Below are 105332 nucleotides of genomic sequence, written 5' to 3'. Positions count from 1 at the left end.
CTCTTTCTTGGAATCTATAAATTTCTCCTCCCTCTTTGTCACATTAGGTTGAACCATTTAAAAAATCTTGGTATTCAAATTATATTACTTCCTTCCTGAAATATGGTTTCATAATTCTTAATTGTATTATAATATACGCCTCTTTCCATGAATCTATAAATTGCTCCTCCCAATTTTCACACCAACTACTCATTATCCCTATAATACTTTTAACTTATCATCTTGTAATTATAACTTTATCCCTGTAACATACTTTTAACTCTATTTTTTGTGACGGGGGGGGGGGGGGGGGAGGAAATATCGAATTTCCAAATAATCCCTTCAAACAAAGAAAATAATATCTAAGTATTTGGGCAGTTTAAAGTGGAAGCTTATGAAAAAGTATCTTATGTGTACATAGAAAACATTAAGGATTACTTATTTATTACATTAGAGATACGTTGTGACGAACAGATAAATTTTTATTATAGCGAAGCTGTGCTTCTAAAAAATATGGTTGACAATAATGTTTAAACTTACTGTTTCAACAGTTTCACTGTTTAACACAAAATCTTTTCAAAGAGCCCCTTTTACAATCTTAAACAAGTCAAGTTTTAAGTCAGTTGACCTAAAATAGACTTCATACTGGTTCTAATGGTATGCCTACCTTATTCTACAATTACTATGAGCCGCTCAATTTAAATTTTAAAATCTACGTATGTTGTGGCTCACATATCATTTAACTTTAATACAGATTTAGGAACCAAATATTGAAAATCCATAAAAGCGAAGCTCTGAAATGAAAGGACAAACTAACATTTACAGGATAAAATGCATAAGTCTACATAAAATTATTGCGATTATAGTAAATTTGGGGGAAACGTGGGGGAAACGTGATTTTTAGTAGCGAAGCTACTCTATCATTCGAAATGTCCGTCCGTCAGTCCGTCGGTCCGTCCGTCCGTCCGTCTGTTTGTCCGTCTGTCCGTCTATCTGAGACAAAATGGGGGAAACGTGATTTTCTCGGCTCCTATTAAAGACAGCTGAAATTTTTAGTGAAGATTCCCATGATAAATGCGCATCTAATCTATACATTGTTTTGTCCATCTGTATGTTAATTGGGGTGCTACATCGATTCCTAGATTTTTTTGTTTTCATAATTTTCTCGACTCCTTTTCAAGACAGACAACTGAAATTTTCAGGGATTAAGTAAATTTGCATCATACATATTTTTACTAAGTTCAATTAAGATTTGTATATTAATTCGGGTGCTAGATCGATTCCTAGTTTTTCAATTTTAATGATTATCTCAACTCCTGTTCAGGATAAACGGCTGGATTTTTTAGGGATTAATCAAGTCAACATTTTTAAAAAGCTTTTTTTAAGATATGATAATTGGTTGGGGTGCTAGATCACTTCCTAGTTTTTCAAGTTTTCATGATTTTTCGACTCCTGTTCAAGATAAACAGCTGGAATTTTTAGGGAATAATTAAGTCAACATTATACATATTTTCACCAAGTTTATTAAAGACTTGCTATTGGTTGGGGGGCTAGATCGATTCCTAGATTTCACGTTTTTCTTCTTAGCTTAATGCTTCAAAAGATATCATACATTTTTAAAAGGTTTCGGGATTTATTTCATTTACGTCTTTTAACATACCTAAAAGATTATTTTTCCTGATGTCTATCAATAAATTTTGAGCTTCGATACTTATGGATGTTGTCATCCTTGTTTTAGCATCGCTTTCACTACATGGATTCTACATGATTCTTGTTTTTACTTCAAACTAAATTTAATCTTAACCATAAATCTTAATTAATTAGTAAATAAAGTATAAAATTATGAAAATTGCCAATTACAATACAAAAAAAAATAATTAAATAATTGGCCAAAAAAAGTTAGGATTCTGCTAGTTTGGAACCAATCAATCAAAATACTGAAATTATATCAAAATATAGGGATCTATAGAGATAAGACAATGGCTGTTAAATTGATGTACATTACCAATGATGACACATAAAATTACCCCTTCTGTAGTCCCCAAAGTTACACAAGAAAACGTTATTTTAATGACAATGGACGATAAATTGATGAAAATTTCCCATTTACGATAAGAAATAAACAAATCATTGTTCAAAAAGTTTTGAGGACTTTTATCGAATTTTGATTGGTTAGTTTATTAACTATAGTGTCCAAACGTCCAACCCCTAATCGTAATGTATAGAAGGGGTAATTTTGTTTACCATAATTGAGGATGTACATCAATTAATCTGCCATTGTCTTATTCCTGTAGGTTCCTTTATTTGGGTATAGTCCCTTTAGTGGCAAGGGGCGTTTCGTCATATTCTAAAAGCAAGGGTTTCTATAATTAGGGTCGGTCCGTCCTTTCGTATGTACATCCGGAATGGATAGCTTTTTTTGTTAATTTATGCATGTTAATTGTCCTATCGATTTCAAACTCTGCATTGTGATTCCTGTAGTAGTTAGGTACGATTTAGAAAGCGCAGCAATTCTATAATCATTATCAGAATGTCGGTATGTTCATTTTAAACATGTAGATTTTTTACTTTTTTAACAACAAATTTTTATGTGATCAATTATCCGATTGATCTGATTTTTGTATATTTTTGTATATTGATTCCTGGGACAACAAAGTACAATATTATAAGCTAAGTAACTCTATAATCAAGTCCTAAAAATGTAAGTATGTCCATAAACATTATCCTGTATGAACTGGTTATAAAACTTTGGGTACAAGTGTAATTTATGGTCCAATGGCACCTCCCTCCTGGTTTGCTCAAACAAATGCATCATAAAACGGTTTGAGAAATAAAGCCAAACATTAACCCATTTACTAATTTAAAACAAGTAAATTTGAATAACAAAATGGTTAGCTCTTAAAAAATTAAAAAGGATGACAACATCTGACCAAACCTTCAAACTACCAATAATTTTAATCTGAAGATAGGTGCTAATAATGTTTATTATAATCAGATTGAGATATCAAATTATCCTCCATTGTTCATTATTATGATTTTAGATACATTTCAGGGAGGGAGGAACATTGGGCTGTTATTACACTAGACTCAAAAGCATTTAGTAACATTTTCTTATTTGTTGCAACTTTGCGACTTTAATTATCGGTTTATTGAGTTGAGTGTCCAAATGTTTCAACCACTAATTACAATCTACAAAAAGGGGTTAATTTTGTGTATCATCATTGGGGATGTACATCAATTTATTGTCCATTGTCTTGTCCCTTTAGATCCCTGATAAATTTTGAAATTCTATCAATTTAACCGTTTTGTTGAAAATAATATTGAGTCATAAAGTAGCTAAGCTCAAAAGATTGTGTTAATTCCACTGCTGCTCTGTATGATACTGAGCAAAGGGGGAGGGGGGAGACTTGTCCTTAAACATGGACTTGTATTCTTACTTTTCTACCGATTAAAACGAAATTTGATGCTTATCCACAATTTTATTCCAATACAAAAGGCTAATGTTTAATAGCATAATGTTGTTTTTTTCTTTATTATAGTATTTAGTATTTACGGTGAATGTTGTTTGTCATCCTTATTAAATTGAACTAATATTATTAAAATGGCTTAAAACCTGTCCTTAAGCAATATATGTGCTAACCGCTCAACTAATATGGTTCCCCTTAACAATACAGCTTAAAATTAAACCACCTCTATTACCTTAATAACAAATAAAATATTATTTGAGATGCAAAGAAAGGATAGAACAATTTAGTTTGAATGGGAGGAGAAAAAACAAATATGAATAATTCCCCCAACCCCTGAGTATCATATAACATAATTAACAACATTTCTTTTCGGTCAAATAACTTGACCTTGTTTGACCCCCCCCCCTCCCCCATCACACACATCCAGATATATTTTTAAGAAGCGCAGCTTCTATCTAATTTGTTTGGCTGTACGTCACAACGTATCTCCATCAAATAAACATGTAATCTATTGTAACCTAAAGTTAAAAAAATGTATTAAACATTTTTTTAAAGATCAATAAAAGTTTTAGACATGCTTAGAGCTGAAACTGATTTAAATTTGGAAATTATTTTCCTTGTTTCACTAATAAGTCATTGATTATTAGGAAATTCAATCATAGGTTAAAGTGAGGCGATCTCAGTGGCGAGGCAAAGTTGGTAATTTTCAACACACTTTCATTAAATGACACTTTTCTCCATGTTTTAATCGACTGATAGGAAAATCATTAAACCAAAGTTGTTCGTTATTAAATTACACACAAACAAGGATAATAACATCCATAAAAGCGAAGCTCTGAAACGATATGACAGACGAACATTAACTTTTGTTGAGTGTCAGAACTGAATATACAAAATATAAAAATATAAGGTTTGACAATATTATACGTAAATTTGTTGCAAAACTTCTTAAAAACAGAATTCTGTTTAAGGACATACTGCCATTTTTAATACTTGATTATAATATTGTATAATATTGTACCTTATTGTAATAGGAATCAGTAATAAGAAATCAGATCAATCGGATGATTTTATCACATAAATAATTCTTATTAGAAAAGTAAAAAAAACAACATGTTTAAAATGGACGTACGGACCTTCTGGTAACGATTACAGAGTTTCTACGATTTCTCAATCGTACCTTACTACTACAGGAATCACCATGCAAAGTTTGAAATCGCTAGGACAATTCTAACATGCCTAAATTAACGAATAAAAGCTAACTATCTCGTACGGGCGGACTGACCGACCCTAATTATGGAAAAGGTTTGCTTTTAAAAAGTATAAATAGTAGCTGTTCATAGGAGAGTTTATAACTATTTCTGCAAAGGTATCATTATACCGAGAGTGATTGCATCAAGAAAAATTCCAATACCCCCCCCCTAAAAAATTAATTAAAACAAGGATGACAACATCCATTAAAGCAAAGCATTAAAACAGTAGAACAAAAGGACATTAACACTTGTATAGGAGAGTTTATAATTATTTCTGCAAGGGTATCATTATACCGAGAGGGATTGCATTAAGAAAAATTCCCAACCCCCCCAAAAAATCAATTAAAACAAGGATGACAACATCCATAAAAGCGAAGCATTAAAATGGTAGAACAAACGGACATTAACACTTGTATAGTGTCTGAACTGAATAATCAGAATGTAAAAGTATAAGAGTCAAAGCAAAATTGTAAGTAAATTTGTTGCAAAACTGCATGATACAGGATAATGTTTATGGATGTACTTACATTTTTAAAAGTTGATTATAGAGTTGATTAATATTCAATATACCAAAAATCAGATCAAACGGATAATTAGATCACATAACAAGGATGACAACATCCATAAAAGCGAAGCACTGAAACGTTAGGACAAACGGACATTAACACTTGTATAGTGTCTGAACTGAATAATCAGAATATAAAGTATAAGAGTCGAAGCAAAATTGTAAGTAAATTTGTTGAAAAACTGCTTGATACAGGATAATGTTTTTGGACATACTTACATTTTATGAGTTGATTATAGAGTTGCTTTGCTAATAATATTGTTCTTTGTTGTCCCAGGAATCAATATACCAAAAACCAGATCAAACGGATAATTAGATCACATAAAATTTTGTTGTTAAAAAGTATAAAAATCAACATGTTTAAAATGGACGTACGGACATTCTGGTAATGATTATAGATTTGCTTCGCTTTTTAAATCGTACCTAACTACTAGAGGAATCATCATGCTATTTTTGAAATCGATAGGACAATTCTAACATGCATAAATTAACAAATAAAAGCTATCTATCTCGGACGAAAAATTAACATGTTTAAAATGGACGTATGGACATTCTGACAATGATTATAGAGTTGCTACGCTTTCCAAATAGTACCTAACTACTACAGGAATCATCATGCAAAGTTTGAAATCGATAGGACAATTCTAAAATGCCTAAATTAACGAATAAAAGCTATCTATCTCGGACGGACGGACGGACGGACCGACCCTAATTATAGAAAAGCTTCGCTTTTAAAAATGTGTTGTTAAAAAGTAGAAAAAACAACTTGTTTACAATTGGAAGTACGGACATTCTGGTAATGATTATAGATTTGATACGCTTTCTAAATCGTACCTAACTACTACAGGAATCACCATGAAAAGTTTGAAATCAAAAGGACAATTCTAACATGCCTAAATTAATGAATAAAAGCTATCTATCTCGAACGGACGGACCGACTCTAATTATAGAAAAGCTTTGCTATTAAAAAGGTGTATAACTCTATTCTCTAATACAAAGTAGCTTGATGTCTGTCCGTCTGTCTGTCCCTTAAGATCTTGGTAACCACTGAACTGATTGGATTCTACTCTTTAGGGAAAAAAAATCTGTAAAAAATCTTGATTTGACCAAACTTATTTATCTAGGGATAAAGAGGTGTTTTTAAAAGAGAAGCGAAGCGAAACTGAGGCCTAGAAAATAATGGATTTTAGTGGATAAGACTTTTTAAAAAGAATTTTTTACGACTTTTGTTAGCAGGTTGACTGTCTACTATTAACAGGGATCTTAACCCTTTACGGTCGGGCCCCTTGCCGCACCTTAATCGGTCGGGGGGGGGGGGGGGGGCGTTGAACGCCCCCCCTCATTATCTCAGTTACTATTAGAGCTAGAGGGCTAAAAAATTTTGGATCACCCTGCCAGGTTTGCTGGCATCCTGTGCCCGCCAGGATGGAGATATTCAAAAAATTCCAACTCTCAGTTATGTGTTATACCCATACTTAAAAAGTCAAGCAGTTTGGGCTCTTTATCTTTCACACACAGAAAATGAGATAGAAAAAACCGGAAGGGGGGGCGTTCAACGCCCCCCCCCCCCCCAACCGTTAAGGGTTAAGGGATTGGACAAAGTAGCCCCAAAGTAGATAAATTGTTATAAACCCAATAATGACAAGCCAAATATAATTATTTGTTAAAAACTTCAAGTACTAATAGTTTCAAAAGTCATGCAAGGTTGAGTGATTTTTTTCGGAAAAAATTTACAAGTACCCCTTTTTGAAAAATTAGAAAATAAACCCCTTTTACCTAACATCATTAAGGATGCTATATTGACGAATATTACATCACTAATTATCTTTTCTTACCCAATATTACACACTTAATTATCTTTTCTTAAAAATACAGAAAATATAAAAATTAATAAGGTTTGTCATATTCCTATTATTACATAGTTGATTATTTTTTTTGAAAATAAAAATAAATAAACAAAATCATATAGGATAATCATATATGTAATATTCATTTTTGAGATATTGGATAATTTCGAATTTAGACAGCCCAAGGTACTATGTCTGGTGTGGGGGGGGGGGGAATTCAAGTTTTATTTTAGATTTAAAAAGAAAGAGTTTTACAAATTTTCTTTGAGGGGGGATAATTTTCTCCTAATGGCAATTTTTCGGGAGGGGACCCTCCCCTAAAATAGTTTCAAACCTTCACAGGACCTATGAGAAGCTACCCTGTAAATAAAACCATTTCGATTCAGCGGATAGCGAGATCCTTTGGTACAGACAAATATCCTGTTACTATATTACAAGGATTTCCATAGAAATGTTTGTAATAACTGTTGACAATGGGACAACTCTTCTAAACGAGCATTTTTGTTGTTCAATTACAAACACAAGCATTCTAGAGGGGGTAACTTCTTTTTCACCCCTTCAAACCAAGTTATCGAGCCCGCCACCTATTATTAACAGGTATTAATGAATCTTTTTGAAAAGAATTTCACTTTATTGACAATTTAATGTTTCAACGTTAAAACAAATGCAAGAAATTGAGTAACTACGCTTATTCTAAAACAAGGATAACGACATTCATAAAAGCGGCGCTCTGAAATTATGCGGCAAAAAACATTAACGCTTTAACCTTTTTGTCCTAGGAATCATTTTTCCTAAAATCATAATAACAGAATAATTATATCATACAAAAAATTGTTGTCAAACAATTCGGAAATCAAATAGACCAACAGACTTTCAGGTTATGATCATAGAGTTGCTACGCTTTCTAAATTGTACCTAACTATTTCATTCAAAGTTTTGAATCGATAGGTAAAATGACATGCCTAAATTAACAAAAAGGGCTGAACGTTAAGTACTGACGTCAAGAAACTAATTATAGAAAAGTTTTGGTTTTAAAAATTGTAGAAAAGCTTTGCTTTTAAAAAGGAAAAAAAAGCTTTGTAACTTTCTGATTTATTATTAAATCTGAAACATTGGATTAAGATTTAAACAATGTGAGAATATTATATTTTCCTATACGACACCATATGCGTACCATACACTCTAACAAAATTATTCCCATACTCAAAACTTTTATTACAGTTTATTTGTTCTCTAATAATATTTGAAACTTTATGATGTGGTATATTTAACTTTTTTCGTTCATGAAGGGGATTTAAAGATAATTTAGATAACTTTCATAAATATTTCAAATATAGGAATAATTTACAGTGTAAGCATATTAATTATTACTATAATACATAGTAGTAAAACATTAAAGAATAAATAATTCTATATTAATAATGATAAAAAAACATTAGAAATTCAAATAAAATTCTTTTTTGATAAGCATTGATATTTTTATTCTATCATGACATAAAGATAGATTTTTTAGGGGAAAAATTAGCGGCATCTTTTGAAAATATTGCGCGGCTAAAAACTAGTGCTTCACCTTTTACCGCATTTTTTAAAATAAAAAAATGTTTTTTTCACTTTTTACTCTGATATTATTAAATTGACACTTATAAGAGAAGATTTAGGTTTTTTTATTAAATTTCTTAACTTCATTTAAACATTATTGTACACTTCACACAACCTCTCTCATTCAAAATTGCATTTTATTCACTTTTGCTGAACCAAAAAAATACAAAAATCATTAAAAAATCTATTAAATAATATGCTAAAAATCTTCTAAATAAAATTATTATTCTCTCCTTTTCAAGAAATATTTCTGTCTGCAGATCATTTCATTTTTTGTTTTAAAATATTTTTAAAAAGAAGAAAATAATAATTTATGGATAAATTATTTTCAAATTTATAAATTAAACTTGACTGTCCTAAGTTCTAAATCTTCTATAACAGCAATGCACAATACTATTTACTAAAAAAGGAAGATAAATTTAATTCGATGACAAAAATGGTTTTAGGATCAACGCGATGCCCATGATTAACTTACTGTAAAAAATATGAGACACAGAATTTTTGAGAATCTGCTTAGAAATCAGATTCATTTTTTTTACAGGAATAAGAAATGGCCAATGTATATTTTTCCAACATTGTCCATTCCTTATTCATGAACTTTCAACCATGAGATAAAAATAACATGGCATAAATTGCATTTTTAAAAGTAACAAAAAGATATAAATTCATTGTTTTATTAGACATATTTTTGTAGTAATTACTTAATTTTTTTTATGATATTTCAACAAAATTTTGTTGGTATCTTCTAATGAAAACATCTTTTTGAAAAAATAAGTTGAGCTTATATGTCAAGTAATACAATAAATTTATTTTAACTTTATAAAGGAATAACATTGATAGAATTATAATTCAACTGGTTTTTTTTTCATGAAATATCAGCTCATTTTTTACCGGTGACTTTTTAAAAACATTCTGTGTTCATGTTGCTGTTATGAAAACTAAGTACATATAAATTTTTCAGAATAGTAATCTTCAGATTAGTTTTCATTTTTAGTGTCTTTTGGTGGAATCACACATACATCTAAATACTGAGAATTGCTAACCTAATTAAGTTGTGTAGGCTTACAATTACATAAAAGATATATCTTCATATTTTAAGGATTCCAAAATTAATAATGTTATAATGTAATATGATATTTGGTCTTAAAAAGCTCTCAAGATGAATTTGCGAAATTATTATTGTTACATTATAAATTCAGCTAATAGACACTTTATTTTGCATAATGATAGTTTTAGCCATAGAGAATGCACATTTAGAACATAAGAAAAAACATATTGGAGACTTTTAAATGAAATGTAAGGGGTAGATAGTTATTGATTGTTTTCTTTTAATTAACTTGATCCATAAAAATAAAATGTTCTAATGCTCTATGGAATAAACACCATGTTTTTTGGTCACCCTACTGTTGATAATACAATATATACAATATTGTAAGCAGATTTTTTCGCTGATTGGTTCGAACACCGTTTTTTTGGTAAGATACACGAAAGGATTTCTGTCAAATGGAAGAAATAATGTGGTTTGTTATAATTATCTTATAAACACTTATTTCACCTATAAACTTCTTAATGATATTAGGAATTGAAATATGAATTATAATCTTTCAGATTTATCAGTGCAGTGAAATAAGAATCAGTAAGTTTTATTTTTTTTCTTTACAATCAGAATCTTTTGAGAATCACTTGATAAGAAAAATAAAATCCACAATAAATAATGGTTTTAAATCTCCCACAGAGCAGTAATCCATTCGTGTAAATAACTGATTTATTATGTTGTTGTACTGTTTAATTTACACAAAGCCGAGATATCTGAGACCCATGTATGTGCCTAGACTGCCACCAACAATCATGCACAGCAACATCATGATCTTCTTCCTCCTGGCCTTGCTCTGGTACTCCAGGGCCTTCTTTGTGTCGTTCGTGGCCCTGGTCGTGTACTCTACAGCACTCTCTACGTGGGCGTCGATCCTAGAAATAGAATACAAAATGAATCTTTATCTGTTGCACTTCTAAAGACTAACATCAAGAAGTATGAAATCAAAAGCTTTTGTAAAGTCATAAAAATAAAAGAAATTATTTGTTTTATGTTAAAGCTTTTAAGTGGACACAATAAATCCATAACTAAACAAAACAAAGTCTTATGTAAATAAAGAAAAAACAAGGAGGATTGCATCCAATAAAGGTAAATATATTTTTTTAATATGAAAAAAAATAGGCCTTAGGACAAATCTTTGATTGCTCTACCTTGACTTTTCTAAATTCTCAATTAAAAATTGTATTTATTAACCAATTATAATACTTGTAGAGAAGTTTTACTATTTAAACAAATTTTTTATTTTAATTATAATACAATACTTGAAAAATTGCATGTCTTTTTTTGCAATTTATTTAATTAAAAAAAAGTGGGAAAACAAAACAAAAAGCAAGCTTACCTGAAAAAAGCATTAGATTTATGTTGACACTTTCATTTATACAAAACTTTATAAATAAAAAATCATAATAAATAAGATTTTTCAGTAACTATCTGATTTATTAATAAGTTTTAAACATGATAGTAAGAGTAAAACATTATTAGATACATTTTAATTAAAAATATCAATACTACACTTGTTTTTAATAAGATTTTTGAATATTTAAAAAGGAATTTAGTAAATTTTACATGCTATAGGTTGCACTTTTTAGGCAATTAATATTTTTCTTTCGTTTTAAAAACCTATTGAGTGTTTGACATATTATTTTATACTTGTACAAACTACACAACCTTCCTACAATTATAAATACAACACTCCTCTCTGGAATACAAATTTAAAAACTTTAAAAAAAACTAGAAGAAGAAACTTTCTAAATATTTAATTTTGCCGGATAGGAGGGGGCAAGGGGATTTAAATAAAATCTGTGAGTCAGTTAACTGGAGCAAGAAGCAAGCTGAATATTTTTTTTGTAAACCCATCGTCAAATAGCCCCTTACGTCCTAAACCAGATTCTTTTAAAGTTTTCAAACTAGTGTTCAATGAGGAGTGATTTTTAATAATGAACTTAATATTTTAATATTTCTATTCTAAACTAAATAAGTAAAAAGATAAAGCTTAGACACAGTAAATTAGAAAACTTAGAATAAATATCATAAATATTTAGCATAAATCAAATAGTGCATTAAAAAATCTTTAAAAACTTTCAAATATTCGAAAAAAAATTTGTACGATTTTAAAATGAAATAATAAATTAATCTAGGTATCCAAGTTTTAGTTTTATCCATAAGTAGCGCATGTAAATCAGCCAAAACCAGCAATGTTTGATTTTTACAGAAATTTTAAATCTGTCTCAGTTTTTTTTTATCATTTTTGTTGTTAATTTTGGAAACACATTACCAAGTAAGATTGAGATATTTTACATATCTTACTTAAACCGAAAGAGCCGTACGGTTATATCCTAATTATAGAGTAGCTGCGTTGCTAATAAACAATATCTACATTCTAAAAGTTAAAATATAATTCGATGGCAAAAACTGTTAGGATAAAGCAAAATAGCAATTCTCTAACTACATGAAAATATTAGTTTTTTAAAATCTGCACAGAAAACAGATTTTCTTTTATATTAATTCAGAAAAATGACACATTTTTGGTATTTTATCAAAGTTGTTTTATTAAAAAGTTATATTTTCTATTTTAGTTACTATATAAGATGATCAAAATGTCAAATGAAAATAAATCTTTCAACGCGAATAGAAAATAAAAAGTCTATACATAATTTAATAGATGTATGGAAAAATAAAATGCCATTTTAGATTTATTTTTATATTTCTTTTTTGATAAATTTAAATTTTAATTAAACGTTAACTATTAATTGACTAATTTCGTATTTATTTGGTAGCAATCAGATCAGCTTTTGTGTGGCCTATTTGACGAAGCCTGAACCTCTAGTTTAGCTGAAAAGACACCCTGGTAACCAAGGTAACCAAGCTTTTTATTTTTTGGGGGGGGGAGGGGGAGGAGATAAAAAATTGAAAATTAACATTTTTTCATTTGAGGGACGGGGGCAAGGACGTCCAAGCTTTTTTATTTTTTTTTGGGGGGGGGGGGGGGATTAGGAATAAAAAAATTTGGTGGTGGTAATCACCTCTTCCACCCCAACCCCCTTGGACGTCCCTGCTGGTAACTGTTTTAGATTTAATGTTTGTTGCCTTTAAATTCATACGAAAAAAGTTCCGAAAACAGTTTTGAATAACTGTTTCATAGAGATTTATACCTCACAGAAAAAATAACATTTAGATACTTTAAGTTGCATATTTTTTTTTATGTACCATTAAAGAAAAACTTTTGGAGCTGACTTTTTGCTTTAAATTAAGACTTTCCATACAGGTTTTGATAGAGATGGAAAATTAACATTTTCCCAACATCAAAGTTATTTCTAATGTTCTAAAAAGCTTCTCATTTTGGTACATGGCTCATTTTTGTACAACTTTGTCAGAATTTAAGAGATTTAGCTTCAGAAAAATATGATAAATATCAACTTCTGTAGATGAAAGATCAAAGACCTTATAAATGCCTAGACAATTACTGATCTTATTTGATTACACTTTTCACCGCCCCCCTTTAATTAACTGATTGAAACCGGGGATCTACAGGGATAAGTCAATGGCCTATTAATTAATAAAAATCCCCAATGATGATACACAAAATTACCCCTTCTGTAGATTGCAATTAGTGGTTTTAACGTTTGGAAACCAAACTTTATGAACAAACCAATCAAAATTTATTAAAGTCTCCAAATGTGTTAAGCCAACGAAGAAAAAATGTTATCAAAATAGTTTGGGGACTAGTGTAATAAACAACCCATTGTCCCCTTCCTTTCGGAATTTAAACTCAACTCCCCTTGTCTGTAATTTATTTTTGACCATAGTTTTTACTCAAAAAGTACAATATCACAAACTGTAATTTATTATCTATGACAGATAGGATGTATTTGTCTTTGTGATATTCTGACTCTAAATCTCTTAAATTTCTTAACACATTGTAATAATCGTTGTACTACTTCTTATCAAACTTATAGAAAGCCAAGGTATCGGAGTCCAATGTAAGACCCGAGGCTTCCTGCGACAATCATGCACAACAAGATCATAATCTTCTTCCTCCTGGCCTTGCTCTGGTACTCCAGGGCCTTCTTGGTGTCGTTTGTGGCCCTGGTCGTGTACTCAACAGCACTTTCTACGTGGGCGTCGATCCTGGTAAAAGGTAAGAAAGAAAGAAAAAGGGGTGAAAGAGAAAAAGGGTAAAAAGCACAAGAAAAAAGGGTGAAAAAGCTGCAAGGAGAATGGAGATGTTTTGATAATATTTTTGGCTGTCTATATGCCTTAAAAATATATTTTTACACTGTCAAAATTTTGAAGTTTTATATAGATATTTGGCATGAAATAAATGTGGTCGTGGCTGACAATTTCCCGACAAAATGACATTACGACTTGAAGCTTATGTTTATATATATTGATTAGGCGAAATTTTTTCAGTTTGTCATTACTTATCCATTCTCCTTGCAAAAGCAATAGGTAAGAAAAAACAATACTTGCTTACTTAAAAATATAAAAAAATATTTCTTTAAGAAATTTTTTTTCAAGAAAGCAAGGAAAGTTTCAAGTTTTAATGAATATTAGTTTAGAATGATTTAGGATTTAGAATACTAATTTTATGTTGAAAAAGAAATTAAAATATTTTTCACAGAAATATATATGAAAATCACTCCAAACTAATACACAAAATTTGCATCAATTGCTGTCTCAAGTCAATTATATGCAATAATATTATTTTTAAAGCATTAAAAAGAGGGGGTCAAATTTTTGTCTTGTATTCGTTTCAAAATTTAGTTCACAAAAGAAATTTAAAAAGTAAATATATTTTTTATTGGTAAGCCCATCTAAAAGTAAGGCTTCCGAAGGTGATCAAAAATGAATCAGCTTATAGTGCCTAATAAAAAATGACGTCATGCAATACAAATGATCATTTACCAATGCAGGTAAAATGTATATTGGCCTATAATTGGCCATAATGACGTCATCTTTTACACTAATAAGCTTCTTCTTAAAAAAATAAATGGTGGAAATCGTATCCATCAAACTATTTCAATTGTGATCTAAGACTTTAATGAAAATATGCATAGCCATAATGTTCAGTTTTGCATTCAAATAAAGCTCACAGTGGCTCTGTAAGTAGGTTATTCTGTGCTAATGTGCAACCTTACCTGTTGACCATTTCTCCTTGGTTTTCAACAAGCATGGCGATATCCATGAACATCTCGTGAAGCTCTTTGATGCTCTGCTCCAACTTTATAAACATCTCGTGCCTAGAAAAAGATAATATTTTTTCTTCTAAAATTTTTGAAAAAATAAAGTTTTATTGCCGAAGCATCTCTATAGTTAGGTGTGGTAACTGTTAAGTCTATCAGTTTGTTAAGAACAAGTGTTTTATTTGGCTCGGCGTTATGGATTTGGATCTCTAACATCGATCAATCATCTTTTTCCTAGTTTTTAGCATTGCAAGTTTGTATTAATAGGTTTAATTGTGAAATAGATGAGTATAAACATGTAGGAGATAGGTATACCTATGTTGGAAATAAGTATTCCTTTAAGATAATGATTCTTACTTTTATTTTTCTAAACAAATGATTGATTTAATGTGCAATCATTCCCGTTCAAATATCGCATCATCAAAACTGCTTCTTATTCCTTTTTGCGTTACTCTGATCTTAGTTAAATCCTCACTTTTGTTAAATTTTTCTTTGGTAATGATTTGGTAAAAGATGTGGATGTGATAATATGCAGAAGTGAAAGTACACCGCTTGGTTTACCTGGCTTCAATATCGTTGATGGTTTGACGTAGCTGTTCCTCATTTCCTTCAATATGAATATGTCCAGTCAATCTAGCACCTCCTTCCTATTAATAGATAGATAGTTAGATAGATAGATAGACAGATGGTTGGATTGATAGATAGGTAATAGATAGATAGACAGATGGAATATATGAATATGTCCAGTCAATCTAGCACCTACTTCCTATTAATAGATAGATAGTTAGATAGACAGGTGGAATGTAAATATGTCCAGTCAATCTAGCACCTTCTTCCTATTAATAGATAGATAGTTAGATACATAGATAGACAGATGGTTGTATTGATAGATAGGTAATAAATAGATAGACAGGTGGAATGTGAATATGTCCAGTCAATCTAGCACCTTCTTGCTATTAATAGATAGATAGTTAGATATATAGATAGACAGATGGTTGGATTGATAGATAGGTAATAGAAAGATAGACAGATGGTTGTATAGACAGATAAATATATATATACAAAAGAAAGATATATAAATAAATATACAGACAGACATACATACAGACATTCAGACAGCTAGAAATATAGTAACATTGAACGACACACAGAAAACTGTCCCGAATTTGTATTAATTTTGAGGAACAAGACTCCAGTGACGTCATATTTTTCTTTCCCGAAAAAGGTAAGGGGGGAGGAAAATCTCTTCAAAAGAGATGGGGAAAACCCCCTTTTCTCCCATCTCTTTTTTCTTCCCCCCTTCCCTTTTTTTCTTTCCCCCTTCCCTTTTTCGGGAAAGAAAAATATGACGTAACTGGAGTCTTGTTCCTCAAAATTAATACAAATTCGGGACAGTTTTCTGTGTGTCCATTGAACGATAGTTTGATAATCACACAGATATATATATAAATAAGTATATTGATAGACAAATAGACAGGTAAACAGACAAATAGACAGGTATACAGACAAATAGACAGGTATACAGACAAATAGACAGATATACAGACAAATAGACAGGTATACAGACAAATAGACAGGTATACAGACAAATAGACAGGTATACAGACAAATAGACAGGTATACAGACAAATAGACAGGTATACAGACAAATAGACAGGTATACAGACAAATAGACAGGTATACAGACAAATAGACAGGTATACAGACAAATAGACAGATATACAGACAAATAGACAGGTATACAGACAAATAGACAGGTATACAGACAAATAGACAGGTATAAAGACAAATAGACAGATATACAGACAAATAGACAGGTATACAGACAAATAGACAGGTATACAGACAAATAGACAGGTATACAGACAAATAGACAGGTATACAGACAAATAGACAGGTATACAGACAAATAGACAGGTATACAGACAAATAGACAGGTATACAGACAAATAGACAGGTATACAGACAAATAGAAATCTCTACAATCATGTATATAACGTAGCAAGGCTTTTTTGTCTGTATTTTAATATTTTAATTGCATAAGTGTTTTAAATTTTAGGGAAGTTTGTTTTAAGCTATTATATTTATAAATTTAAGCCTTGAGATGGTTTAAAGTTTTCCTTTCTATTCCCTACACCTTCGAATACAGTTCCTTGATGCTAGGGACACAGCCGCAAACAGAAAAATATAGTACAATATCCTTCCATAGAATACATAACACTATTTTATATCAAAATATAATAATGACGTGAGTTAATGAATTTGTTTGATGTCATAAATTTAATGGAAATCTATGTTCAATACAATTTAGTCTTCATTTCTCTTTAATCTTTTTACATACAATATGCTTACTTCATTTTTTTTGTTTAGTTTTTCCTTATATGTATATTTAAGTGGCATAATGTCTGTGTGTTTGAATTAGACTGTCTTTTGTGTCAAAAACTGTTGGACCGTTTGTTTCTCCTTTACAGGGAATCTTCTTAAAGAACTTTGTAAATTATTCTGAAGCTAATTTTAGTGAGGGTAACTGTCCCTAGAAATGTTTATACATATATTGACAAGTCACAAATTCTAAACAATGAAGAAGTCCTTTTAACCAGTTTGACCCTTTAAAAATCTCGCTATCATTCCCAAGACAGCTTTCTGGAAATACTCAGTTTTGCAAGGATTGGCAGCCACTACTTGAACCATACTGATGCGGGACAATCTAAATTAGCTGCCATGCCCTGTTGTATTTTATAAATACGCAATTTAAAAGGATATTTTTTGATAGGAAGCATCTCTACGACAACCAAGTATCCTCACTGACACACAATTTCTTCAAAGAAAAGGTATTGTTTGAATGAAGCTCTTTATGAAGCCTCTTAAAAATGCGTCATACTGGACTACCATTGTTCAATTAAAATGTATTATGGCCTGCTATTGGTCTATTAAAATGTATACTGGCCTACCATTGGTCAATACAAATGAATACAGGCCTGCTATTGGTAAATTAGTCTGTGTATTGGTCTAACATTGGTCTTACCTCCATCATTTGTTCCAGCTCTTCATCCGTCACTTGTTTACCAGACAGTTCCATCTGACGACCAATTTTCTTTTTGCTCTCCTCCTTGTAGCTAACCTGGATAGATAGATATATATAGAGTGTTAACCAAGAAATCTAAAGGGATAATACAATGGCCAATAAATTGGTGTAATCCCCAATAAGTGCACAAAATTACCCCTTTAATAGATTACAATTACTGGTTGAAACTCAACTTAATAAAACAACCAATCAAAAAAGTCCCCTAAGTTGTTAAGCCAAAGAATAAGAAAATTTTATTATAAAACTTTGAGGACTAGTGTAATAAATAGCCCATTGTCCCTTCCCTCCCTGGTGCCAACCAGTGGTGTGCACAGGGTTTTGCCTTCACTCTACACTTCCTCAATGAAACAATAAATACATACATAAGGTTGAGGACATTTCTTAAGCCTCAATAATTTTCATTTAGCAAAATTATGTTTGAAATAGCAAAAGATGAATTTTCAGGATGATTTAGCTATCACAACAAAGAAAAAAAACATTTGGTAATAATACTATATAGTAATGTTTGCATCTTGTGACTTGACTTGGAGAATAGAGGCAACAAAACAGTGGGGTTAAAATGGATAAAGTAACTAATACATTTTAGTAATGACGTACGAATCCAAAATATGCTGCGCAACTAAAAACTTTAGAAAAATATTCACCAAAAGAATAATTTTATGTCAAAAACAATAAGGAAATAAAAAGAGATTAGTTTTCCTTACATTTTATGACATAATATTTCTGTTTTTTTTCGGTATTCATTTTTATTTTGTAATATATGGTCATGCACATATAATCTATTGGGGTATGTATGTTAGTATTTTTTTTATGAAGGAATTTTTGTATTAATGATAACTATTCATAGATACAATGTTATTTATCTCTAAGGGTGAAATAAAATGAAAGGTTGTATTTACCCAGCTACTATATAAGCTAGTATTAGAAATTCTTTGTGTAAATTCCCCTGACCAGGGCATATCTAAACTATTTTTCAGTCCGTCCGTCGATACATAACTTCATTGGAAATTAGATTGATTTAATCAGCTGTTATTCAAGTTAGGCTTCTCAATTTTTCATGAATAATTCCTTGACAAATGAGCAACCACTCCACTTCTTATCCTTGTCTGTCTGTACAAAATATTACAATAAATTTGGTTTTCATTAATTTACGATTTTTAATGCAAATAATTAAATCACCTGAATTTTGTTATATTCTGTCATAACATCTACAAACCGTCTGAAATTAAAGAATTCATTATTTAAATTTTGCGTTTTATTTATTTTTCAATTTACTATTTGAAGAAAATAGATTAATCAATAAATTTTAATCCCATTTTATTTAATCCAAAGGAATTTTTTAAAACGTACTTTGAGTACGTAGCATTTACGTATTTATTATTCTTTTAAATTTCGATCAATAATCTATATACGATGTATTTCTGTATTGGATAGAATTCATTTTTTTCTCATATAAATTACTAAATATATATGTACTAATCAGACTGTTTATATATCCGTCTTGCTATAACTGTCTATTTTTATATCTTTCTATCTCTTTTGCATAGATATTTACCTGTCTGTTTGTCTATCTATTTATCTGCCTTAATATCTATTGTATGTCTGTATGATTTCCTGTTTTTTTCTGTCTGTTGGTCCGCCTGTATATCTTTCTTTTGATCTGGTTGTTTAATGTAACATGGCTCTTTTTTTGTCTATCTACCTGTAAATCTTTCTTTTTATCTGGCTGTTTATTTTTTTCAATGTCGATTTTCTGTCTGTATATTTTTGTGTCTGTTTGTTGGTCCGTCTGTATATCCCACTTTTATCTAGCTTTTATTATGTCTATCAGTCTGTTTATCTGTAACGCTGTACCTGGAGGCAGTCATGTGTTGTGTCTTTCTTATTCTAATCTCCGCCGTGGCTCCCCCTCGCCCCTTTTCCTCGGCTTCTGTCTCCTGCTCCATCTTTTTCAACCTAAAAAAGTTATTAATTAGAAATCGTAAAAAATTATTTTAAAATCATTGTATAAATCCTAAAGTGGTTAAGGTTTTAATGCCTCCTTCTCTTTCTGTTAAAAAATTCATAGAGGCCAATATACTAATATCTTACTATGGCCTAACCGTTTGTGTTCTGCTTTTCAGTGATTTTAACAGAACTGTTTTAGAGAGCGTGAATCTTTTTCAATAGTGCAAAGCCCATAGAAGTATTTGTCAAACAATATTTTTTCACTTTATTTTGCTACCCTATTCAGGGATGTTCTCTATTGGTTTCAGAGAGAAAATATTAGAAAACCAAACTAATAAATTATTCCCCCTCCCAATTTTCGGTTACTTTTGAATAAGATTTCTTGAACAGCTGGACCGAATGGCCTTCAATTTTAAGATAATCTTGTAATTGCTCAGGAATAGGTTTTAGGCTACTTGGTGAAAATTTACAAGGACATCTATACCTGGATCTGCAAGTGTTGGCCATCTTTTTAATCTCTGACATAGCATCATCCATCTGGGCCTGGTGGATGGGGTCAACCTAAAAAGATACATAGACAGATTAATTAGATAGACTGATCATATGAAAGGTGTATGCGTATGGGTCCCCGGATCATTGAAGTTCTTTTCAATTAAGTGACAATAAGGTAACAGTTTAACACTGTTAGAAAGTACCCTTGATTAAGTTTCAGGCTGATTCAAAGAGGTTTTTAGAGCTGATTCGAGTGATGTAAGCTAACACCCACATAGAGTAAGATCCCAAAACCCACCTTAAAAAAAAAGAATTGTTTTTGTTTTAAACAAAATTAAAAATGGTTAACTCTGCTTCTAGGGCCCAGTTCAACTAAATTTTTTTTACAGTGTTAGTGCTAATGCTGACAAACTTGTCCTTGTTTTCCTTCCAAATCAATCACCTTTGGGCTGTTGAGGATTGCCACTTGAAGCTTCTTAACTTCCTGGATCTTGGCATCAATTTTGTCAGCAACCTCGCGTACCTCCTCAACCTCCTTGAAGAAATCTTTCATTGGCCCTGAAAACAATGATAGGTTATGTGGATAGTTAGTAGGATAGATAGATATATAATTAGAAATTTAGGTAATATGGATATACAAATATTTTAGATGGATTGTTAGTTAAATTAAATAGATGCTTGGAGTTTTAAAAACGAAATTAAAACTGGGGAAGATGTTTAAATCTAAAATAAAAATTGGGTTATCGAATTAAACTTCCCCCTGATCAAGTGCTCCTAGAGGCCTCTAGGGGCGTAGCAGCTAGTATTTTATATATTATAAAAGGAATTGTACTTCAATCTTAATTATCTTTAACTTAAAGTTTTTCATGCTTTCGCAATCTTCAGAAAAATAGAAATTGAAAAGATAGATAGATAATTAAAAATATAGACATTACAAAGTAAGATACACGAAGAGATATATAGATAGATAGATTGATATAGGAATAGATAGATATATAACTTAGCTTAGATAAAAATATAAATGAGTCAATTATAAAGAAACATTAAATGCTTTGTCAGAGTCAAACTATTCAAAAGTTAGCAAAAAGGTAAAAAAAAACTTTGTTTCCAACCAAAACTTTGAAATACATAGTTTCTATTTTAATTTTTGCGTATCAGAACAAATATACTTTTGCTAACAAATGCATTTTCAAGGCTGGAAGAGATAAATTAACACAAGAAAAATCAAGATTTCGGGCTAAAAGGTGGGTTGGGGCATGAATCAATTGGTTTTGTTTTAACAGAAATATTTTTGAGGGGGTTCAACTACCATTCAACAAAACAAAAACAAAAAAAACCAGTTAAATTTAACGAGAACTTTTCATACTTTTTAGAGAGAATTTCTTTTTCTTGAGTCACATTCCTTTTTTTTTTTACATTTCCTGTTTTCCGCTTTCAGTAAAATGTAACTTAGTACAAAATGTTATCATTTTGCGAATTAAAACTTAAAAGTAATATTGTACTTTTGTTCTGTGATAAGATTAAAACCAGTTTTGTTAGTTTAGAGGCGCCAAAGGCCCAGGCTCACAAAACTGGTATTATTTTATGATTTTTTTATTTTAGTATTTGTGAAATTTATCTGTAATACGATGCTATTAATGTTTTTTTTTCAGTATGACTGAGAACCTTTTCTTATAATTAATATTAATCGGGTTCGAAGCCATACTAGATAAAAAGCTCTACGTAAAAAAATCTTTTCTGACTAAAGTTCTAAATTATTAAATTATTATGTGTAGAAGTTTTGTAAAATTCTATTATAACAAAGTTATCTAATGTATTTCTTGGCAGGTCTGACTATATTCAAAATCTAAGTTTTTAAGATTCAGGATTAGTCTGTCTAATCTTCTGTTCTAATCTTTTACTAAAATTCCTGAAATGACAAAGTATAACCCAGAACGCGTAGCAATTCTATAATTGTTAGTACCAGAAAGTCCTTAATACTTTTTTGATGATAAATTTTAGTGTGGAATTATCTTCCTATTAGAACGATTTTAACTTGGCAATCTCAATATATTTGTTGGTATTTGTCTGAATTTATTAGCTGTGCGTCTATGGATGTTAACAATGTTGTGTTATCTCAAAATGATAAAACTTAGTTTTGGACGGCTAGAGATGAATCTATTATTCAAAAGATTAATTAAGCAGGCCTATAACTTTCCATCTTTCAGCAATGCCTCAAAACGTGCCCAATCAAAGGAAGATTGGAGAACCATTGTGCATGGCCTACGTTCTGCCGAGAACTAAAAGGCAATGATGATGATGATGCTAACTTTCCTGTTGAGCCAGAAAGCATCGTCGTAGCTAAATTGTTAGGAAATTATATTAGCTTTTTAGCATGTCTAACATCTACATCGATAATATGACCAATACACCACATTGTATAAGTTTACATATACAATACAACGCATTTTAAAAATGGATTAAGTAAATCCCATTTCTTATGCTCATGGGTTCGAAGACTCTTCTGAAAAAGGGTCAGCTTCATTTTTTATTTTTGTTTTAAACAGGTATAAAAATTAAAAGTAGTACATTTTTTTGGAGGATATTTTTTAGGGTGGATTTCTCTTAAGAGGGTGATAGTACCACGCCCCCCCCCCCCTCAAATAGTTGAAAAAAAACTTCCCATGACCCATGAAACCTACATCATAAAGGAGAACCATATTGGTTAGCGAGATCCTTCGTAGCAGAAAGAGAAATCTTTTACTTTCATATAAGGATGATAAAAAACTTGCGTAGTAAATAAAAAAATCAATAACAAAATATAAAAAGTACCTATTTAAGTGATTTTACATGAAACTCTTTTTCAAACGAATTTAATAATATCTTTCCAGGAATAGTTTAAATTCTCTCAATTTCGTGTAAGGTAATTTTTGATCTTCGCATAAGGGAAAAGATTTAGAAGTAGTAAAGTGTTCAACATCAAAACATGTAAAATGGGTAGAATTTCCCCATGAAATATATATTTCAAAAAAAATTTTGGCAGCAAATATCAACGAAACAAACAATTTGGAATTTTAGTTAGTTAGTTTATTTAATTTTAGCAACTTTTTAAGTTTTTAAAAATATTTTTGAACAAATTTTTTTTATATTTCAAGTATTGGCTGTTGTTGTTTAAATCATTAAACTTCAAAAGGATAAATATATACTATCTATTTTAAAACACTGTTCTATGTATAAAATTTAAATTTTTTACTCCCTTTAAATATTCCCATATTTCTACATAAAAATAAGTTCACTTTACATTTTATACATTTTACAACAAGACCAGACCGAATTTAGATAATTCAACAGATATTTTCTTTTGGAGAAATTTAAATACCATACAAAGTACTTTTTAAAAGTAGAAATTACTTTATAATTAACAAGCGGTTGTGTCCCTAGAATCTAGGAGCTCTGTATTCGAAAGGGTAAGGAAAGTGGAAAAATTATCTGATACCATCCCAGTATTTAAAAAGAAGCCTAAAGTCATCCTGGGAACCATGTGAAGCTTCAATTTACTCAATCGGTGCAGTTATTATCGAAATTTTAAGCTACAGACAAAAACTGTAGTACTTTATATAAAAGGATAACATCCATACATATTCCATCCTTGTCGCTATAGTGAAGTAAGATTTCTTCAGCTGCTATAATGAATAGAGTTGTGAAGATTCTTATAACTCACTAGTTTCGGCTATATATGTTAATTTGCACCTATGATAAAATTTATTTTTTCGGTTGTTTTATAAAATAGGCGTTTGTTATTGCTTTAGAATATCCTCCTATATGCATCTCATCTAAATATAATTTGCGTTAATCTTTTTGATATATTTTATGAAATGATTATAATATTTAATATAGTGTCATAAAAATTTTTCACCAAAAATTATTTAAAAATAACCTTTACCAAAAAATAAACGTATTTAAATAGAACTTACATAATAAATTCTTAATAAACTGCTAATATAAAAAAGTTATTATTGGGGTCATATTTTTAAAAGCGAAGCTTTTTTTATAATTAGGGTCGGTCCGTCTGGAACGAATAGCGTATTCGTTAATTTAGGCATGTTAGAATTGTCCTATAGATTTCACTGCATTTTTCACTTTGCATTTTGATTCCTGTAGTAGTTAGGTATAATTTAGAAAGCGTAGCAACTCTTTAATTAGAATGTTCATACGTCGATTTTAAACATGTTGATTTTTAACTTTTTTCACAACAAATTTTTATGTGATATAATTATCCGATTGATCTGATTTTCTGAATATTGATTCCTAGGACAACAAAGTACAATGTTATAAGCGAAGCATCTCAATAATCAAGACCTATAAATGCAAGAATGTCCTTAAACATTATCCTGTATTTAAGCAGTTTTTCAACTAATTTACTTACAATTTTGTTTTGACTTTTATACATTTATATTCAGTTATGACACTCTACAAATGATAATGTTCCTGTGTCCTTCCGTTTCAGAGCTTCGCTTTTATGGATGTTGTCATCCTTGTTTTTTCTATTTGTAAAGTGATATTTTAACATAAATTCCTATCTATTGACGTTATCAGAATGATATCATATTATTCTACTTTTCGTTTTTAAAAATCTGGAATAATATAGGAAGCTTTAACTAAATAGAACTAAATCTAAAAATGTTCTAAATATTTATGTTCAAGTTTCTCTCGGGCCAAATTTGCAATTCACTGCGAGGCTAAAATTTGCTACCTAAAACAAAAATAACCTAATCTAACTTTACCTATGGTACAGCACTAACACATGAAAAAAAACCTCCTCCCTTAATTTAAAAAAAAAGGGGGGTGTGGAGTAGGGTGGGTCGATTTTGGACATTTTTTTTCTGAGGCCAAAGCGGGGATCTGCACTCAATATATATAGATATAATACACCTCTGGATGATTTAAAATTTATTCTAAGTCTTAAAACCGCTGACGACCAGACATTCAATTGTATAGCTATTTGTAAATGGGAGTCAAAAATTTATTGAATCAGAACTATGGCTTCATGGTGCTCCCTGGAAATGCCTTGAGGAGCTGAGTCAGGAACTTTTGTCCGTTTCAAAAAATCTCGTTCCTAGCCTGAGAAAATCTAAAAAACCTCTACAAATTGGACAATTCTCAATAAACCTTAAAAATTTTTGGTTTTTTAGTGATTTCTAAGGCTAGGAACGAGATATTTTGAAACGGACAAAAGTTCCTGATTCAGCTCCTTAAGGCCTTTCCAGGGAGCACCATGAAGCCATAGTTCTGATTCAAAAATTTTTTTGAATGTCGCCTTTGCATACTTATAAGTAATGAATTATATTTTTAAGTGGTCGTGTTCTAAAACTCAATATTTTAAAATTCTTTTTCGGTCAGAAATGTTTTTAAGGTTAATTTTATCTGTTGCATATCCCCGCTTTGTCTAATTCCGATATGAACCCACCCTAGTGTGGAGGATTTCTGTGCTCAAATTACCTTTGTCTAAATCTTTCTCTTATTATACTTCAGAAGTTATTAAAGATTTAATTTACATAATTGACTCAGTCAGAAAGATCTCAGTTAAATAATAGTTGTAATAGGGAAAAAATTGTCGTAAATTTAGGTTGTTATTTTCCTAGTCATTTATTGTTCAATTTGTTTATCCAGTAGGAGAGTAGGTAATGGGTATAAAGGGGTAGGATGAGGAAAAAATTTATTTTAGCCAGCTACGTGTTTTACTTTATTATCTGGTGTAAGATCCAAGTAATGATATATCCATTGGAAAGACATTATTTTTAAAGCCCCATTGCCTAATCATCCGATCCCGCAAGTTTTGTTTCCTGTATTTGACAGGTATAATATCCTTACTTGATACAATACAAATTGATAGGAATAAATATCTTAGACGTCAAAGGGTAGGGGAAAATTCGTGCTTACCCCTCCTCAAACAAAAAAATACTTTAGATTACCCTCGCCAAACCATTTAACACTTCACATTTTACCCCCCTCAAAATAAAAAGCTTGGACGTCCTTGGTAAACTATTTTAAGTAAATTTGTTGCAAAAAAGCTCAAATATAGGGTACTGTTTAAGGTGATAATTCAATTTCTAGAACTTGATTGTACATTGTTGTAATAGGAATGAGTATTTAAAAAATCAGTTGAATAGGATTATATCACATAAAAAATGTCATTCAAAAGGTTAAAAACAACATGTTTTAAATAGACGTACGCTCTTTCTGGCAACAATTATAGAATTGCTACGCTTCCTAAATCGTAACTAACTGACATAGGAATCATCGTGCCAAGTTTTAAATTGATAGGACAATTCTATCTTGTATAAATTAACGAAAATATCTTACAGTTCCGGACGTACGGACGGATCGACCCCATTAATAGTAAAGCTTTTGAAAACCAAGAACTATACGAAAGCTTGATTCAATTGCAACTTACTTCAAATTCAAAACTTATCCACTAAAAATTAAAATTTCAAGATTTACAATTCTAACAACTTAAGACTTTTTATAGACTTTACTTTAAAATGAAAAAAGATAAACATTCGATACAAAGTTTTTATTAAATTTGAAAGAAGGAAAGTTTGTTCTTCAATTAGAATTTTCGAAAATGAATTGATTTTATTTTCCATCAAAAATTAATGTTCTTTTTCACATTTTTATTCATTTTGAATAGATTTTAATGGATGTAAATATAATGTTATTTAAAGGGAAGCTCCTATACAACTAGGCCATGTCCGTACACTTGCAACAGCAAAGAAGATAAGGTATCCAGGTAGAAGATTCCGGCTGGCTATTTTGAGTGGGGGGGGGGGGGAATGATGGAAGAATTTCGTTTTTTTAATAGTACTTTAAGTTAAGTTAGGTTTTATTAGGTACATGGAAGCCTTATTCCGAATGGGTAAGGCATAAAAAATTGCCCTCCACCTTTAAGTTTCTATGTAACTTTTTTTTAAAGTAGATGGAGTTCTCTGCTCGTCCGGCACTTAGAAAGAAAACACAAAAATATCTAGTATACGTTTCTTTGCAGTTATTTATTGACATTAACTGTTGAAAAAAAAAAATTTGTTGTACACAAAATACCTAAACTTTGAAACAGGAAAATGATTGGACCAAGCTATTTGATATAATACTTTGCACTTCTGGTACTCTTGCAAGCAGATTAGCTAATCTAACAACAACAAATATGTTCATAGAATAGCAGCATTGACAATAATATTTTCCGGGAAAACAACATAAATTCGATTTTGGCAGATTTGGTTTATTTATATGCGACATATTCCATTAGCTAATTCAGCCCTGTGCTTTAAAAATTAAATAAGCTAGACAGTGTTTGAACCCAGTCTGACAGAAAGACTAGTGAACATACTGGCAGACAATGTAGTTATATTGTCAGTAGCTTCGCTATCCAAAATGCAGATAATAATTCTAAAGAGGTAAAAACTAAACAACAAAAATATTTGGCGCGCAAAGCTATCAAAAATGTTTGTGTTGGTTATTTGGACATTCAGTCTTAAAATAAGCTTTATTGAGTAATTTTAAAGAATGATGTATCATCTATTAAATACCCAATTATTTAATATAATCAAATTTGTTTTATTTATAGAAGAACGTAATTTAATTTTACCAAAAAAATTTAAAGAAATTCTGTAGAATGTTTTAAATTTATCCTTCTTTTATGAATTGTTTTTTTTTTACCGTTTTATACGAAAAGCTATTATAAAGAATTACTCAATAAATCAACAGAAAACTGCATTTCTCTATAATAACAGTATTTACTAAAAATATTGCCACTAAAAAAAGCACCAAATTCATGAATTATTTAATGCTATTAATATTATTATGCTTAATTGGTAGAAACTAAACAGCTGGTCGCTACCTAAATATAAGATGACAAGGTTGACTTATTTTCAAATGGAGTCTTGTGTTTGATGAATAAAACATCAAAGATTTGAATTTATGAAGGAAGGTTTGGCATAAGGTCATCTAACCTAGACAGTGAATAATCATTGCAGCAAAAGCAAATCTTTTTGAAATTTAAAGAAACAACATTAAAAATATTTTCCTTTTATGACCATTTTAAGAAAAGTTATTGCCATACCTTTGTAAATTCTTATATAAAAGTAATAGGAAAACTGTGTGTTTGTGTGAACCGAAGAATTTCGCTAACTGTTAAACCGATATGGTATTGCTTTACAGTGTAGCCTCTCATAGGTATTTGGAAATATTTTGTAACTATTTTGGGGAAGGATCCCACCACCCTCCAAGAGAAATCGTCAATGGAAAAAAATGGCTCACCCAAAACATAATTTATAAATCAGGGTTAGAGTACTTTCCCCACCCCCAGCTAGTGCCACTAGAGGCTTCTAGAGGCGTATCCGCTCTAGCTACATATAAAATATTTGTTTATATTCTAAAACATATGGAAAACCATAAAATTGTTATATGTAATTTATGCTCTAGTTTTCTGCTATCAGAGTATCAGTGGATGGGTCAATAAAAGATTTTTTTCATCTTTAAAATTGAAATTCCTTGAAAATACAGTCTCTTTTTTCCAGTTTTTTCTTGAATTCAGGGAAAAATAAAAATTGTTTTCTAGTTATCCTTATATTTCTAGTTTTTATTGAGTATGTAATTTATATGGAAATTCTTTTTATATACATTATACATACATATGTAGTTTCAGATAAATATACTTACATACAACTTTTTACACAAACGGCTGCGCCCAAAGAAAATAGAGATGGGGCGTGGGAGCGGGCTTTTGCAACATTTAAAAAGATACCAAATGATAAAAAAAAACGCTTATTCAATGATATGTGGATGTACTCTCAATTAATTTGGTAATATAAAAATGTAACATTAAAGTTTAGATTTTAGAAATAACTTTTTAATTTTAAGCGATGTAAATACATTAGTTATAGAGTAACTGCACTTCTAAAAAGAAAATAGTGTATCTAAAAAATCTTTTTGTGACTTTGGTGTTTGTAACTTTTGTAACGAAACTTTTGTTGTTAGCTGAAAACTAAAAACTTGTAAAAAATATGTAAGATTTCTTATCCCAGTAAAGCTTTTACTTTAGTCCCGGCACCAGCAACTGCAAACGATTCCTTAGCTATATTCTTAAATATCCGTGTACACTTTCCTCTATTATGAACTATCTGCAGCGCCATTCATGGTTATTCATTCGCATAAAGAAATACAATTTCAGCGCTGCTGCGAAAAGTACAAAGACGTCTACAAACAGCCATTTTTAAAAATAACAAAGCAATAAGTAATGAACTGAAAACACATCAAAACTTACTTGTACACTTTAGTATAACAGAGTTTACACCTTTTGTTTATTTACAAAGTTTTTTATATTTTTTGTTGCCATTCATTCTAAAAGAGATTAGTAAACAGCTACTCAAACTGATTGCTACTCTGGCAAAATATAAATAATTTATAACAAAAAAATAATAACTTACCATCTTCTTCGTCGACGGGAATGTCAAAGGAGTCATCATTATCGAAGTAGGCGTTGGCCTATGGTTAAGGGTTATCAAATTTTTATTCATTCATATATTTTATGTAAAACTGATAAAAGAACTTTTTTCTATAATGTACACAAAGATGAACTAATATCCAGACAAAGTAGAAGCCAAAACACTAAAGTGAAACTAATTGAAAACCAATAATCTAAAATCTATAAAAAAAACTTGTTGGTAACCCTTTCCTGCAGGTCCTGCAGTCTATTCTTTGGTTGAGCCATCCTGCACTGGTTTGGTTTGGTCAGATAGTAATTTGGCGCGAATTTATTTTCGTAGTTGTAGTTGTAGTCTTGTGTTTAGAAGTTAATCTAACTTCTATCTGGAAGCAACTGAAATATTTATAAATGTTAGTTTGAATAAAGAATGGCATTTGTTAGAGTATTGATTACATTACTTTGCGCTAATTTTGCTAGAAGGCTACGAGGCATCTAGTAATTTTGTTGATTTTTAAAGGGCTAATAAATCTAAGCAAGAAAGTTGAGATAATATGTAGATTTTTTGTGTATGTATTTATTTTTAATTATGTTTTTTTTTATGACTAATACTATCTTGACAAGATATAATGAATACTGACAGAAAATATGAGGTGAGATGGCAGTTGTTGACACAATTCAACCAATTATTTTTACATTTTTCTTGGAATAAACAATTAACATTTTGAATAAATAAATTAGAAATGAAAAATGGAATATCTTTAATTACTGATATTTTCGAAATAAGTTAATTTTTACTTGCTAGGTTTTTTTTACAATATCATTTTCCCCTTCCTGAAACACCTATACCCTGTAAAGATACATTTTAGTCCCCAGTCATTTTATCATTAAATCTTGCAAAGAGTGCAGGAGTAACTTTTTTTTTGGAAAAAAATAATCATATATTTTCTTTTCTGTAGGTAAAAAAGAAATAGTATTTTGTTTACTAAGAGTAAGGGTTAAGCCAGCTCTAATGTGAGGCTTACTAAAAAGAAAGTGTAATTTCATTATTTTCCGATATTAGTTTTCTATGTAGCGAAGCCACTTTACAGGTCATCTCATCTCTAAAAGTAAGTATTGTTTGGTTTCCATGTATAAAAAGTTTGATCGTTTAATCAAAATTTTCTTTAATATAAAAGAAAGAAATTAGTATATTTTAGGTAAAAACTGGTTATAAAGTACTCTAAATAGGCAGGGAAGGGGCTCTGGATAACATAAACAATTCAAGATTAAGTTTTTTACAACTAACTAATAATATCTATCTCAAACCTATCATATTTTGGCTTAACAATACATAAAATGCATCCAACCCTTAAAATATGATATTAATGCCAACGACCTTTGTTTTTTTGTTTTTTTTTAGATGTTAAGTTTAATAGGACAGTAGTCCACCATATTTGACATAAAAGAAGACAAAGTCAGTCAGGCAATTAGAAAATATATCCTTCCACTCTTATTTAGGGATATGCAATCAATTGAAATTGTTTTACAGTTTTACTTTATAGAAATCAGGGTTCGGAAGCCGCGCCTCAGCCGCGCACAAGCCTCAGTTTTAAACCTGCTTGTGAGCAGAAAAAAAAATTCAGAAAGAAGGATTGTCTGCTAAAGAGCAGTTTTATACATCAAGCTGAATTTTATAGTGATAAAATGAAGATTTCACTGAGGCTTACACGCGGCTTACGCGCGGCTTCCGAACCCTGATAGAAATGATTGAATAAAGAAAATAAATATACATTGGATATTATATTTTTTTATCCATAGAATTAAAAATGACAAAAAGAGTAAAGGTAAAATATAAAATTAATGTTCAGCATGGGACCAATTTTTCTTACAAAAAAGTTCCGTTGGGAAAATTTTATTTCTAATGGTTTTATGTCTCTTAGTGTAAGTCTGTTCTATTTCTTGTCTAAAGTTTTTTTTAAAGCAAAGCTTTATATGAGGGTTGGTTCTACAGTTTGTATTGTTTTAAGATAAAGATTTATTCCAGTATGATATGACCCTAATATTATAATTATATACACAAAAGTTTCGGTATAATCCCTTGAATCTATTCTATAATTAAACCACAGCACTCCCCCTCCTCTTATTTATCTTTTTTAATACTATTGCTAGCACCTGATAGGAGCTCTGGCATTGCACCTGACATTCCTGGAGGGGTGAGGGGAAGACATTGGACTATAAATTATACTAATATTCAAATTTGTTTGATTAAAAACTTTTAGGATTATTATAAACAAATTTTCTCTTGAAACTGGTTGTTTGTGGTCCACTTTCAAAACGAGGGATATTCCCATTGTCTTTAATTTTGCAATGCAAATTATATTAGAAGCCCTAGAAATTTGCACACGCAAATGGGTGTGCACTCACTTCTGCATATGTATCACATTACCAACATTATAAACATCAAAACCGAATATCATTGCAATATCAACTACCTATTCATATTTTCTTCACTAGTAACTTTTTATTTTGGAACTTTTTATATAACAATACATAAATCTTCAATATATTTAACTTGACTATAATAAATTTTAAATATTAATTGGTGGAAAAAGTGAAAACTGTATGCCTTTTTTTTCAAAAGGGCATATACATATACAAATGTAGTTGTGGTACTGATGTACAGATGTGCACATGAACGCCAACCGCCAAATGTTTTGTTGTTGTTGATTATCAGCAAAAAAAATATTGTTACTATAATCATACATCATGTTCTGACTAGTTCAAATCATGGGCTGCTATTAAGCAAATTAATTCCATTTGAAATTGCCGAAAATCGAATATTTTGTTGAAGTAAAGTTGGAGTAACACTTGCCTTTTGGTGTAACTGAAAGGGAAGTGGATAAGAAGGGGGAGAAAAAAGGGAAGGGAGTTGAGGGGAAATTTTAACTTAGAATTTTTTGTCAGAATCACATTACCTTTTCTGAAAACCTTGATAATTGAAATTTATCTTCTATTGTTTTATCCCTTAAGATCTATGGAAAACAAGTATTCTTTATCCCTCCTTAGAGAATGATAACAAATAAAAAGGGGGATGAGGGAATTCAATTATCTTCCATTGTCCTTTCTCCGAATCTTTAGTGGAATCAGATTGTACGCAAATGCAGAGTTGGCAGTTTTAAGGTAATCAGGGAGTCTATTCATTAGAAAAAGAAAAGAATAACATTTTATGAAACACTTTTATGAATTATCCTGAGCATTACCAATAGGATGTGTGTCTGTCAGTTTGTATGTCTCGTAAACAGAAGTTTTGTATTGGTCAATGTAATCTTTGGGTTATTTGGAAGATAGGGAGGGGGAGATCGTTCTTTACTTAGTAATAATATAATCTAAATATTGTGTAAAAATAATTGCTTTTAAAGAAAGCCTTGACTTTAAACCATCAGTAAAAACCAAACTTATTAAGGTCAATTTTTAGCTAATGTTTGACCTTTTAATTTAACAAAAAAATTCGCTACTCGACAGTAGGTAAAACTTTAGCCCAATGTTAAAAAAGTTCAATGTCTTATTTAAATACAACTTATTTGACATTATTATTATTATCCTCTTATACATGTATATATGAGAATAATTTGGGAATACTTACCCTGCGGGATCCTTTTTTTTACCTGGAAAGATGTGAAGTCCTGTATTCACACACACGCACACAGTCAATCAATCAATCAACTTGAAGTAGATTAATAACTTGGCATTCACTTTATAACTATGCGCGCAGCTGTAGGAAATAATTAAACAGCTGATCCGAGTTCACCTTTGTCTCACTAATCATACATTATCATCCTAGAGTTAAATTTATTATCATTGTGTTCTGAAATAAAATATAGTAGTTAGAGAAAAAATCATACATAATAAATTATACTATACATATAATATTATCCTACACATGAAAGTAACAGGATGTTTGTTTGTTTTTGTGTCTGTGTGCTTGTTCTGAAGATTCTCGCTTACTGCTGGACCGATATGACTTTCATTTACAAAGAAGCTTCGTATAGGTCAAGGGAAGGTTTATAACTATTTTTGGGGAGAAATAACACCTGAAAAAAATCCAACCACACAAAAAAATATTTTATTTTACTTTTTCTTTTAAATAAGTTAAGTGTCGACCATTCCCCACCTCTTCCCTCAAATGTCCCTTGAGACATCTAGGGGCGTAGCCGCTAGTCCTATTAATAAAAGGTTTATATAAGGTAGAACAAGATTTTTATAAATACTGAACCTTTTCGGCTCTCCATGTTCTGGTTATTCATTTCTAAATAAAAGTGCTGGGATGGTTTTAAGTTAAATAAAATTATAAGAATGAAACAATTTAGAAATATGTGAAATATAAAAATTGCATGCTATAAAATCATTATTAACTTAGAGAAACATAAATGAAATAAGGAAGACAAATTTTGTAAAAGCGAATGTCACAAATTAATGAATTTATGTTTAATGTTGCCATTTTGAAAATAGCAAGTATAATTTTTAACATTAAAAAATCCACAAAATCAAGATGTTCATTTGAGTCCATAATGTAAAAGTAATAAAATTGCTATAGTTACAATGTTATAAAATTTTAGAGTAGCTGCAATCCAAATATTATGATCAATAATAAAACCATCAATCCTAAAAATTCAATAAAACTGACTTTCCATTGCTTAAAGATTGAATACAATGCTCCTGATATTTAATAAAATTGTTTAGGTTAACAATAAGATACTTTTCCTCCAAACTACTCTATAATTATTGTATGTCCATTTGTGTGTTCGACGGTTGCCATATACACAGAACAATACTTTCTAATAACAATAACTGCTTTACATCACAAGATACATTCAAGTACGTTTACAAGGATAGAATAAATGCAAATTATATTACATTTTCTCCCTTTTTTGGGTTGTAAAAGTTCTCCTTTGGTAGCCATTAGATATTTCATTACTACATACAAATTTACCCTCAAAAGATTTTTTCATCGAAATATTTTCTAGCTTGATCACTTCGCTACTGTTGGTTAGGCATATTTTTAATTAGATATTTTAAATAAAATGTTAAAGATTTTAATTTAAAAATATAAATTACAAAAAATATTTCTAACTAAGTCAATAAAAGTTTCTTAATTAAAAGTTTGGAATGAATTCAACATGTAAAATTTATGTAAATTTAAACTTTTTTTTGACAATAAGACGTACTGTATATAAATGTTCATAATTGAAAAGACTAACAAGGATGACAACATCCATTAAAGCGACTCTCATAAAACCTTACTAAAAGGAAAGAAATATAAATTATGGCTGCCATCTTAAAAATAAACTGAAGACATTAGGTTCTTATTAGGGGGTTTGAAATCTATAGGACAATCTTAAAAGGTCCCAAAGGTCTGAAAGAAAACTTATGGAAGACAAAACAACAACTTTTACATACAAAATTAAAATATATTAAACAACCTGGGTTGAATATGGCTCACAAGGGTAATATTAGCTATACACAGTTAGATGTTCAAATGTTAAAATGTAACAATATGATGACGTATAAAGTCAACAAAGAAAGAAATCATATGGGTACAAAACTGGGTGTATAGTAACTAAAGCACAAGGTTTCATACAACCTGTTTCACTTTATAACTATTGCCCCTGTAGCGGGGACATTTAGGATTTTTGTTATTAGGTATACCCTATATCTTATGAGTTTTATGTTTGTGTATTGTCAGTACACTGTTACATAGGTTTAGGTAGAAGCACAGGAAATAAAACACAAGAATATGTTGAGTTCAGCCTTCACACTGTTCAACACACACACACACAATGCACACACACACACACACACACTTTGATTCCAAGCCAAGCAACTACAATCACATGACATACAACACTGGGTTTGGTTCTTAAACCATCCCATTCCCCCCACACACCCCTCTTACTTAGACCACATAAATCCCCCTTGGACATCCTCCTTGTAGTTTACCCATCTCCATTTACTCAACCCCCTTCCACATAGGGGAAAATAATAAAATGGAGAACAATGGTCGGGGATGGGAGGGGGGGATTGGGGGACCTTGTACACAGCAACATCAAATTCGTGGAGGCTGCTGTTTCTGCTTGGCTGATTAGCATATAAAACTACCAAACTATTGCACACAAAAAATCTGTTAAATATCTACAAATCTTAGAGCTTAAATAAATTTTTACTACTTGGTATTATCGAAATCAAAGTGGTTTCTAATCCATTAAAATGAATCCAGGACATAAACAAACTTTTAGAAAAATGAGATTTATTGAATTATCTTAAGTAAAGTAATTAAGTAATTGTTGGTTTAGCCCCTCAGTGATTGGATCCCTCCGGGCTAGAGCCCCCCCCCCCCCCTCCTCCTCCCTCTTGGGCTAGAAATATATTTATCAAAAGTGAAAAATGTGGAAAGGGGGGGAGGTAAGTGAAAGGTTTAAGAAGAAGGTATAATCAAATATTCTCATATCATTAATAGTAGTATAATATAGGAGTTATTACTTAAAAATCATAATTAAATTTGTGAGTTATTTCATTATAAACATATACTCATAATATCATTGAAAAAGAGTTTATTATATTAATTATATGTCAATCTTCAGTGACTAATTTTAGATATTTACAATTTAAAAAAAAGTCTATCAATATCATACAGTCATTGCCATCTTTATCAAATCATATAAGATTAACAGAAACACAAAATTGTTTTATAAAAAAAATGGCTGTGGGAAAAATGTGTTCTCTATGTTGTTTTATCTGGACACCTACTTGGTTCCTTCCTTCCGGACCAGGGTACACAAGCCAGAGATGGCTTAACAGTTTCTACACATGGATGCCAAATAATAATAATAATGCAAATGCGAATAAAAAATAATTTGTTGTTAGAATCTATGAGACAAAAGATTTATATGTGTTTATCTCGACCAATATAAGTTTGACTGATTGGGTCTTTCATTGCAGGAAAAATTCCTGTTGATCCCAAAAACAAAATCTATAAAAATCACCAACCGCAGGATTGAGGGGAGGGGGAGGCAATGCCTCAAGTAGAAAATTAGAATATAACTACAATAAAAATAAGTTGGACACCTATTCTTTTATTCTTTTCCAAGAAGGTATGTATATAACCAATGTTTTGTTGAAGTCAAAACAGCGCAAATTACACATAAATTTTGAAAGTATAATCAACTTTTATTTTTATTTATTTGAAAACACATTTACTTAAATTCATCAATGATTTAGAAGTTTTTATTTTCTTTAGCTTTTTCCTGTACAAAGAAAGCACTTTCTTGCTCTATAGGATTGACAACTCTTAAATGGTGGTTGCACTGTTTAAAAGGGAGAAATGTGTACGGAGATTGGGTGAGCCAAAGGGGCGTGTTTTTGGCCCAAGGGATACATTTGAGGACGTCAGAAGGGATGAAGGAGGAGGGAAAGGGGGGGGGTGGGTTTTAATATTTTGAGAAACGGGATGGTACTTGGACCAAAGGATGTGTGACATCGTCTCCACATATAAGCGTAAGTGCTCCAATATTTTTAGTTTGAAAAAGAAACAATCTTATTAGTAAAAGTATATGGTAAATTATTATTGTCTGTCCGTTAAGACCTCACTAGTCACTCAACCGATAAATACTCGATTTCAGAGAAGCTACACATAAGTCGTGTGATGGATTATGGCTATTTTAGATTAAAATAAAAGTCTTGCTATGGTTATGATCTCATTTCTACCCTTCCCATTAAAAATAGAGCCCCTAGATGCTAGGCATGAAGTTAATTGTATCAAATGCATAAGAAAAAGGTGATGAAATTGGCAGTAGTATTAATTTCATTTGGCGGAGGTGATGACATACAATGTTTTAATCCTCTCTTTATGCTTTGCTACCCCTCCTTGGTTGCCCCCTTCCCCCCCCCCCCCCCAACACCGACTGCAAAATAAGAAAAAAATGCATATATACTCGTGATTGTATTTATGGCAATAACGGATAAAACTAAATAAACAGGAAAACAAGAAAAGCCGTGTTGGGAATAGCCACGAGATTTTATTGCATATTTATTATGTTAAGGATTCTGGTGAAAATGGCAGGGAAAATCATTGTAATGTACCATATAAAAGCATATCATATTAAATCATAGATTAATAAAGATAGTTCTTTTATGTAGCTAAATCTACGACGATATATCTAAGAAAAAATTCCGTGAATTTAAGATATTCATATAAGAGACAGCGTAAAGTGCCCAAAAAATGACGTCATACAATAAGATTTACTAATGAGAGGCCATTATGCACTGTAATGGACCAATGCAATGGTAAAATTTATACTTGCCTCTCATTGGTCATTTTTAATGTATGACGTCATTTTTTGAAGGCACTTTACAGTTACACTGCCATTTATGATTTTTAAAAGTAATGAATAAAGAGAAGATATGAATCAAAAAGCTAATTTTTTCTCCTTAAAAAAAGGTGTTAGACTATTTTTCAGATATTAGTGATATTTGGTGTGGGGGGAAGGGGCTTATATTTTAATTATTAAGTAGCGTAGCTGCTTTACACTGATATCTGTGAGTCCGTCCGTCCGACATTTACTCAACAGTAGTTAAAAAAAACTGCTCGCAACTTTTATTAAAGAATTTTTCTTCTAAATATTGTTCTTTCCTTCAAATTTTGCTAGCATGTTGCTACGCTTCTTTTGTAGTCAATTCCTTCAAAGCTGCTTTTATTGCTCTAAATTTTACCATGTTTGTAAAAGTAAACAATACATAAAGAGAAAGCATATTTTTGTAAGTAATAATATTACTAAATGTCTTAACATTACTTGAAAGAAAGGAGGGACTGATAAGCGTAGATTGTCTAAATATATGCGTGTCCTTCGAAACATTCGCAAATTTATCCACAGTTGAATCGTCAATTCTTTTTTAAACCTTATAACCGCATAAATTTTCAAAGCGGGGCAACTCTTTTATGATGATTCTAATGCAGATTAAGTACTAGGTAGTATTTCTACAATCAAAAGCATTACTTGATATATTTGCTCATGTCCAATATTTCTATCTTCGCTGTAATGGATGGTGTTATCCTTTATGTGAATCATAATAAAAGGAAGGGAAACAATTACATTCTTGCGTTATATACTTACATAATAGTTGTCCTTGAATAGTAGATATAGTATGTCCCCATTTATACCAAAAGATCTTCTTAATCGGTGTATTTTTACTTTAACAAGGATGACAACATCCATAAGTAGCGAAGCACAAAAATTGTGGATGGGAATACATAGAAGTAGATTTAAAGTGTATTTATTAAAATCAATAATAGATTTATTGGAGAAAATAAACATGTAACATGATGTGAATGTTGTCAAAAAATTTCAGCTCTCTACCTTTTATAGGAGCCGAGAAAATCACATTTCCCCCAATTCATTAATTACGGACGGACGGACGGACAGACGGACGGACATTGTGAATTATAGAGTAGCTTCGCTACTAAAAAGAAGCTATGTGGGAAAATGTAGTTCATTCTAAACAAGAAAAGTCAGCCCAAAAATAACCTACCCCCTCCCATTTGAAATTTATTTAGTTTCTCCTTTAAAATGGAAGGTGATGGGCTAAGCTACCCCCTCCCCCTCCTCCTATTTTTAATGAAAGCAGCCATATTTACGAATATAAAGTAATAAAATAAACAAGGATAAAACCATTCTGACCTTGCGAAGCTTGAAGTTATTAACAACAAAACCTGCTAAACATATCAGCAGAATAGATGTCTATCAGATATTAAGGTCTTTAAATGGAATTTCAGATGTCTCATTTATTAAGAAACGCCACAATTTAATCTCTCTTATGTAAACCCCGACGTAATTAACGTATAGCAACGTACAAATCAAGATTGCTCATACAGACATATCTAATTAATGAGAAGCAACAGCAAATAGTATGTATGTAATATGAGAGTAACAAATCAGAAAAACAAACATTATCCATGTATATGAAGGGGTAAAGAAATAAATAACATTATGTATTTAACTTTTAAGAATTACAGAAAGGTCAATATATGTGATCATTAAAAGGTGTATTAATCGGTTGTAACCGAAAAAATACAATTTTAACCCTATTCCGTTGAAACTCCCAAAAATAACTATTTTGGGGGTAGGGGCTTGGTATTAAATTTCCCTCTCCTAACTCAAAAGCTTTAAGAGATATCAAGATATACTAAAAAGCAAAGTTGTTCATAACTACTTAGTTAAATATCTATTGAACAATAGAGTCATAAAATCGCGTGTTTGTGGCCGTCTAAAAACTGTTTTGCTTTAAACTTATGCTAAGAAAAACTTTAAATTTTTAAAACAGTTTTCCTTCTGAACTTTTACAGGTAGGAAGAATAGTATGGCAAAATAATCTATCTTAAAAATAGATGGCTAATCAATTATCTAATGCACTAATGCATGGATAAAGACAGATTTTCTGAAAATTTAATGAGGCATAACTTTAGCAGCCATGACCAAACCATGTCATATTCACGATTTAAAACTAAGGCATGTCTTTACTCCCCCCATCTCCTTCAATAATTAGTTTTGCCAACAATATTAACACAATTAGTCCATAGAATTCAGTTTCTTTATTTTAACTATATTAATTTTTTTTATATTGTTTCTTTTCCGACTGCTATCTTTTATTTTTGACGGCTTTCCTTGATAAAAAGAAATTAGAAAACAGCCATTGAACGCTTTGTTAAAGTCAAAACTACAATAATTCAAACTTTTATACTTTAATTTTTAAATAAATAATGATGATACGAGTCTTATACCAACTATCGTTGCTGATTTTAGAAATATTTACTAGCAAAACTACTCTATAATGCTAGCCTTTCATTAGACATAATTGCACTTTTTGCAAACAGTTTACGAAAAAAATCTTCCAATTAATTGTCTATCCGTGTAAAAGTACTTGTAGCCCCCTTATAAATGTATAGTTAACAGAAACTAAACACTCCTGTGAGATATTGAATATCAGAAAGAATATCTTATATCAGATCAAGTATGAAAGATTACTCGGCTTCTAGATGCCAAACAGCTGAACATCTTAATAGGCGAGACGAGAAGATTCGCCGTTTTTGCACATTAAGTGTATTGTTGAGTAGCCTAACGTTCAGTCATTTAAGAGTTGTTGAGAAAAAATCTCGGATCAATGGGTTTTCCTCGTGTATCGAACTTGATCTAGAATATCTTATATCAGATAATTGAATACAATAATATACTTGAGGCACTATTACTCATATTTCATACACTGACAAGGTTCTTTATCTTATATGTCTAAAAATAGTGAAGCTTTTGAAAACATCAATTATCATTTAATGCAACTTATTTAATCTTGTTGTTTAGTTCAAGGAATATGAAACAACAGATTCCTTGAACATAACCTAACCTAACCTAAAACAACCTATAAAAAGCTACTGTGAAAAAAGTTGAAACGCCCCTGAAGAGGCGTTTTCACAAAAAGGACCCAAAAACTGAATAGTTACTATAAAACAATATATAGACATTTTATTAAAGCATAACCATTGATGAAATTATTGTTAGTTTAAATGAAACCACCAGGTAAAGTATCCTATTGTCTATTTCACCTATTTTTATGTAATCAATTCTTGATCCTTTATAAATGCTGGCATTTATGGTACATATTGTATATCATTTATGCTCAGTCTGGAATCATTTTTTTGCCTAGAAAACTTTTATAACACAAAATTGTATTTCTAGTATGGCTTCGAAACCGCAGGATTAGAACAGGTCTCAGTTATACTGAAAATCATGTATAGCATCGTATTAATGATAATTTTTCAAGAATACTAAAATTAAAATCATACTATCAATACCAGTTTTCTTAGACCGGGTTTGTGGCCCTTTTGGTCTAACAAAACAAGTTTTAATCGTACAATTTTTCATTTTAATATCCGCGGAAAGCTGTCTCTAATATGATGCGATAAATTACTACTATAGTTCTTAGTAGCGCAGGTAATGCATAAAAATAAATTTTCTGTCTGTCAAGTTCGGGCCCAACATAGAGGTAAACAGGTTTTTATACAGCTATTAATAATATCCAAGTAGATATAGTACAATCGAAAAGTTTTTTTTGTTATCCTATAAAATGAAATACAGTTCTTTTTTCTGTAGCTTCATATTTCAGCTAAACTGATTAAGTTTTCCATTTTAGGGATTCTGCACTTTGGTCCTTGGATAGTTTTATTCTATTTTGTATTTCAGATTCAAGTCTTGGGTTGGTTTAGGGTATTTTTCTTGGTAAATACATAAAAAAAGAATGCTACCATTTATATAATCGTGTAAAAGATTTAGTATATAATGAAATAAAACATAAAGATGTAACAAATTTTCCATATTGTATGAATGTACATATGGAGGCCCGTGTATAGTAGACACCCAACTCAAAAAAGATTAAAACCAGTTTTGTTAAACTAATTGTCCGTAGGCCCGGGCTAATTTGATGATTTTTATTTTAATATTCGAGGAAAATTATCCGTAATATGATGCTATACATGAATTTTCAGTATAGCTGATAACCGGTACTAATCCAGTATGTAATAATCGGTTTCGAAGCCATACTGGAAAACACTTTTCTATTCCTATTTGATGTTAGACACAGCAAGAATATTTATGAACAAAGAAATGTTAACAATTGCTCGGTGCTTTCACTCAAACTTATTTTATATTTTTGAGCACTAATCCCCTTCGCCCAACATATTTTTAATTTTCTAGCCTCTTAAAAGCACTCTAACTCTCCGGGGCTCTGCTAACCTCTACATAACCTAACCTATCCTAAAATAAGCATTGAAAAGTTACTTTTGGTTGGGACGCGATATGAGGGAAAACGCAAATGGCTATTCTATCTAAGTCTAACTATTGTTATGATTACTATGTAGATAATGTTATTTGTTGAAGTATACGAGAAATAAATGGTTTTTACTGCTGCTATACCAAACGCGTAAACAAACGAAACATGTTAGATTCAAATGATGAAAAGGCTAATGTTTTATCACGCGACTTTTCACGCACCACACATACAATTATTTTATGTGCACGTTACTCCTCCCTTTACTTGGTGGAATTCTAATTATAACAAATATAGTATTATATTAATGACGTCATATCTATATATTTTTCTCTTTGCTAATTGATGATAGAACCATCCACTGAAGGGTGTACAAAAATAGTCATTTTTTTAGCCTCAAAATTGCTCAGCTTTTAACTATAGAATGGAAATGTTTTGCAAAAAGTTTCAAAAAAAAAGTTTTTATTTTAAAAATATAAATGTATCTTCTGTACTTATTATCGTCATCTATTTTTTAAAAGTATGTTTTAAACAGAACATAAACATTATAAAAAAGCGAAGTTTTACATAATTTTTCCATAAGAGTAAATAAACAATCATTTTTAACTTCCTAAATCTATTGTTAGATAAACTAACCTATGGGATAAAAAAACTAAAAGCAAATCCCAAGACACATTTTAATCATTTTTAAATAAATAAAACTTTTATTACAGGTTTTCATTCACTGAAAAAAAAAGATCTAGAATATTCTTTGGCATTGGTATTAATGTAAAATTAGGCATGACAAACATGTCAAAACAACATACATGTCAATAAATATTTTCACAATATCACAAAAAAAACTTTTGGTATAGTCGTAAAAATAAAGTTACTTTGCCCAAAAAAGGGATAATAATTTTCTATTAATATTAGAAATAGACTCTGAATTAAAAAACATTATAATTAATAAAATTCAAACGGGGTATTTATTGGAAGCAGTATCAGATTGGACAAAACTTGTAATAACTTTTAGAAAGTTTATTTAGATCGTATAAACTCTAATATGTCTAACATGGTAACTTAATTAAGCAAATACTAAGAACATATAGAACAAGAAATAGGCCAAACATTAGAATAGACAAACATAGACTGGTCTAATGTTCATTTAAAATGTTTATTAGAATAATATTAATACTATTTTGTGACATTTGGGCCAACAAAACTGCAATAAATATTATAATTTTGTCTATAATACGATGCGATTATCAACTATGGTTGAAAAGCTTCCAGTAAAAAGCCATAAAAATACCTAAGGCTAAAACAAAGTTTTCAAAAGCTGTTGACCGATTAGTTTAGTCGTTTAAGACATCCTAAGTAACAGACAGGCATTCAACTACTTTATCATACAAACATTAATCAATATTGAATATGAATACTAATAGATTATGAAAAAAATATGAACATAAGTTATAAATAAATTTATAATATATGAAACTTAATCAATTATGAAAGAAGAAAAGTTTTCATGAGCGCAGCTCCTCTTTGTAACTAAGGTTTGTCCGTACGTCTGTCACAATGTCACTTTTCTGAGTTTGTCCTCTTAGAACACACAAATGCCTTAATAAAATTAACTTTTTTGGAGGGTGTGGTTTTTGTTTTCCAGAGGCGATTTCACGTTTGAGGGTCGAGGTACCCTCCCCTAAAATAGTTATAACCCTTCCTGGGACTATTAGAACATTCACTGATAAGAAGAACTTTATCAGCTCAACTTTTAACAATATCTTAAGAACCAGACAGTCAGTCAACCTTTTACTTTTACATAAATATTTCTTTATTACTGTGCATTGCTTTTTTGTTTCCTTTTAAATTTTCATAGCTACATAGCTGGGCTTCAAAATACATAGTCCTTGTTAATTTTTGATTTATTAATACCAATATCATATGATATACTAATTACATTACATTTATTTACTACTGTTATTGGTAATTTATCATTAAGCATGGAATATCTAAAATAAAAAAAAATGTAAAGAATATTATTTTCACCTAAGACAAAGCTAAACACACATAAAAAAATATATAAATAATTTAATTTATTTTACATTATCACATGATTTTTAACTATCCGTCTATCTGTATGACGAATAATCTACTAAAACTTTGAAGGAATATACCTCACGTTAACCATTGCCACATGTATTCATTTATTCTAGTTGGAAAAGATAGCTTTTTATCATTATATATAGAAAGGATAAGTAAAATAATTTATGTTTGAAGTTTCATTACCTTTGATTCACTTATAACTTCACTAGCGGCTGCGCTTCTAGCATCTATGAGCTCTGTATTCGTAGAACTAAGGAAAAAGCCTAAAACCAAACTTACATACAAAAATTATTAAATTAAATAGCATAAAACCATCCAGGGACCTATAAGAAGCTTCAATAAAATGGAGAACTCAATCGGTTCAGTAGTTATCGAAATATTAAGCTACATACAAAATAACCTTACTGCTCTTTATAATATGATGTTTGAAGGGTTTATTTATAGAGGAACTTTTTACTGATAAAGACTTAATTTGGAAGAGGGATTATTCAACATCCATAATGCAAAATAAAATAAAATGCTTTCCTGAAAATAAAAACCAAATGGATAAAACTATTATATGTATCATACAATTACAGACATTATAACGTATAGCTTGTTTTATTTGGAATTAAAAATATTTAAATTATTTAAAAGAGCTAGCTTACTATTGACTATGTAGTAAATGCAAAAAAAAACTGGTCTGAGGCCGTTGTATGCCTTTAGTTTGTGAGAGGCCGCTTGACACGAGGACAAACAAGAACGGAGCCTGCTATGCCACCGAGGAACCCCCCACTACACCACCGAGGTTTATGGTTTTACACCTCCTCTCTATAATACCCCCACACCCTCACTTGGTGTTTAAACAAAACAGTAAAACAAGTCAATGATGTTGAATTTTCCATAACAATCTGCTGTTCTTCTATACATCTATATCGTCATCATTCTTTTATATCCATCTTGTTTCATTGTTCAATTTTCCTTAATATTCTCTTCTTTACAATTTTCTCTTATAATTAGCTTTTTCTGCTTTTTAAAATTATTGTAAATGCCCCCTGCCCCTTTGATTAAGTCTTTTAAAAACTTTATTATCTTCTAATTTTTTACCAGGATGTTCTATCTATCGGACATTGTACCTTTTTATACATCAATATGCGCCTTATTCCATTTTTTTATTTAATTTTTAAAAATAAATTTTACATCTCACTTGAATATTCTTGCTTGAATAAGATAAAATTAAATTTTTATTTATTTTTAATATTAATGTATTGTTTCTACCATAATTGTATGGTTTTTTTTTGTGGAAAAGCTACGCATCAACTCACCTACCAGTACCCCCGTAACATGTTGGAGGAAAAATGATTACCTTTTCAAAATAATATCCTGCATATCCTGTCTATATGGAACATTTAATCTACAAGACGGCTATTAGAGATTCCTTAAAAAGGTAATTATGACCTGTATTTAAGCATTTATTCTATAATTTAATCGATGGAAAGTGGAATAGATAGGTTTATTTTGGGGCTGTGATGATGTAATATTTAATGGCTTAGACCAATTCTAATCCAGCGGATATTAATCAGTTTCGAAGCCATACTGGATAAAACAATAGATGTGGGTTTGAAGAAAGTTTGTTTGTCAGAATCCTGAGAATAATTGGTTGTAATTTATTGCTATGAAATTTCTTGTGAAGAATATTAATAATCTATTTCTTTACTCTCATTATCTTTTAAGCAATATTTTGGGAATTATAATATTATGTTTTTTTATGTTATTTTCCACGTAAGTTAGTGAACTTCAATTTTCTAAAATTAAAAACAGGATGCTGAAATTTAAGTCAATATTTTTTTGAAACTTATGGATGTTCTCATTCTTATATTAAAATTTATTATAAAAGATCTTATTCCCCATGAGCAAAATTTTAAATCTGTTGAAATTTATATAATCTGAATTATAGAAAAAATATAGAATCACTATTGCAGAGACTAAATGTAAAGATAATAGCTTGTAATAAATTTTGGCTGATATTATCAATAAATGACTAGGTTTCAAATATTTGAATAGCACATTTGATATAATGCTCTGAGTGCATTTTTAAACGTTAAAATCCTCTAATAAACGTCATCCCAACACAGTATTAACAGAGTAGCTGTGCTACTAAAATAATATGAACATTGCACAGACTAATTATTGTTTGTCGGGAAATAAGCAATCATAATATTCTTCTTACATATTTATCTTGTCTGTGCAAACAATTTTTTAACTACAACGATGACAACATTCATAATACCTAAGATCTGAAATTAGAAGGAAGGACAAACGAACAATAACTCTTGTAGAGTGTCAGAGCTTAATAAGTAGAACATTAATATCTAAGAATGAATGAAATTGTACCTAATTTGTTGCAAAATTACGTAAATATAGGATACAGTAAAAGGTTATACTTACATATTTATGACTTGATTATAGAGTTGCCTCGCTTATATAATACTTTACCCTGTTGTCCTAAGAATCATTATTTCGATAATCAGATGTATAGGATAATCATATCATACAAAAAATGTTGTCAGAATATAAAAAATCACCATGTTTTAAATGTACGTACGGACTTTCTGGTAACGATTATAAAGTTGCTACGCTTTCTTATTCTAACCTAAATATTAAGAAATTATCATGCAAAGTTTGAAATCGTTAGGACAATTCTAACATGCATATATATTAACGAAAAGAGCTAACCATTATGGACGTACGGACCGACCCTAAATATAGAAAAGCTGCGCTTTTAATAATGATAAATAAAAACAAATCTGCAACGGTCATACTAACAAAGATGAAATGAACACAAAATTCTTCCTTAATTTAAAAATTCTTAGATTATAACCTACAAATTGTTTGGCATATTAAAAGGGCTGTCTTAAATAAAATTGCACACCACTATAAATTTCATTAAAAAAATTTGCGCAACCTTTATTTTTTCTTCTATAAGGCCTGAGCATCGGACATTAATAGCGATGTATTTTATAGTTCTGTGTATATGATATAATTTCCAAACATTTTTTTTATCGACTACAGTCCTTTTTTTCTATGTTTGTTTGTTTGTCTGACGACTCTTAATTTGTCTGGGGGGTATAGTTTGTATAGACTGGTCTTATCATTGTAAAAAATATTCACATTTTTAGTTTAACAGCTTCTCAAGTCTTCATTTTAACCTATGTTAAGATATAAAGAATAGATAGATACATAAATTGCGATATTTTTTGACAATTTCTTCTCTAATGCTCTTCCTCTAAAATAAAGAATTAAGGTTTTTTTTCATTCGTCCGTTAAGATTTCGTTAACTAGTGAACCGAATAAGTTCTCCATTCAACTAGAGAAGTATTATTTAGTGTTTGCATTATGGTTAAAAGGTTATTTTAACCATTTTTGGGAATTTTGACCACTTCCTCCATTTTTTATTATAGATTAAGATAGAACCCCCCCCCCCCCTCTGTAAAAAATAGTTATAAACCTTCCCAGGAATTATTATTTGTATAGGAAAACTATGTCGGTTCATCTATTAGCGAGATATTTCGTTACAAACATACTTTATAATTAATGATATATTAATGAAATAAATTTTTAAAAGGTTTATTTAAAAATCACGGAACCTCTGAAGCCTAAAGTGCGGCGGCTAGAAAGTCAAGGAAAGACCGGCAAATAATTCTCATATTCCCACTGTGCGGGCGGGGGTGCACTGAAATTGCACAGGGGTAGCCCGGTTAACTAAGCTCCTGCTCGCCCATTTGTATTACCTATATATTCAACAAACACACCTTACGGTATCCATATAAAATAGCAATAAACATTTATTAGCAAAAAGATTATAAATGTTCAAAATAAAATTTGTTTCCTAATACATTAATTTCGTCAATCTATCCCTCCGTCCGTTACAATGTCATTCCTTTCTTATAATGATTTCTTGACAATGTCAGCCAAAAATTCAAACAAGTCTCATTTTTTATTTTTTATAAAATCAAAGCAATTGTTGAAAATCAACTCGAATTTTAATCTTTTCATTTTTGTTTCTTGGCCGATTTTAACAATTCCTTATCGCAAATTGAATAGAAACTTGAAATCAGTGAAATTATAAAAGTACTTTTTTATATACAATTACGGCCAAAATGTGATCTTATTATCAAATTATTTCCTCAGCTGTTCTACTTTTTTTAGTTACCCAGCTGTCTGTCAGTGTCTTCCTGTCCTTCTGTCTGTAATGCTGCTCGTATTCGGTTCTTTTTCCTAAATAAATAAACTTTAAACTCTTTTTTTTTTCTCTCTCTCTCTCTCTCTCTCTCTCTCTCTCTCTCTCTCTCTCTCTCTCTCTCTTCTCTCTCTCTCTCTCTCTCTCTCTCTCTCTCTCTCTCTCTCTCTCTCTCTCTCTCTCTCTCTCTCTCCCTCTCTCTCTCTCTCTCTCCCTCTCTCTCTCTCTCTCTCTCTCTCTCTCTCTCTCTTTCTCTCTCTCTCTTTCTCTCTCCCTCCTCTGTGCTACATGCACATAAATTATATTCTGAATACACTCCTCCTCTGTGCTACATGCGCGTGAATTTTATTCTGTATGCACAGTACACCCCTCCTCTGTGCTACATGTACATGAATTTTATTCTGTATGCACACCCCTCCTCTGTGCTACATGCACATTATTTTTATTCTGTATGCACACCCCTCCTCTGTGCTACTTGCACATTATTTTTATTCTGTATGCACACTCCTCCTCTGTGCTACTTGCACATTATTTTTATTCTGTATGCACAGTACACCCCTCCTTTGTGCTACATGCACATTATTTTTATTCTGTATGCACACCCCTCCTCTGTGCTACTTGCACATGAATTATATTCTGTATGCACACCCCTTCTCTGTGCTACATGAGCGTGAATTATATTCGGCATCATCTTTGCACACTTCTCAAAACTAATAAGGGTTGCCAAAAATTTTATCAGTTTATGATAGAACTATTTGTTTTAAACTTTTTATCTTTCTATAAACAAAACTTCAATAGATTTAGTTCAATAAGTAAACGTTTAAAATGACATGATTTTTAAAGGAATTTCAAACTTATTCAAAAAGTCTGTTTGAGTGTTTATAGTTCCTGGGTACATCTAGGTAGTTTTTTTCTTCATATTTAGAAGAAGGGGTATTTCAACCTTTCCAAGAAGATTACACTTTAACAACTCTGGGCCTCCATCTGAAATATTAAGATCGAATAAAACTTACATTTAGACGCCGGAATTTTGGCCCCAACATTTTTAGGGCACTTAGACCCCTTCCCCCCCCCCCTTGTCCGCCTTAGGAATCTCCTTTAGAGGATAAATGCAATACGTTATAAAAATAGGTTTTTAAAACATTGGCAAATATGGCAACCCTGGGTAGCTTCCTACGTCCCCTAAACTTCATCCCATTTAAAATTTAGTCGAACACCGTCCGTCTAAATCAATTTCCGCGCGCAAGCAACTCATTCTATAGAAACGCGCGAGCACGCACGAGTAAAATGTAATTCAAAAACATAAAACAATTTTTTGTGAAAAATGTAAAATATTACAAAAATGTGAGAAAATATACTTTTTGCATATATGTGAATAGTGATTTTAACATAATTTGGGGGCTAATTTTAAAACAAATAATATGGCAAGCCCTGAAGAAGTCAGCTTGGATGCTGAAAATAATCAAATTTACGATGTAAGTTTATGAAATTTTTAATATCAATTACAAAATTTTATGTAACTTTTAACAGGGATTTTATTGGATAAGACAATGGATTACAATCTAAACTGCCTCTTCCATAGATTTAAATTATTTGTTTAAAAGTCTGAACTCTACAGGTTTGGAACCATCGAATCAAAATTAAATAAAAATGCCCAAAGTTTTGACCAAAGTAATGAGATAGCGTAATTAACAAAACTTGTGAGTTTGGTTACCAGTGAAATTTACAATCCAGTGTCCCCTCTTCACTGAAGTTAATTACTTGTAATGAAGTAATTAACATTAAAAATGGACCAATCTAAGATATTAAAAGTCTATACGTCCTGGCATCCTAAAGGATAAGACAATACACGATAAACTGATAAACATCTAAATTGAGCGGAACAAAATAACTATGTAGATAAGAATTATTTTGTTTGTCCACTGCTAGTTTGTACCACCCAATCAAGAGTTCCTTAAATATGTTAAACATTCGAATAAGAGAATGAGTTTATAACGCTTTTAGTACAAGTATAATTTACAGTCCAATTTCTCCTCCCTCTCTGGATTCGCCATAGCTAATGCCGAATTTAAATGTCTGACTGTCGGACTTATTCAGCAATAGAATAGTTTTGCTAGCAAGATTATAATACCCTAGTTTTCTAATAATATCCTGATAATTAATTCTCTACGCAAACTTAATTTTGGATCTACCCATAGAATTTTAATTTCAATAAATTTGAAAAATAGGAAAAAGTTTAAATAAAATATCAAAGCATCCACAAAAGCGGGGCTATAAAAATAGGACAAATGAACATTAAGAAATATATAGAGTGGTAGAATTTATATTGACAATACAAAATATTTAGCGCTCAAAGTGCCTAGTCGGGCAAAGAACACTGGCCCATAGGTGTTAGGCATAGGAGTAAAAAAAAAACTAACCCCTCTAATTTTAAATTATTACAAAGTAAGGGGGAGGGGGGGGGGGAGTGGTTTAGTGCTTAATAGGCCAATTGAAGAAAATCACCAAATGTTTTTAAAACAACAATTAATCCATTAAAAATAAAAAATTAATAAAAGGATTATTAAAGAATAGAAGTATTTTCATTTGAAGAGGGGTTTGAATCTTAAATAATAAACAAACAAAGTCTTTTTTAATTCTAATACCATTTAAAAAAAAAAAACAATTTCAGTTATCGCTAGAATTAAAGCCATTTGACAAATAAAAAAAGATTATTTAAAAAGTCACAGAATTTGCCAACTTTCAGACACGTGTCTAAAAAGCACAATATAGCAAACAAAAAAGTACGGAATTCGTGAAAATATTTTTATATGAAAGTTCTAAAAAAAATCAAAGAAGAATGAAACTTTTTACATGTTGCTAATTCAATTTTCATTGTTAAAAAGTTTCTTCTTTTACGCTTTTGGGTCTATGCTCTTATGAATGAAACTGCAGCCGCCCATTTGTAGTGTTGGATTTTGATATTGTTCAAAAACAGGCGGCTGTTGCTTACTGGCGTTAAAGTTAAAGCCACGCTCTATAACTAGGACATGTCAGTACGTCCTCCTATCTGTAAATATTATAAAAACGTTCTTTCTTTTGTTAATAATATGTATTGACATGAAAGATAAAATTTTTCTAACGACTCTTATTATTAATATAAATATATTTTTTTTGTCTGTTAATTAATATTTACTAAATTTTCTATTCATAAAGTTTACTTGTTATTGTTGCTCTGCTCATGGATATATTTTCCCTTGTTTTCTTATCTGTCAGTTTGTTAATTAGAGAATATATTTCTTTTTCTTTTCCTTATTACTCTAGATAAAGTTTTTTTCTTTCATTTGTGGATGTTTGTTAATTTCTTTGAAAACTTTTATAGATTCATTATGATACCAAAAGAAAGTGATAGCATCTAATTTTCATCGCCTACATATAATCCAGGGGTAGGTATTCTAACAATCAATTCTACAAAAAAATCACGAAACCTTTTACAGTAAGGTGGAAGTATATATTTTTTTTATGTAATTGAAGATGGGTGGGTAAGAAGGGGGAGGAGAGGGGGAAAGGGGTTGTGGGGAAATTTTACTTTAGAATTGTCATTCCCTTTTCCCCGCATATTATCAATAATTAAAAGACAATCAAGTATGTACATAAGTAGCGCAGCAATATTAACCAAACAACAGTTCCCTTCTGGTGGTTTGTTTCTAGTGCTTTAATACTGGTCAAATTTGTCCTTGTTTAAAATCTTATTTAATGTTTCTGAATGTGTTTTATAGTGTGTTGTGTGTGTACAACTACATATATTATAGTGTGTTGTGTGTGTACAACTACATATATTGGAGAAAATGACATCAAATTCTTTGTGATATATCCAAAGTTAGCCAAAAAATTCTCAAGATGCTGAAGGGAGATAACATTCAGTGTTTGTGCGCCCCGCGCCGTGCACATTTTAGGGGATTAGCTCAATAAAAGCGACTAAATCTAGTGCACTAATTAATGCCATTTTCTTATTGCGAGGTATAAGGTTATTCGCGAAAAGCGCCTTCAATTCTTATGAACTTACTGAACATTCTTTTTATAAGTTCCAAAGTAAGGAATGATTTAAAGTAATCTTTTTGTTGTAAAAATTTATAAGATAATCTAGAAATATTTTCATTGAATAATAATATGTATTCGTGATATTTTTAATACATGAATCGAAAAACGCTTTTTATTTGGCGCAATTTCAAGTATTTGCAGAATTTGAGTTAAGCCCATATTGATCATTCCTATATTAGATATCGTTTCCTTTCCACAAAAGTCCAATCACGTTTATACTTTTATAAAACTTATTCATATTTTTCATTTTTCTTTTACAAATTCAAAAACATTATTTAGAAAATATTAGTATATTTATTTTTCATTTAAAGCAAAGATAAAAGAAAAAAATTATATCAAAGTTTCATAAAAATATCTTCCTAAAAAAGGACAAGTGGGTGCTTTTGTAGTACAGCAATACAATTTTATCGTTTAAAGCAACGTATTCTATATTCTTTAGATAGCTTATTAGTTTATATGCAATGGATATCTTAAAATATTCTGAATCAGTCAGTTAATAAGGAAGATATAGTCAATTTCGAGTGCTTTTCATTTTTCTAGTGACGTTCGGATCGATCCTAGTTATTAAGTAGCTGCGTAACCAAAATAATAAGCTTCCGTATAATCATTTTTAAAAGCAAAGCTTTTTTATAATTAGGGTCGGTCCGTCCGTCCGTATGTCACAGACAGTTAGCTCTTTTCGTTAATTTAAACAGGTTAGAATTGTCCTATAGAGCCCAAACTTTGCATGGTGATTCATGTAGTAGTTAAATATGATTTAGAAAGCGTAGCAACTCTATAATCGTTACCAGAATGTCCGTACGTCTATTTTAAACATGTTGACTTTTATGTGATGAAAATATCCGATTGATCTGATTTTTGGAATAGTTATTCCTAGGACGACAAAGTACAATGTTATAAACGAAGCAACTTTATAATCATTCCTAAAAATGTAAGTATGTCCTTAAACAATAACCTGTATTTAATCAATTTTTAACTAATTTTACTTACAATTTTGTTTCGACTTTTATACATTTATATTCTGATTACTCAGTTCTGACACTCTACAAGTGTTAATGTTCGTTTGTCCTATCGTTTCAGATCTTCGCTTTTATGGATGTTGCCATCCTTGTTTTTTTTTAAAGCTGCCATAACGAACTTATCAAAATTATTATAAATCTTCGATTTAAATTCTAAAATGAGCGATATTGACCTAAATATTTTGCTAAATTTGAAATTATGTTAATTTTGTAAATAAAATTACTGGTAGAATCTCTCCCATTGTAAGTGAACTCCATATAACCTCCCTTCCGATCTTAATTTAAAAAATTATGTAAGGTATGAATGGTTGGGGGAGGGGGGGGGGGGAATTCTAAACACATGATTAGAGGACATAGGTATATGTATGATTATCTGAAAACTACATATACCTAATCTAAACCACTAAAATAAAGGCATAATTTTTCGTAAATCATTTTTGTCTGACACCCCTTAATCTTTCTAATGTTTGAGGGGGGAGGGGGGGTTATTAATGGTCCACTGCCTAGTTTTAACGAAATTGTAAAATAACTTTGAAAGTTTATAACAATAGCTCTAGGGATAACTTTTAGGTAATTTGTATTTTAAAACTTATTGGATTACAAAGTAGGAGTGCAATTACTTACGTCTAAGTACCGTACATTCAAATTCAAACAAGAACATATTTTACTATTTATCTTCGATAAAAAAAGATTTTTGTCCTTGTTAAAAGGCCATAAGCAGCATAGCAGTAATAGACTGATATCCTTTAAAAAACAGTAAATAAAGCATCATGCTAAACAATAAATATATATTTTGTACTCATTGTTTTTGGACAAAAATGAAATAGATTTAAGCTCTAACAAATAGACTGAAACATATTTGAGCTATTGAGTAGCTGCGCTTCTAAGAAGTAGAATGTTATAGAATTTGACATGCAATAACAAAAATTTTTGCAGTATGCAAATATTAAATAACAAAAACATTATTGTCCATATGTAAGTATGATGATTACTATATCAACACTCATCAGAGTAAAAATATTTAAATTACGTTTATGAGATTGTTAGGATAGATGAATAATTTAAAAATTAAATCTTTTTCTTTTTAGTAGATATTGTTTATTAATCACTAAGCTATGTTTATTTTTTTTAAACCAGAACAATCGACGAAGCCCAATCTGTCCCACTTTTGAGCAAGACGATTCCCTTTTCTCCCATCTCTTTTAAAGAGATTTTCTTCCCCCCTTCCCTTTTTCTTTTCCCTTTAATTCCCTTAGACTCAAAAAATGCGGGAAAAATGGAAAAATCTACCTAAATTTATATAAAATCTCAGACATTCTCTTGATGAGAGCCAATCTTTAAGGTTTAGGTTCAGACTTGAAAATTAAAAGTATTTTTGACTTCGAATTAAAGAATAAATTTTTTTTTGAAAAATTTGGTGATTTTATTTTTATTGTCAAGGATCCGGATCCGCACTGACAAAATTTTGAGGATCCAGATCCGGATCCGCATACAATCAATGCGGATCCGAAACTCTGGTTTTGGTGTCCAGTAGGATTTTAGTGACAGCTGGACTTATAGTCTGGAAATTTTAATGATAATATTTTTTTGGGCAAATTCTAGGTTTCTTTGATGGTGGGTGGGGGGAAGGGGATAAATGAAGAGGGAGGAGTTAAACCAAAATAGTATTCGCCACAGAAAACACTGACTCCCTACAGTACAACAAAATATAAAGGGTGGGGGCCTGCGGGGTTTTCATTCTCCCTCTTAATCAGATTACGTTCTAGAAATATTACTGTATACAATAACAAACTCCCAGCTACTCTAATTATATAAATGGATATCTATACCAAAAAATGAATATTTTTTCTTAAATTAGAATAATGAATAAATTCCTATAACTACTAATAATGAATATTTGTGGAATATTTTGCATATGTTTTGCAATACGTAATGCGAATAGTATGCAAATCTTAAGCAAAATTACAAAAATAAAATTTCTTTCAAATCAGCTAAATCTATAAATTAGCTTATTGTTTTAAACGGAAAATCACAATAATAGTCAATCTTAGCCAGTTTAGTTCACTTAATTTTTGTTTATAGCTATTTTTTTATGATGATAAATTTAATTTGTTGGCTATTTCCAAATATATTAATTGGCGGGTTTGCAAAGCAATCATAAAAATATTTTGCAGAACTACTGAACATCTTGCAAGGAATAAGAGATAGGCAAAGCCACAATTTAAGAAAGGCTCTATATAAATCACATTGTCTGTTTGTTTTCAAGTACATCAAAAAGAAAATTTTACTCTCTGAGGAAAATGTTAGGTACTTGATTGCAATTAAAGATACATGTGATATTTTAAAATTTATTTAAATTGTAAATACTACCCTTTAACGCATCTACTCTCTTTTGTCCGTCTGCCTGTCCGTTTGAATCTTTGTTTTAACAAGCAACAGATCCTAAGTTAAATTAAAATCTAGGATTGTATATACCTTGTTCCTGATATAGAAATTAGAAACATGATATTATTTCTCCAATATTTTTCAAGCAAGGGTAGCAAGCTGTACGCTTTATACGTTTTATATGAAAATATTTCGATTTAAACAGAAAAGTTTATAAATTCTTTTGTATTTAAACCATAAGTCCTTTTAATGTTATTATAATGTGAATCATTTCAAAATAAAGAATAGTATAGAGACTAAATTTTAATGACAACAAAAGTCAAGATTATTATCAAATCTTACATTAGTAGGAAAAACTTCCAATTTAAATGATATTAGATGTGCTGTATTAAAAAAAAACGTAAACTACCTACCCCTTCAGAAATAAACTTTAAATTACAAAATATAATAAAATCATCTTTTCTTGAAGATTTCTGATTTGCTATTATATATTTATTTGCTTTGTATGAAAACACAAGTTATTATTGAAATGAAATTTAATTTCCGAAGGTGTACACAGTTTTCTCATCCTATCTCAACATTTACTATTAGCTAAACAAGCTTCAAACTTAAAAAAATCAAAATTTGAAAAATTGAAATTTTGAATGTACATCGTTTATAAATCGATTATACATTCAACATTTTTTTTGGGAAGTTTGAAGTTTTTCAAGATAGTAGTAAATATTGAGATAGGATGAGGAAATACCGAGGAAACTGTGTACACATTCGGAAATTAAATTTTAGTTCATCAGTTATTTAGATTGTTCGTTCACATGAAACTGTGTGCTAACAAACTTTTCCTTTAAATTAGGTTATACAATTTTGTGGAAATATTGTTTTTGTAGAAAGTGGAACAGCCATAGCACTCCCCCCCCCCAAACTCGCTTATATTTCAAAACTTAAGTTTGACCCTCTTAGGAAAGATTTTCGACGTGAATTTACGACTGTTAGCCATGACAGTTAAAATCAATTTTTAAAATAATTATTAACATTAAGATTCCTGGAACAATTAGATTCAATATGGAAACTCTTAATCATTCTGTAATCATTACCTTGATTTTGATTTAGTGAATCTTATGACGAATACGTTAAGTATCGAAATGGTTGTATCTATCTTTATAATTACGTCTCATAATGTAAGTAAGTCATATCTAGCTTCCTTCTTTTAAACACTTTTACTAAAACTAGGATGACAACATCCATAAAAACGTAGCTCTAAAATGAATGGACAAACGAACATTAACACTTGCAGAGTGTCAGAACTTATTAAGCAGAATATTACTGTCAGTAAATTTGTTACAAAACTGATTAAATACATGATACTGTTTCAAGACATAATGACATTATAACATTGTACCTTGTTGTAATAGGAATCAGTATATAAAATAAAACTAAACGAAAAGGATATTTTTCACATACAAAAATGGCTTGTCAAAAAGTAAAAAATCAGTTTGTTTTAAATGGACGTACGGACTTTCTGGTAACGATTATAGAGTTGCTACGATTTCTAAGTCGTACATTAACAAAACAGCTAGCCGTTACGAACGGATGGACCGACCCTAATTATAGAAAAGCTTCGCTTTTAAAAACAACATCTAATATAGTTTTCGCTCTAATTCAAAAAAAGGGAATTTTACCATTATATATATCTTGAATCAGGATAATGTCTATTATGCTGAAAAATATGTATATTTTGAAAATAATTAGGTATTTACAAGTAAAATTAACCAGCTCATACCAATAACGAAATTAATTCGGAAGAAAATCACGAAACCTATACGTGTTTTTCAGCTGTTGTTGGGGGGCAACACATCGTAAAATTGACGACCTCTCCATTTGCCCCCCAAATATTATTTTAGATTTATTTTGCTTGTTGGTTATACCTTATTCCTGAAAATTAACTCAATACGTAGAAATAAAATAATTGTGTCTTATTAAAATTTTTTATTAATAAAATTTTTTTTATCGCAATCAAATGCAAAGTCAGAGTGGTAGACTAGAGCGCTGAAATGTCGAGGAAAACTTTACAGAAAATTAGTCGTCTATTTTTAATACCAGCCTAGATAATATATACAGAACAAAACAAGATCGGACACATGGATTACACAAATATGGCCGGCAACTATTTAGTTGTACTACCAAAGCAAAAAAAACTTATAGACAAATAAAATAGCCTAAGCTTTTTTTTGTATGTAGCGAAGGATCTCGCTGACAACTGAACCGACATGGTTCTCCTTTGAATTTAAACTTTTTAAAGGTCCAGCGAAGTTTTTTTTTTATTACAATGGAAGGATATCTTTAATCTCCTTTAAAAGCCCCTCTCTCCCCCCCCCCTCAAAAATTTAAACTTTTCTTTTTAAAACTTTAATTGAAAATGGAAAATTGGGTTGGGGGCTGGAATTCCCCTCACCTTGAAGGCCCCCTAAAGTCTTATAGGGGCCGTTGCCATTATTAATTTTGATAAAATATTGTTATGAAAATATGCATTAGAAAATTGTGTTTATTACATTTTTCCTTTTTTTTCTTTCTAAAATTACTTTTACGACACAGTGCCTTCTAAGGTGCTTTGACTTTAGTGTCAGAACCTAAATTGGGACATAGTGCATTTCATTACCCTAGGTTAGGTAACTTCATTTCACTTTTCAATAAAATCTAAAATGCAGCGGTTTTTGAATAAATTAAGTTTGAAAATTTCAAGTTCAAATTTCACCCACTTGGAGTTACCGCATAATCATGACAAGAAAAGCAAAGATTATTTATTTAAAATTTTGAACAACTTTGCTTTTATAAAGTTCTTCATAAAACCACTCCTGAATTGAGTTTATTAATGGCTATTTTTATCAATTGCTTTGCTAAGGTCACGGAAATTCAGCATTAAATAAATCATATATAGAGAGGTTTTATGATTTACTTTATAAAAGCAAAGTTGTTCAAAATTTTAAATAAATAATCTTTGCTTTTCTTGTCATGATTATGCGGTAACTCCTAGTGGGTGAAAATTGAACTTGAAATTTTTAAATCTAATTTTCTCAAAAACCGCTGCATTTTAGATTTTATTGAAAAGTGAAATGAAGTTACCTAACCTAGGGTAATGAAATGCACTATGTCCCAATTTAGGTTCTGACACTAAAGTTAAAGCACCTTTGAAGGCACTGTGACGAGTTTCAATTTAGTTCTAATTTAGAAATGAAAATTTTGGTCACCACAAAATTTAGGAAATTTTTTTTAGTGATTGATAAGGAAAAATGGATAAAAATATGTAATCCAAATTATTGTAATCAATTGTATGATTATCATTAATTATGATTCAAGTTTACAGACCCTCCCATTTCAGCTTTTCAATTTGACCGGAGTAGCTGAAAACAGCTTTTGCAATAGTTGGGTTATCTGTCGTACAACTTCGGAAATTAGGGAACAAATCAATTGTATGTTTATCCCGTGGAAAGCTGTCTATATTACGATGCGATAAATAAGTATTATATCTCTCTAACTAGTGCTCATTGTAATTTGTACGAAATAGCCAAACTATGATTATGCCTATCTTTTTGTTATACAAATTTGTTATATTTCAGGAATCCTTATACAGTATGGACAATAGTAGCCCAAGTGAAGTAAAGAACCTTGTCTTGTTATCCTTTGTGTTATTGGCTGCCTTGATCACAAATTTTGCCGCCTTTCCGGTTATACTATTCAGGTAAGATATTTTTTTCACTGGTTTTCTGAACAAATTTTTATCCTACTTCTAATAGAAAAATAAGCTAAAGCTCAAAATATATTTTTGTTGTATTTTTCTCCATTAAATTAATATATTATCCTTGCTAATGACAAACTTAATTTTGAAAATATTTGTTTAATTTTCCACATTCCTCTTATGCAAATTATATATTTAAACATGTCATGTACAATTTGTTGACGCTATTTTAAAAATTTTTAATGATCGCTTAGACATATCATTAGGTGTCTAATCAGTATGGCTCATTTTATACATTTTCAAATCCATTACATCAATGGATATATTATCAATTGGATCTTACACCAGCTTTTCAAGTTTTATAATAAAGTGAGTCACGCAGCGAGCTACAATTAAGATTCCCCCGTCCAACCCCTTTACCATATTCCCTCCTTTCCAACTAGATGGACGCATTAACCAATAAATGTTAGCAAGGTATATAGACGACAATTTCCCCCCTAGCATAATATCCACGTATAGTCTGAATCCATTATTACAACGGCAAATTATTGTTCATTAAAAGATTATTACTAGAGCAACAAAACTTCCAACTTTAATCAGATTTTACAAAAAATGCTATACGCCACTGCAGTTGATCTAATCCTGCAGGGCTCTATCTCTGATTACCTAACCGAAACATTAAAAGGTAACTTTAGTTAATAATGATCATGCACAGCTTAAAAGTTTAAAATATGAACAGATTAAAATAAAATAAAACAGTAATGTCATTTCAAAGAGTAGTAACAATTCCTATAACACATTAAATTACTCAAAGCAATTTCGACCTTGCTAGTAAAATTAAATTAGTTTAGGTAATTAATTATAAAAAAAATGCGCATATTTCTCCACAATATAAATCATCCTTGAAATTAGCAAAGTTTTGATATGCGCAAAGCGTTTGACTTGATAAATTGATTTATTCTGGGAGCAGAAAATAAGCAAGAAATATTCCACTTATATGTTCATACAATGAAACTATATTTTGAACAAAAGTCTTAACACAATTTCAGGTTTCTTTGTTGTAAGATTTCTTCAAATACGTTAGATGGATGTTATTAGTCACTTTTAAAGTCTTGAATTTAAAAAGAAAGTCCCTAAATCATGCCTAATAACTTTATGAATCACAATGTATAAATTCGTCATTGCATAAATGTATTCATTAAAGTTAATGATTATAGGGTTTCTTATGTAATAAATTATAGCTAATTTTTACAAGAATTGTAAGGTAAAATTTGTTATATAAAACTTTTTACTCTTTTAGTTAAACCCTTGAAATTCCCTATCTTTGAGGGATAAGGTATGAAATTTAGCGTTATGTAGATATTATTTCATTCAGCGAAAGGTCGGTAAATCATATCAATGCTTTCATGATGCATGGGGAATTCAAATAAATATTCAAAAATCAATTGAGTAACTACTCTAAAATTTGTGTAAGTCCGACCGACCAGAAACCACCCTTACAAATATGACATCCCCAAAGACACACAAATACATCATCTAGGTAACAAATTTGAATTACAAGCCTTGTTTTCTTTAAAGTGATCATTATATTTTTAAAGCAAAATGATATAACATTTTAAAATATTGCAGTTTACTGTTTAGATTTTATAGATATTTTTACTGAAATTAAGCCTAAATCTAAAGTCTAGCATGTTTTGTATGAATTTTAATTCAAATATGTCCTGGTAATGTTAATATGCTGTCAACCTATAATTTTTAGGACAAGGACAGTTTCAGAGAGAAATATTTTGAGAAAAATTCCTCAAGTATTTTCAATTGGGAGATACTACAATATAACAATTTCATTTCTTATAATTTGAGATAGGTAGTGTGAAGTTTGTATGTCTTTCCGTCTGTATGTGCTTTTATCTTGGCCAGACAGTAGGCTTTAAGATGTTATATTTTGGGCAAGCATTAGGCTATTGTTTTGGTGTTTGGAGTAGGTAACTACCTCCTCCCCCCCCCCCCCTCCAAACCAACCATCGTAATTTCCTTCTTACTATAAAGTTCTTTTTTAGTTTTATTAGATGTTTTTCAGTTGATGAGCAGTTTGAATCATTCGTCGCGATTTTTTTGCTGAAATGTTAGCACACTGTTTATTTTAAAGGCTGACAAAAGAAGGGGTTAATTGTGAGCCCCTCCTACCCCCATTTCTTTTTGTTTTCTGAGGTCATATTTTAGAAATGTGGGCATAACTTGTGTCTTATTTTGTATTAAAAGAGCTAAACAAATATTGTTCTGCTCAAAATTGAGCTTTAAATATATTTACATACGTTTAGGAGTGTTCTCTCAAAGCAGTAAAATTAAATAATAGTGTAGCTCTTCTATAGCTATTCTTTTCACACTATTGACTATTGATGCGACTTCATGGCATAAATGTATTGATTGTTGACATAATATCGCAATATGAGAATATTCTATAAAGACATTATGACGTCATACTTATGGTAATGAAATAACTGGACAAAAAAAATTGGCAGTTTTGTATTCCCACCCTGACATACATACCTTTCAACCCTCTTCATATATACTTCTATAATACACTAGAGACATAAACAAAAACATAATTTCTAGGGGGGGAGTTATGTATGTAACATTACAATTGAGCAATTTGGATTAATCAACTTTGAAATTAAAAAAGAAAGCTGTTTATAGTGCCATAAAAAATGACGTCATCCAATACAAATGACCAATGATTAGTCAGTACACAGACTAAATTACCAATGGCAGGCCAGTTTACATTTTAATTGACCAATAGTAGGGAAGTAACATTATTTTTATAGGCACTATAAAAATCTTCTTAAAAAAAGATTTTGATTATCAAATAAGGTGTGCAAAGCACTCTATCAAATGTTGAGGTTTTATTGTAGGTGTGTTAAAGTCTATTCCAACCCCCCAATTCCTAATTAAACAAGGATGACAACATCCATAAAAGCGAAGCACTGAAACGGTAGGACAAACGGACATTAACACTTGTCTAGTGTCTGAACTGAATAATCAAGATAAAAGTATCGAAAGAGTCGAATCAAAATTGTAAGTAAATTTGTTGTAAAACTGCTTGATACAGGATAATGTTTTGGACATACTTACATTTTTAGGACTTGATTATAGAGTTGCTTTGCTTATCCTATTGTTCTTTGTTGTCCCAGGAATCAATATACCAAAAATAAGATCAAACGGATAATTAGATCACATAAAAATTTGTTGTTAAAAAAGTAGAAAAATCAACATGTTTAAAATGGACATACGGACATTCTGGTAATGATTATAGAGTTGCTACACTTTCTAAATCGTACCTAACTACTACAGGAATCATCATGCAAAGTTTGAAATCGATAGGACAATTCTAACATGCCTAAATTAACGAATAAAAGCTATCTATCTCGGACGGACGTACGGACGGACGGACGTACGGACCGACCCTAATCATAGAAAAGCTTCGCTTTAAAAAAGAGGAAAATAACAACTTTGTTTGTACGCCATTGTATTCAAACTAGTTTAAAAATGTATAAAAATGACTCTAAATATTATCTCAATTATATGTAAGAGAAGAAGAGGTAAACTAATCAAATAGAACTTTTTCTCTGTTATAAAAATATCAAATTCTCCCCACACACACTTTTTCACCCCTTCATAGCTTGATAACAGATTAATCATAAAAATCATAATTTTATCATGGAAAATGGGGGGGAAGTAATTTGAGTATGATTTTAGTATTTTGCATTAAGTTTAAAGTTGAATATATATGAATATTTTTAAAGATCCACATACTATTTTAAAAAAATATTTTTGCAACACAATATACATATATTTGATGATAATTGATCAAAAAATAAGAGGGTTTATTAAATTTCAAATTGACATCGGACATTCATTTTATATCTTTACAAAAGGGCTTCTATCTCTGACATCCTAGTAAATCCCAGTCCCCTTTTTTACAGACGGATAGACACAATAAGTTGTACTATTAGATATTCTTTTCATATAGCATTTCATCTTAATAACAATGATTGAAAATAAATTTTGTTGTTAATAATTGAGGTGTATTGTAAAATCAATAAATTGAGTAGTGGAAGAGTAAAATTTTATTTGTGGAGTATTTTCTAGAATATATGATTAGAATTAACATCACATTTTTAATAGCTATAATTTATAAGAAATAAATGCAATATTTATCTGCATTCCATATCTTCTCTTGTAAGGTTTTGTGCTGTTTTCATTTGTAACAAAATCCACATCCTATCAGCTGCATTCTTGAAAATTTGCAGTTTATCATGTTTATTTTATTCGGAGAGGTTTCGTTGAATTTTCTTAGGATTGTTTGTCAGATTCATGGTCCCTTGTTATTGAGTGAAAGAGTGAAATTGAATTAGAAACTAATGGTAATGGAAAATAAAATGAAATTACTCCAGACAAAGTTGTTTCTTTACTTACAGGGATGAAAGGATTGTGAAAGAAATATTATGAAATTTATCAAATGATTGTGTCTATTTAGGTTCAAATATAAGATTTTAGGATTGATTCCTGTTTTGTTGACCCTAAGGGGTCAAATACCAAGTCCAAATCTAATTCTCATATTTTTTAGAACCAGAAATAGAAATAAAAATAGGGATTTTATTTTATATTGTTCTCTCATTTCCTGGTTAACTGAGGATAATTGAATTATTGAATGTCTGTCTGTAGTGTTCCATTACAAATTTCTTTTCACTAGCGCAGGGTGGGTTTGTATGTGACAAATCCTAGCAATAATAAACGCCAATCGCGCAATCGAATTTTGATATTCAATGATACAGGCGAAAATTTGGTAATCTTCTGAAATATATTTTCCATAAGAGATACTTATACGGAAGATATCAAACACTATGCGTTTATTAAGATATGCAGAAGTTAATTCACACCCTATAGAAAATGAGATATGGAAAGTGTCATATGTGACGACATAAAAATACTTCTATTATCCATCTCTTTTTGGAGGTTTTCCTTTCCCTACCACTTCTCCTCTCATCTTTCCTTTTAGACGTATTTTTATGACGTCTCGCATGACACTCTCCGTATCTTCTTTTCTATAGGGTGCGCATTAACTTCTGCATATCTTAATAATCGCACAGTGTTTTATATTCTTTTTTCCTGTTGTAATATTATGCAGTTCAGATAATTTAATAACGTGATAATTGTGCGTCAGTGAATAAACACCATTCTACATAACTATATCAGACAATTATACCTCATTTAGCCCAAACGAAGAATACAGTTGTTAAGATAAGATGTGTGTATATTAAACAAAGTTGTTGTACCTTCGTTGCCGCATAATATTACATCCGTATACTGTTTCATATTCGCAATAATAGACACAATAGCAACTAGAATAAAGAGATTTTGGAATTAGAAGAGAGAAACATAATAAAAAAGGCAGTTGCCATTGTAATAATATATGTTCTTTAAATTGATAGTATGATATATGTGTGGATGTGATATCACATTATTTGACCTACAATTATCTATTTGTTTTAGTTAGGACAATACATCGATTGCAATGAATTAGATTTCTAAAAAATTTTTATTGTCTGTTAAAAAGTAACACCTGTTTATATACCATGACATGACATTCTATTATCTTTTACTGTTATTTTCACATGGAAGGCATAGTAGCAACAGGTCCCAATACACAGTAATTCATTCACGAATCCAGCTGTGTTTGACCTAAATATGTCAACCTATTTGACCGAGAAGCTGCTAGAAATTAAACAAACTATTTACTCGTTATTAAAATCTTGTATGCTACCTACAGTAATTAAATGTTGAGTTTTCAATCCGTCTGAATGGGTCTTACATAAAGTCTCCTGAAGGTCTGACTCTGTGCGTTTTGGGTTTTTCTTTGAGACATTTTTTGAAGTTGTTAAGTCAAGCAACAATAAGATGCTTGTAAAATATTTTTATAAAACAAGAACAATTAACATTTTTGTAGGTGGTGTCAAAGGGGTTATTTCCTCATTATATGAATAAATAACCAGAAAAAATCTACAATACCCAAATAAAAAACTATCTATTCTTCACAATAAAAAAATTTCATGAAATTAAAATTATTTTATTAGCATAATTGGTTCAACTGAAGAATATTGTCAAGACGATCAACATTTTTGTAGGTAGTGTCAAAGGAGGAGGTAGGTTGTGCTTAATTTCCGTAAAGGTGTGAGTTTTAAGGCTTAAAAACAGTAGTAGAACGATAATATTCACTAAATGTGTGTATGTATTCCTAATTGAAAAGAATTATAGACAAAAATTTTTTTTAAAGTTAACATAAATTTCATCGTTCTGTTACTGTTTTTAAGCCTTAAAACTCACACCTTTACGGAATTTTAGTACAACCTACCTCCCACTTTGTCAATGTAGATCAATATTTTCATTTTTAAGCTTTTTATTATATTGTTCTCTTTTATCTGCCATTAAACATACAAATATGCTTTCACTCTAACCTACTACTTGACTACCTAAAAACCTTTCCATCCCTCCCCCCCCCCCCCCAAACTCAAAGAAGAAAAAATCATTTCTAACCACTTTGGGTTGCTCTAATCTTGTTGGGCCCTATCCCTACGGGGTACTATACCCAATACGGGAAACAGCTCAAAGAAAATTGTTTTTCCAGATTGAAATTACTCTTCAGATATCTCTTGCATCCCTATACAGAAACACAATGAACTTTTTAGATGGGTCAAAGGACTATTTACGATATTGTTTCTTAAAGATAACAAGGATAATTTATTCATAGATAGTGCATACATTTAAATGAGAAAAGATTTTTACTTAAGCAGATACTTTGACCCTAAAAAGAGTTTCCTCTAACAAAGTTTAGCAGGTATTGTAAAAAAACATTGTTTATATTTTTGCTCATTTAATTATATGAAATTGGATTTTTAAAATCCGTCTATTAAGAAAATTTGCATTTATTTTTGGTAACTTGCTATAACAGAGTGCTGTAGTCATAGACGGACATTGCGGAAGCATCCTGTGTATGGAGTAGCTATGCTACTCATAGTGTGTTGCACATGGAGAAATAAGATAACATAATCAAAGAAACATCCTGTGTATGGAGTAGCTATGCTACTCATAGTGTGTTGCACATGGAGAAATAAGATAACATAATCAAAGAAACATCCTGTGTATGGAGTAGCTATGCTACTCATAGTGTGTTGCACATGGAGAAATAAGATAACATAATCAAAGAAACATCCTGTGTATAGAGTAGCTATGCTACTGATAGTGTGTTGCACTAAATAAGATAACATAATCAAAGAAAAAATGTTAACCCTTTTCGAAAAAGATTTTTCTAGCGAAGTTTCTTATCAAATTTCCTAAAGCTTTGGTGATTTAATTTATAGTGATTACGGAAGGAGATGTTGTTATTTTTTACAGTCTCTAGTATAAAAAAAGTCTAAGCATTTTTTTTTCTTCTTTGTGATGGGGTTTAAAATGAGAGGTTTCCGGGGTAATCTAATTTATCTCCAAAAAAAAAAAATTGGGTTGCCTATGGCACTAAAAATTTTTTTGGGGGTGGGAAGACAACTTTTTACCACCCCCCCCCCCCCCACTCCCGGAGGTCCCTGCTACGGATTGATTGACATGATTGTTTTATACAGAAAAATACAACCTTATGGATGTCGGGGGTGTTATACTACCCCTGTTAAGCATAGAGTTAAAGATGCAGTATTTTCTATTTATTTCTCAGACCCATTTACTACTCGCACGTTTTATCCTATTAGATTAAGTATATGTCTTAATCAGTTAGACTACAAAGTAGCAATATAATACAATAAAAAAATATGCTTTTTTCTTTCTCAAAATATCACCATCCATAATTGCAAATACAGACCTTTTCATTTACATATATAAAGTTACCATGGAATACGAAATATCGTAAACTAACATAAGTTTCAATATAATTAAAAAAAATTCTTTTATTCTAAAAATGTTAAAGAACTAACTATCCTTTATCTACTTCACAGAAACTTTTAAAAGAAGCTTGCTTTAAAATCAATGATTAATAAAAATTTCTTACGTTTTTTCAGGTAAGTCTAGCTGTTTCTGCGATATTAATATACACAAAGATTTGCAGTCGTGTGTTAACCGTATCTTAATCTGTGAGATTGTGTTAATGCATTTACTTAGTAGAGATTTTAATTAATAGAGACTTAATTAGCCAGACAAGAGTAACCCATACCCCTCTCCCCCGAACATGTATTTTTCATATAAAAAATTTTCTTGGGTTATATTTCATAGCATACCAATTTATATAGCAGCATAAACTGCCTATAAAAAATGACGTCATACAATGCAAATGACCAATTATAGACCAGTATACATTTTAATTGACCAATGGTGAAATGTATACTAACCTATAATTGGTCATTTGTATTGTAAGACATCATTTTTATAGGCACTATTAGCTGCTTCTCTTCTTTGTTTTGACATGTTGATGTTAAATAAGGTTGTATGTTTAAGTATATTTTGGAAAAAGTTTGAAAAAAATACAAATTAATACACATTTCTTCATGTAAGAAATGTACAACATACTAAATATCACCAAAAATAGGTGGATGATACTACAATTGGGCATTCTGTCCAAATTAGCAAACCAATAACTCATTTTGGGGTGTTGGGACTATTGGATATGACTTTTTAATTCATAATTGTAACTTTTGCCTAAGTTTTTTTTTGTTTATAGTACAAATTGTTTAAAAACAGTGTTATCAAATTCGTGAAAATAGCTTTAAAAACCCAATATAACTCTAATTTTATAATCTCTAATGTATGCATACAAATGAGCATTGAATAACATTGTTGTTGTTTTTTTGACCGGTACATGTGAAATCAGAATTTCACAAAGAATGTTTTTTACATTATTATTCTAGACGTTAAAATTGTTTTTATAATATTTTACAGCGTTTTGATAAGGAAATGTTGGAGTAAATTAATGTCGTTTAGTCGTAATACCATTGGAATAACAGAATATCGAATTTTTTGAAAGCCAAACCCATTGACTATTGAAATGGCATCACAGCCAGGGAGGGAGAAGATAATGGAATCTAAATTATACCTGTATACAAAATTTTATAACCACGTTGTCTTTTATGTTTGTTTGAAAACTTTGGGTACTTCTATATTAATTTTATTAGCTATTTCCAAACTAGTAGGGTCCTAACTTTTATCAACTTCATTTTTATCTACATTGAGGATTACTTTTGTTTATCATCATTACACGCTTGGTTTTTTATTAAATGAATAAGTTAGGGTACAATGTTTGGCACTTTTGATATAAGTAAATGATAATAAAAAACCCATAGAATGCGATAATAACTTCAGAAAAATCGAAGAAAATAGTTTTAATACTTAATTAACGTTTTTAAGTTTTTCTTCAAAAAGTTTAGATAAGATGCCTTTAAAAGTCGTCTATGATCTTGTCAGGGATAAAAATGTAACTTTAAAATAAGAATTACAACATATTTTTTCAATTAGTACAAAGTAAAATTTTGAACATTTTATTGATCAGTATATTTTTTAAAATGTGAAGTAGAAACCTGAATATTTTATCATGAAAATTGTGTTATGATTTGATTGTCTGCTAGATTACAAGAAAAAAGATACTGACAGTACTTGTTGGTTCTTTAAAAATAATTAGGTAGATTACTTTCAGAACCCCTCTTTTTGCAACGTTATTTCAATAGAACAGAGCCGTAGTCTTAGTGTACTCAATATCTAGACAGCCAACCATTGTTTTAGAATTGTTCAATTTTTTTAACTTCTGATAAAAACAGAATTAATGGTATTTTTGTAAATATTATACCTCCAAGAAATGGCTATACTTCCCAATCATATGTTGTGTGATATTTAAGAGGAATTATTTTGATATAATGTCATTAAAATATTCGTTGAAAAAAGTGCTATTCTAGCTTATACTTTACATTTTAATGTGTATGATAATTCAAATAAAAGATAATGAAGATTTATATTATATTTAATTGTTATAATTATAAAGAAAAACCTGGAAACAGTAAAAAACTGACTTTATTTTATTGACGTAGGGAAAATTTTGTCAAATATTTGAATAAAAAAACAATACAAAACAAAATAAATTATTTTTAGTATAGTCACAAAAAGGCTTAATGAGTTTAGGAAATATTTCATTCAATAATCATGTCATTTAAACTCTATCACACAGAATACAGTGTAAAAAGATGTTCTCGTTTTAATTTTAAGTAATTTCAAATGCATTTTAATACCTTTTAATGATTTATTTTTTGAAACATCTTTTTATAAAATGTTATTGATTTTTGAAGTTATATGTTAAAATGTTTTTAAATTTTGTTAACATTTTGTTTTAAATGTAGAAAATTGGTAATTCTAAACATTCAAAAAATAATTTTATTAAATTTTCATCACTTAAATTGCATGTTTGATGAAATTTTCAACTGATAATTCAAGAAAAATCGTTTAAGTTTTATTATATTTTACTTTGAAATGTTAAAAAAATATAATTATTGTCAAAAATGTGGAAGTTATACTTTCCTCAAAAAAAGACCTAAAACATGCAAATTAACACGTGTAATGAGATTTTTTTTCTTTCAGGTTTAATTTTAAGTAATTATTGATATTTTTTGTAAAAAGGATTTTATATAAAAAGTTTTAAAACTCGAGTTATGTAGTGGTTCTAAAAAAGGTTGCGAATTTATGCAATTTTCTTGCAAAAAAAATTTTCTAGGATTTAAAAAATAGCAAAGGGTGTTATAAGACGTACTTACAGATACAATTGCAAAGTCATTTTGGTCAAACACTAAAATAAAGTTTTGACATCTGAGGGTCCAACCGTGATTAGTATACTAAAAAATTAATAGAACATGATTTTATCCCCAAGATCAAAGATGCCAGTACAATGACAATGTTTCCAGTATATAAAAAACTAATTTTAATCAAACAATTTCGAATATTCTCTACATGTTTAGTTAAAGATTGCAGAACTTTGTTTGCAATGCAATGTCCCCTCCCCCATACCCTCCCCCTCACCGCCACTTATAGTTGTCAGAAACATAAAGACTAGAAGCAAAACATCTTGGTGTTTTTTCACCTCCACTAGTCATCACATTCACAATAACAAAATAAGATAATCGAATATAAATACCGTAAAATTTTGAATTCCCCCCCCCCTCAAAAAAATTAAAAGCTTGGAGGTCCTTGCCTATATGATATAAAAATTACCCCCCCCCCCTCCAAATGAAAAAGCTTGGACGCCCATGGGTGTTGTAATAACATGCGGTTTTGTTGATTTGATACATGTGCGTAAGTGAATGCATAACAAATCTTCAAAGTAAAATTGTAATCGGTAATAAACACGTCCAAAGTGTTAGCATAAGTGTTCTTACAAATTATCCAATCTTTAATTATGAAGTAGCTGTGTTTTTCAGATAACATTGGTATTTATCCAGGCCAGGCTGAATAAAAAACTTAATATTAAATGGTTAAAAATCTGGGAGGGAGATGACATTGGGCTGTTTATCACACTATTCCTCAAATTTTTATTATAAAATTTTCTTATATGTTGGCTAAACAACTTGGTTAATTTATTAAATTAAGGGTCTAAACGTTTTACCACTAATTTTTTAATCTTCAGAAAGGGAAAAATTATAATTGGGGATGTACATTTAAAATCTAAAATGAAATAAGCTATCACATCATGCAAATATCATGTAGTGTTTTTTTTTACATTATCTACCATATAAATCTTATTATTGTTTTTAATATTGTGCTATTGGACATTCTTAATTTGCTAATTTTTTTGTTGTTTTTCAGAAACACATTTCAAGGAGTTTATTATTATCAAACAAATTGTTTATTTACTGTCAGTATATTTGTTTTAGTTTTGCTCTTTGCAAAAAAAGGTTTTTTTGAAGTTAAGTTTATTGAATATATATAATATATTTATTTTTTAAGGAAAGATGTTTCAATTATTAGTATAGATTCTTCTAAGAATGTAAAATAGCGTAGCTATTTTACATTCCTCTTTACAAGATTAATAAGGTTAATAAAATAGTAAAGGGGATTACTGAAAGATAATAATTAGATATTAATAAAGACAAGTTGGCTCATAGAATAAAAATAAATAATACAACAAAGTATATTTTTTTCTTTTAAAGTTATAGTATAAAAATATCATCCATTTTGCACCTGTGACAAAATGTTACGTGGGAAGGAGGGGAAGGGGGGGGGGGTGTTAATTTTTTGTGTCTACGTTTCTAGGGTGGTTGACGTATCCCTCCCTTCACCCTCTAAACCATCTGAAACCTGCATTGGCCCACAATAACAGAATATTAAAAACATAGGATTAATCCTCCAATGAATCATTATTTCTTTCCTAACATGGTCGATCCTTATATGTAGACGGACGTTCCTAAATGTAGAAAAGTTTCGATATTAAATATCAAAATTTTCTTTAGTATAGAATTTACCCTTTGCTATTACACATAATTAGGTTACCTGGATACTTTAATGTTTAGAAAAACAAATTAAGACCGAAATTGCCTATTAAAGATAGATAAAAAATATTTCTATAAAAAAAAGTTGTTTGAGTGATTTATCCTGGGACAGGAACTCTTCCCAAAATAGTTTTAAACCTTCCCCGGACCTATTTTATGCTCCACAAATACAGTCACAAAGAAAAACATTATAAGGATAAACTCGGCTGTATGATTTACTAAAAATACGCGGTTTATTGTTAGAACTGTTGCCAGTTGGTGCGAATTATGAAAATAAATTGCGGCTTGGCTAGGGATTGTTGATAAGGAACTGATAGGTAAATAGTAATTTGCAATACATATGTATATGTTTTAATTGCTAAACAAAAGAAAAGGCTAAATATTGTAGATATCGGTATTAGAATACATTTTCTTTAAATTGTTGCTTTACTACTTATGGAAGATATTTTTCATTTCATAAGAACACATGCACAGTTAAATTATCCTTGAAGTTTAAACATTAACACTTGATTTACAAACTTCTCATCTTATACTTTCATCAGCTTTTCTGTAGAATTTTTAAAATTGATTTGCAGAATCGTCTATAAGGTAGCCGCACCTTCAAAAATTTATTTGTAAAAAATCCTCCAATTTTTATTGTAAAAATCTTCCAAAATTGTATAATTTCTTAAGCTTATATAATCCTTAAACAACGACAGATTGCATATTTAAGAAATTATGTATGATTAAATCAAAAATAGTTTTTTAAATTACATCTACGACTTTAATTTTGTAGATTACTTGAATCTATTTAAAAATCAATCCTTTCTTTTGATAGTTTAAACAAATATATTTATGTTTTGCTTCGCCGCTCTGGACAGACGTGTTTCATTTCACATGCTTGTTATATCCGCATTTACTAGGCAGTTTTTCTACCCAATACAAAACTTTAGACATAAAATAGAGTGTTCTTATACGTGTTTTACTCATTTCATTTCATTAGACTGGTACTTTTTTTAAACACGTTCGGTCATTCGAACCTTTGGAACCATAAAACTTTGCAATTCAGTAATGTCCATACCGTTTCACTAATAATCTTAATCTATAGAAGAAATAATCTTATATTTATAATTTGAGGACGGGGCGGTATGTTATCATCTTATCCCTTAAGATCCCAGAGATTAATCAATGACTTAGAAACAAAAAGGCATGCAATTAAAGCGTTAGTTTTCTGGTGGCTCTTTTATACCTGTATTGTATGTATAAATAGTCTAAAATCCGCTAAGCATGTCATGAACATTTTAATTCTATTTCCCCATGAAAATGTTTCTTTTTTGTGGATCACAGTAAAATCTTATGTGAAGTTTTTAATCAAATAATCAATTTTTTATTCATGTCTATTCAACCGGCTTGTTCCGTATGATGTTATCACAGATATTAATGAAATAAATATTCAACAATAAAAAGAAATTATATATTTCTTGATAGTTTTTAGCCTACTAAATAATAATTGTCTGTTTCTAAACATTTTATTTTCAATTTACATACAAGAAAGTTATTTTTCACTGTGTAGAAATTCTTTTATTTTCATGAAAGTAAACCCTTTTGTTACATGTTTTGTTAGCTAACCTTCAAAAATCCACCCTAATTGGGAATTAAAAACATTTTGCCACAGTTTTTCTGGTCATTAGGTGAAGTTTTATTAACCTTGTCAATTTCTTTTTTTTCAGTGTTCGGCAGCCGCAGCTGCATTAGCTGTAGTCACTCTCAACTGGGTCACCTTTTAGAAAGCTGCAGTAGCTCCTAGCTGTTAATTTATAGAGAATGCAACCGTTAGATATTAATTTAGCCGCAGACATAGCTTCTTGATTTAGTTTCTCAAACTTAACCGCATCCATGCTGCGAAAGACGCGACTGCCGAGCCATAGTATATTTTTTTATGCTCGTGCTAACTAGTTTTATTTTAACCCGCTGATATTTTCCAGATATTGTATTGTTGTACATTATGGAAATATTTAGAAGCAAAGCTTCTCTATAATAAACACACATTTGACTTGACTTTGAATGTTCATTGAAAAGATAAAAAAAACAAACCATTTATTTGCACGACCTTATGGAAGTTCCTTAGAGTAGAGTTGAGACTAAAAATATCCTCTATCTTTATTTTAGCATCCATACTATTTTAATTATGTAAATTAATTCCAAAGAAAGAAATTGACAATATTTTTTCTCAAGTAGAAATAGCAGTAATGATATTTGTTTTTCTATTTTAGGTAAGGAGGTGTTATCTAATTAGTAAAGCCAGTTAGAACTTATTGTTATTAAAAGTAATTTAAATTTACTAAGAAAATGTGTATAAATACATTTATTTAATGAATATGAATGATGTCATCCTTGTTTTTATATCTGTGTTGAAAAGACATTATACATTATATTTATGTTGACCGTATTAAGTAGCTAAGGTCAAAACACAGCACACATTTAAATTTCAACGTTTGATTTATTTACCTGGATTTATTTAAATCTTGGAAGAAAGGGGAATATTGTAGAATTTTATTCACATTTCAATGCTTTCTAAGATCTTATAACATGATATCATTATGAGAATTTTTTTAATTGGTAAAAATATGGAGATGTTTTTTAGATAAAATAATGTACATACAATAAAAAATACATATAGACTAAAGAAAAAAAACTTATTGAAAGAGAAAGAAAAAAGATAGAAAAATAACCAGAATAAAAAAAAGAAATAGAACGATAAATAAAAATTAAGAAAAGCTAGATAGAAATTAATAGAAAGAGAAAGAAAGAGTTAGTGATAGAGAACAATCTCATCTTGTATAAAAGCTACATATTTCAAAAGTATAATCTAAATCTTGTTAGAATTATGACTTTTAGTTTTGCAATAAAAGTGAGTTATACTGTGTATAACCTACTAAATTCAGCTAACTGCTTGCATATAGGCAAAAATAAATAAGCAGATAAATATAAATTTTAAGAATTTAAAAATTGTATACATGACTAACATTCATTGATTTTTTATTGCGCTAACTAGACAATATTTGTGCAGTTAAAAAATATAATCCTATCATATAATGTATTAAGGTTTTTTGTCTGAAGCTGAAGATCTCGAAAAATGATGGCCTGAATTAGATTTACTTTAAATAGAGAAGCTTTATAAATATCTTGGGGTGGTTTTAAGCTATTTCTTTTATTGCAACAACCCCCTCTCCCTATGGGCTAGGGGTGGAGCAATTAATAGACTTATAAAGTCATTTCAAAAATATGTGAAACTTAAGTCATGCCCAATTTTATTCAATTATTATATAGTCACCAAATTGAAGTTATTAAAATTGTAACTTGTAGATAATAAGTCAATAAAAACCCTTCTGTTCCATGCCAAGTTTAATAAGAAGCCAAGCAATAACAGTTAAGAATAAAAAAGATACGTTGTTTTTCATAAATTTTAAGATAATTTATTTATCATTTAACCTCAAGTTAAAAAGTATATACACCTAATAAAGATTATGAATTTTGTTTTGCCCAAAACATAAGAAATACACCTTGCAAAATTTTCAAATGTTTTTACAAAACAGTAAAAATTATTTTTTTCTTAAAGATATAAGTAAACTTAAATACAATTATATGTATAATTCATACCGTAAATGTAAAGTTTAAACAATGAATAGGGAAATGCAAACATTTAGTCTGTATGTGTATAATGATTTTAGCTGAAATATGAAATACTATTTTTCAGTTTGTTTGTGGAAACATAAGTATTCCCTTTATGATATCATACTTAACTCACCTTTCTGTCACACCTTCATCTATATCTCTTTTCAATCGGTCTCTCTGTCTCTCTCTCTCTCTCTCTCTCTCTCTTTCTGTCTCTCTCTCTCGTCTAGTCTTCATCTCTCTTTATTTTTTCACCACATGTGCGTACGAAGTCACAAAAAATTAGATAAATTAAGAAACTGGGTTGGGTGAAGTAACCCCTACTACATCTTGTTGTATTCAAACAAATCGTTTCTAAAAGCATCAAAAGTTATTTTATATTTATGACTACCTTGGGTATTTTTGTTGGTATGAAGGTAGTAGTATCTAAACTTTTCATCCATTCATTGAATCTACAAAAGGGGTAATTTTGATTATCATCATGGGGATGTCTTCATTTATTAATATTATTTTAAACAACAATATGTGAGTACTTTTAAGCTAGCTAAGTTTATCTAATTCCCCTTGATTCCTAGAATAGAAAAATGATGGGGCAAAAACTGAATCTCACCTAAGACAGAAATATAATGCGCGAAACAGGTTATGAGACCTGTGTTTCGCGCGGCAGGATGAAAACAAAACTGTTGTTTGAATTTGTTAAAATTAATCAATAATTTACAAAGAGAGCTTATCTTTTATTTCAATTTAACTATTCAAGTAAATAGCAGTTCAAATATATCTTTTTATTCTTCCAGATCAAAAAGTCTAATAAAAGAAAGTTAAAGCCCAATGTTTGTCATATAGCTTTATGTAGGATATTATTTACTTTTCAAATTGCCACAGAAATTTATTTACCCTTAAAATTTTAAACTTTATCTGTATGTATGAAATATACACACATAGACGGTGAAATGTCAAATCTAAAATTATCTCGGAAATATACATATATTTAAGTTTTATGTATTTCTGATTTTATGTAAAGCATAGCTTTTCTTTACATAAAAATAAAGTCAGTCTGTAAGCTAATTTAGACCTATTGGAACCATCCTATCGAACTCAAACCTTTCTCGAAGATTAATTTAACAATAAGGAATAATTTTGACTGCAGTCTATATAAAATATGTTAATTTATATCCTTTTTGAATCTAAACTTTTGTAATGAAGTATTTGTAATATTTACTTGCTTTTATTGAAATGGTGAATACTTAGACGATAAGAAATATTGCCATACTGGTAGAAACTCTAGAAAAACTTATCAAACTGTAAGAACATCCTTAGATATCATCAAACAATTTTGCGATAGATTTTCTTAATAATTTGTTTTTTGATCATTATAGAAAGTTCTGACAATCTATGACTTATAAAGTTAATTTGTACTGCTTTCTACATTTTTAAAGTTCTGCTTTATGGATAGTGTCATTCTTGTTTTTGAAATAACATTTAGGAGTATTAATTTTTGAGAAAAAACATTCACTAAATAATAAATTACCTTTCACAATAGAATAGCTTTCAAATTGAAAAATGTAAGAAAACAAAACAAATATTTAATGAGTTTTAGTAAACTATTGGCTCCGCAAACAGGCTCTCGGGGACTTTTAGAAGGGAGGGGTGGGAGGGGGATGTTACTGCGATACCCATGAATAAAAAACAGACATATTTTGGGGGTAAAATTGAACTAGTGGTTTTATCAGCTAATTTAAGGGTTAGCTTTAAAAAGAAACACCATAAAACTAGGGTTAGCTTTAAAAAGAAACACCATAAAACTGAAAAAAAATACAAAACATATATTAGCCTAAGTCAGCTGCTTGTTGGGTTTATCTTATTCCTGAATAAAATGTACATATTTAGAAAGTTTTTTCCTGATATAAAAATGTGTTGTTTAGAAAGGATGCTAGGAATTCTAAAATTGCAAGTTAGGTTTCACTTAGTTTTTCTTTTCAACAGAGAAAAACAAAAATATTTATTGATTGCATCGTATTAAGACAGCTTTCCGCTTCTATTAAAATGAAAAAATTAAGATTAAAACCAGTTTTGTTAGGTCCAAGGGGCCGAAGGCCAGGGATCATGAAACTAATACTAATTTAATTATTTTTGGTTTGATATTCGTGGGAAAATATCTTTGATACGATGCTATACATGTTTTTTTCAGTATGGCTTAGAACCGGTTCTAATCCAGCGGATATTAATTGGTTTTGAAGGCATACTGGAAAGTATGTTTAAAGTATTTTAAAAGTGTAGCTTTTTTGCATTTTGGGTTCGTCAGCAAAGGATTATCTGTTTTGGCATTTATAATCTTTCCAAATTCCATCAATTAAAAAATTTGCATCATGATAGCAACTCTATATTCATTACTTATAGAACGTCCGTGTTATTTTGACACCAAGTTGGATTGAAATTATATCCAACCATCTAGATTTTTATGATGATCCCTAGGATGATCAGGCACACGTCTATGAGCGAATAATCTCTATAATCAAGTCTTTAAAAGTAAGTGAGTCATTATAATGTATCCTATATACAAGCAACTTGTTTGCCCTGTCAGATTTTTAATCTTTGCTTTTATGGATGTAGTCATTCTTATTTCCTGTAGACAAAATCAGGTCAATAGTTTGTTTAAGTATATAAATGTTTCTGAAAGCTAGCTATTGAACTGCTAACAGAAGAAAAATGGGTTTGCTTATCTTTTACCAATTTAGCCCTCACACAATTTGTATTCTGTCTACTACTAGAAAAATGGATATTGAATACGTGGATTTTGTGTCAGGGGAATTTTTGTCATCAATTTGGATTGCTAATATAGTCCTCAGATACATCCCTCCATAGCCAGAGGAGGGGATGGGGTAAAGTCATAGAGGGGGGGGGATTGGTGGTGAAAATGTTAGGTATATTAGCCAGCAGGGAGAAACATTTTACTAGGGTATGCAAGAATTTTCACAATATCCACGTATTCTATATTCATTCTAGAAGTAGTATTTAAACTTGACAATTCTTTTATACAACAAGGACAATTATGTTCATAAGTGGCGCAACAGTATCAAGTTAACAACACTTTAAAACAGATGGTTAATGTTTGGGCAGGTACTGTCAATAAAACAGTAATAAGACGTTTATAAAACCTATATATATATATATATATCCGCCTCTGAACAAAGGATAACTAACAGACATTAAAAACTGACAGGCCGACCTACAGAAAACATACATAATTACAAATATATAGATTTACCCAATACCGTAAAATATTGGTATTTTGACGGCACGGCTTAATCGCGGCTGCCATTGCCTATGAGAAATTGCTTACAAAATGCTGTACATGTCTAATTTATTTATAGTAGAGTACATTCACAACTAATATAACTCGATTGAACATAAGAATTAAAGAAAATGAACCAAAGAATTTTGCGTAGAAAATAATTTTGAAACATTTTTAATACAAAAATTAACATTTTATTTATTTAGTACACATATGATATAGCATGAATTTACTTTTTACCCTAATTTTCTCCCTTTTAAGGTTTGCAATTAGTTCTAGTTTGTGTATGTCGGCAAAACAATTGTTCTTAGCTATTCAACGTACACTCTCATAGTTTGATTTGTATCACAAATGGAAACGTTCTTCGGGACATTGTCAGAAAAGTATCAGGATTAAGTTAGGGACAATATATTTATAATACAAAGTAGCTTGATGTCTGTCCGTCCGTCCGTGTGTCTGTTTGTCCCTTAAGATCTCGGTAACACTGAACCGATTGGATTCTACTCTTCAGGGAATATACCTACTGTTCCTGTGTTGGTTTTGGGCTATTTTCTTGGGGGGTGAGACACCCACAACCCCCCACAAAAAAATACCCCCCCCCCTATTTTTCCCCCCCGAAAATTTCGAAATCGAAGTGGGCGTATCTTCAATTTGTTATTTTTTTATAAACCCCTTCTGGGGCAAGAGACGTTAAAATTGTAGTTACTGCTGTTATCAACACAAATTTAGAAATTTAGAAATTTAGAAAAAGGTCTTGAGTTAAAATTTTAAAACTAAATTAATTGTGGAAGAGGCAAACATTGTGACACCTTCCCAGATTATGGGCATTCCTTAGAGGCTAAAAGCGAAGCCAAACTTGTTAGTTTAAGTAGGAGAGTTTCTCTTTAAAGAGTGTGTTTGTGTTTGACTGCTTTTACCTGCAGATTCCTTAAATTTTGAGGGCTAATTCAAGCACTTTTTTTCCGGCAGAATTCTTCATATTTTCAGGGCATTAGCATACTTGAGACTGAGAGATTATGCGTTAAGTGCATCAGGGGTTTATCTTTACAAACTTTTGAGCTGCTATGATATCAACATAAGACTGTAGTCTTTAGAATAGTTGCAGGTCAATAATACGCCAGCCATGTTCATTTTTAAAAAAATATGAATAGAAAATAACACTAGGTTAATATCAGGGCTCGACAGCCGTTTGTCAGACGCGACTAAGCCTCAAATCAAAACCCGTTTGGATGCATTGAATTTAAAGAGATTAAGAGTCAGGTTTAGACCTCCAGCTGATTTTTAAATCATATTTATGTAGATAAAAATTATAAGTGTTAATATTCATTTACCAATTATTATATAGATTTTACATGCCAACGAATTGCAGAACGTAATTATAAGCTGTTAAGGTTAGTATATTTAACAGTTCAATGTCACTTCCCTCCCTGATTATTTTATAAAAGCATATTCGATTTTCATCCTATAGTTAGTTCTCATAGGTTGTAAAACAATAACAAAAGAGTTATATGAAGTAACAACAAACTTTTATACACCCTCATGGTATTTCTACAAAAATGAAGAAGAAAAAAACCCTAATTTTTTATCTATGAAAAAATATGTGATTTTAGAGAGGGGGAGTACATAGGTTGTAATTTTTTATAGGATCCAAAGTTTTGAAACCACGCCATCTCATAACTTTTCAATTAAAGATATTATTCTACAGAAGGCGTAATTTAGTTCTTCATTATTGTGGATGTACATCAATTTATCGCCCATTGTCTTATATCTCAATGCCTTGGGGAAATTCCTTCTTTATACAAATAGTCAATAATGATTGTTTTAAATTTCTTTTGCTGTGCTACTTCTGGACGTTATTGTCCATGTTGAGTTGCTGCATTATTAGAATAAGTTTTGTTTATGCACAAATATATTTTACAACTGTAAAGTTGCAAAAAGACTTTGTTCAAATTGACGAACATGGTTATATATAATGGCGTGATTTGTGTTTTACAGAGGAGATGTGTAAAACTTGATATTAAGGAGGGGTGTTCACTAAACCCCCCTTCTAAACGGATTCTTATGTGATACCCACACGGGATAGCCTAACCAATCTATAATAAACCTTAATAACCTAACTCTATCATAACCTTATTAGCTTTCTTAAAAACTTTTAGTAAGTTTATTAAATATCTCGGAAGTACATTAATTAATTGTCCATTGCCTTAGCACTTAAGATTCCTGAACACAGTAATAGTGTCTGACTGATTATGACGTAACCAAAAAAATTAGCCAATGAGAGGCTACTATAAATTTTAACATTGGTCAATAACGGCCTCTCATTGGCTAATTTTTTTTTGTTACGTCATAATCAGTCAGACACTATTACTGTGTTCAAGATTCCTTAAACCAGTAGCAATTTTGTTATTTTGTATTAAATGCAGTCAACATATATTAGTGATTGAAAATCCTAGTTTAATAGTAGCTGAGCTAATTAAAATTCACAGTTACTATTTTATGTTTAATTTTTTTTGTTGAGATTGAATTTTATGTTATTTTTGTGACAGACAGACGAGTAGACGACATATTAGTAGTTTTGACTTGAGTAAAAAGTTTGAATAAACAATTGTTTAAAAATCAGGAAAACGGGGACAAGTTAATGTAAAATAAATCTTTCTGATTCAAAAATCCTTATACTAAAGTAACAAGATGTTTGTTTGTCTGTGTGTCTGTACCGAAGGATCTCGCTAACCGCTGAACCGTTTGGGTTCTCCTTAACAGGGTAGATTCTCATGGGTTCTGGGAAGGTTTATAACTATTTTGGGGGAGGGTATAATCACCCTCCCAAGAGAAATGACAAAAAAATTGGAAATTTTTAAGATATACGGGAGACTTCAACGTAACATAAAGAAGTAACGTAGAGACTTTAACAAACAAAAACATCTAAAGTGCCACCAGAGGCCTCTAGGGACGTAGCCGCTAGTGTAAAATAAAGACCGTTTCTTAGAGTTATATGTATCATGTAAATGTCTAAATTTCTATCAAACCATATTCATAATTGTTACTGTTTTCTGTATTCCATTGTATTTCAATTTTCATTTGCAGAAGGGTTATTTTACTGTCTGATGGATCATTTTCTAAGCTGTGGAGTTTGGAGTTTTTATTCCAGAAAATCTCTTTTAGTATGAAGGGTGGAGGGGTTTATACCCCCATTACCTTCTTAAAAGAATCATGATACAACTATCTGTCCATTTCTCCTTTTTAAATACACACCCAAGCTACCTACTGTCTTTTCTTTTGAAAATGTGATTGATTTACAATGACAATTAATAGAGCCAAACAACAAACAACTGTTTATTCTTATCCTAATCTAAAAAGAGCTAGGATGTCTTCATTCTGTGTATGTATCTGTCTCTCCGCATACAAAGATCTGGCTAACCGCTTGTCTTGTTTTTGTTACTTTTCCATGGATCCTGATTAAGTTTTAATTGTTTGTTTTAATTGTACAACCCACCAAAAAGAAAAAAAAACAGTCTATAAATGTATGGTTCTAATCCTGAGGTATAAGGTCATCATGTAGACAAGTAGTATTTGTTTGTTTCTCTCTTGTTTTCAGAGTTTTATGGATGGTAAAGTCTGATAGAAATCTAAACATTTATATCGGATATTTTTAAATTGTGTGTCTACTGTTTATTCAAAATTAGTCTAATGAACAAGGTGTGAGCTAGATTAAAATATGACGGAATACGGCTACAGTCGTCAGGCTCGATTATAGACTATTTGGACTAAAAAAAATCATGCACTTGACTAAAATGAAATGTACTGTAAAAATTTAAGAATGCAGTGTAAATTACACTCGCTTTTTATTCTACCTTGAATTATATATTTCGTTTCTAAAGAACTTTTTTTTCTAATGCAGGGACAATGTAAATTTTAGATTAAGTTACATAAAAAATCAGCTTTGAATTACATAGCATTCTGCAATAAAATGCAGAAAAAAGACAGGATATTTATATCCATAAGTAGCGAAGTTATAAGCCAACAACATTTTAGAAAAAAAGGTTATAAAAATAATCTTCAGACTCATCATAAAATAGGGTTTAATCAGTTTAGCTATTTATTGTAATTTAGCAAATTCTTAAAATATAAAGATTACGCTTTGGCTACAATTAAAAGTAAAAGAAAATCACATTTATATGGATACTTAAACAGACTGACATACAGACAATTTTGAGTTATAGAGAAGCATAAAAAAAAGAAATGACATTCACCTCTAAATTTGTATTTGTAATGCATTTTATAATGCAGATAACAAACAAGGAATTGTGTTTTCAAAGCAATATTAACAGGATGTTAACCTATTAAATAAAGTGGTAATTTTTTTGTCTGTAGCAAAGGATCTCACAGTCCGCTGAAATGATATGGTTCTCTTTTAGAGTGAAGGCTCTTATAGGTACAGGGAAGGTTTATAACATTTTTGGGGAGAAAATCGCCCCTTAGAAAAAGATTGCCCATCCCCCAATTAAAAAAAAAAAAAAAAAAAATTGGGAGGGGTTTACTTCTCCACCCAACCATCAGTGTCCCTAGAGGCTTCTAGGGCGCTTATCCGCTTGTGTGTGTATTAGAAGATAATGCTTGCATAAGATACCTTAAACTGTTGGACCAACTGGTCTAAAATTCTTAGAGAAGCCTACTATTGGTCTTATTTTGGCGTAAATTTGTCTTTAAACATTGCATTTGATTGAAAATATGAAGGTACAAAAACAATTTAAAAACATTTACATTTTAAAACACATTATGAATATACATGTAGAAAAAATATACAGATTGTAACAAATATTTTTGCTAAAAATTTTTCAAAGAATTTACCAAAAAATGTCACAAAAAGAAAAAGGATATACTTTTAAATTTCCAAAAGAAATTAAAAATTCAAAGAGTCAACTTTTGTTTAAATTATTGTTTACAATTGTTGCATTTGCTATTTATAAAGAAGCAACTTTAACAAAGGATTTTTACTCGTCTGTCTAAAAAATATCCTTTTGGAGTGTTAGATATGATATTAGACGATTGCGTTTATAAAAAGACATAAATTAATTATTCCTTACCAAACTCTAATAAACAATTTTCAAAAAGGCGAAAAAAAATTGATTTAGGATCTAGTAACCGACAATTATACCTAATCTATTAAAAGTAATTCATATTGCTCATGAACGTTAAACTATTGGCTAATGTTGGCAGTATCGAATAAACTCTTATTGTTTGCACACTATAGTGTTCAGGGAATAATTCATTTAGTGCAGATTTAAATAAGTGTTCATGCAATCAAACTTGGCGCGTGCACAGACTTTTACCCACAGGGTTTGCGGATTAGGACTGCTCATTTTACGATTTTTACATAAATCATGAAGTTATATCAATAAGACCCCAAAAACTATGAGTATATTTTCAAAGCTCTAAATCTCAAAAGTCATTACTTAAAAAATGTACATTATTTTTGCCAAACAAAAAATATCGTTGAAATGTATAAACATAACAATGCAAAAGGAAAATCATTAATTCACTTAAATACTTGTCGACGACATAATCCATTAATAATTTTATTAACTGTTTTTCTGTTTTTCCATTCCTAAAATGTCTTTCTGTCCTCTTTCTTCAACGTTAATGAGTATTTTAAGACATTTATGAATCTAGAAATGTCTATTTGAATTTTTAATTTCAATATTCAAATCAACAAAATTTGTATAATACCACAAATAACCAATTTGTTACAAAGGAAGCCTGCAGAAAATACAGAAAATAAGTAAAATAATAGTTACTGGCATTCTAACTTTGTGCCCCAAAAAGCTTTTAGATGGTATAATTTAATATTGAAATTTCTGATATGTTGGCTGGAAATATTGGAAGATTTTCAAATATCATTTAAAGATGCCTATAACGTTTTTGATATTGATGCTGGAGGTGTGTTGTGGCAGTCATCATTCAGAAGTTAGAGGGCTGAATTTCCTGCAGGTTTCCTTTAAAGAGTGGGAGTTTCATTATTTCTGAGATATTTATATAAAATGTTTGTTTTCAGGAAAACGCGGTTTGGCAATGGTCAATTTGCAGTGCTCATCTTGTGTCTGACGGTGGCTGATTTATTGGTGGTTTTCATTGGTATACTGGGTGCTTTAATTTTAGAGGTAAAATCACATTCAAAAATATAGTTAGCTAGTTAGTTTGAGAGAAATTGAGTAGATAGATAGATAGAAGGTGACATAGAAATAAATAGATAGATTAAAGATTTGTCAAAGTAATAGCATAGCAAGTCTGTCCGTTTTAAAATGAGGGGGTAAAACAAATCAAGTTGCCAAATAATCATATAATTTCCCTAAGTAGTTGCTGTTTTTAACCAACTTTATTTGTCAACTAGACTAATTTTAGTCATACTAGATTTTGAGCCTAGATTCAAACCTTTTGTATCTTTTCAAAACCAAGCATTAAATTTTCTTTAGTTATCATATAATACTTTAAAAAATTATATTTCTAATACAGTCATGCATTTTTATATTTGTAAAATATGAAGAAATTTATATTACTATTTGAATGAATAAGATAATATAAAATATTATTATATAAGAATATTATTCCATAGATAATCCTATTACAACTTATTTTGTTTTTGTTCATTTTCTACAGATATTATACATTCATGAAATACATATTTATATTTTTCTCAAAATATATCAGACACCAGCGGCTGCGCCGATAAAACTTAGAAGCTTTGTATTCAAATGAGCAGGGGCGAAAAAGCTTAAACCATACTAAGGCTTAAAACAAAAAATTAAAAAAAGCCGAAAATTATTCCGTGACCAAATAGAAGGTTTCCTAACACGGAGAACCCAATCAGTTCAGTAGTTTTTAAAATCTTAGGCTACAGACAAAAAAAGATGAATAATCCCTCATTTTTATGACATCACATTGCTGATTTTTTGAGACACTTTGAATGCACCAATCTCCCCCTGCCCCAACTAAATTTTTAGGAAATCTATATAGTTCTTGGGAAGGTTTTATGTTATTTGCTGGGAGACAGGTAAATCGTCCAAAAATATTCTTTTTAAGGTGTTGGACTTTATAGCTAGCGGCGAAGTAACCTGAAAACCTACAAGGCATGATTAAATTATGTTTATTTTATTCTTTGTTTAGTTTTAAACAGTTAGAGACGCAAACAAATAACTCGTTACTTATGTTTAGTTTATATTATTCTCTTTTTTAGATCTGATATACTTGAAATTCCATTAGTTTTTAATCCTCATTCATTAAGGAATCTTGAGTTTTTAGAAAGCCGGGTGTTCTGGCGTGAATATTTCCATGCGAAAATCGAGGTTTAGGGTTTGAGTCTGCAGGGTTGCATTAATTATGAAATAGGACGTAAGTGGAAATTCCTTGGTACATGGAAAGGCGCAACATAATCATTTAAATTTATACCCAAATACCCCTAAAATTGGATCTTATTGACGAATACCTAAGTTAGATAGGAACAAGCCCATAGCAGGTAATGAAAAGAACAAGAATGTTCAAGCTTTTTGAAGGGGATGGAGCTGGGGAGAAAAATCCCGTGGGTATTATTTACACGAGGAGGGGGGCTGGAGAAAAATGAACCCCATACTTTTTTAGGAGGGAGAATAAAACCCACATTTTATGGATGCTTCAGAGATTTTAAGGGGGTAAACCCTCCTCCCCCCAAAACACCCAAACATTTAGTATTACTAAAAAGATTAAGAAGCAAAAAGTGCTAGGTTCTTGGCTCTAACTGCTCTAGTAATATTGTGGTGGGAGGTGAAATTTATGGTGATGAAAATTTTAATATTTATCTCGCTAGTGCATTTTCCTCTATCTCTATTCTTCTAATTTCAAAAGTGGAAAACTTATACTAAAAAGATTTGCTTCCCTGACTCTGTTTGTTTGTTACTATTAGTCTTCTTTGAACAGCATTATTCGGATTAACAATAACAACCTAAACATTATTTCATTGTTTAAAACACGTTTTGGGTGTTAATGGTCCCTATTTTCTATTTCTTTATATATTCCTTTTTTATACCAAAGTACATACTTCCAAATTATTTATTTAAAGTTTGAAAAATGCATGAAAAAGAAAACATTGCTTAAGAAGGAGTAAATTCCTTATTTTTTATTATCTTTCTATGTACATATCTCTATTTAATCTTTGTGTTATCTAGTCGTGTAAAGTGCATAATTTTTGCATCTAGAGATATTCTTCAATATTTTTCATCTTTTCCTCTAATAAGGGAAAAGTGAATTAGAATAACTTTTTATAAAGAGTATACAGACAGACTGACAGAAGGAACAAAGAGAAGTTTCATATTAACCAGGGGATTTGTAATAAGTTTTAGAAGTCTACCTTACATAGTTGCTGAGAAAATGCAATAGCATGTTATAAAGATGGACATACAAAAAAAATAATAATATGATCTAGAAAATTACTATTTCAATGTGATTTTATGGATAAATAGTATACATATAATTTCTAAATCTATGGATATTTTTTAATTTACTGATTCTTATATCCCTTGACCTGCATTTTTAGTAGATTGATAATAGGAATATTTAGAAAAGCATATCTTTTGATATATGCAGTGGGTAGGAAATGCTTATTTTTTAAAGCGAAGTATTTCTATACTAAACCTGCTTCTGTCAGTTCACCTATACAGGATAGTCAAACATATAGATTTAAAGATGTTATAATAGTCCTATATATTTCAAACCTTGTAACTCTTGTAAAATAGAGATATATTTTAAATATAATAGTTATTTCTCGCATCGTATTATAAACGGCTTTCCGCGGATACCTACGGCACCTAGGTGCTAAAAAACTGGTTTTAATCTTATAATTGTACATTTTTATATTCGTAGAAAGCTGGATATAATACGATGCTAGACATAGTTTTTTCGTATGGATGAGAACCGGTTCCTATCCACCGGATTCGAGAGAATACGAGAAAATGTTTTTAAAATATTTTTTTCCCTCGGTATTTGCAGTTTATTAAAAGATGATTTTACTTTGTTTTATTGCACATATATATGTTTGCCCAAATGTCTGATTTGTTTAGCTTCGCTATTAAGGGCATTATTATTCTTTCTAATAAATAAAAATTATTGCCTTAAAAAGTTAAAATCTTTTGAGATAAGACAAAAGTTTGATTTTAATTTTTATGCAATTTCGATTGACCATTCTAAAATATTTAGTGACTCATCATAAAAATGCATTTTTTCCTTTAATATATTTCAGGCTGGTGGTATGAGTTGGGGAGGATCTGGAGCAGGATGTTCTGTTTACTACTTTTTCACGTCCTGGTAAGTTGTTCTATTAACTAAAGGTAAATTGTTGAGCCTTTTTAACCTTGCCTAAAGTAAATATCTATGACTTCTTTAAAAAGTAATTGAATTAACTATTCGTCTGTCTGCCTGTCCTGTCTAGACAACTTTCTTTACTCGACTGCTAACTAAAATATAAGTCATTCAGCTATACGCAAAAAAAAATTAACAGGAAATATAATTTCATCGCTGAAAGTAATTTGATCGCATGTTAATGAAATTCACTTTACTAATTTTAAAATTACTATCATAGGTTGATTGGTTTGTCGAATTATCTGATTGTTTGTTTGGTCTGTATGATCTTGGTCAAGCGAAGCTCTGGTATACTAGCCAGGTATAGTAATAATAGATATATATATATATACGTAGCCGACAGGTCAAAAGGCAGACAGACAGACTGACACTGTAACTGCATTAATAGGTCAAAAAGTCAATATATTCTAAATCTAAATGAAATGTTTTTGCTTAAGCAAACAGTGTTATAAATTATGCCTAAATGAGAATTTAAGTTTCTTAATGTGTTAGCTGAACAATAAATGTAATTTCCCCCTTATTTTCTTGTTGCAAACAAAACACAAAAAGAAAGCAAGAACGATTGTGCTCAGTATTAATGTGCATTTTGAATCTTAAAGCATGTTATTGCTGCTCTACAGCATTGTTCTTGTTTTTTTTCCATACCTCTATATTTTTTATAATTTTTATCGTCAGAGTATGTACTGATTATTCTCTATTCTTGAAAAATGGTGAAAAATTTGTATTTTACTTTATTGTATCTATCCCCCCCCCCCCTGTTACTTTTAACTGGCTAAATCTTAACTCTTACCTAGCTAACTTGACTAATCTATTTTTTCACAAGCAGAGATTACTTTATCCTTTAGTAAATATATATATGGGAAGAGGGGAGGAAAGTAGGCCACTCATAATTCCAGGGATACTGCCATATTTTGCTTATTGAGGTCACATGCATATTTGTATAATTTGTATTGTGTATGCACTTTTAATCTTGTATTTCTCTGGACTACATTTTTACATCTGGGTCATTTGTAAGTTGAGGGTAAGGGGAGAAGGAGGTTTGTTATAAAATTCTAAACTTCTGAAGGCTTAATCAGGGAGGGAGGGGAAATTGGAATAATTACCACTACTTTTGGACGATTGGGTTGTACAAATATTTAGTGTCAAAACTTTTCCACCACTTATTTCACCTTCAGAATAATTGTGTTAAGCATAGATGTATAACCGAGACAACTAACTGAATCCAGTCTATGGGACCTTTTTCGTCTGCTAGTAAATGGCTTTTTGCTCTTTTGTAGCGACTTGGCTGTGGTAATATTTCCGACACTGTTGTCTTATTATTAAATTGAAAGTCCGCATAAGGTCCACGGGGTGGGGACATTCAATAATTTAAACCCTTACCCTTCTATTATTTTACTTTAATATTTACAAAAGGGAAATTTCCTTTTCATAATTAGGGATGTATGCACATCAATTTATTGTTTATTGTAATATCCCTCTAAATCCCTAGTTTTTTTGTGAAGTGTATTTTTTCCTAATGAATAATGATTAATAAAGTAATACAAGAGAAATCTCATTAAATAAATGATTATTACTCCTATAATATTTATTCGTATAGAGAAAAATATGCTCTAATAATTATTTTGTAATACAAGGGCGTGCGGAAAGGTGGTCTAGAGGTCCATTAGAAAAAATTGTAGAGGATTTTCTTCGCCTTATGGGTCACCTTCGACCAATGGCAAACTTCTATCCTATAATAAAGTATGTTCTTTTTTTGTCTGACGCTACAGATATCAGAAATTGTAGGAACGAATTGGTTGTACTTTTCAAGGAAGATTTATAAATATCTTGAGAGGGTTTCAAGCTATTTCCCTTACCTCCACAGACCTTCACAATAGGCTAGGGGCGAACCAATATATGAAAATAAATAAAAAGACTATCTTTATTATTCTTAACTCTATTACTAGTGTGGTAAGACGGCAGCATACGGACGGGCATTACACAGAGTTGCTACGCAGCGGCTTATCAAACCAAGCCTTCTGCGCTAATCCTATTATCACCATTTCACCCCTGCCCGCTGAGACCCCACAGGCAGCGGTCAGATTGGACTGTCTAATAGGGGGAGGGACGCGGCCACCTTACAACCCCGCGCCCCAGGCAACTATCCTACCGGGAGGTGGTTACCTTCCCCTTTACTGCAGCTTACCCCACAGATGCCTACCGCCGCAGGGCTCCGCCCTTGTCTCCCCACACCCCCCTTCAACCTAACCTATTGTTATCATCTATTTTTGTATATATAGTAATAACCCTATTGTAAATGTATTCAGTTTTAAATATAACTTTGTAGTAATAAATACTGCTAGTTCTTTATTGGTAGAATTCTTTAAGGCTAGGGGCTCGTTGGATTCGAACTCGCGACGGTAAGCTGAAACGCTTCAACTTACCACATCTTGGTGTCAGCGTGTTTCAATCGAGCCCTGCTAAAACTAGCCAATTCTACCTCTGATTGGACCCTTTTGCAAGTAAGGGGACAGTCAGCCGCCAACTAAGAAGCCAACTGACCCGCGAGATGGCCTTTTTAGGTCGATTTTCCATCATTTTAACGCATTATGTAGGCCTCTGGCCTACGGCAAGCAGATTTAGCCTGCTAAAAGCGCCAGTTAATGGCGTTTTCCGTACCGTGTGGGAGCGGCGCTAGGTGCGCAACCACGGTAATCGGATAATTTAGCTCAGACGGCTACAGAACTGAGTCTAATTTGGCACGTGTAGCTGGGACAAGCCCCAGGACACCCAGGCCAAACCTACGAGACGGACAGCTGCGTAGCTGGTCTCCCTGAGAAGGCAATGTGTGGCTGCGAAGCTTCAGCACACAAGTAAGGCCTACCACTGCGAAGGATAGCAGAATTCGAGCCCAAGGAGCGGCAGGACGGGACATTCCCTGCCGTCACCTCTCAGGATTCGAACCCACGGCGCTGCAGGACGGGCCATTCCCTGCCGCCACCTCTCTGGATTCGAACCCGCGGCGCTGCAGGACAGGACATTCCCTGCTGCCGCCACTCCAGACACAACCCACCGGTGCTTGCAGGACGGACATTCCCTGCTGCCACCGCTTCCAGAATCACCCTTAGAGCTCCTAGTGATAACTACACATAAGTGTTTATAAATGTCAACCAAGTGATAATATATAAAATTGTTGACCCAGTTATTTGATAAGCTCTAGTGATTCGAAGCTCAAGTGTAAACCACCACCAAAGGTTTGCACCCACTATGGTAGGCGAGAGCACCATAGCTGCGGCCCGGCCGCCGCCGAAATTTCGCCCGACACCGGCAGAACGGAAGGCCCCCTTGTCCCATGGGCAGGACCTCCACTTCCCCTGCCATATCAGGGTGAGGTTCCCCACTCAGGACCCTGCCCAGCACGTACAGGTTGATGCCATGGTAGATTCTGGCAACCGTGTACCAGGGTCCGCTGTTATTTCCGAGTCCCTCATGCACGCAATGGGCGTGCAGAGGATGTTGATTCCAGACAACACCCAGATCCTGACCGCTAATGAGGAAGGGCAGCCCCTTCAGGTAATTGGAAAGTTATATGAATTATATATGGCAGTCTCACACACCTTATACTCCATCTGTACCACGTGACCGTGGTACGGAATCTCTCGCACCCCCTGAACTTAGGGGGGTACTTCCTCAAGGAGTTCGGAACTAGGCTCTGTTTCGACATGCAACCCCCCTGTCTGTGGGTGCGTGGGGAGTTTATCCCCCTCCGCAGCGTCCCTGCCAGGGGCCCCTGCCGGAGCAGCCGCGCGTAGTCGAGCGAGGGACACACTGGGTGGATACCGCGCTGAACGCCCACAGGGGGACCAACCTGCTAGCCATGGGAGTGCCCCCAGTGCCCCGGGTGCCTCTGGAGAACCTGCCAACGACGTTCCCCGAGATTTCCAGCCCTCCAGAGCCTATCTTCTCCGCCGATACCTTCATCAACGGCCAGCCGTGTCCACCTGGCCCCCTCTACCTGGGGCCCGACATTCTGGAGGTCTCAGACGAGCCTCCCCCTCGCATCCATTCCTTCCAAGAGCCTGCTGAATCCCCAGATATGCAGCAGCTGTGGGCGGATCTTGAGATGTAGGAGAACGAGTTTCTGCGCAAGGACCCCCTGCTCAAGAAGGAGGTCTGGACTCTGCTGTCGGAGTACAGGGACGTCTCTCCAACTCTACTCCAGGCTGCACCGACGTCGTAGAGCTACAGCTGCGCCTCAAGCCAGGGACCCAGCCGATCCGCCAGAAATTTCGTGATTTGAACCCCCGGCAGGAGGCTGAGTTGGAAAGCCAGCTGGATACCTGGCTGAAGGAAGGAGTCATAGAGCCCTTGGACTCGGCCTGGAGCAGCCCCCTGGTGCCCATCAAGAAGAAGGACGGGAGCACCCGTTGGGCGGTCGACTACCGGGCCCTCAACAAGTGCCTTGAGCTGGACAGCTACCCCCTGCCCAAGATCCAGCAGCTGGTAGAACGAGCCGGGGGACACCGCGTCTACAGTGCCTTAGACGCGGTGGCTGCGTACTACACCATCCGAGTGTCCGAGGATAGCCGGCCCTGCACAGCCTTCACCACCCCTAGGGGCTTGTACCAGTGGAAAAGGATGCCCTTTGGCCCAGCCACCGCACCTTCCGTCTACTCCAGGTTCATTGCCGGTCATACCTGGATGATGTCCTGTCCTTTCACAACGACACCTGGGCCCACCTGGCTAGGCTCCGGGAAGTCTTGGAAGCCCACCGCAGGGGAGGAATCCGCCTCAAGCCCTCCAAGACTAAGCTGTTCCGAGCCAAGGTAGACTATCTGGGCCACACCCTCAGCCGTGAGGGCATAGCCATGCAAGAGGATTACATTGACCGCATCCTCGACTGGCCAGCCCCCAGCACCCCCAAGGACCTGCTGGCGCTCCTGGGGTTCTTTGGCTACTACCGGCTGTTCATCCCGGAGTACGCCGACCTCACCTACAAGATGAATAGGCAGAAAACGGCCAGGACGCTGACATGGACAGCTGAGATGGAAGCCCAGCTGGTACAGCTCAAGGACAAGTTCCGCCAAGCCCCCATCCGTGCGCCACCCAGGTTTGACCTGCCAGCCGTGTTCCAGCTCACCACGGATTACAGCAGCCGGGCCATCTCTGCCATTCTAAGCCAGTGCCAGGACGGCAAGGAGAGGCTCATTGCCGCCGTGGGGCGCAAGACGACCGACCCCGAGACCCGCTACCCGTCCTGGAAGGGAGAGATGGCCGCCATCATGTATGAGATCCGGAAATTCCACGGGATCTTGTCCTACCGCAGCTTCCAGATCAACACTGATTCCTCGGCCTTGCTACAAATGAAGTCACTGAATGCATCCACAGGGATGGTAGCCCGCTGGCAGGAGGAGCTAGCGGCCCTAGACTTCACCGTCTGCCATCGTCCCGGCACCCAGAATACCAACGCTGACGCCCTCAGCCGCCGGGAGGATGACAACATGCCGGCCCCGTCCGCCGAAGAATTAGCAGAGCAGGCCGAGTATCTCCACCACCTTTGCCAGCTAGGGGAGCCTGCAGCTGGCAGACCCTCCACAGTACGGCTGGATCCAGCACGAGTCTTGGAAGCCCAGACCCAGGATCCCCTCCTGCTCCGTGTCCGCCAGCGGGTGGCTGACGGGAAGCCCCCAACTAAGGCTGAGCTCCGGGGCAAGGACCGAGACGAGCAGCAGTACGCCAGCCACTTCGCAGCACTTGGACTCGACAAGCATGGATGCCTCACCACCACTGACAAGACCCTGACAGGGGAGAGAACACGGTACCTGCTGCCTTCGGCCCTCCGGCAGGACGGGTTCTTTCTGGCCCATGGCGCCCCCATGGCTGGGCACCATGGAATGGACGCCACTATAGCTCGCGTCGCCATGCACTTCTGGTGGCCCAACATGTCCCGCGACGTCCGCCTGATGGTCCAGACCTGCCCTGAGTGAGTGTACAGAAGGTCACCAAGGAGAGGCTGAAGTTAGGGATACACGTGCCCTCCCAGCAGGGGTATCCACAGCAAGTCCTGTTCATTGATCTGGTGGGGCCCCTACCAGAGACGCCAGCCGGGAACCGTTACATCCTCACCTGTCAAGATGGGTTCAGCCGGTTTGTCAGCCTCTACGCCATCCCCAACAAGCGCACCCTCACGGTAGCCGAGGCACTACTGCACCGCCACCTAGCCACGTTCGGATGCCCCTTGAAGATTCACTCCGACAATGGGATGGAGTTCACTGGCCAGGTATTCAAGGAACTAGCCTCCAAGCTCAAGATTGGCCTGACACATCCACCGCCCTACAACCTGCAGTCCATCGGACGCTCAACACAGGCATGCGACTGTTCCTGGATAGAGACGATAACAACTGGGAGCCACACTTGCCTGCTATTGCCTTCACCTACAACACCAAGACCTGCAGGTCCACGGGCGTGACCCCCTTCCTGGCCTACTTTGGGAGGGAGGCCAAGCTCCCTGTGGACTTGGTGCTCCGGCTGCCGGACACTGAGTATGCGTCAGTCCCAGCCAACGTCCAGACCCTCCTGCAACAATACCACGCCGTGTATGACGCAATCCAGCAGCGAGAAGAAGGAACCATCCGAAGGAGCGCGGCAGCCTACGAAGGAACCGCCAAGTACGAAGTTGGAGACCTGGTCTGGTATCTGGCCCCCCGCCTGGTGCCAGGTAAAGCAGCCAAGATTACCAAGAGATGGACCGGCCCCTGAAGATAGTGAGACGGGCCACGGACGTCCACTACGTCATCAGCCCCGCCTCTCCGACAGCCAGGATCTCAGAAATCACCGCGCATGTTGGCCGACTGCGCAAATACACGGGAGATGTCACCGCCCAGCAGATTTCAACGGACATTCAGGACGACTTGGACGGCGACGAAGACGCCACTGAGCTGCCGGCCGGAGCCGCGGCGGTGCCATCCAGTGGACCAGGGCAGTTTCCCGTGTATCAGCCGGCGGCCGCAGCAACAGAAGCCCCACAGCCCAGCTGCCAGGATCGTGACCCGGTGGAGGAGAACCTGCAGCACCAACCCAGCGAGCCACAGCTGGCGCCGCCGTCCCCAGAACCACCCACGGATGCAGTTTGGAACCCCGACGCGGACATTGAGCCCCTACCTGCCAGCAGCGAGCCCCCAGGAGGAGAAGTTGCCACTGAGATGGAAGTCGCGGCCCCAGAGGGTGAAGCAGAAGCGATGTGCCCCCTCCAGATGACAGCCGTCCCCATCCGGGTGGGAGCTAAGAGGCCGAGTAACCTGGACAAGATGGGCGCCCCTATGGAGTTCTACGCGCCTTCTACCATCGTTGTCCCTCCCCTGGGAGCCTCTAGAGTGAGCCTAGGCCTCCGTGTCCAGCTACCAGCCAAGACAGAGATAGTCCTGCAGACAAGGCCTAACTTCCAACGCCGGGGCCTGGCCGTCCCCAACCCCCAGCTGGGAACCAACCGGGAGCTGACAATGCTGATATCCAACCACAGCCAGACCGAGCAACGAGTGTTCCGAGGAGCCTGTGTAGCCCGGGCTGTCCTACATCGAGCTGTGCCCCAGGGAGAAGCTGCCGTCCCCCATGGTTCAAGGCCTGGCGTCCCGGTGGTCCCGCAGCCCTTGAAGGGGAGGTTGTGGTAAGACGGCAGCATACGGACGGGCATTACACAGAGTTGCTACGCAGCGGCTTATCAAACCAAGCCTTCTGCGCTAATCCTATTATCACCATTTCACCCCTGCCCGCTGAGACCCCACAGGCAGCGGTCAGATTGGACTGTCTAATAGGGGGAGGGACGCGGCCACCTTACAACCCCGAGCCCCAGGCAACTATCCTACCGGGAGGTGGTTACCTTCCCCTTTACTGCAGCTTACCCCACAGATGCCTACCGCCGCAGGGCTCCGCCCTTGTCTCCCCACACCCCCCTTCAACCTAACCTATTGTTATCATCTATTTTTGTATATATAGTAATAACCCTATTGTAAATGTATTCAGTTTTAAATATAACTTTGTAGTAGTAAATACTGCTAGTTCTTTATTGGTAGAATTCTTTAAGGCTAGGGGCTCGTTGGATTCGAACTCGCGACGGTAAGCTGAAACGCTTCAACTTACCACACTAGAACTATCTATCTACCTATATTAAGGTTAAAATGGTGTAGCTTGTGGTTTCTAGCTCTACAATTCCTAATTCTATTACTAAAACAATTTATCTATTTTAAGGTTACAAGAGTGTATATTGTTGTTGCTATCTCTATAATTATTACCTATATTACTAGAACTATCTATCTTTAAGGATAAAATGGTGTAGCTTGTGGTTTCTAGCTCTAAAATTCTGAACTATATCTATATTTATTTAGGTTACAAGAGTGTAGATTGTTGTTGCTGGCTCTATTGTTTTTAACTCTGTTGCCAGCCCTGCCAGAACTCGCCATCAGAGACACCTTTGCAGATCCTCTAATAGGAAAATCAAATTTCTAAATAAAAGTTAAAAATCTGAAGACTCTAAAAAAGTGCATTTAAAATTCTATAGATATATTCAAATTATTGGATTTGACGTTTATTTTTTTCTGTGTTGATAATGGCTTTAAGAAAGTGTTCGAAAGGACACCTTTTTCTTGTGGGGTTGCCCTTTACTTCCCCTAAAATACCTCTTGAATGTTAGAATAAACTGGATAAAAATATTTGGGTATAGTCCTTTCCACGACATCCCTCCATAAGGAGCGATTCTTCGTATTTTTCACAGTAGCTTTTCTCCTATTTCTAGCCCCTGCGGGGGGCTCTAACCCTGCGGGGCCAAAAACCTAACCCTGTGGGTCAATCACCTAACACAATATAACCTAACCTAACCTAAAATAACCTATAAAAAACCATTTTAAAAATACGAAGAATCTCTCCTTAAGGAGGGATGTCGTGGAAAGGACTATACCCAAATATTTTGTTATAACAAAATTTGATTTATTGTTTAAAGGACAGCAGTATTGTATTATTTCTGCTCAGGTAAAATATATATCTTTAACAGTTCAGCTTTTAACATATCGGTAACAATCGAAACGAAAATACACACAAAAAACATTAGATAGGCTCTAAGGCCAAGAAATAAGAAAATATATAACTTTAAATTGTTTTATTGATTTTACCCTTGTCATTGGCATTTTTATTCTGAAATGCTTTTGGGTTGTTTTAGGCCATTTCCCTAAACTGCCCGCCCTCCCCTAGATCCTAAGAATATTAGAAGAATGAATAAAGGAAATGGAATAATACACGACACTGTTGTTGAAAATAGACTATTCAAAGGAAAAACACACAGCTCAATTTTAGGCTGTGAAAAGAAAGAAAAGAAAGATTTGTAGATTTCTAAAAAAATGAATGAAATGTGCCCTAAGATGATTTCTTAATATTTTAGGAAGGAGTTTATGGAGTTTATGTTGTTTTAAAATTTCTGGTCAGACATCTTCTGCCTTTGGTTCTTGTTCTCTTGTGTATGATTAGACCAAGAACTAGGTATAGTCTAAATCTTGCTATCTTATTTTCTATCTATCTTAAATTATATATCATCTACCCTTGTGTTTGATTAGACCAAGAACTAGGTATAGTCTAAAACTTGCTATCTTATTTTCTATCTATCTTAAATTATATATCATCTACCCTTGCGTTTGATTAGACCAAGAACTAGGTATAGTCAATATCTTGCTATCTTATTTTCTATCTATCTTAAATTATATGTCATCTACCCTTGTGTTTGATTAGAACAAGAACTAGGTATAGTCTATAACTTGCAATCTTATTTTCTATCTATCTTAAATTATATGTCATCTACCCTTGTGTTTGATTAGACCAAGAACTAGGTATAGTCTAAATCTTGCTATCTTATTTTCTATCTATCTTAAATTATATATCATCTACCCTTGTGTTTGATTAGACCAAGAACTAGGTATAGTCTAAATCTTGCTATCTTATTTTCTATCTATCTTAAATTATATATCATCTATCCTTGTGTTTGATTAGACCAAGAACTAGGTATAGTCTATAACTTGCTATCTTATTTTCTATTCTATCTATCTTAAATCATATATCATCTACCCTTGTGTTTGATTAGACCAAGAACTAGGTATAGTCTATAACTTGCTATCTTATTTTCTATCTATCTTAAATTATATATCATCTACCCTTGTGTTTGATTAGACCAAAAACTAGGTATATTTCCTATCTTGCTATCTTATTTTCTATCTATCTCAAATTATATGTCATCTACCCTTGTGTTTGATTAGACCAAGAACTAGGTATAGTCTATATCCTGCTATCTTATTTTCTATCTATCTAAGATTAGATATCATCTACCCTTGTGTTTGATTAGACCAAGAACTAGGTATTTTTCTTATCTTGCTATCTTATTTTCTATCTAGCTAATATTAGATAATATCCTAGGTAGATTTTTTATCTTATTTTCTATCTTTCTTATGCTACCATATGTAAATATCTACCTGTTTATCTATCTAGAGTTCTGTTAATCTATCCATCTCTAATTCTGTAAATATAGCCATCAATCTATCTATCCTATGTGTGGTTTCCCTTCACAGAATTACCCTTATTTAAAAGTAGAGGAAGGGGGGGTTAGTTTTATCGTGTACTTTGAGATAAAGCACCATCATATCTATCTAGGATTGCTAAGAGAGTCTCCTTGATCCTGGTAGGAGAACCAGCTGCCTGCGAATGTGGCCCATCCGGTGAAGAATTAAACAGGAAAAAATGCTCTTGGAATTTGGTGCTTGTTAGTTGGTCTGTTAATTGATCAGTAATGGACACCAATGCATATGGTAGTAAAACATATAGCTATGAAATTAAAGTATAACAGTATATTGTTCTTTATTAAACACCTAAATTTTTGTTAACTTTAACTGATTAGCTGTTTACTTACTTAATTGATTTTAAAAGGATTATTAAATAGTATTGGAGGTATTATTTAAGAAGGAAATAAACAAACATATAATCAAAGTAAAATACATGATAATTTTATCCCATGTTAAAAGTTTAAATGTTTTTATCTTGTCAATGCTGCGCAATTTCTGCACATAATATTTCTTGTTTACTAAATAAAATTCTTCAAGTACATAAATTATATATTTTTAGAGAAACAATTCTACACTATTATTCATCCTGTATGTCTAACACTATGTAACGCCTTTCAGTTTATACAAAAACTCTCGTCCCCCTCCCTCTTATTCTTAAAACAAGGATGACAACATCCATAAGTAGCGAAGCACAAAAAATTTAAGTTAAGTTAAAGTAAATTACATACTAAATGCAAATAACAATGGGAAAAAGATTGAAACTGTTAATGCAAACAAGTTTTTAAATTGGACCAAAATACCAAGGTATGGGGAAATATGTCAAACATATAAAAATAGCCAAAAACCTGCTAAATGGCAGTTTGACCGCCATTGTTTCTTTTCTTAAAACGCCATAAATTTAATTTTAATATCTTTAACTGAAAATTTTTTGAAAATTGGACCATAAACACCAAAGATATGGGTAAAAATGTGAAAAATATAAAAATAGCCAAAAACCTGCAAAAAGGCAGTCTGACTGTCATTGTTGTTTTCTTTAAACGACAGGAAATTTAATTTTGATATCTTTAACAAAAAAAATTTTGAAAATCGGACCATAAACACCAAAGATATGGGGGGAATGTGAAAAATATAAAAATAGCCAAAAACCTGCAAAAAGGCAGTTTGACCGTCATTGTTGTTTTCTTCAAATGACGGGATGAATTTAATTTTGATATCTTTAACTGAAAAATTTTGAAAATCGGACCATAAACACCAAAGATATGGGGAAAGTTTGGAAAATATAAAAAATAGCCTAAAACCTGCTAAAAAGCAGTCCGACCGCCATTGGTGTTATAGTTAAATGTGCTCCTTAATGATGGGAATGTTGTCAAAAAATTTCAGCTCTCTATCTTGTATAGGAGCCGAGAAAATCACGTTTCCCCCAATTCATTTATCATGGACGGACGGACGAATAGACGGACAAACGGACGGACATTGTGAATTATAGAGTAGCTTCGCTACTAAAAAAAAATTTCATTTGTATTTTAAACTATGATCTTCTTCTTTGCTATTGGAATATATCATTCTCGTATTTTTATCCTCCAAACAAATACTAAAATCACAATGCAAATACACCTTCTATCGTCATCAGTAAAATATCCCAATATCAAATTATTTTGAGGTTAGTTTTCTCCAATTAAATACAGCCAACATTCATTATTTCATGTTAAAAAATATAGAAAGACTAGATGATTAATTCATCAATTGATCCAATGGGAACACAGTTGTGTGACAATCCGAGCACATTATTGGTTAATAAGTGTGATCATTCTAGTTTTACCTACGTAACAATTTAGCTGTTAATAAAATAGTTGGGTTGTTAAAATTTTTTTTGTAAGATTAACGAACTAAGGTAATAATTATATTTTCTAAATATTAACAAATGATTTTACAAATTTGAGATATTTATAATATGTACTTATTTTTTTTGTCATAAAATTTGATATCTTTCATTTAATTTTTTATATATGCAAAGAAACTGTAAAAAGTTATTTGATTTGAAGCTGGTTAAAAGTGACCCGTAAAAAGGGACACATTAGAAAAATAAACTTTAGACAAAAGTATCCTGATTTACGTAATATTTCCTTTTAATATGACGTCATTTGGAATAGTTAGGCTAAACGTTGTAACATTTGTCCACTCAAAAGAATACTTTACCTTTTTTCCTCCCGTAGAATAGAAATAAACAACTTCTGTGACAAAGGTTCACTTTATTGGTTCAGCGGTTAGCATGATCTTTCTGTTAAAACAGATAGACAGCTAACTAACGAGTCTAAAGAGTATTTTGATACCCAGGCCACACGAATGCCCGAAAATGCAGAATGTTCGTTGTACTCCTGACTTGATCAAGGGGACCAATGGAAAGTCAAGTATCCCAGCACTTCTAGGTATGGTACCTTCTTTCTTATAATACTAGCGGTTTCGTCCCTAGCCTTTAGGGGTTTTGCCCCAAGATATTTGTTCAACTTATTTTTTTATATTTTAGAATTAAAAGAAAAATTTATTTTTGGGGGGGGGGGAGGATTTTTTTGGTTGGGGAGGTGTAGTCGACCCCACTATTTTAATTTTAGTTTTAAAAAGATTTTTTTTGGGGGGGGATATTTTTCATTTATTAGGGGGGTTCTGGTTGTCCCCGCCCCCCCCCCCCCCCATAAAATAGTTATAAACCTTCCCGGGACCCATATGAAGTTACCCTGTAAAGGAGAACCCGATCGGTTCAGCGGTTAGCGAGATCCTTCGGTACAAACAAATAAACAGACATCGTTCTACTTGATTATAAAAATTTCAACCAATTAAATTTGATTTCTTGTAATTTGTATGACCCCAAGAACCTCTCAAACAGTATCTCCAAAAATTCAGGGTCCTCTCAAACTAAAGTACACCTTATTTTTGTTTGTAGAAGACCCAGTGAGAAGGAAATATAAAATCTATTTGGCAGTTGCTTTTATTATAAGGTGAGCAAAAAATAAGATATAAAAATCCTATCAAACTAAACTATAATTAAAGATTTTTAACAGGTTTCCAAAATGTACCATTGTTGAAAAATCAATAAAAATGAAGAAAATAATAAATTTTAACTGGCGAAACTGGTAAAAAGTTTAGGCAATGTAATTACTAATTATGTGAACCTCTTAAAACTTTTTAAAAAGTGTATTATGGAAGCTTATTCTAGTCAAGGTCAGGTATAAAAGAAAAGGTTGTGTCCTCTCAAATTTAGAGTACAGGTAGTTTTAGTGTTTGTTGCATCTTGGGAGCAACTCTGTAAAAGTGTCTGACTCTGATTATGACGTAAAAAATTAGCCTATGAGAGGCCACTAGAAATTTTAAAATTGGTAAATTACAGTGCAGTGTATACTGGCCTCTCATTGGCTATTTTTTTACGTCATAATCAGAGTCAGACACTTTTACTAGGTTCCTTGGGAGAAGGTTCCGAATTATTAAGATCTTCCGCTATAGCCATAATTATGTTTAATTAGGGAGGGGGTGGTGGGGTCTCTTAGATTTACATGGATATTTTATAACCCAACACAAAATAAAGTAAACCAAAATATTTCCATTTAGCTGCAGCCTGTATCTTCTGGTGGATACCATATTCCAGATCCAATCAGCTGTCAACAGAGCCTGGATTCTTAATGATGTTGTTTCCCAGGTAAATTATTTTATTACAACTATTAGATTTTGTCCGTAGGTCCGTCAACACGGCGTGTAGGTAAATATCGTAATTTTAGGTATATTGGAAATATGCTTTCAACTTTAAAACTTAAAGTAGGCACCTGTAAAGATAAAGTATAGATGAGACAAGGCTGACCATAATACCAAGCTGACCTTGTTTTTAATTTCAGAAAAAAATAATCACATCTAACCATGAAAGCAACCTTACATTGTTTTAATTTTATGAATAGTTGGCCACTTCTAATCATGAGACATTCAACCATGAGACTAGGCTGACAACGATTTTAATTTCAGGAAGAGTTAATCACATCTATCCGTGAAACCAACCTGACCTTTATTTTAATTTTATGAATAGTTGGCCACTTCTAATCATGAGACTAGGCTGACCTTAATTTTAATTTCAGAAAGATTTGACCACATCTAACCATGAAACCAACCTGGCCTTAATTCTTATTTCGGTAATAGTTGACCACTTTTAACCATGAGACCAGACTAACTTTTTGTTTAATTTCAGGAAGAGTTGACCACATCTAACCATGAAACCAACCTGGCAACAGCTGTTCATTTCTTCACATTTGCCCAGCAGATAATCAGCCCGGTCATTTTCCTATACTCTGAATTCTATGTTAAATAAGCTTTTTTTTAAAGGGAAGTTCATTTTCTTAAGTTTTTATATTTTGTAACCAGAACAATTTTGTACGTAGGGGGCAAACTATCGATATTTTTTTTCCTAAAATTTCTATACTGTTTTGTCGTTTATAGACAAACATATGAATTAAAGGTTAGCTGCGCTACTTATAATGAATTACGGTGCTATTAAATATTATTCTTTATGATGATTTGTTTTTGTTAATTTCTGTCTTTTTTGGTGTGATTTAAAGATTAAACTTTTAGTGAAAATAAAATGAAATAGTACTTCCTAACAAAAACTTAATAGTGACGTATGAAAACAACATTTCTTATTTAAAATTAACCTTATACAGTTAAACAGACGAATAGATTGTTGAGTATAGATATACATGTTTTTTAAAGATCTTGCTTGAGTATTAATTTATAAAAAAAAACAAGGATGACAACATCCATAAAAGCGAAGCACTGAAACGGTAGGACAAACGGACATTAACACTTGTATAGTGTCTGAACTGAATAAGCAGAATATAAAAGTATAATAATCGAAGCAAAATTGTAAGTAAATTTGTTGAAAAACTGCTTGATACAGGATAATGTTTATGAACATACTTACATTCTTGGGACTTGATTATAGAGTTACTTCGCTTATGATATTGTTCTTTGTTGTCCCAGGAATCAATATACCAAAAATTAGATCAAACGGATATTTAGATCACACAAAAATTTGTTGTTAAAAAAGTAGAAAAATTAACATGTTTAAAATGGACGTACGGACATTCTGGTAATGATTTTAGAGTTGCTACGCTTTCTAAATCGTACCTAACTACTAGAGGAATCATCATGCAAAGTTCGAAATCGATAGGACAATTTTAACATGCCTAAATTAACGAAAAAAGCTATCCGTTACGGACGGACGGACCGACCCTAATTATAGAAAAGCTTCGCTTTTAAAAAGGTTATATTTAAAAATGAAATGAGGGAAAACCACTTTTTTAGTCCTAGTTACCTCTTCATTGTTCCTATTACGTAAATTTATTGTGCTTTTCAAACACAGTGATCTATTCGATTATCTAACTATCACACTTCAATGTTTTACATTTGTTAGCCTAACTACTATAGTATATTTTATAACAAAATATTTTTGTAAATACAACAAATTCATGTAATTTTTTTTATACCTTTCTGATAATTAAAAACCA

General features: G+C 32.0%; 2 protein-coding genes across 3 annotated transcripts; one reads left to right on the top strand and one right to left on the bottom strand.

Annotated features, from left to right (window-relative positions):
• Window positions 1-8187: 8187 nt before the first annotated feature.
• LOC145319991 (syntaxin-1A-like) lies at window positions 8188-33816 on the bottom strand. Of its 2 annotated transcripts, none has more exons than XM_080162408.1 (11): window positions 33615-33816; window positions 30222-30363; window positions 29972-30031; window positions 20953-21068; window positions 20503-20579; window positions 19926-20027; window positions 19251-19290; window positions 18012-18107; window positions 15548-15633; window positions 14942-15043; window positions 8188-10678 (listed from the first exon to the last, which is right to left on the bottom strand). In XM_080162408.1, the coding sequence occupies exons 2-11, from the start codon at window positions 30253-30255 to the stop codon at window positions 10501-10503; spliced, it is 891 nt and encodes a 296-aa protein (XP_080018534.1). In that variant the 5' UTR covers window positions 30256-30363; window positions 33615-33816; the 3' UTR covers window positions 8188-10500. The 2 variants fall into 2 exon arrangements, with proteins under 2 accessions (XP_080018534.1, XP_080018535.1); XM_080162409.1 differs by lacking the exon at window positions 8188-10678 and adding an exon at window positions 12367-13931.
• A 16505-nt stretch (window positions 33817-50321) lies between these two features.
• Window positions 50322-104202, top strand: LOC145319422 (uncharacterized). Its single transcript, XM_080161554.1, has 13 exons — window positions 50322-50592; window positions 60213-60334; window positions 85890-85995; window positions 89103-89167; window positions 89442-89522; window positions 97582-97687; window positions 98195-98221; window positions 98628-98725; window positions 99884-99965; window positions 102128-102218; window positions 102731-102785; window positions 103393-103480; window positions 104018-104202. The coding sequence occupies exons 1-13, from the start codon at window positions 50539-50541 to the stop codon at window positions 104135-104137; spliced, it is 1095 nt and encodes a 364-aa protein (XP_080017680.1). The 5' UTR covers window positions 50322-50538; the 3' UTR covers window positions 104138-104202.
• The last annotated feature ends 1130 nt before the right edge of the window (window positions 104203-105332 follow it).

The sequence above is a fragment of the Acartia tonsa genome, chromosome 5 (genome assembly GCF_053477335.1).
Source record: "Acartia tonsa isolate MP-2025a chromosome 5, ASM5347733v1, whole genome shotgun sequence".
Classification (NCBI taxonomy): domain Eukaryota; kingdom Metazoa; phylum Arthropoda; class Copepoda; order Calanoida; family Acartiidae; genus Acartia; species Acartia tonsa.
This window is presented reverse-complemented; position numbering and strand designations above follow the sequence as displayed.

Bases quoted from the DNA above. Each gene is read 5' to 3' on its own strand.
- LOC145319422 (XM_080161554.1), top strand. From the start codon at position 50,539: ATGGCAAGCCCTGAAGAAGTCAGCTTGGATGCTGAAAATAATCAAATT. The intron at 98,222-98,627 runs GTAAAATATATA...TTAATATTTTAG, and splicing joins ATTGTATTATTTCTGCTCAG to GAAGGAGTTTATGGAGTTTA. The intron at 102,786-103,392 runs GTGAGCAAAAAA...ATTTCCATTTAG, and splicing joins GCAGTTGCTTTTATTATAAG to CTGCAGCCTGTATCTTCTGG.
- LOC145319991 (XM_080162408.1), bottom strand. From the start codon at position 30,255: ATGGCTCAACCAAAGAATAGACTGCAGGACCTGC. The intron at 30,032-30,221 runs AGGAAAGGGTTA...ACCCTTAACCAT, and splicing joins GAATAGACTGCAGGACCTGC to AGGCCAACGCCTACTTCGAT. The intron at 18,108-19,250 runs GTGATTTAATTA...CTATCTATCCAG, and splicing joins CAGAATATAACAAAATTCAG to GTTAGCTACAAGGAGGAGAG.